The sequence below is a fragment of the Notothenia rossii genome (genome assembly GCF_949606895.1).
Source record: "Notothenia rossii genome assembly, chromosome: 11".
NCBI lineage: Eukaryota > Metazoa > Chordata > Actinopteri > Perciformes > Nototheniidae > Notothenia > Notothenia rossii.
In genome coordinates this window covers 38,868,532-39,012,710 of record NC_136910.1, presented here as the reverse complement: position 1 = coordinate 39,012,710, position 144,179 = coordinate 38,868,532, and the positions used below count along the sequence as shown (strand labels likewise).

Genomic DNA, 144,179 nt, shown 5'->3' with positions numbered 1-144,179 from the left:
CCTTTGCCCCCGACTGAGGACCTGAGAGCGGAGAGGACGAGACCCAGAGGAGGAGGTTATTACTGGGGGAGACCAGGCGTGAAGCAGCCCCCCCCCCCTGACACACACACACACACACACACACACACAACCAGACCCACACACACATACTTAGTTCTGTTATAAATCCCAATCTGAGCACTTATGCAGACCCACTCTACCATGAGGTGTGCAGCATGCTCTCACAGAGCAGCGGAGGAAAGATCAGGCGCAGAACCTTTCGATGTGTGCGTGCATGTGTGTACGGACAGCATTAAAGGGCTTTGTGTATACTGTACTGCACACACAATCGCATAGTGGTGATGATTGGGCTCTTGTCATGCTCTGTACGTTTTCTGTAGGTGAGGATCTCCTGTCAATCACAGAGGGATAGAGGCCAGCCAAGGGTAGAGAGGAGAGAGGTTAGAAAGAGAAGAAAAAAAGAAAAGAGGATGGAGGGGGGGTCGTGGTCTGCTTACCTGAAGTCATCAATCTGCACCAGAAATCGAACTATGTCAAAATGTCCTTTCAGCACCTGCAGCTCAGTGAACCAGTTTTTGGGCTGTTCCTCTCCGATGCACAACACAGAGCTTTTCTGCAGACATAGGAGGAAAGTAGTGAGACACAAGCTGAGCTGCAGAGTGAGAGTCTCTGAGAGAGGAAGAGCAGGGACAAATAACGGTGGAAAGTACATTTATTTAAGTATCACACGTACTACATTTTAAGGGATGTGTACTTTAAGTATTTCCATTTTTTGTTGCTTTATACTTGTACTCAATTACATTTCAAATGGGGAAATATTGTACTTTTTACTGCTCATTATTTTTAGTACAGCTATAATTACTTTTCATATTAAGATTTTACCTTAATACGATACGGTAATTAAAAACCATGCAACCTTTTGTTTGTTTTTTGGTTTGTTTTCAATAAAGTTTGTTCACTTGGGCCCCACGGCATGTTTCCGATGTCTTGCATGTGTTTCACTAAAGAGACATTCAGCTTCTTACATTGAGGCCAACAGAAGTCAAATGATCCAATATTTCATTATAAAAAAGGAAAGTTAGAGAAAAGTCAGCAAATTAGGAAGTGATTTGTGTTGCAGAGCTTTGCATTCTCTGCTTTCCTTTTCTAATATTTATCTCACAAGATGTATCGTGTGACCTTTCAGATACCACTTGAAATAGCCTAAATGTACATAAAGTGCAAAAGAAAAGTTTATTAACTCAGCAGACAATAATTATGTAAAATGTGTTTTCAATTGAAAAGTCTACATTTTGTTATTAGCTTCCATGTCATGTAACGTTTTTTAAGGATCTTTGAATTCCATATGTGTACTATGATGAAATGTGCTATTACATTCATAAACTAACCTTAAACCCAGTGACTTAATTACTACACTGGAAGAGTAGGACAAGCCTTTTTAAATTGGACTGTAGTCCAAAACATTTTTTATATTGATATTTTAATTAAATGTATTTTTTAAACGCCCTCATGTCTAAATTCAATCCAGACAGTAATACTGATAGACTATACTTATATGACTATACGTGGATAAGTAGCTTGCGTCTCTTTTTACTGTATTATATGTCTTCTTCTATTTTGTATATCATTTTGTATATTGATACAATTCGGCAGTTTTTTATTGCAAGGCTTGATTTTTGCAAACTAAACAGCAGGCAGTCAGTGAGACAGAATAGACAGACCGCAGTGGATGGCTGTCAGTTATCCAACCTCAAACTGACTTCACAGTGACGTTAGAAAAAGATAAACGTTAAACGTCAGTTAGCATAGCATTAGCTTCATAGCTACCCCGTTACAGCTTACCTCCAATGAACCCTGAGCTTCTCGACCACCAAGAATCCACCGAAGCATCGTTTTTGACGGTTAACGTTGGCTGAATGACACAGAAGAAAGCAAGTTTACATATTAATCTAAATTAGAGCCAATAGCATAACAACTGTGTAACTGAAGCACAACAACACTACAGGTGCGCGTGCACTGCGTCTCACCACTCATTAGCGTAAACAGAAACCAGAGACGCTTCCGCATCTATGTTTTGTTCACCTGCTATTTTAACCAGAATATAACGTTGTTGCAGTAGTGTCTGCTAGCTACGTGTTAATGTACAGATTCTGTCACGACCAAAACAAACCATTCATGTGACTCAAGCTACGGAAGCATTGGCAGGACAAACATCATTCTGCCGACAAATACTGGTACTTCTTTAACACATTTGATTGATTATACGTATTTTCCTTAAAGATATACGGCAGAGTAAATTTAACATATGTAAAAAAAAATACTGTTTTGATTCACATTTGGGGTTTTCAACAAAAATAAAAATGTATGTAAAAAATGTCAATAATTGTATAATGAAAAAGTAGGTAGGTTCTCACTTGCAAAGAATTTCCGTTGGTTTTTGGTGGACACAATAAACATGAGGAAGGGAATCTGATTTGGCGAATATGTACAGTATAACTGTTTAAAATTATATATTTTAAATGATATGTTCTGCTAAATCTAGGAATATAAAAACTGTTTTGTCTGAGAAAAAATAGCCCAATCAGAGAACAAAACCGTTCATTTTGAACGACCCTCTGGTTTTATGCTCCATGCTTACATTTGTCTAAAGTCTTCACTAATTATATGAACGTATTCGTTTTTACGATTACTTTATATAAATATTTTATTTTTTTTATGAATGTAAAAACAGCCTTTTAATGTCAAACTGCGAATACATTATTCTGTTGTGAGAAATTCAAACCACCAAGGGAAGTCACAAGCACACAGTTCTGAGTGTCATCCTCCTTTTTACAACTAGATGGCAGTGTGTATCAATCCCATGAGATCAGAGGAAGCTTCAAACCCAATATAGCCAGGAAAAAAACTGTATTTGTATCAAAGGTTTTAACATGTATCTATATTATACTGAGAGATCAAATCAAATAATTTGACTGATTCTCTTATATGATTTTGATGGTCTTTTTATGAAGACCTCTGTCTACACTTGTTTTTACTTCCCCTTATTTCTCTCCATCCAATGACTTCTGCATCAATGTTGACCTGCTCTTCCTCCATATCCTCCTCATCCATTCTCCTTTCTCCTCCTCCTCTCGGTGTCTCCCCTGTTAACACACAGATACACACACACCACACACACACAGTCACACATCACCCTAGCTGTGTCTACTCCTGCTCCCCCGATTGAGACGACACGCAGTGTAGGGCCTGTGACCTTCATGGTGGCTCAGATCTGCGGCTGGCACTGATTTCTGATTTAGTGTCGATCCGCCGCGCTTGTCAGGGGCTGCGAGGTGCTTTCCATGCGGTAATAGAAAAGCTCAAGGGCAGCTAGAGAAAGGAGGAGGCTTAGGGAGTGGGATTGGCTGATATGGAGTGAATGGGTTTTAGATTTGGGGATGGGTGATGCTGTGTTTGTTTAACTATCTGTCAGATGTCTGGATGAATAGGTCAAATATGTAGACTATAGAGGGTTTTGAATAATGGTTGCAAAAGATGTGAGAGGCAGCCATGCTAGCAGCTCTATGAGGTTGTACTACACAGTGGTACTTTCAGCTAAATGCTAATGTCAACCTGATATGCTCATAAAAATAAAGTTAAAGAAAGAGGTGAATGGGAATGTTATAAGTTTAGCATATATTTAGTCATAAACCAGTTGACCTGATGTTGTTCCTATTTATACTGATTTTACACAGCAAGATTCTCAGCAATAGAGATGTTTGAGGGGAAACGGCAGGGGATCATGAAGTTATTAGGATTTATCGTATACAATGAATGGTTGTACAAAATTCATTGGGAAATGTGATATACATATCAACAATAAAACTGACATTATCAAACCACTCTAAAACTCAAATATCAACCTCATGATGTGAGCGAAAGGCAGAAGGTGGGAAAAAAAAAAAAAGTACCAATCCATGCAGATGTTTAAATATTTCAGAATAAATAAAGAATCTGACGTGGCGTTTGAGGGAGAGTGAGGAAATGAACAAAATTGTTAGGATTCGTCCTTTTAGTAAGGTACAGTGATGTTTTGCACCAAATTAAATGGCAATCCATCCAGCGGTTCAATAGAAGAAATTCAGGACCAATGTAGTAGACAAACTGACACACTAACAGACTAGAAAAAGCAGCTTGAAATGAGGTTTGTTTTTCAAAAACACACTAAAAGGGAGAACATTTAAGAAAACAGTGTATAAAAGCTAGGCGGGCACAGGGATGGAGGTAAAGGAGAGATTCAGGAGTTCACTGGGAAGAAATGGGAGGAAAAGCTGCCTTGGCCTGCATGGTGTGGACCAGGTGTCAAATATGACCAATGGCAGGAATCAGCTGAGAGGGGGAGTCATGATGCGATGGCCACCAAAACTAAAGACCAGAGTCAAAGCAAAGCAAAAGGTCGGCCCTCTCCCCCTGCTTACAGTGCCGGACCTCATCCCGCTATCTCCACCCTGTAAGGAAAACAAATGGTTATGATGATGGAAAAGGAATTAAGCTGTAATTTAACAATGGGCCAACAACACTATTCAATATCGGGCACCCTCCCTCGCTGTTCAGAGGGTCGTGTAGAGGAGAGAGTCTCATTCTTGACCAACACACTTCACTGTCCCTCTTCATCAGGGTTTCACTGTGTTCTGCTTTAGCCTGCGTGGACTCTGCCAGACCTCAACAGGCAGGGGGGCACCTTTAAAGTCCAATAAACAACATTCGTCTATAATTCCTGTTTCTTTAGAAATATGAATTCCCCATCAGGTTTTGTATTTAACACACAAGTTTAGATATATCATAATGTAATACTCACATGCCCAGACAGTTATTGGTTGCTGCAATCGTTCCTCTTTTCCATATTAAGACACATATTCATAGATGAAATCTGCAGAAAAGCTTTGCCACAGTTTCAGCTTTTTTTGTACAAAATTCCCTCAGGGAAACAAACACTTTGTTCTCGGCCTACCTACTTGAAAGAGTATTTACCTATCCTTAAAGGAGCAGTCACATATCCAAAATTATTCCCACATTCATTGATATTTAGCCACGCATATAAACGTTTACATATTTATTTCCAGGTTGTGAAACACCTGCCTCCACAATGGATTTGGATAGATTTTTCAAAACTCCACATCTATCTTATGAAACAGTTTTCCCACTTTTCAAAACGACTTTAGGAGAAAGTAGTTTAAATGAAAACGTGTTTTGTTTTAACTTAACATGTTTGGTGACACATGTGCCATAAGACCTGATTAAAATATATATGGCTCATAATTCAGAGGGTGATGGTCTTAAGATGACCAGGGAGGACGGCTGAGTGCGTTCAAGCTTGTCACTTTGATTTGTCACATGAGTCAGACTGTAATTGCTGTGTTTCAGTCATCAAAGGTTAATTATCAGCCTTGACCTATTACACACACTCATACAGACACATGCTTTACACATGAGGATGGACAGATTCGTTTTTTTACTAATTCAAAAGTTAAAAGATATAGAGCTCAGTAATGTAAAGCTGCCATTTCTATTTCACTCTCATCTTCCTCTCTCATCATGTCTCCCTCTCTCCCCTCCTTCCCTCACCCTCCCTCCCTCATTTGGTGACCCACTAATGTTCTGTTCATTTTCTCTTATGAATAGATAATGGGCAAAAATCAAATCTCTTCATTTGCATGTAATACAATTAAGACCTTTTCAAACAATGACAAATGGAGGGAGCAGCGAGATGTCAGTCAGCCTCGTCAGTGAGAGCGCAAAGACAGCATCGGCGAACCTCTCCAGTTTAACGAAAATTAATAAAACCTTCAAATGGGATTTTCTCGCCGCCATCTGGCATAACACTCACCAAGACACTCCTAGACTCTGCCTGTCAAATAAAATTAAACTTCTCATGAATTTGGATTCATAACGTGTATGTGATGCCGCCAACATATACCTCTACCCCTAAAAAAACAGACATTGAATTTTTTAGACAGTTAATGATAGGATGTTTGGCCCAAACCGCTCTCATAGATCATATTTCTGACATTATTGGTTGAGTTAAGGTCAGAAAAACAACAGGTTCAGATCATGTTAGCATTGCAACTGTTTCTTTGGATAGTCACATTTTGTTAAAAGGCTCCCTTGGAACAACAAACACAGGTGTACATTTAAAGAGTTTATGGTTGCTTTATTTGTCCGAAAACAGACCCTTATGAGATTATTTTATCCTAAGCCAAGCTAACTGCCGGCTAGCTCTAACTTTATAATTAACGTACAGACATCATGTCATCTAGCTTTTGTTAAATAAGATAATTCAATATTTTGAAAATGGCCTAAAATGGCCAAGTACAGTAGCTTATGTTCACACAAAAATATCATTTTGTGCACAAAAAAGTTGTCACTTGAGAACATACTCACTGCTTTGGCTGATTCTGACTGCTGAAGCCTCACAGCTAAACTTTCAAAAAAAAATTGTTGCACAAGATAAGGGATAACGATTTTTGTTTCCTATCAAAAGCATCCTTTTATTCAAAGAAAAAGTTCAACATTTTCAGGATGCTTATTTGCTTACTTACCGAAAGCTAGATAAGAACTTCCTTCATGTTTATTCGCTAAACTGGTGAGCATAGTTTAGCATAACAACTTTTAAAGGCAATTGTGGATACAGCCTTGCTCTGTCAAAAAAAAAGCAAAATTGCGGAAATGTAATGTTATATCTATTTGTGCTTTCTATATTTTGTCTGCCAAGAACAAGCGAATAAGCATGTTTTACAAAATGTCAAAATATTATGCTAAAAAGGTGGACCTTCTTTGAATGCTGTAATTGTCTAATGCTTGTAGACATTTAAATGATTGCATTCAGAATTCCTCTTTTAAACCAATTATAAACATGTGGACATAAACACAATAAACATATGAACACACACACACACACACACACACACACACACACACACACGCACACACGCACGCACGCACGCACGCACACACACACACACACAAACACGCACACACACGCACGCACACACGGGGAAATTAATGAGCTCTCATTCATAATCCGGGATAGAGAGAGCCATATTCACACTTGGATGGTTTATAGACTGATTTCATTTATTTGTGTGGAATAAATAGGAGGTAAACATTGGCTTGCTCTCACATTTTCCACGACACACTCGCTGCACAGCATTCTGGGAGAAATGATCCCACCAACAGCAGGGTCACTGATTGGCTACCTCGTCAGTGTGTGACAAATTACCCAATGAGAAATAGGTTACCCGTTTCCACAAACTAATTAACCTGGGTGATAGTGAAACAAATTATTACATTTATGTAATATTATTCCACATCTGTCGCTAGACTGCAAAAATCTCTCTCTGTGTGCTTCCCCGTCCCCTGATTCATCTTCTGATTGTAATCCAGACATCATGAAAGAACACATACTGTATGCATGTACTCAATAACACATGAAGATTGTGTCATTTTAAAGGATGGTTTAATATTAACAAGTTGTTTCTGGCTTTATATTACACAGGTTTGGGAGGTTTTTTTTCGTTTTTTTCTAGCTAAACGATAATAAAATGAAAAATAACACATTTGGGTCCTTAGCTAATTTGTCAGGTTGGTCCTTACTAAGATTGAGTTTGACACCTCTGATCTTGCCTAAATAATTAAGAGGGAATTGAGCCTTTTGTGTGGAGTTGCTCCTTGAGGACGTACAAAGACCCTCAGCTATTACTGGAAGAGGCTTTAAAAAGAAACTCATGACTTGACGATCAGTTTGTCAGTTTCTTAGTTCTGTGTGGATAAGATCATCTGGTCTTGGTGTCATTGGTGAGATTCCATACAGCAAAACTGTATTCAGGAGCCCACACATGGAAACTATGATGTTTCTGTTCAATCAGGGCCATTAAGCACCCTGAAAAGGAGGAGGACTACATCATGTAATTTAAAGTATAGAAATATTATCATCAAAATGATCAAAGACAAAAGGTACCTTTTAAATAGATATGTACTGTAAATTACATTGTTGATATATCGTTAAGCAGCTATACAGTTGTAGCTAGTTGTGTTGGAGCTATACTTTTGACAATGTATTTTTGGACTATACATTTTTTTATAAACTGTAGTATGTTTGTATTTAAAATGTTAAATCTGAAAAGCAGTAAACAGATAAATGTAGTGGAATTAAATAATGCAGTATTTCATTTTGAAATGTATAAGAATTCAGCATAAAACATGCTAACTACTAACACACTATCCACAACTTCCCAGAATTTTGCATTACTGACCAAAGTCCTGCAGAACAAATTACTTTTTCAGCACACATTTCACTTTTTTGGTTTAATGCTGTTTTTTACTTTTATGGGTTTATTCCAAATTTGCTGTGGAAATATTTGTTATGTCTTCATTTGTTGAGATCACTGATCTGACATGATGTCATAGATCAACAGATTTAAATGACACATTAGTGCGCCTTTATTGGTAGAGGTTCCAACAAATGATTGTACTTCTAGAGATACATAAATGATTCAAATACTTATGTGCATTGTCACAAAGGTTATTACAAGTCGAGGTTTTTGGAGATATATGTTTTTTGGCAGTATCCTCTGATTCTGTATTAAAAAAAGGAGGGTTGATACATGTAATGACGTAATTGAAAATGATTTTTATTTGATCATTTACACTTAATTGATATAAACATGTCCATGAAACAAAATGGTTTTAAACATTTAAGAAAGTCAGAATTTGATAATAAGCACAGACATAATTTTGGAAACATAAGTTATCACAAACTGACCAAATGGGAACAAGAGTGCTTCCGCTACACAAAACATCCTATATAACAGATTATAGTTAAGTCAGTTTCCATGTCTTAATTTATAGATTTGTCCCTTTTTTTTTTTGCCTTGGATATGCAGTCAAGTCCTCTTCCATGATGTCCTGATTCCTGTCAAATCGCTCTTCCTTCTTCAGGTGAATCTCTCATGTAAAAACCTCCATGGTGACTTGTTCCTGCAGTCCACTGTGCCTCCCTTTGGCCCCTCAGATGTGCATGCTGTGCAGCAGGTGGGAAAAAGGGATCTGTATATTGGTTCTGTATTTAAAAGTATCCACAGAAGGTGTCTTCAAAAGTCAGTCACAAAGCAAATGTCAATAAAAGCCCCTGAAGGCCTGCATGTGCCAAATAAATAAATACAGAGCAAATAAGTTAATTTAAATAGACAAATAAATAGTTGTCATAGGCTACATGCGAAATAATAAATAGAACCAGTCATATGCTTGATAAAGATCAATAGGCCGGATAAATAGCTTCCTGTTATTTGGATTTTGGAGGGAAGAAAAGCCAGATGTGTTCAGCGATTTTGTATTTGAACAAGAATCCCGGTTGTATTTCTCCCGGAGCATCGTGGATTGTATAAATAAGAACTAAATGCAGAAGATCTCTGTGAGTAAAAGAAAAAGCTCTCGTCTCTTCTAAGTGAAGCTCATGGATACTGTGTGCTCCAGCGCTTTGCGGCGCAGCGACGCGATGCTTGTCCCTCTCCAGACCTCACTGTCCGGGGACGTGCACAGCTGAGGCGAGTGGCTCATGTTGGACGGGCCCGACATGGACGCGGGTACCATCCCGGGGAAAGATGGCTGGTAGAGGTGTGATTGAAGGTTGCTATTTGACATTTGTGACAGACCCATGGAGTTGGGTGGCGGCCCTGCACCGAGGCTACACTGAGACAGGGACTGCGCCATGGCCTGCTGGCGGCCCAGAGACGGGGGGAGCTGCAGCTGAGACACGGGCATCCCCGCTGTGGCCCAGCGGCCGTCGTTGGCGTGGAAGGAGCAGAGACTGTCGCCCATCGCCACTGCTGCTGCGTTGAACTGGGACAGGCCGTGGTGCGTCGGCAGCAGAGTCCCCGGAGACCGGAACACGTTGGTGGTCTTCTTGCGCTTCTTCCACTTGGCACGTCGATTCTGAAACCAGACCTGCGGACAGACAGGAGATGAGTTAGGAGGAGAAGAGGTGTAATGGCTGCAGGGGACCCGACAGGTCATGTTATCAGAACTGCGAGTGCACATAAAAAGGTTGTGACATCAGTGTGTTATCATGATGATAATGCGAATCACCAACAATAAATCTGGAGCAGAAAAACACCGATGAATGTTGTCTTTCTTTACAGGATCTTATCAGCTTTTAAAAATGCGCAATAGATTTGTTCTGATTTGTGCGTAAAAGTCTCCAAATAATAATTACAAATATATGTATTTTATTATTGTTTAATCTTGATCCGTAACACGTCTAATAAACTGTCAAACATGGTTACATCTTGGTTATAACAGACTTTTATATTGAATGACAAATATTGACACTTTATACATTATAGAACTATTATTTTCCTTCTTTTCATGTCATCTCATTCCAATGTCTATTTTCATTTACAAATTTAGTATATAAAGATATTATTTTCATTGTTTCATTTTGGTGCAAAGTATTGGCAACATTTTAGAAATTAGGGAACTATTTTTCTCATCCTGCCTTAATGATATTCCCATTAATATTTGTATGCGTAATTATCTCGACTTTTTGGGGATGAAGATATTATGATTTTATTTCGACGCCAAATTGCCTACAACATTTTAATAATGTTTACGTCTTCGGGAGGAGCCAATGCAAAGCACACACTCGGATAATAAAGATAATGTTATTGCTGTGACAAACAAACTTCTCCAGGAGTCCTTGAGCTCCTATGGTTTGGTTGTACGCGCAGGCCTCTATGATTAATGTGAAGATTTGCTTGAGAAAGTGGAGGCGCAGTAATAAGAACGGGACAATCTCACTCTCTTCCCCCCGTGTAGCCAGCCGTGAAATCCGGCCTGAAATGCATTACACTTCAAAGGTAAGAAAACGCAATTTCTCATTCCATTTTTTTTTAAAAAGACAGAGTGCACCCTCAGCGGCATTAAGACGCAGAGAGCAGTGACAGGATCTGCTCCTTTATTCCAGCAGACCAGCACTATCATCATAGCTCATTTCACTAATTCTTATTTTATGGAAATAGGCTATAGAAACTGAATCGACCCTTTCAATAATAATAATGATTATTATAGGGCATTATTTCACATGTGAGCGCCTCAAGTGCATTTGCCATTGGTAGTTAATAAGGCGGTGGCGCTATAATTCCTAATGTGCTGGATATTTTATGAAGTATTTGTGCAGACTAAAGATGGCTGACATTATTGAGACATTCAACGTATAAAAAACACAGGGTTTAGTGAAGCTCTCAGCAGGTTTGTTAAAAGGTTAATGTCAGTTTTATCTGATGGCGATTAAAGGAGTGTAATAAAGATGCAATCATCATTTGGTTATCTGTAGGTTACAACACATGTGGGATAATTCTGAATTAAGGATAATTTAGAGGTCATAACATGTCTGGAAAACAAATGCTGCAATAGGACGTTTGTCTAGTATTAGTTTGCATTTTGAGTCTCAGATCTGATGTGAGAGAGGATGATTTGTTGTTACGGAACTAACGTGTAACGAGCGGATCTCATGGTTGCATGTGAGATACCTGCTGTCATTTGGAGTGTGCAAGGTGCGTGTGGAACAAACACGTGTAGTGTTTGGATTTTAAATCACCAAAAAGTCTCTGCACTTGCTACACACCTTACTTCCTCTTTAGTGACTGCTCACTTAGTTTGTATTATAAATAACATGTCTTCAGTTAATGAATAGACAAAATATAATTTTGCTCAGTTGGAATACATTGTCAGAACTTCTTTTAAATAACGTATATATTTGTTAATCATGCGTTAAATTATTATTTAATTGGAAACTGCTGACAATAACCTCATAGTTTGGGTTTGTCCTTAGCGTATCCTTAATAACGCAGCATATATAAAGCCATCCTCAAAACAATTAATAGAGCCATGAAAAAATAAATAGCAACTTTGTATAAGAAATGTTACTTTGATTATTTAGGAGCAACCGTCGATGCTGCATTTCAAATATGCAATCTAATTTGAAAATATCTACAAATGCTCACCAAGTGAAAAGACAAATATGTTTGAGAAATCCTATTTAGAATTTCTTAAGACACAAAATTAGCAATTGGAAGGCTGCTGTTGCTTTGATTTGGATATGTATTACTGTATCGTGTGTTCATTTTTGAGTTGCAGATGTATTATTTGCATGCTGCTTTTGCTTTATTTCTAAATGTCAAACGGCACCAGTCTCTGTCGTTTGGTCTCCGCATGACTTGTGTCTAGCTTTGGTTCATCTCCCCTCTCCACTCCAAGGCTTCCTACCTGCACTCTGGACTCCGTCAGGCCGATCCTCAGAGCCAGCTCCTCCCGCATGAAGATGTCCGGGTAGTGCGTTTTGGCGAAGCTCCTCTCCAGCTCGTTGAGCTGCGCCGGGGTGAAGCGGGTCCGGTGCCGCTTCTGTTTCTGGCTCTGGCTTTGGCTCTGACTCTGGCTCTGTCCGCCTCCGGACTGGCTGGAGTTGTTGTTGTTCTGCTGCTGTTTGTCTTGCTCTTTGCTGTTGACCTGCACCGTGTTGGATCCCCCGCCGCTGCTGATATCATCACCGGGGAGCATTGTGGACCCTTCCACGCCTTCCGGGCCAGGGCCGAGCTCCCCCGAGTGTCCCGGGTCAGGTCCCCCTCCTCCGCCGAGCCTGCACTTCAGAGCCTCCCTGTGGCCCAGCAGCTCCGCGGCGGCATCCTTCATCCCTGCATAGACAACCACAGCTGGTGAGATTGGCACAGTAAACATTTGGGCTAGGAGAGAAAAGGACATGTTAGGTAAATACAGCACACAAGGCAAAAGATAAATAAGAATGTTTGCTGCAGTATAAAATCTTGCACATGCATTAACATTAGCTGACATTTAAAAACAGAAATTAAAAGAGCAACGAGTGCAGCTCTTTGACAGACACACACAATACAGCATGCACATTACAATCTGCTCCTTAAATACTCTTAATTCAATTCGATCAAACCGATACCTTAGGAAATTGTTAAATCAAATTACGCAGTAATGTAATAATAATTACTTTTCCAATGAATTAAGCGAGTTTAGATCACTCCAGTCACATTAAGATAATATAAGAAGCAAATTGACAATTTTCAGAGTTTGATTTAAGATTAAAAGTGCCTCCAGCTTACAGTAGAGTTGAAGACCGGAGTTTGGTGATGATAACTCACCGAGGCGAGCATCCAGGAGGTCGGCATGAGATAGCATTGCGCACCGCTCCAGGGCGAAGTGCTATTCCAAAAAAATCTCTATGACTTTAACCTATTTAAGAAATATATATAGCCTAAATGAAAGCAAATTCGGTTTGTGGTTAAAAGGGAGGTTCGTTGCATTATAATGTAGTTTAGAGAAATGGGGAGGCGCTTAACGACGGAATGAACCCATGAGCTTCTCCAAACGAGGACCAATCAGAGCTGAAGCCTGAGGTATGTCAGCTTTAGCCAGAGACCCCCATCACCCCCTCACCCACACCCCTTTCTCCCCCATCCTCTCACATCCACAAGTTCATTCCTCCTCATTCCTGTAATTGGCTTTGATTTCTCCTCCAAATTACATCCAATAAAATAACCTGATTTAATATCTGTGAGTGCTTCGACCCATTCAAGAAATGTTGGATCACCACAATATTTGTTTAATTGTGCATGCTATTGTGTTTTTATAGTGCAAGAATATGAGTTATAATATGAGGAGGAAGCACATGGCTGCATTAACAGATCCCACAGTATGGATAATGTGTTACACCTTGAATATGGAGTATATAAAATGGAGCTGCATTTATTTTAATCTCCCTCTTTTGATGGTATTTTTACGACACTAAATGCCTCTTGGAGATCAAGTGAACCTATTCTAATCTCCTTGATTTCCCAGTCAGCCAAACAACAAACTTTATATAATTCTAACCAGGACTCATTTTCAAGGCCATTAGGCTTTTATGCAATTAGCGACGAATCTATCGCAAATATCAGATCAGTAAATTAGCGGTAATTTACTAGTATTTAGGCCCGACTGTCAAGCAGGGAGGGACTTGGTATAAATGATGTGTGAGCGAATTAATTCGGCGGAAAGTGGAGGGAGTTCAACATGAGCTGTGAATGAGCCTTTGATAAAAGGGACACAGTTGATACAGCAGAAAGGTTGTGAAGAAGCTGACACCTGAATAGATAGATGTGCAAACACATAATCATGTGTGGAGGAGGCCTTTATTCCTAATCTCTCATAATCTGTCTAAATTAGGGGTTATTTACTCTCCATGAGACATTAACAGTTCTTTAAAAAAGGATCTCCTGAATAAACCACCATTTGACTCAATTAGCTCAGCAGCTCTTTTGTCACACACACCAGTCTGCCAGATATTTAGGGACAAAAAAATCAGACATGCTTGAGACAGATGCCGGGACGTTTTGTGAGGGAGCAGGTTTATTTATTGTGTGCTGAAAAAGTGGCACAAAGGAGGCGTCCGAGCGTGAACCCGAGGGCTTCTTTTCTTCATCCATCCAGGCTTCACTCGCCTCTGCGCATCTTTTATTTCTCTCCAATCTGGTGGCGACATGGGGAGGGATGGAGAGGAGACCTGTGCGGGAGTCTGTTCCGGACGCATCGGGATGTGGAGCAGGTTACCCCTCTGCGCTTCTGTCTGCGTAATTTATCCAAGGAGGAAGGGAATGCAATGCGCAAATGTGTAGCAGGTTTCGTCTCTCTGCGCTTCTGGCTGAGTCTTCTTCCGTGGATGAAGAGAATAAAAATGCGCAATTGGAGATATTTATCGTCTTCTCCTTTATCAAGATTTATTATTTTAGAAGCTGGACTATAAGGTAGAATTTAATCGGTTTAAATCTGGGTTTACATTTAAAAAAGGGTTTTATATTCTTCAGGAATCAACCAATATATATCACGCATTTGTCTATTTAACGCAAAATCATCGCTATTTGTTTTATAATTCTGTACAACATGAATGGTGTTTTTCTCAAGGTATTTTCCTCTTTTACAGCTCTCATTGGCGTGCTGAAAGCTATAAGGAGGATTTAAAAAATGCTCACATTGAGGGATGATGGATTGCGTGCTTCATTTTACGACTTTTCAATAGCTCAGTGCTTTTATAGCTGTACAAACCCAAGTGAATGACTCCTGTCGTTGCAGCAGGTCATATTTAACCTTAAACAACGAGAGAGATAGAGAGGGGGAGTGGGGGAACCAGGATGTCAGGAAGATATGATACAAAGGGGCAAAATTAAAATAAATGTTATGATATTTTTTACATTTCGTTTAATGTGCAAAAGCCTTAAAGATCTTTTTTAAGGGTGAATAACTGATTTTTTAAAAACAAATACGCTTGTGATTGTTGCCTGTAACTATTTAGTTTGATAAAAGTGAATATTGCAATATTTCATGCTTTGTTTAGGAAACGTGTATAATAAAACAGCAATTTATCCAATGCATTTGAGACCTTTTTTTTGGTATAAAAATATATATTTGTTTTTAATGTGACCCAATTTTCTGTTTCATAAAGTACTCTCACTTAATGTCATTCCTATGATGCAATGTATTTAGTTCAGCTAATTCAAAGGCATCTTTTTACTTAATAGTGTCAATAGTGCGTGTGTGTTTGTGTGTGTGCATGTGTGTGTGCGTGTGTGTGTGTGTGTGTGTGTGTGTGTGTGTGTGTGTGTGTGTGTGTGTGTGTGTGTGTGTGTGTGTGTGTGTGTGTGTGTATGTGTGTGTGTGTGTGTGGTCTTGGTTTTGCTGAGTTGATAAGGCTGTAATTAGGGTAAACAAGGAGCACACAGTTAGCTACATCTCTCCACTAACATGCTCACATCAATCTTATCCATGGCATAAATAAAAATAGACAAACAAATTCACCCCTGCAGGTTAATGTGGTGCATCTGCGCGGAAAGTAGACATTTTCACGCGTTGTGGAGATGAGGAGTGACTTTTAATGAAAACAGCAAAAACCAACATAAAGTGTGATCCTTGCTGTGTGTGTTAACCCTCTGAGGTTTACCTTCAGATCCATGAGAGTTGTGTTTCTGATGGACTCACAGTGGGGTTGGTGCAGGCGGGGCTCGAACCTGTGACCTCTTGGTTACAGTACAGTCTCTCCAAATCACAAGGCCCGTGTGATTCGTTTCTCCTTTCCTCTCTTTGATCTGCCTTTGCAGTCTGTATTCACTCAATTAGAGATTTCTGAGGAGAAAAACAATCGATCTTCCATCTGCACAAGCCCCAGTTTAACAAATGAGATTCTTGTTTCATGCAGCTGATTTGGTGACAGTCTGGGGATTAGGAGTAATACGGTTCTGTGTTGAAGAGGAGGAGAGCAGCTGACTTTGATGCTGCAGCTGAAGCTGCTCTGCAGCAGCCGACAAACTTTCACCTGCAAACTTCAGGGAGACTAACAATCCTACCGCTTTCACCTCCACATAATGTAGGTTTCTTGACAATATCCCACGCAGTTAAAGCCTATGTTATCAATATATCAATATCAATAAACTTAAACAATAATATATAAAATGCTTTACTATAGTGTTATGAGGCTCAACATTTACAAAATGTACTTAACATAAAGTAAATGTAAGATAATTAGGATACAGTTTGAAAAGTCACCTTACTCCAGCTATAGCCTTTATAACGTATCCAGAAACTAGATTGTTATAGCCTATAAACACCAATATACCGTTTAGTTTAATTTACTGAACGTAAATGCATAAGGCCATTGTACATGGTTATTATACATTATTTTAATATTTTTCTGCAAAGTAGCCCAATATTTAGCTTTTAATTGTTGTAGAGTAAAAGTGTAAAGTGACATAAAAACGAAGTAATCCCAATACCTCAAAACTGTACTAAAAGTCGTGATTGACAGTACAGCCTACTTTGAGGGCTACTTTAGTATTTCATTTCTTTCATAGTTTTATTAGACATAGAAGAAACAGATTTTTTTTTTAACTTTACATTAGGCCTGAACACATTCAATCATTATAATCGAACAATATAGATTAATCTGAAATGGGCCATTGTTTATTTGAGTACACATTAAGTAAGACATTTGATGCAAACGTACTTTCACTTAGCCTGAGTTACATTTTAAATATATATTTAATTTAACAGAACATCCCTGCATGGTGGTATTAGAATACTGTAGTTGATTTATAAAAGAGGCAGCTAACCCTTGGGTTATATAAAGGCCAATTATTTAATTTATGCTAATTTTAGAACGCATGTCGGTTTAAATGATGATTCACATATAATGCAGTCTTAAAACAAAGCAGACATGTTTGAGAAATAAGTATATATAATGCTCCAAATGAGTAAAGCAGTTTCATGTAATTAGTATTCTGCATTTTAGTTGAGTTTTTAAATACTAAGACCACATTTTTTGCTGTTATTGTTCTAGTCCACTACATCTAAGACAAATATACTGCTTTTCATAAATCCTTATCAGTTTTAATTAAAAAAAAGTTTCAGATGTAACAATTTAGATTTTGCCCATCTCCCCAAGAGATATATTGAAATGTTGAAGTGCTTACTACAGTACATGATATAATAACTCCCTGAAAAGAGGCTATTCTATACTGTCTAATCAGGGCTTTTATTTTGATAGTTAATCTGCATTTTGCAGACAATATTTTCATACGTTATAGGCTACTTAACAAAATGCAGGATTTGTAACACCGTATTTATTTATTTCAGTGTGAGATGTGAATGTTTCTCCCCCAGCAGCCCGCGGTGCTCCGGTCACACACACCCAGATGCAGCGCCCCGCCGCCGCATCTCATGCCTCAATTAGCACCGCTGCCCTCTGCAAGGACTCGATTAGGGCCGTGATTTATCCGAAAGAAATATAATTATACCTCCAAATAAAATAATCAGCATTGAAGAGCGATTTCCTTAACGAGATGGAGCGGGGTAGATGTCACGCGGTAGCAGCGCCTCATTAGGGCGGTAATGAGACTTTGGGGTGATCCCGATAATTATCGAAATCTGTAAAATAAGGATCAAGTCAAATGTAACCTTAATTTGTCTGCCAATTGAGTTCATTTATTAGTATGACTATTTAGGAAGGACTCTCTCAGCCCTAATACAAGGTGTCGTTATTTTAAGGCCATGGATAACAGATGTAACTGCAGACAGGCTGCTTTGTCATTCAGAGCAGGAACCAACATTTGTCTTTTCACTGAAGTGCTTCTCTTTATTGTATAGGCATCAAGACACAATCAATTCACCGCTCTTAACAGGATAATACACTGTGCAATTTCATCGATCAATTCTCAATCCATCAGTTTATTAATCGATTAGTAGGTTGAAAGAAAATTACATTCCCAACAATTTTCACAATCAATAAAAAAAGGCCAAACATTCACTGATTGGTTTCTCAGATATGATCATTTCCAGCTGGTCAGTTTATCATTGTAAGTCCTCTGTGTTTTGCAAAGAGGTATTTTTCACTTTTTCCTGACCACTTTCAAGCCAAAAAGGATTAATTAGCAGGATGAAAGATAATAGCTACTTGCAGCTTTGATTAGTATTCAGGGATGCATCATCATCAGAGGTTAGATCTTATGCAGGTTCTGCGGGTTTAAACAACTCACATACATATAAAAGGAATGCAAAATATATCTGTAAAGTATTCAGGTTAACTTCATAAAACGTGATCAGCAAATTGACTACTGCTTTTTACAATAGTCACCGTCGTAAACTGCTTCAAATCAATCCAGTGAAATAACAAACATATGTGAGTATTCAACGATGTGTCCAGATAGTGAATCATGACGTTAAGGAAAACCCTCTGCTTGTGTGGCGTTAGAAATGTTATATCGTGTTCACGTGGGATCAAATGTGGTGGCACGTTAACAGTAGAAATAATTACATCAAGAACAGAGACCCTGAATGGATTTAGCTCTCCTCCACGCTTTCCAAACAGGGCCTGACGAAAGGAATGAACATTTAAAGCAAGTGAATCTCACAGTGAGCACAGAAACACATCAGAAATCATCCTTCAAGCTCCACTGAGTCCAACATGTTTCGGGCCTCTTTGTACTCCTCTGATTCGCACAAATCCTCTTCTGCTTCCTGGAAAGACACAAACACACACACACACACTTTGGTTTTAATGTCCTTTTAGAACAATACAGCCATCTCCTAAACATTACAGCTACTCTCAAACCTTTGTCTGTCTTTATGAAAACACATTTGAAACAAAGTGTCTAGATGTCACGTTGTGGCCGTCATGAAACTTGCAAGATGTCACATTTCCTTCTTTTCATCAAACCAGGATCTATATGTAGCAACTAAGGGTTAGACAGAGGGAGGTATAGTCTCCCTGTCCTTTAATCGAGTGTGTGTGAGTTCCTGTGTTGGTCAGCCAAGTGACAGTGCTGCTAATGAACTGTGATGAGCGTGTGCATATGTGCACGTGTGTCTTAAAGGTAGGTGAAGAGGACATGTTGCTAATTCTGGGTTAGCTCCCTCTCTCGTGTGAGGAGCTCAGTCAGCAGCTGCCTGTTGCTCTGCATTAATTGAGATGACCCCGACACATGCATGCTTATGTTTGCTTCTCACCAAATCAACTAAACCCTGCAGGGAGTAGACAGTGTGGTTGAAAGGGTAAACCAAAGTAGCATTTAATTGGTGTAACATGGGATAATTGACTATATTCTAAAGATTACTTTAAATAAAGCATTTTTACAGAAGTAGTTTCTATTTGATTGAACTTTCAAATACCTTCGGTTGAGATGTACGTTACCACCAGTAGCTACTTTTGTTGCATGATATATTGTCCAAGAAGAAATTGCGGAAATTTAATTTCAAGACGATTAATGGCACTGATAAAAGGATGATATAATAGCAATAAATCAAATGAACTGTGGCTTTATTAACTCAAATGTAGCATGTATGTGCAAAGACCATATGCATAAGTAATTGTCAGTAATATCATGCTGTTTATTCTGGCATCTTGTTGGTACGATTTCTATGCAAACACAACAGGAAATATCTAGGTTTAGAGCAGTGTGTAAATGATACCAAATATCTTTGTGATTGGGGTAATTACTTATTTGAACAGATTGCTTTGAAAAGTGTTGAAGCATTGGAATTCAAACCTCTTGCAGTAATTAGTTTATAGTTTTTCCACCAATTGAACTGCTTTTGAACCAATTGGGGGCATTGAACAACTTTTTCTGTGGTTTCATATGTAGTACTGCAGGTATTTGTAGATAATCTGTGAAGATTAGAACAATATAGTCAGACTTATTTTGAGCTACTTTAACTCAGTTTGACTTTTACAGGCTATGAAAAATGACATTACGTATCCAACACCAAACAGCAGTCAGAAAAGGTTAATGACGACATCAGAAACTTTAACATTACTCTTTCTTTGCATTGGTGTCTAATAATGAAATTGATTGCCATGTTAGCAATCACAAATGTTCAATCTAATAGCGTCTGTCAGCTTGTTCTTAGTTATTATACCACCTACTGACCAACATATTCGTTTATTTGTGTTTACTTTCCTGCTGTTCATTATTTTGTCACGTTTAATAACACATTTCTCCTACTTTAGATCAGCTATCTGAAGTTACTCTCAGATATAGAATCGGAACAAAAAATGATTATAAGGTACACTGCTTGAGGGAGGATTTCATTCAGTGTGAAACACAAGCTGAGGCTTAATAATAAATAGTAACTCACAAATACAATTTCACCATGTAGTTTCAACAAGGTTACAAATTAGTTCCAGTAACAGCAACAGAATAAATAGATTGAGAGTTTCATCAATATTGTTTTGTCCTGTTGTGAAATGGAAAACGTTTTTAAACACTTACTATTAACTGCTGCAGATCTGAGTGTGCTACGGTCAGGCGCCGGCGGCAGTCTGGGACCATCATCCTGGCCTCCTGCAACACCTCCACCTGAAACGCAGAGACACTCATCACCATCTTTATTCATGGATTACCCCCTCCACTGCTCCGGTTATCATTCCTCACATCATGGAACAAGTATTTTCCAAGTAAAAGGACATTTATTCAAACAGCCAGAAACAGGCATATTCACTCCCTTGTTCCCGACCGTCCCCTGCAGGGCCCACTCTGCCGCGGTGAACATCTCCAAACAAGGCAGCGGTATGAAATATGTTATTGAGTTATCGATCGGGCAGGGAGTTGGGCAGCGGGTGAGAGCACCTCGATCTGACTGCACACCTGGATAAATGAAGAAACACTGGGCCTAGGAGCTGTGATCAGGCGTAAAGAGGTATTACTACGCCTGGAGGGAAACTGTGTTACAGGCTGGGGAACTTTCACAGCCGCTGATAATGTGGAATTCCCCCGGCTGGCACCCTAAAGAGCAGTGAAGAGTTGGCTAACGCTGTCAGACACACTCACTCATGACAGATGCTTCCTCACCTAGCCCACTGTTGAGCTGCAGAGTCAAAACATGGAGGCAACTACACACATGTACATTACACGGCTTTGCACACCAACAGGCAGGCAGATGAACTCATACACAGACTATGCTGAGAGACGGCAGACAACTAGTCGAGCTGTTTGCCGTCTACATGTGACAAGGTGAGCCAGACAAAGCAGAGGAATGCAGAAACAGAGAAAAGTCACGGTGCCCTCCTGCTGCAGTGGAATGATCCCATCAGCGCTGGATGAAGATGACACTTACAGCGTATTGATTCTATTAAAATCAAAACCTCTAATCCATCCTGCCTCAGACCTCTCATCTCCAACCATAATCCATCTGGCCTCCCAATCTCCCCGTTTAACACCGGCCAAGCCCGCTGCTCAGCCCCAGCCACCGCGCTATGAATGAACAAACAAAACAAAAACACACACAGAATTTTAATGTTACCAGTAAACATGATCAGGAGCGCTGCCTGCTCTGCAGTTCCTCCTGCCTGGAACATGAAGTGACTAGGACACTGTGGAGCTTTGATTGTGAACCGTGTCCGCATATGTTGGTATTGCATTGATCCAGTGTTTTATGGGTTATTTATTGACAAGTAGGGCTGCAAGATATAACATTTCTGCCTAGTGATTGCGATGTGTGCATGCAAAAGTCACATTGCGAAGGGTGCAATGTCAGGTCAGGATATCCTCAAACAAGTCATTCCGGCAACTTTTTTGCTGAAAACTCACCCATGAAAATGTTCATGGGTATTTTACAAAAGAAGCCACTGAAGTTGTCGGCCAAAACAGGATGATGTTGACCAAAAACAAAACACCTTTGCGAGATCGCGCAATACTTTTGCGAGATCTCGCAAAACCCCTATGCGAGATTTCGCAATACTTTTGCAAGCTCTCGCAAAACCCCGTTGCAGTTTGTAGACGGTCCCTAAGCACTCCTCTCTCCTCAAGCTGCAGATTGGGACCAATTCTTGAAGTTTAGCTCGGATGACGGCGCGTATCGAACTGTTCTGATAAAAACGACTGTAGCTCGTTGTCTAACTGCTATGATTGTAAAGTCATGTTGTTTGTATTTTTACAACGTTATGTTCTTGAGTTATTGATCCGCGAAATTCGAATCTGTTAATACCTCAGCTTAGAGTATGCATTGCGACGTGCATGTCCCCTTGCTCTGAGTGTTCTCTTGAGGTGTCTTTCACTTGTGTGAAACCCGTGCCTATTGCCAAGCACTGATGTTATATCTTTATATTTAAGGCCAAGCTCAAAGTAAAATCGATGAACCGCTCCATTGTTATGGTTTCTGTGTTGCCGAATCTTGCAATACATTTTTTTCCCTTCTTCATGTCTCCTAGGGGGCTCCGTACTTTTTGGAGATATGCCTAAAGTGTTGTGTAAAAGCAAAACAAAAGATCTTGGCTTCAGAGACACCCCCCTACGCTGAGCATTTTCATAAACAGTGTGAGGAACACTGCCTATTCAAAAGAAAAGTCGGACCGCCTTTAGCTTTGAGTACAGCACGCAGTTGCCGTGGCATCATTTCGATAAGCTGCAGCAAAGTCACAAAATGTATTTCTGTCCAGAGTTGCATTAATTTCTGCAAAGATCTTGTATTTCTGATGAGTCGCAACGCAGGGCAAAGTCTTCTCCAGGACATCCCAAAGATTCTCAATGGGGCCGAGGTCTGGACTCTGTGGGGGCCAATCCATGTGTGGGGGCCAATCCATGTGTGGAAGGATGTCTCCTGCTCCCTGAACCCCTCATTCACAATGTGAGCGCCTTGAATCCTGGCACTGTCATCTTGGAATATGTCCGTGCCATCAGGGAAGAAACACTCCATTGATGGAAAGACCTGTTCATTCAGTACATTCAGGTAATCAGCTGACCTCATTCTTTGGGAACATAACGTTGCTGAACCTTGATGCAGGCAAATCATTTGACCCTTCTGAAAGTGATTAACATCCTCTCCAAGACCACAGGATATGTCTTCCGACATGGTCGTTTAAGAAATGAGAAGCTAAGCACCACATCAGCTAGGGTTAAATAACCTGTTGCCAGCTGAAACACATTAATCAGTTGGTAACTTTGTTTTTGGACGGGCAGTTTATCTACGCCAATATAATCCTTAAATGTCCATCAAACAGTTGTTGATATGTTTCTGTCTGCACCAAAGTGATAAACAGATTAACCAACAGAGACATAGCAATCCCTGATGCCATGATGCTAGCATGGCTTTAAATACTTTAGAAAAATAATTAAGAAGAGTGAAGTGTAAAAAGTCTTAGAAAAAGATACAGTGTGTGTTTAGGATGACAGCGACTTGTGCTGCATACACATTTTCAAACCCTATCCAATGCACAGGGAAATGAATGAGAGAAGGGTAGGGACACTGAATTACCAGCACGTGTCAGTAATTATCAAAACTCCTCTAAAGTAACATGATATAATTACATATGCATCAGGCAAATTACAAAATCACTTATGATTCTCCTCTCAAACCTAATCCTTCATTACCACAGTGGACTGACCTCATTACATGAATGAGGGGCAACTCAGATCAGAAATCTCTAACTATGGGAGAGCAAAACCTCTCCACTTACTCACTATAGAGATAGACTGCTGATGGTAAATGTTTTAAATTAAGACACATATGGTCCAAACATACCTGTTTCCTGAGGACATATTCACACCCTCCCTCTGTTTTCATGCGCTCCACCTTCTCCTCCTGCTGCTTCATCTCCTTTTCGTAGGAAATCTCCTCCTTCGCCAGCCTGCAGACACCGAGGGCAGGAAGAGAGGAGAAGACAGCTCACAGTTAGAGTCAGTGACAGAGTGTTGTTTCATCAGAGAGGAAACATAAATGCACAGACTCCCAGACAGATAATATAGGCCGAAGCATGAAGAAGGCGTGTTGGGATGGTCATCTGTCTCAGACGAGGCCATCTATCTTCATTCTGTCCCACGGATCTCTGACTGAGGGGACAGTGAGATCATCTCCCGCAGGACGGGAAGACACACACCTCAATAACACCATCCCTCCTGCTCTCTGATACACATGGTACGGTGGTGGAGAGCAGCCGTACAGTAGGCTTTGAAATGAAACCTTACATTTTCAAATAAAGAAACTTGGAATAGGTTGCACAGAAAATCCACAGGAAAATAATGGCTGACTATTTTGATAATTGATTGGTAGTTATACAGGTTTTTCATAAAAATGAAGGAAAAATATGTTTGTAGCCTCAAATGTGGATATTTCCAACGTCTTAACTGTGTCTCTTCTTATTTCAGTGTGAATTAGACTTGCAGTAATCCTACTCTAAAGTTGACCATAGAAAAAATCTTGAAACTGAATTAAAATGTTAATTTGTTAGGGAGCAACTAATCAATTATTCAGCCTGATGACATGTTATATCCAAATATCATTAGATCATATGAATGGGTTATTTAGTTAACTTAACTAACTGTCTCTGCTTATGTCAGCCTGAATCTGACTTGCGGATCCTTTAAAGTTGACCATTGAGAAAATGTTGAATTATATGGTTCATTTTCTGGGGATCAACCAATCAGTTGTTCAGTCTAATCTGATCTATAATCTAATGAATATTTTTATATCTGCATGTCATTGATTCCTATAACAAAAATGAGCATGATGAAGTACAATAGGACAATTCTGAATTATTATTACACGGACAACTCTGTGCTTTGCTAATTTCACATTCATTCAGAGCGTCAGAGAAATGTAAATTTACATAGTCCCTTGTATGCTGTTCAATTCCATTATTTTATTTCCATTCATAATCTAATTCCATTTTCTCTCTTCCACAATATTCAAAGTGAGACTCTGCAGTGACACGGTAGACATTAAAACAATTTCAATACTGATAACATTGACTTTTCTTTATAATCACTACTTTAAAAGCACTTTGAATTGCCTTGTGTTGAAAGGTGCTGTATAAATAAACTCGTCTTGCCTTAAACCAAACTGAATTGTGATTGTATCTGTAAATTATCAGGTATTTTCAAGTCTTAAGAAATATCAAGCATCAACTTGTATATATTGTATCCCAACATTGTTTCCCGTACTGAATAAACATGCAGCAGCCACATAAATAAAAATACTTTTGGTGTTCTTGGAAACTTTCTGATGTCTTGTAGCTCACACTTTGTCCTTTTCTGACTTCTTGTATCTACTTCTATTGCCTCCACAACACAGACACAGACACCCACACACTACTAGTCCTTTTTAGAGATGAATTGATCATCAATTTAGTCCCTAATTTGGAGCAAGTCAGGTGGTAAATGGGCCTCTTTTCCTTAATTGTTGGTGAAAATTGGCTTGAGTACATTGATACATTTAGATTATTTATCAATTACGGGCCAAATGGAACTAAATCTATTAAACAGATTCCGGCACTGATTGGCATAATGGAGTTTGAAAATTTCACTATTGATAATGATTCCCAGCTAATAGTCTTTTTCCGGCTGCGTATGCTTGTCGGGAATGACAACACAAATTTAATTTTTCATAAAATCAGCTGCGTGTGTGTAAGTGAGTGATCCTTCATTAATCAGTTACATTACTGGAGACCCTTCCCTCCGTGTTGCACCGCTCCTTGCTTAGCCAAGGAAGCCAACAGCACTCCGTCATATTTTACATCAATTACCACTCATTCTAATACGGTTCCATCAAGAAGCTTTTAAACAGGCACCATATGCAATCGCAGCCTCCTGCCTTCCCCTCTCATGCTAGATGCAGAGTGAGTGATGTCCCCTGTTTAAACCTATGGTTTAGACTCAAAGGAGGAGGCAACGCGAGGGGAAAGATGGAGGAAGGAAGGCTGGAATAATTTGAATAAAACTGAAGGACAGTCTAATAACAAAATGTCCATTCCTCCCCTTCCAGTCCTGATGTTAATTTCTTATTTCTCCTAGACTTGGAGCGCTGTGTGAATGAGGGTCGTGGCTGGTTTTAAATAGACCTGCCACCTCAGGCTTAATGGAAAAGGCAGCTCTGTGGAAAATAGAAAAAAAGGGAATTAGAGCCAGCCGACACACACATTCGGCCGCCTCCTCTAGCACTGTATTTTTGAGCCACGATGTAGTCTGTGCTGGGACCGGAATGACAAAGGCAAATTACTGTTGTCATTTTATTAAGGGTATCCGCCTCGCTAGGGCAGAAAAGGCACTGACTGGAATGTGCAGGAGCCACTGGAAATAGGCCTGGCTAAAAGAGCAGGCAGGTTTCCTCTAAACTCCAATATATATAAAAAGAGAGGAGGGAGGGTACAAGGGGAGAGGAGAAGGGAAGGAGAGACAGAGGAGAAAGACACAGAAAGCAATGAGTCTGTGCGTTTTAACCAAACTGCTTGATTAAGGGAACATGTCAAGATTTTGGAGAGGGTGTAAGATGTCATATTTAGAGAGTCAAACAGTATTTTCAATGAAGAACTCTTTTCCACTATGGGAAATCCAGCCAGCATCATCAGCGCCTCAGTGAGCCTGTTAGTCATCTGACCCTCATCAAAACACAATCAATAGCACATTACACTATCACCACTGACAGGAGGGAATTAGAGATGTGATGGACGAGAGACACTCCCAGTCCATCACACAGACTACCACACCGACGCATTATCCCACCACACCTCATTATATCTATTCCATAGTCCAGCATGGTAAATCTGGACACATTGCACACACTCAGCTCAGAATGGATGCCAACTCTATTAATAGGCTTAGGCTGTCTTAAACTGGACGATGGGTTTTAGAAGTCTTACATTGCAAAGCTTATGTTTTGTCCCGGATGTCATGTACAAAACAAAACAGATGCATTATGCTACAGATTTGAAATTACAATTCATTATTATTTTCTGCCGAAACAGGCCATTATGTCAGAGATACAAAATTAAGACAGCTAATCCTAAGGCTACATCCATCATCTGCTAGAGCATGATGCAAACAGGGAAGAAGAGAGTGAATGGAGAAAGAGTGAGAGATAAACAGGTTCAAATAGTGAACACAAGGCTTAGGCAATGCAAGTATTCTGGTCGTAGTGTTTGACTCGTGGCAAATCTTTTGATATAGAGAATAATATATCAATATCAATGTTCATTGAACTATTGTGATAAAATAATGGTCATTTATATCAACTAAGAGTGCCATGAATACACCGATTTCAATATCTCAAAAGTGAATATTTGCAGTCTTTCTAGTCTGCTGCATTACCACCTCCACTAACAAACTCCTAGAGAAACCCCATCTACAAGTACCTTTGCCATCTTTTACAATTGCTTTTTTTTTTATTACACCAGTTTATCAAATAAAGAAATTCAGACTTGTATAACAGTGGCATTGGCAGTATTGTTGAGTAAAATAAATGATCAGCATACTCATCCTTGTTTGCATTTCCTTTTGAATCTACATCAGGATATTGAGAGAAATATGTAAGATCACATTACTTTATTTTGTTAAGATCATTATGCCAAGAGGATCAAACTATACTGGTATCTTGACATTGAGAAAATAGTGTTCACATCTCAGCGACTAAGTCTACAAACTGGGTTAATTATTTTCACAGTGAACTTTCAAGTTGGAGAAGTTGTCAGGGTCTTCGTGAAGAGTTCTCAACGCCTGTCTTAATCTGAACATGCAGCTAAAAGCCAGGACTGGAGATACATTGAGCATCACAGGCGGACAGAGTGCTCCTATAGGACAAGAGAGATGAGAGATTTTTTTAAAAGGAACATGCTTTTATTGCAAACTCCACATTTCCTGTTTCTGCCTTTTACAGTAAAGACCTTGTAACAGGGACACATGGCATGCTTTTATTGAGAAGAAGGCACAGTCACCTATAAAGTGTAAAGAATTTGGTCTTGTGCTAAATGTGCATACTTTTTTTTTAACCACTACTTTTCAATGGATTAGTTTCATTTATCAAATCACTTTCCATCTCTCACTACACAAATAATAGTTCAAGCTTGCTATATGTATAAGTAGAGTCTACTGTAGATGCCAGGTAAGCATATTCTGAAGAAAAGGGACTGTACATAGTTTAAGGTGTGTTTGTGATGCCCCTGTGGGTTCATCTGGAGAGGGTGTGGCTGTGCTGCATCCAGCCGCCTTGATTGCAGTAACTCAGGTGCCCTGCAGCTATTCAAAGCCTCTCTGCTCTTCTCTTTATTCCCTCTGCTTTTCCCTACAGGCGCCCGGTTTTGTTGAGTATATGGCGCTGTTGTTACTTTAGTTGCTTTTCTTTGTGCACCTCAACACCCTCACACATACATGTCCATGCAACCCTCACCCTGCATTTACACTACTGATACCACTGACGTCCACACCTAATGCTTTACTTATTGTTGCACTTAATTAATTTGAATTGTTTGGTTGAATAAACATCTTTTACTAACCGTTGATATTGTGTGTCTCCTCTTTGTTGTGGCCTTTTGAGCCAGGTCATAACAGTGTTTCTTGAAATAAATCAATAATTTCCCATGCTTCCTGGAGATGTTTTAAATCCAAATGTCACTCAATGGCATCGCAGAGCATCTGGACAAGAATCAATAAATAGAAACAAGGTAAACAACTAAAGTGTCGTTAAAGGCAGTTAAGTTGTAGCCGTCTTTTGATTTATGGCAATTTAAAAAATGTGTAATTAATCTTGCAATACATGTTGATACAGTATGTTAACAAAGCTGATAGTTTGATCAAGGAATATGAGTAACAAGTTAACCACCCAGTTTAAGACTAATAGTGTGGAAAGTAAAATCCCATCAAACCTCATTAACTTAGAAATTATTATGATGTGCATAGTCACAGTAAACGTGTAGGCCCAATATAAATGTGATGTCCCAAGTCCATCCTAACAGTAGCAGTAAAGGTGAAGTGTCCTCTGACTGTGCAGGTATTTACCACATCTCCGAAAAGCTGAGAATGGGTTGAGAAAAGTGTTCGAGATTATAGAGATAAAAAATAAAACGGCTAAAAATGCTTGGTTTAAAACAGCAGTTTCATCTTATGTTAGCCAATGTACGCAGTTGTTTGTGGGAACAATTGTTGCTAGCTTTGTTCCAATATATATCCATTTATGCGAATAAAACATCATAATACAAACGTTTAGGTCCTTGGTTTTGAGAGACATCCACCATTAGCATAAATGAAGTTTGAGAAACAAAGCTGCAGCGTCACCTCACTGACGAGCGAAATACAAGACATGTTTTTAGTATGTGAAAGCTAACAGCTAACAACATTGGACCAACGTTAGCTACCACTGCAAGTCACACCCAACACATCATTATGTATAGTAACCTACACAGTAGGCTTGTATTATGCACTAGACGGGTAAGGGGGAGTGTACCGCAATAACACAAAATAACGGTGTACCGACCATAGGCCGCGCCGAAGCACCGTAATAAAGTTAGAACCTAACAAACAAATCGTCTTGCAATCGTCTAGGCTAAGCTAGTTAGCTCCTTGCATTTAGCTAAACGTGGCTATTCTATGCAGTTGGCTTGAATGAGAAAGTTATTCTGATATGTTATATATGAAAGCAAATCTTACCTCTTAACGATGCCAGTTTTAATCTTGATTTGCCTTATTCTTGGGTCTGCCATGGCTGTAGATATTTCTCAGTTGTAACGTTTGAAACGTGCTGTGAACGGTGTGCCGGTTGGAAGTCAGGGATGAGAAGCTGCGCACAGATAAATCTATAGAGGCGGATGATTATCGAGTGAATGGATCATAATAACAGATACAGGAAAGTAAACACTTAAGGAATGAGCTTTGGTTAAGCTACATTAATGCACTACAGTTAAATAAAAAAACTGATGATAAAACAAGTAAACAATGAATATAATAAATGTACTGACATAAAACAGCTAAAGTAGAACTCAATTTAAGATAAGATAAGATATTTTGGAAATGTTTGTGTTACAGCAGCATAAAAAGACATGGCATTGTACAATAAAAATTTAAGACAAGAAATAAACAAGAAAGTAGAAAATATACATGTTGAATATTAACAAGAGAGCACTGGCCACAACAGACTGGAAGAAGATCAGCATCTTTTTTTAGGAAAAAATACAATTGGAGTATAATGACCACTCATAACTATTCATGCACAATTTCATTATAGTCTTTTATATATTGTTTTTTTTAAACCTTCATTCAGTCAGGAGAGTCTGATAATGTCCTTTTGAATCTCTTTTTCAAGGGAAACCTATAGCCAAGACAAACAGCAGTTTAAAACCCACAAAAAAAGAATACAAAATAGAAAAATCAACAGTTAGTGCTAGTCGAGGGCCGGACTGGTTCAATGTTTATTGCAGAACTTATTGAAATGAACTTATTGCACATATTAAACCTGGAACTAACAAAGCTTACATTTTTGCCTATAAAAACAACATGAAACATTAAATAATCAGTTGCATTCATTTCTTATGGCTCTATCTGCAGCTTTTCCAGAGTTATTTCTTATGATTACATTTTTCCACAGGCCAACAACAGCTTCAAAAAAACAATTTCCCTCAAAGAAAAAACTAAACATGCCCTGTTGTTGTGAGAGAAAAAGTGCAGAAGGAAACATCCATGTAAACTCAGTGTGCTGCTCTGTGATGCTAGTTCAAGCCAGACACTTGGCATCTTATCTTGGGTGCAAGTTCATCAATGTTTGGGGTCAGGCTCTGAGCTGAGGAAACCCTCAGGATTGAGTGAAGGTGTGCGTGCAATATACCGGCGGGCCAGATCTAATAGTAATTAGAAATTATCCTGCGGGCCGAAATTAAATCCACCAAGGGCCTGATTTGGCCCCCGGGCCTTGAGTTTGACACGTGTGATATAGAGGGTTTATAATTAGGTTATTACTTAGGTTGTAAACACTTTATTAATCATTAAGAACTATTTATAAACCAGTTCGAACAGTTTTCATACATCAACACAGGCTCACTATTTGGCAAAATGACGAAGCTTATATTGGCTACTTAGCTTACTTTGTCTTCTTCATCAGCCAACATCCTTGGTATCTGTTGTTCACCGAGTTGATTCTCCCCCCAAATGGGAATGGGTTTTACACTTTACAATAAGGCTCCCTCTTGGCAGTTATACAGTTTAGTGACTCATTAATAAATGGTCATAAGAGATGCTAAGAAAAAGCAAGATGGAAGGGGGGGAATCAAATCAGTGAACAACAGATACCAAGGATGCTGGCTGATGAAGAAGACGAAGTAGCCAATATAAGGCTTAGCAGTACAGATAAATGTGGGCTCACTGTTTGGCAAGCAACCGGTCACAGTTGCCCTGTTTATCTCATGTCTTATAAAAGCGTATTAGTGATTTATAAAGTATTCACAACCTAATGAATAAATGAATTACAAACTATTCGTAAACCCTTTATAAGAGTAGATTTATTGTAAAGTGGTATCTGTTTCCATTACTGTAACCCGGCCTTAAACATTTAGTGTCAGCATTACACTCTTTATATAGACAAATATTCAACGTGTCTGTGTAAGTAAAGGTTTAATAAGCCTCAGAATAAGCCTATTTCTTCATTTACACAGTACATCACTTAAGCTAAACAATTGACATGGCTTATAAAGCTGTGTTACAAAGACAGCAAATTCAATATCATTTGAATCTTTGTGCATCTGATATTGATTTGTGTGATCTATGGAAAAGGAATCAATTTCATAGTCTTCTTCAAGGCTGCTTGTATCAAAAGAATATATATTTGATTGCAATTCCTTCTTCTGCCTGCCAATACCATTAAAAGTTCATGTTACTCAACTACATGTCTGCACATGTTGCACAAAAGCTTTGATACAGTTTCCATAATAGAATACTTGTTGTAGAGCATGTTACAAAAACAACGTAAATGTCTTAATTGCTAAACTGCAACGATTCTCAGCAAATATCTATTTTCTGTTAAAAGATTCATTAAATACAGCTTCTGCGTTTGCAATACTAAACTATACAAATACAAACTCAATTCCACAATGAAGTAGATATACATATAAACTCCTCTATATGACTCACATGAGTGCTCTAAACTATTTTGATCAGGATTCCTGGAGGTAAACAGACTTAACAAAGTCAATCATTAGAATTTTGAATAAGGGAAATAGACATTAGAGCTGCATGTTCAGAGATATAGGGTACATAAAGCAACAACAACGATGGAAAACATTACTTGAATTCAATTCTGACGTACTTTACTTATACATTAATTTAATTACTTTACATTTCTGCTCCACATTTGAGAGTCACATATTATTAAACAAATGCTGATTCCCACACTGCAAAAGCATCATTAAAACTATCCAGTAATACAGTATTTATTTTTAGAATATATACATTTCCTTACATAATGAGTCTATCCACTGGCACAGCAAGGGGTTAATTGATAGAGACGAAGATTCAACTTATTGTCATTAGTACAGGTACTATTATGTAACAAAATGGTTTCTCTGCATTTGACCCATCCTAGTGTTAGCAGTGGGCTGCCATTATGTACAGCGCCCAGGGAGCAGTGTGAACGGTGCCTTGCTCAGGGACACCTCGGTAGCACTTGGTCTTTCCGGGACTTGAACTGGTGACCTCAGTTGCCAAGCCAAGTCCCTATGGATTTCGCCACCACCGCCATGGTGAGAGACAAACAGGATTCCCTTCTATTGCAAAACATTTATGAGTTGCTTTTAATTGATACTAAATACATAACAGGGTAGAAAGCAGTTATTTCTAATTAGCTAATTATGTTAGATCTGAGATTTGCCGTGTATTAATAAAGTAAAGACAAACACAATTAAACAAGACAACAAATTGAGCTTTTGTAGTTTCTCTCAAAGTCGGCAAGAATAAAACATGGCGTGTGTGTGTGTGTGTGTGTGTGTGTGTATGTGTGTGTGTGTGTGTGTGTGTGTGTGTGTGTGTGTGTGTGTGTGTGTGTGTGTGTGTGTGTGTGTGTGTGTGTGTGTGTGTGTGTGTGTGTGTGTGTGTGTGTGTGTGTGTGTGTGTGTGTGTGTGTGTGTGTGTGTGTGTGTGTGTGTGTGTGTGTGTGTGCCTCCTCCAGGCCTGCATGCAGCATTAGAGAAATCCTTTACTGGGCAAAGCTCATGTGATTGCATGTGAGAGGTGGGAAAACCCCCGGCTCTCTCCCCTGCAGCTTCATGGCCGTTGATTATTGGTATTTTCCGACTTTTCCAAACTAATAAGTGGCACTATCAAGCATTTGGAAGCGCTGCGAGAGTACAGACGGGCTGCTGGCCTTAATTGATATTGAGCGAGGCAGTGGTAGCGCGGACGGGGCCGCTGCTGGTAATTTGCAGTTTAATCAGCGTTTGTAATGAGAGCCGCTGATTAGCGCGGGGTGGAAATAAAAGAGAGTTACAAGTAACGTCTGTCAGAGTCCGGTGATAATTCACGACTAATTGTAATGATTAGAGCAAACTGGATGACTTTGGAGTTTTCTAATGGTTGCCTCGCCACTGTGTGTGTGCGTGCGCGTGTGTTTGCGGCCTACTTGTCTTGAGATGTGTTGCACACTGTATGTGTGTGTGTGTGTGTGTGTATGTGTGTGTGTGTGTGTGTGTGTGTGTGTGTGTGTGTGTGTGTGTGTGTGTGTGTGTGTGTGTGTGTGTGTGTGTGTGTGTGTGTGTGTGTGTGTGTGTGTGTGTGTGTGTGTCTTTATATTAGCCTGTTTGAATGCATAAACGTGTGTTTTTGTCTGTGTCTGTGTGTAGCCTACTTGTTGTCTATTATGTGACGCAAAATGCACTGTACAACTTCGTGCTTTATATTCCTAAAGAAATCATATTCATTTGGCAATTTTCTCCATCAGAAATAGCGTGAAGCATATTTGTGCGTGTGCATAATAGAGAGAGAAAGAGAGTGAGAGATAACTAGGCTGAATAACAGAGATTTGATTATCAAACAAAACAGCTAATTTATAACTGGGGAGGGAGGAAAGGGGTGAGGGAGGGAGGATATCGTTGATGGACTCTGCAGCAGTGAGGGTGAGATGTATTCCTTGAGACGTGCCTGGCCACTGCTGGAATAGCAAATGAGAAATTAGAGAGAAATGTGTGTATGAACGCCGCCGGTCAATTAGCGAGAGGCGAGAGGAAGAGGAGGGAGGAGGCGGGAAAATCAGCTGGTACCCTCATATAGTGCAGATTTGCCAGGAGACCACACACACACACACACCCCCACACACACACACGTTCACACACATATACCTCCAACTCCCCCAGCCTTCTGTCTTCTCTCTGAAACCTTATGTGATTTTCTCTGATTTATATCAAAGTTGGGAACATCTCTGACTGTGATGGTGACTAAAGTGTTTTATTATTGGCTGTATTTCCTGAAAACATAGGCCTACTATTAGCGTTACAACAATCATACATTTAAATCAGAATGAATGGTCAGTTTACTCAAATTGTCATGAAACAGATTAACTCACTCTGGTGGTATGCAGAATATAGTTTCAGTCTCTGAGATGTGCCTCGTTAAAATAGGGGTGATTTTGTTTGTGGTACTCAATGTATTTAAAACATACAGAAATAGTGCCCCAAATACTCCACAAACCTCAACATGCAGTTTAAAAATAATAATATTGATTTATTAGAAAGTAGCTCTAATAAAATCTGTTTACAGTGTTTTGTGGATTATTCAGGGTCCAAATTGTTGAAAAATGTTTAGCTAGTCTTTTTACTCACATGGGGTGCATGGCTTCCATGCATTAAAAATGCAGATCCAAACATAATATCAGTTCATGGGAAAACAATAGAAAAGACTGTAATCATTTAAAAAACAGTTAGTGTTGTCAACAAGTTAAAGAAAATCAGAAAAGCATCAAATTAACTGCAACGTCTCAGGCACTTTCTCATTTAAATAAAGCTTATATCTTCACATGGACCTCCACCTGCAGTCTCAACTCATCCTGAAGATCCCAGTTGAGTTTCCAAAACACAAATGTCTGGCTCTTTGGTAAAGTGTGTAGTCATGCACAATACATCTATAAAACCATACCCATACAAATAGTACAAACCTCATCCAGCTTCAACGAAGAGCTGAAAAAAGCTGAATAAGATGATTTTATGAAATGAAAGCTAAGGTAAAATAAAAGAGGGACACAGTAGGGGTTAAAGGAAGCAGCTGAAACACTTAGCTAGTTTGTCTTTTAACAGACTTCTCTTCAATAAAGGTTGTTGAGTAATTTTTTTGACTTTCAGGTTATTGTAGAAGACCTAAGGTTAAAACAGGCAGAATCAATCATGAGAAAAAACATGTTTTTGTTATTCAGATTGTCTGGCATGTGCAGAGACATGTTAAGAAACCAAATGTTCTGTGCTGATATGCTTAGTATCTTATTCATGTCTATATAAAAATAACATATTTGTTCATATTTATTGTATTGATCGAAAGGGTTACATTTGACTTTCAATGAAAAATCCACAAAGCAGTATTAGTGTATTGCTGTATACACAAAGTGAAACTGGTGTTTTTTTATAATAATATTTTCAGTGATGATTAGTAAATATTTCCTAATTGGTATGGACCTGTGTGGCTTTATATTTTTAATTACATTTAGAAAAATATTGAGTCAGACCTCGAGGAGTTCAATGCTAAAAAAGCATGAGTGGACAAATTGCAGTAAAAGTTGCTAAACAACATTTGTTTAATACTAACTCTACTCCACTACATTTTGGTAGCAAATATGTTACTTTTGACTTCACTACATATATTTTACTTCACAGATTCAGATTATCAGCCAACATAAATGTAAAAAACGAAAATTAAAATATCATTATTTGTCAATGTTTTTGTATGAGATAGTTGTTAGCTCTAATTCCTGTGATGAACATATTAATGCATCAATAATCATAATGCATTCATTCATACGATTCTATAACGCTTCATTCTGCATAAAGAGTACTTTTAGTGTAATTGTGATGCCAATATTTCTGTATTTTACTTAAGTAAGATTTTGAATGCATGACTTTTACTTGTAACAGAGTATATTTCTATTTATTATATATTCCGTCACCTAATCAATCAATCAATCAATGTTTATTTATATAGCCCAATATCACAAATGTTACATTTGTCTCAGTGGACTTTGTTTCTTCCAGTTTGTATACCTAACATTTGAGTACTCCCTCCACCTCTGCCTCTAACTGACAATAAGACATGTGATTATCTACTTTTAGTTAAACCCTCATTTTGTTGCGGAGGCCCCTTGGTGCCCCCTCCTCTTCTTAGGGACCCCTTTAAGGATCCACCAGCCTCTATAACAAACCTTTATTAAAATGCATGAGGGTTCCCTGTGCAGCAGCAGCAGCAGCAGCAGCAGCAGCATGGATGAGCTGTTTAGTATCAGGTGTGATGTCCCACTGAAGTGACCTTCTCCATCTGATCCTCTGGTCTGATACCCAGGGAGACGGAGCCGGACAGCCGGACAGCCGGCAGGGGCCCGCCATCGATTTCTCCAGCTCGAGGTTATCTATACGTGGTATTTTAATGTCACAGAGTCAGGCCAAATTGATAGTGATGAATATTTGCCGGAAGATTAGGTGAAGGGAGTGTGTCGAGGGCGCTTTATCTCAGACCAGTAACCCCGGCAGAGCTGTTCCTCTCTGTGTCGGATTAGCCCCATCCATCCAGTGTCAATGGCTGTCTTGTTGAGAAAATCAGTGAGTAAACATGGCTGACAGTGTGTGTGTGTGTGTGTTTGTGTGTGTGTGTATGTGTATGTGTATGTGTATGTGTATGTGTATGTGTATGTGTATGTGTGTGTGTGTGTGTGTGTGTGTGTGTGTGTGTGTGTGTGTGTGCGTGCGTGCGTGCGTGCGTGCGTGCGTGCGTGCGTGCGTGTGTGTGTGTGTGAGGCAGTAGATAGGCAGCTGATTACTCATACAAATAGACTCCAAACTCCCTCCAGAAATGTGTTTTCCCTCTGTTCACCTCCTCTCCTGTCCTTTTTCTCTCCTCTCCTCTCAAATATTTACTCCCCCCTGCTGTCTCAGAGGACCCCCCCGCCCCCCACACACATACTCCCCACCCTGTCCTGCTGTTCCCACTTTGTCCCCCATCAATCACTGCAGCATTGTGTCCTGGATGTTATATAGAGTGACTTAATATCCCCTCCTTCATCTCTATTCACTCCCAAAGCATTCTGCATGAGGGTCCAACGCTGCAGCTGTTTCTGGAAAAGATGATGTTGGAATAAAAAACTGTTTTTACTGTAACACAGGAATCATCCATCCAAAACATGTTCCCTATTTTGTGTGAAATGAATTAGGTCATTGGGTATTTATTTTAAATCTTTAAATATGGTATTGCTGTCTTGCTGAGAATTAGACACACATGTCACTCAGACACTCATGTCTGTATGATAAAATATGAAACTGCAGAAAATCGTTAGCTTAACCTAGCTTAGCATAAATACTGGAAACAGCTAGCTATAGGATCTGCCCAAAACCACTATTTGATTTTTGAAACATAGTGTGTTACTTATACGTTTTTATTTATAAAAATAAAACAAGACGGAAAGTAGGTTTTAGGCGTGCTGGTGGTAGGCAGACCTTGTTTCTTCCAGTTTTTATGCTAAGTTAAGCTAAGCTAATCATCTCCTGAATGTAGCTTCATATTTTATCATACAGACATGAGGGTGGTATAGATCTTTTCGTCTAACACTGAGAAAAAGAGCAAATAAGCATAGATCGCAAAGTGTACTACACTTTAAAAGAGCCATATTTAATGGGAACAAGAAATAAGGAAATCAAAAAAGCGCTAAAAACGAAGCTGATATATACTAAAGTTAGTATCTGGGTGACCAGACGTCCCCGTTTTTCGGGGACAGTCCCCGTTTGTATTGCCCTGTCCCCGGTTGAAACTGTCCCCGGAAATGTCCCCGTTTTTTAATATATGTTAAAAACACATAGCAACGTGAAATAAAACGTTTCATGTCAGGAAACACTGGGTAAACAGCAGCGACGTGCAGTCAGGGGAGGCAGAGCCTCACCTGTCATACTCCAATGTAACGGAAAAACAACTAGAAAAACTAAATAGTAATAATAATAAAATGTCTCCACTGATCTATGATGTAAGTGTGATTTATGTATGATTCCAATCGCTTTTTAAAGTCAAAATCAGCCTCCGCTATAACTACAGGTAGCGATGAGAAGTGAGGCAGGGACGAGCTCTGCCTCTCGTAAGCCCACAGTGACTTGCTGGAGCACGGGCACTAATTTAAGTGCCCGCGCTCAAGCCAGTTACTGTGGGGTGAGGTGAGGCACAGATGAGCTCTGCCTCCCCTCAGAATGTGTCACCCCAAAGAAACTGTCTGGAAAGCGGGCACTAAGCGCATGCCTGTTACTATCTCACTGTAGGTCACCAATGTAATGTTTGTAGATCCCTTTATTACATTTATCCTCGCCATCCATAGTCTCTAAATAACTTATTTAACGTATATATGATATTTAGGCTCGCTGGTCTCATCATATAAAGGCAATGAAAAAAGCAGCAGGAGAGGCAGCCATAACCTCTGCCGCACTGAAGGGGGCGCACGTGAGCCCACAGGTTCTTGTTGCTACTGTTATTCTACGCAAAGACGGATAGACACAAACAACAAACTAGACTTTTGAAACTACAGGAAGATAAGGAGGACTTGTACACAAAACTAATAGAGATTGTTGTCCAGAAGGAGAGCATGGACTTAATCTTCAAGTCAAGGTAAGACCACAATTGTAATGAAAATGGGATCTTACTAAGAAAGAACAATCCAATATTTGGATTTTGGGTATCCTTTTGTTGAACGGTCTGTTTAAAATGAATCGAAGCATCAGACTAAAAAAGCTTTTGAAAATAACCGAATATTTTGATTAAGGTCAAAATATAATATTTGTAAATCTGACTCTGAAAGAGTCAGTGCCTCACCAACCATGAACCTCACCGCACGTCACTGGTAAACAGACTGTGGTCAAGCCAGCCCCCACTTCGGAAAACACATTCAAGCCAGCCCGCACGTTGTATTGCGGTGCGCGAATATCCTATGCATTACGGTAGAGGCCTGTAAAAACTGCCTTCAAAATAAAAGCGTTTACTCGGTCAATAACCAATATACCTAAAAAACACACAAAACATATTCATATATACTGGATCTTAAATTAAGAAATATTTACTATATAATGTGATCAATAATAATTTAAAACAAACTACATATAACTACCACATTATAACTGAGTGAATGTAAAATGTAAGGATACAGTTATGAGGACATATCTGACATTTCCACTGGGTGATTAATTTCAATTGATGATGACACCATCTTAAAACACTCCTAAAATAACATTACTTTCTGAAGCACAATTTAAAATGTATGCTGTTTAAAATCTCAAATTAGATCTATTGTCCATCTATATTTTGATTATTATTTAATGGGAACCGTCCATAATCAAAGAGTCATTCGAAGTCAATCCAATACTTATTTCACTGCAGGGTGATAGCAGGACACCCCATCTAGTCACTCAGAGAGAATCTGGACAATCTGATGTACAGTTTCAAAATAAAAGACCTTTGAAGTCTCATATATGAGCTATTGTCCTTCTGTTTGTATCCAACAGTTCAAATGTTCGAATTACATTGAACCAGAATTGTCCCCTTTTTTTCTTTAACAGCGAAGAAAATTGGATATGTTAATGAGATGTTGACCGCAATCAATCAATCAATCAATCAATCAATGTTTATTTATATAGCCCAATATCACAAATGTTACATTTGTCTCAGTGGACTTCACAGTTTGTACAGAATATCAGTATGACAATACGACACCCTCTGTCCTTAGACCCTCACATCGTACAAGGAAAAACTTCCAGAGAAAACCCCACAGTTTAAAGGGAAAAATGGGAGAAACCTCAGGGAGAGCAACAGAGGAGGGATCCCTCTCCCAGGACGGACAGACGTGCAATAGATGCCGTGTGTAATAACCGCAAAACTCAAAATGTGCCCGGTTTTCATTTTGAAAATCTGGTCACCTTAAATTAGTAAACAAACAAATGTAGTCACGTTTAAGCAAACACAAACAGAAAGTCAACAAATTCTCTCTCTGATTGTTAACTAATTAAATTTGGACTTAATCTAAAATTATTTTAACCAGGCAATTCACTTTGAGCCACTAACTGAGTATAACTTTACATTTCTGCAGCAGCACTAACCATGATATAATCTCTCTTATGGTTGAATCCACTCGAATAGAGCCTTTTTTGCCCTCTGTGTAAAATGAAGACATCACATCTCCAACGCCATCCTCGTATTTTATGAAGGGTCCCTGACAAATAGGGCCCCCCGCCACGCTTGGGTAGCCACCTTCATTCCGCACTTGGCTTGTTTACATAGCACCAGGACTATTTCCACGGATTAAACAAATCACTGCCCGAGGGGTACATCCATAATCCGCTAACGGGTCACTAGCAAGACAGTTATAAATGCCTGTGTCTGGTATTGGGGGGGTAGAATAGATGTCCGTGTCCAAAGATGACCTTCCCTGAATGCAGCACCCAGCGCTCCCTGCAGTTTATAATGGGATAGGGAGGGTAAAAGAAAAAAAAGAAGCTGAAGAAAGAAAGGCTTTGTCACAAAAATGTTTTAGTATATTGTTATTAAATGGGCTCATTCTAACAAAAATATGAGCTTCAGTGAAGAAGGAGGAGAAAGGCTCGGTGATGAGAGCCCATCACCTTTTATCAGCTTCTATTACTCTCTGCAAGGCTTTCTGACACCTACAGTAATAATGGAAGACATTTTCCCATCAATACAGAGGCCAGTGAAGAAGATCGGCAAAATATTGTGTGGATCTTGGACCAATTTACCTCATCATTCCACATTACAGCCTTATGAATTGTTCAAATTTGATAACAAGCAGTCAATTCACTTTATTATGTAAGTTAAATTAGACTTTCTGCACACAGAAATAGTTGCAGTGGCATTCAGTGGCTCCTTGAATAAAAAGTAATTTGTGTGAGAATTTGTTGAATCTGTCACAAATATTCACAATTAGTGGCGGTAATTATTTGATAGTTTCTGCAATTACGACTTAAACGGTTAAATTTGGAACTGTGTGGATCCCTAATTGGCCTAAATGCGATATTTTGCATATTTGCATAATGAGGAAATTGGTATAAAATTGTGTTCATTCATTTGTGAAAAATCCTATGAATTTTATGAATTTGAAGGGTCTGTTCCTGCAGTCTGTGACTTTGCTGGCGGCTCCCCGAGGAGATGAGGGAAAGTGGGGCACAGGAAGAGGGCCAGATGGAGGAGATTTAGAAGAGAGGAGGAGAAAAGGAAAGTTGCAACGGTTTTTTTTTTTATCAAACTTTATGTGTGTAGTTTGGTAATAGGTCAAGTTTAATGATGGTGTTATGCCATATAAGGTCCAATCTACTATGACCGAGGTTAGTGAGAAGCTTAGATTGATTAGATTAGTTTTTTGTTGTTGTGTATTAAATGCAGCAATAAGCATTTAAAGATTTAACTGAAGCATTCTTTTGCGCACTATTCAATCCCAAAATGAAATGCAGAGTTGATCTCAGGTCAATATGGTTTAAACATAAAATGAGTCAGCTGCTAATTGGGTATTTTACGATATTGCTTTATTTCTGAGAATTAGAGGAGAAGATCCATACCACACTCATGTCGGTGCAAAATATGAAAATGGGACGGTTAGCTTACTATAAACACTTGGAACAGGTGAAGAAAGCTAGCTTAGATCTGCCCAAAAGCACTATGTGGTTTTTGAGATATAATGTCTAATTTAATTTAATTCAGAGGAAAAAAAACAAAAGTAGTTGTTAAGCATAATGTATTGTCTTCAGTGATTGTAATGTTATGCTAAATGTCTGTTTGCTTGCCTCAATATTTGACCTTGTTTATGTTGCAAAGGGGAGCCACTGTGATGCAAGAAAAAGTTCAGATTTGATCTGAAAAGAAAGTATTAGCTCAGGTGTTAATAGCAGCCCTTACTGCAGTTTTCAAATCTTGCTGAAATGAAAACACCTACAGAGAAAAAACACGATAATTTAAAGCTGAAATTAAATCATCCAAAAGTCTGCTGAAAGTTGTTAGAAACTGTCATGTATATGTCTTTCATTTTATTCAATTATTTGTAATTGTTTGTTGAGAAATGTGCAACATAATTCTTCCTCCCACTCTACAGGTTTGTTATGTTTGTATATAATATAGGCTGAAATTAAAACATAGATGTAAGGTTGACTTTCATCAATAAACAGTTTGTTTCTTTAACTTGTGCATGTGGGAACTTCAGACTAAAATGACTCAAAACGAGATGAAGAGCGGCTGTCTGACTGCTGAGATGCAGGTGATCTTTTGTTGTCAAATAAGGTCTGCACATTATTTCTCTTGTATAGTCATCTGGATGTCAAATTGCGAAATAAATACCTTGCGGAAGAGAGTATCAGTAGTAAACTGCACTTAAAATATCACTATTATTCTTTTACTGGTGCCTTGTGTGTTTAGTTTAATTTGTTTGATAAAGATTTTTTAAACATTTTCTTTTAATCTTTTCCATCTTAAAGAACTGTTCATACAGACATCCTAACTTAAGAGGCCCTCTGTCTTCTGGATCTGCCCAGGGACCTTTTAGTAATCCACCTTTCCCTACAGGTAAAACTTTTAGCAGCTCCAAACTGCCAGCTGCAAGAACCCACATCAGCAGTTTTCACTCATTTATATACAAATGTAACATTCAGGTTTAAAAAAAGGAAAATATATATATTTTTAAAATGCAGCTGTAAGCAGACTTTAAGTGTTTGCTAATGCATCAGAGCTTTGTTTTACATATCAAACTTTTGTTTATCTGTTAATACACCAGCTTCTAATTGAGAAGAGTTTTAGTTTTTGATGAATACATGAAACGTATACCTGCTTACACCTTCATTATAATGTAAAACTTTTTTTAAAGGGTTGCTGCTTATGAGCCATACTGTAGGGTGAGTTGGCATCTTAATTAGGGTTTTATATTTATTTAAATGTAATTTTATAAAGTATTTATTTTGCATTTATGTTTTTGTAATGTTTAATTTGTGTGCTATGTAAATACACTTGCCTTGCCTTCAAGGTAAGTGTTCCCAACAAATGTCTCCCTCTGAAACATGAACAACATGTTGAAAACAACTGTTTGCCGTCTGTCTTGATATATAAAATAATAATATAAAAAACAAGGCCCTCAAAACTGTGATTGCCTTTTTTTTTAAATCTTAATGAGAATCTGGTTGTTTATGTTTTGTGTTTTGAGGATCATCCACATTAATTAGAATTTGACAGATCCAATTAAAACTGCAGGCCCGTAATGATGTGATGGGGTCGCCACCAGGGGAGCAGCCTGAAAACAAACAGCACTACTTTAATGTAAAGGTTGAGGCGCTGCGAGCGCACGTGCACGCGGGCCTATTTTCCCTGCCATTCCCCAGAACCTCATAAAGCTCATAGACAATAATGATCCTGCCATAGACTGTAATGATCCCACCATTTCATGGGGTATTACACTATAATGATGATAGTCCCCGACATTTGCATCCCATCCAGCCTTTAAGCTGCTGAGCTGCACCTCCATCTTTACCTGGCACGGGTAATTTATAGAGCAAAGGCGTGAATAAGCCGCCCTGGAATAATACAAGCCGCACTTAGAGTCAACCGCAGAGATTTATTGCAGGAGTGTAAACCCAAAAGGCAAATAGAAATCGGCCTGTGTGTGTGTGTGTGTGTTTCTGGTCGATGTTCAAGAATGAAGACATCCATGACAACCCGCCAATGACAGCACATAAAGGATGATGGGAAGGAGGGTGCGAGACCTGGGAGGGGAAGAGGGCTGGATGTGGGTGTGGCTGAATCATACAAAATATTTGTCTCTGCTCCAAAAAAAAAAAAGGAAACCCGGGAAAAAAAACTCCAATAAATATGTTCTTTGCCCGAAGAATCTTTCTTTACAAACAGAGAGACACGTGCAACACAAAGACGACACACACTCAAACACACACACAATCATTGAGAGGAGGGGGAGAAAAAAACAACAACCCTGTGCGTATTTTACTCTGAGAGTTAATGGGAATAAAATACCTTGGTGGATGAGTGCAGATGTGTTTGATACAAATAGTCATTTTCCTATTTGCTGCCTCATTGAGCATGATGAATGATGGGAGTCAGGGAGGCGGCGTGATGAATGGCAGCACCTTGGCTCCATTGCATGCCCTATTGATTCTCCTTCTTTATTACTCCTACAACCCAGCTGGCTGCTCCTGCCCTCCCTACACTCTCTCCTCTCCACTCAGGGGGAGGAGGAGGAGGGCTCTTCCTCCTACTGTAAGGCCCCACCTCTTACAGGAAGACTGTGTGTGTGTGTGTGTGTGTGTGTGTGTGTGTGTGTGTGTGTGTGTGTGTGTGTGTGTGTGTGTGTGTGTGTGTGTGTGTGTGTGTGTGTGTGTGTGTGTGTGTGTGTGTGTGTGTGGGTGTGTGGGTGTGGGTGTGTGTGTGTGTGTAAACATGCAAGTGAACAAGCATAATGTGTATGTGAGCTGTGGGCTGCTGGGAGTTTATAGATGGGGGGAAAAATGAGTTTTCTGATTAGCGGATTAGAGGCCAACCGTCTCTAATAGAGACTGTCTGAGAGCTGCTTCAGTTAGGAAGAGCTGGATGACAATGAGAGGAAGAGGAAGAGGAAGCAATCAGACTTAAAAGTGTGAATGAATTAAGGAAACGACAATGGAATGAGGACTTTCTGCAACTTGAGTTAATATCCTCAGTCATATCAAAGCATTTACATGTATGAGCATTAAGATGTTGTAAGTTACATTAAATAGAAATGTTTGTGTATTTAATTAAAGGTTGTAATTACTTTATTTCTGGCATAGCAGTCAACTATCCCTAGTCCTTTAGAAAATGTTTAAAAAACAGATGATAAATCAGGCTAATAACATATTTATATTTATCATATACAATTCATAGTTTTAAATTAAAATATTTAAGATGAGGCACAATTATCTTTCATACTTTAGTAGTTATTAGGTTGTTGGATTATGAATTTCATATTAAACTAGAAAAAGCATTTCCTGCTGAAAATGCGTGTGAATGCTGTAAACTGTGTACATTGGTTGCTGAAAATGCAGAAAAAGCTGAATATTTTATCAGTTGAATGGTGTCTGTAGCTGCTTTTAGCTACAGACACCAAGTAAGTGTGTTGCTGAACTTAGCGGAGAAATGCAGAAAAGTGAAATTATTTTAATCAAAATTGTTCCAGCTCAAATGCATTGCAATGACTTTGTTGAAACCCTGAAAGTGAAATGTTAAACTGGAAGAGTAGGAGAAATAGTGAAGAAGCTTAATATTTAAAAGAAAAGGTTTAAAAAAGTTATAAACAACTAAATGTATATCCTCAATGTCCTGAAATAGCTGAATTAGTTAATAGTTGAATGGTTTCTGTAGCTGAAAGTAGGCTGAAGGAGTTAAATATTAAATGTAAGTAGTAGTGAATGAATGTGTATTAAGAAGAGAAAATAAAATAAAAAGGCTTGGAAAAGCAGCAAACTTTTGAACTAAAACTATACGTCACCAATAATGTATAAAATATGTGGAACATGTTGAAGTCAGTATGAAGTCTCCATCAGACAGAAAAGAATAGGCTGAGACAGTCTGTTATCGGTCTGTTTGTCAGTGTTTGTTTCTGTGCTGAGCACCTAATCATAACACCTGTGTGTGAGCCCAGAGATCAAAGGTTACCATGGTGATGACGTTATCAAACACCTGTGTACGTGAGCCCAGAGATCAAAGGTTTCCATAGAGATGTGCAGTGAAAGGAGAGCCTTTCCATTGTTCTGAATGAGAGATAAACCTCTTACATTTCTAACTTTTGTTGAAAACCGTAGCAGCTATCGGTACAATTTCAACGCGTGGAGCATGGCAGGATCCTTGGGAGTGTCTATGTGTGCTTTTTTTGTACTTTTGGGTCAATAATATGGCATTTTTGGCAGATTAACCAAAGGTGATGAAAGATGACACTGCATTTACAATGGGCCTTAATGGAGACATGTTGAAAGTTTTTGTCACTTCATGCCCTCAAGAGGCATTTTGTTTAATGTTTTTGTTTCATTTTTTTTTTTTCAACCTAAGAGAGATTTTCCTACATTTTTCATGAGAAATTATGTCCAAGGAGTGTAGGGTTTGGGAGTTATGGCAGGTTTAAAAAAACATTTAAGGCAAATGTCAAGCTCTCCTCCACTCTAGCTTTGACATCATGCACTCGAATCCTCAACGAGCTGCGCAATACACACTAATGTTAAAATCTGAAGAAGGCCTCTTTACCAAGCCCCAGACTAAGTTAAATATCTCAAAACGTGTAAAAGATATCAAAAATCTGAATAAGACTTTAATAGCTGAATGTCTTGTGATCATTTTAAAGTTGTAATGAAGTCTCTGGCTGAAATTATGTGGAAGGAGTAGCATTTGGCGCACGGTGTAGTTAAAAGAGGATTTGAAGGTTCCTCCCATTGAGTTACATGTTAAAAAAAGAGTTTAAAAAGCTGAATATTTCAAAAAGTATAAAATATTTTTGAAAAGATTGAAAGTTTCCCATCATGTGCTGAAAAGGCTGAATATGTTGACATTTGAACGGTATCTGTAGCTGAAAGTAGGCTGAAGTTGTCGGACGGCAAAATATTGTTTGGAATAATAATAAGAAGAAGAAGATATAAAGATTTGAAGAACTATAGTGGAATGCTGTGAACAGCATACGCAGTAGTAATGACTAATGTTGAATTTGTGATTTATTTTCTTATCGTCAACTAAATTAATTATTTACAAGTATTGTCTCTGTACGACGTTGTTAAAAAACTACAAAAAACACATCAATGAACCACACTCTTGTACCAGGTGACAGATATATTATAAATAACCACTAAATATGTATTAATCCACCTCTGAAAATAGTCCCTAATAAAGTTACAATTTCCTCTTTTAACGTCTTAAAAAAGTTGATGAAAAAACTGAACCTTTACAAAAATGAACCCTGTTTATTTATTATTTTGAGAACAGCTTCACTACTTCATGGCAGGTTAGAGTCGGAGCTTGTGTCATACTCAAAGCGCTTTGAGTGACAGCTCTGAGTTTTCTCTGGGTGCGGAGCCCTTAGAAGATCTGAACACATCTTCCAGCCACTGTAACCTCAGTCCCAGCAGCTCTGTCAAAACAAAGGCCTGCTCATCCATCCGTCCTCTCATCTGAGTCCACATCTGAGATGGAGGCATCGGCTGGACGACAGCCCCGGGGGGGGGGCAGAGGACGTATGAGTGTGTTGTCACCGGTCTGAACGTATGACAGGGACTCATTCCTGGTACAGCTCCAGCTTACCGTGACGTCATTGGCTGACACGGAGAGGGATTAGATAAAGGTCATGACAGAGAGACATAGAGGCTGGAGACAGTTGTTCCAGTCCAACTCCACCACAGAGTTTGAAGTAGAGGACTGAAGTCAGGCATGAAAATGGGATATAAGGTTAGGGTCAATTTCTTTAAATGATGGCAGCAGAGACCGGAACATTTTGTCAATGCAAACGATGAGGAGAAATTCTTCTTAACAGCCTTTTATCACAAACAAAATGAGACTCAAACAAATAAAAGGTACATTTTTAAAACAAAAAATCCATCCTCAATGATAAAAAACAGTGAAAGACGTACAAATCATTCTGCTGCAAAGTCATGTTCAATGATCTGCATGCATCTTCAGAAAACCATAAATATGGATTTTCAGAGGAAGATTAAAATGCTTGACCTGTTGCACATCAAATTAACAAGATACATCATGCTTCAGTATGTTTCTTAATGTTATCTAACATGAGGTTCCTTTAAAAAAACAATTTATGATCTTATAGACTTAATCTACAATCGCAGCTTGTAGAAACAAAAACTACTAAAACACAAAGGCAGCGATTAGAAAAATTAAACTAGTTATCAAAAAAATATGATGGTCAAAGATATATGTTTACTATCTAAATCTAACACCAAATACTCAGTAAAAAAGAATCCCTAAATTATCCTACATAAGCCTCTCCTCTTAGGCTAAAACCAGACAATGAACAGTGTTTTAGTATATGGTGAATGCAGCTTTTGCAGTGGAGATGTAGCTGTGAAATGCTAATGCTAGGAGAGAGTGGTTCTGTTCAAACAACCAGTTTGTGAAGGATACCTGGATTTACTGAAGAAGTCTGTTGTGTTGTGTTTACACTAACCTTTTGATGGACAAGAAAGACACCAGTAGCTGTACACAACAAACATGGCAACAGCTTCAACCTGACAATGCTTTGAAGACACAAACTTTTAAAACACACAACAAAAGTGAGGCTAAATCCCACTGACAAAAACTGGACGAAGATCCCTAAAATTTGTCTTGAACCTTCAACAATACATTCTCGCTAAAATACTCAAAACAAGTCGACATCCAGGAGCCAAAATGGTTGCTGCTGCGGAGTCATATTACCACAGTATTCAGCAGAAAGTATATTTCTGTATGCATCATGTACACTGCGTTCAACAAGGGTCAGTAAATCCAAATCCAGTCCCTGATTTGAAAAACAATACTCATGGAAAATAATGGGCAATCTCTGCAACTGATGAATTACATTTCGATTCATTTCCTAAATGGGCTAGGTAGAGATAGAAATGATCCCAAGCAATAATATGCATACACATATCACCCTCACACACACACACACACACACACACACACACACACACACACACACACACACACACACACACACACACACACACACACACACACACACACACACACACACACACACACACACACACACACACACACACACACACACACACACACACACACACACACACACACACACACACACAACCATCTCCGTCTCAGCATGGCCTGCTCGGAGCTTCCCAGACTAAATTACAAATGTTTCAGTGGATTGGAGTTGCAGGACATAATGAAGCAGTGCGGCACGCTGAGAGGTAATTACCCAGCAGCACTCCTGCCGTTCTGCCGCCCCACGAGGTGAGAGAGAAGATGAATAGCCAAAGTACAAAACCACTGACCCCTCAAAAGTTTCATTTACCATCTCCCCCTTTCTATCTCCCTCCCCCTGGTTTTGGGGAGCTTGGAAGAGGTAATCATCTAGGGACAGTTTTGGTAGGTTGATGAATGGTGTGTGTGGCTTTGGTGCTCATACACACACACACACACACACCTAGTTATCTGCTGCGGCCCAAAGCCAGCCGAGCAGGGCTGGAGATGCGGAGCATGCTGAGCCTTATTGAGTCACCAGGGCTGGTTGAGCGGGGGACAGGCCAGGGGAGGGGGGGACGAGGAGGAGGATGGAGCGATGGAAAGAGGACAGACCGCCTGGCTGGGAGACGTGGAGCCGATCAATTTTCCCCTCCAGCCTATCAGTCATGTCCTCTCACTCTGTCCGTTTCTGCTGATGACACACTTTCTCTGCCCATCGGCCCATTTCCAGGCCAAGAGCGAAAAATAATGTGTGTGTGTGTGTGTGTGTGTGTGTGTGTGTGTGTGTGTGTGTGTGTGTGTGTGTGTGTGTGTGTGTGTGTGTGTGTGTGTGTGTGTGTGTGTGTGTGTGTGTGTGTGTGTGTGTGTGTGTGTGTGTGTGTGTGTGTGTGTGTGTGTGTGTGTGTGTGTGTGTGTGTGTGTGTGTGTGTGTGTGTCTTGAAAGGGCATGTGTGCAGTGGTGTATAGTAACTGAATACATTTACTCAAGCACTGTACTTAAGTACAATTCTGAGGTACTTGTACTCGAGTATTTATATTTTATGCTACTTTTACTCCACTACATCTATGTAGCACAGTTAGTTACTTTGCAGATATGGATTAATGATCAAATCGTTTTCAACACTTTAGTTACACATGGATTAAATTGACAAGCCATCCAGCAGTAAATACAGTAATTAAGATTAGTTCCACCATTACCAGCTTGGTAAATAAATAATTGTAATCAAAATGTATGATATATATGATTCTGAAATGGGCCAATCTGCATTGATAGTACATTTAGTTTTAGTACTTAAAGTGTATCTAGATACCAATACTTTTGTACTTTTACTAAGTAACATTTCATATAAAGGACTTTCACTTGTAACAGAGTATTCCCACACTCTGGTACTTATACTTTTACTTAAGTACATGATCTGAGTACGTGTTCCACCTCTGCATGTGTGTGTGTGTGTCAGTCAGTGGCAGAAAGAGAGAGAGAGCACACACCTGGGGTTGTCCGAGGGGAGTGGTGTTGAAGACGTTGGCTTCTGTCAAACTTTCCTCTCCCAGGAGTGTGAGCGAGGACTGAGGGGGAAGGAGGTGAGGGCCAAGCGGGGCCCCCCAGGTGGGGCCCCTCAGGTGGGGCCCGCTCAGCCTCCTCTCCCAGGCGTGCCAGCGAAGGTGGCAGGATCCAAAGCCTTGTCAATGCATAATGCATTAGAGGCCTCCTTCCACTGACAGCCCCCTCTGCCGCCCTCCACTCCAGCAGCCCGCCCGCTAATCAAAAACGACACATCCGAATGTCCAGACATACACACAGGCACACACTTGCACACCCAAACAGACACACACACACACGGGCAGAAATTTACTAATCAAAAAGTGTATTTCCTAGAGGCCGACTCCCAAGAGAAATCCAGCTGGAAGAAATTGGAATAATTTATTAGCTTACAAGTTTTCGTTGACAGTTAGCCCGAGGCTATTTATCTCAGTAATAGAGAACGTCTCCAATGTGGCAAAATTGACCAAATCAAACAGCTTTGATCAGAAAATGAATCTGGCAAGGCTGTCTGTCTCTGGGTGTCCCGCGAGGCGAGCGGGAAACAAACAAAATAGAGAGACAGAGAATGAGACTGCGAGGGAAAGAGAGAGATCGTTTAACAAGTGACCACGGGGGGAGAGACGGAGTGAAGGATAGGCTCACATTGCAAGTGAAATCTCTCACTATAAATTATTATTAATTCAACAAAAGGGGGCCGGCGATATTCAAAATGGAGGACATTGCCGGATAAATAATGTGACAACGGTAGAACATCAAAGCAATTTGTAGAGTTTACAGTCTCTCTTCATTGAGTTTGAGACAGCAGAAATTGTCCTGCTTTTTCACATTACAGCAACAGAATAGCTAATTCACTTTGTCAGAGACGAAAACAGTCAAATGGAAAAGACAAAGACGGAGTTTCGTCAGCAGCGGTACAAAACTCCCTCCTGCTTTATGTGTTTTTTGGGGATAAACACACACAGATCTGGCACTTGAATAAAGGTGTGTATTAGTAGCAAAATGTACCAAAAGTATCAAAAGTGTTCTGTTCTACAGAAAAACAGCCTCTTGTACAGTTATATATTCAAATACTATTATGTATGAATAACAGTATTTGTAATACAGATTATGTAGATAGACAGCAATTTGTAGAGTTTACAGTCTTTCTTCATTGAGTTTGAGATGGCAAACATTGTCCTGCTTTTTCATATCACTGAAACATAATAGCTAATTACCTTTGCCAGCAACAAAAACAGTCAAATGCACTGAAGAAACTGAACTGTTGACTGTCAGTTAATGTCAATTTATTTTTTCAGTGTGGAAGAGACTAAGACGGAGTCTCTCCAGCACCGTACAAACCTCCCTCCTGCTTTTACATGTTTTTGGAAATGAACACACAAAGATCTGTGTGCCCGTGTCCACAATCTACAAACTAAACTCCTGAAGGGATTTGTCGACACCTCTAAGCGAAATCTATTTCCACTGGTACACAGTATATCTCTCTCCGTCACTCTGTCTCAGTGACAAAGACACTGAGACGAGCTGTAAAACATGCTTTTGACATGATCCCCAGGCATGCCTCTCACAGTGAGGGACACATCCATTTGTGGAGGAGACTGACAGACAGTTCAAAGGGTCGTCAGGCTGACACCGAAAGGGGACAGTAAACACAACACAACCGTCTCAATTAGCAGCCGGGGCCTTTGATTCTCCGCCGTCACACAGAGATCCTCGAGATAGGTCTCATTATGTTAAATGCATGTCAATCAAACACGCCTCAGGGCAACAACGTGGAGGAGGCAGGGCACCATTAGTTGTAAGAAGCCTGATGTGTGAGTTTATCAAGATGAATCACACATTTTCTAAAAGATTAAACCAGTTTCACTCGAGCAGAAGAATAAACCTGTGTTTTCACCTCGGATAAGTTTACAGATCAACAACAAAGTATTTCCGTAAGTGGAGAGCCGCGTGGTAAAGAAACAATGATTGGATCACAGTGGGAAATTTCTCTATAGACTGGCATTAGCATTGACCCCCATCCTCCCCCCCCCCCCCCCCCACCCACCTCCACCTGTTCTGCTCCGCACCTCCTCCCTCTCCTCGTCCTCTCCAATCTATCCGCCTAATGAATTTTTACCTGGCACAGACTGTTTTAAACTCCATTTGGACTTGTGCCTACAATTACCTCCTCAGAGTCTCCAAAGTAACTGCGCACAGCCTAATTAGTATGCATTATCAATTAACAAACTTAATAGCTGGCAGATTGATTGGATCCTCTGTAGAAGGGGGTAGGAGGGAGGGGGGGCAGAGCTGAAGCGAAACACGAAATGAAAAATCATCTCCCTACGCACTTCTCATTTCTCTTGCACACAGACTTGTGCATGTATGTGCGTGTTTGTGCGTGTTTGGAATGTATTATGTGTCGTATTGCACATGTAAACACCGGCATGTCGGTTCTTGTAATTTATCATTGGAAAAATCCATAGAATAAGGAAAATAATAATATATTGGTATATTTTACTTAAATAGAGTACTGTATCATTGATAGAAAATACTGCTGCAGTAGAAAGCTTTAAAACAAGATGCACAAGAAATACTGGTAATTTAAATTGCAAGAACAGTACTTAAGTCAATGTAATAGCGTGCTCTTCACAACAGTAAGAACATACATTATTTTACGACGTATGGGCCTATATACATGCAATTGAATATTTTGTATACCCAGTTGTGGAGGAGATATTTGAGTACAATTAGAAATAATGGAATATAATTCAAATAAAGGGTAGGCCAATAGGCAAGCGTTTTGAATGTTTCATCTTTTATTTTTAAATATATTTTATTCTTAACCAAAATTCCCACAGTAGATATACATGAGTATATAATCGTCATCTACTACAAATATAGAGAAGGCAATACAATTGTCACTTGAGCAAAAGTGTATAAGTAGTCGTGAAAACATACCAAAAGTAAATGTAATTGTTCTAAAGAAAAATAGCCGTATTTATTAAAATACAATCATATATGAATATGTAAAACAATGCATAACAGTATTTGTTATACAGAAAAAATATCTATATTACTATTGGACATGTTTAACACATTTTACTTCATAACTCATCATAGGTTTTATATGTCAAATCGAAAAGTAACTACAGCTATCAAATGTATATATACTATAAAGTGGTGTGAAAGTAAAGTTTCCTTATCAATTGTAGTAGTATAAGGTACCATCAAATAAAGTAAGTATTCTTCCTGAGTAAATGTACTTACTTACATAGCACCACTGCATGTCTTTCTGCATATCTACCATCAGTGTTGTCTCCTATTCTTTCACACCATCAACACGAGACCCTGCTCTGTAAACATGAGCAGAGACGGCGAAGAACACTTCCTGTAATTCAGCATTAGCAGCGTTATGAAGAAGAAAGGCGGCTGATGGAGGCGTCTGTTGGTGAAAAATGAAAAACAAGAGCTTGCTTCCCGGGAGGCGTTAAGTGGCAGCCATGGAAGGCATGTTAGGCAAAAGAAACCAATTTGTCAGGGAGATGAAAATGATAGTTAAAGCAAGCATTAATTTTCTGGACATTGACGTCGCCATTAAATTGTGCTGTCTGACATAAAAGTCGCTGAATGGAGAGGAATGTCTGCATTTTTCACTCTTCTCCTTATTAATGCCCACCTGTTTCCCCCCAAACGCTTTTACAATCATTTCAGAGGAGGAAAACAGATCACCTGCTGCGATATTGATGCTGCCGGCTTGTGTTGCAAAAGCCTGAAAGCTCGGTATAGATTCAGCCTGGCTTCTATGTTAAGAGTCTTAATTTAATCGTATTATGTGGGTGCCATGTGGTGATATTATCCAGTTTGTCAGAGTTAAAGTGTGGAGCTACTTAGCAACACTATCAGACCAGACTATTTAACTACACCGTGTGTTATAACTTATGAGGGTAAATAATCCACCTTGATTTCGCTCTTTATCCATGGCGCCAATGCTTGAATAACACCAATAAACGCATTACCCAAACATGTTTGACGGAGTCGTTTTAGATGCAAATTGGCCAATACGTCCTCAGCTCTAAGTGCGCTGTCCATGGCGCTAAGAATTACTGCTGCATGGATTCTCCGCATGGCGTTTGTAATGAATCCAAACATGTTCACCTGATTCAAATGGTCTGATTAAAGTAAACTTGCTTATCTACATAAATATCAATAAGAAGACATTATGACAATTACCCGCCCTATTGGCCACAAACTTTATATGCTTGAAAATATACTTTATTTTCATTAGGAGGCATGAAATGCAGTGATTAGTGCATTAATTAGGGCCACTATAAACAATTATCTGGGTTAGTTTTTCAGTTATCCTGTAATGGGTCATTGTTGTGATAGAATCAACACCGCAGTGAGACTAATTTCCACGCAATGCCACTTAGGACAGTACAAAGGCCTGTGAATCTCCACAGCAGGAAAATGAACAAATAGAATAATGTTTGGTCTTTTATGGGGGCTTCTCTGTGGGAGAAATGGTATCGCAGCACATCAGCAGTGGGGTCCACAGGATAAAAAAAAACAATCCATTACCTGGTGCAAACACCGGTTGTCCAGATAGTTCATAGCGGCGGTAATACAGCGGCAGAAATGTGCTGTAAATGCAGGGAAGCAGCGAAATTGAAGAGTCACATACAATGAGTGTCACCTCAGGGGGGGACAGTGGCTTTGGGGTGGGGGTGAGGGAGGGGGTTGGGGGAGGACAGATGCAGCAGCACTTCCTAAAACAGCAGCAACTTTGGAGAAACAAGAGAAACTTAAGCTTGATGAATAAACAGTAGGATCTGTAGCAAAATGAACACGGTCTCAAAAATGGCTTTCTTATTAATAGGTTGGTTTCATTTATTTATCAAAGTTCATTTATCAACAACTGTTTTGGTAATCAACCTTTTTCAAGCAAAAGCACGACACATTTTCAGTTTTTTTAACTTTTGGACCCTTCTTCAGTTAAGCGATTTGAATACATCCCATTGAACTCTTGGAAAATGTTTTCATAATTTCTTGATATTTCATAGCTTCTCACCCCAAAAATTATCTGCGGGTTGGTCCATATTGGAAATAATTTTACTTGCAAATATTGACTTTATAATGAGATATTTCTTTTTATATTGTCACATCTTCTATTAATATATTTGGATTTGCCTCTTTTTGCTTTTATATTGATATAAAGGAAATATCTAGTTTGTATGTTTTCCTTTTTAAATGCTCTAATAACACAATGTAAAAATACTCCAAATAAAGAAGCACATTTAAATAAAGGTATAGAAGTTGCAGCAAAATTCAAAAGTCAGTGTAATATTATAAACGATTATATTATAGTATTATTATATATTATTACTGATACATTGATTGTAAGCAGTGCTTTATGTGGTATGGTTAGGTAGAGTTAATATTAACTTGGGTAACAACAGCAATGCAATGTATTAACAAGCCCTTATAGGCTTTGTATATAAAAGGTTCATCTTTCAAGGCTTAAAAAAGCATTCTATGAAAATACAAAAACCTCAAATGGATATCATAAAGAAAGAGTATATTACTTGGCTATATGTTGCTTTCCATTAATGATCAACGTGCATAAGCTACAAAATAGTAAAGAAACCACAGCAGCATCGATGTCCCCGTGGTTCACGCTAGAGGCTGTAGAAAGGATGTGAATCACAGACCAATCAAAGAGGAGCCCACAGGTCCCTGTCCAGTTTAGCTCTTTAAATTCTGTCTAATCGACTGAGAGCACGATTTAAAGGAGAGAATGAATGACTTATCACTAGTACTGATTCCATTTGCAGAGCTAAACCAACATTTGATGGTCTAAAATGGCTGAGGAGGCTCTCAGCACAAAGCAGGCGCAGCATTGTGATCTCTTACAAACGACCAAAACTAATATTGGAAATGATAGAATCATGTGTGAAACATGAGACACGTGTCAACAGCAGGAAGGAAAGAGAGGGAATACAAGGGCATGTGTGTGAGCATAGAGCCTCCTTCATCGTCACTCCTTTCTTTTTTTTGCACTGATGTATATTTCGTTGTCCGCCGGCTTAATTTTGATTTATAGTCCTTCCATAAATTAGAAAAATATGTTTTAGAATTCCATCCCAGGAAAAAAGCGGCCCGTGATGTCAGGGGATTGGGTGATATTTAAGATGTCAGAAATACATATTGGATTAGTGCGCTTTGTTCCCCCGCAACAGCAGGTGTTTAATCATAGCTGATGGCTGGAGCGAAATACGTTAGGACAGGCCAGGCACCAAAAAACTGGAGCTGCGTTCCCATTGCGATAAATCATACGGCCCAATGTTGTTACATTCACACTCAGATGCCCTCCCCCTCCCCCTCTCTCACACAGAGGCAGGTACCACACCACGTGCTGTCCACGCACCTCTCAACCTGCGGGTTAAACCAATTGATCAGCGGTGTAATTGAAGCAATAGTCCATTATCTGAGCCTGATGCCACGACAGTGAGACAATTACGCTCTAATATTCATTTAGACCCGATCCTAACCTAATAACAACACTGCTTTAATAATAATAATAATAATAATAATAATAATAATAATAACCCATCCATAATTATAATTAAAACATATTATATATTATTCTGAAATGGGACAATCTGCATAATAAGTACTTTTGGTGTTAAGTATATGCTAATACTTACTTTAACTTGAGTAACATTTTGAATGCAGGACTTTTACTTATAACAGAGTATTCCTACAGTCTGATATTTTTACTTTGACTTCAGTACACGATCTGAGTACTTCTCCCACCTCTGCTCTGCTGTCATTTCCTCACATTAGCACGGATGAGCAGGTGAAGACAAACCAACTACAGGCCCTTTTAAGCTGATATAAATCAAATGAATGCCATCCATCATGCAAGAAAAACATGAATTCACGCCTAACTGGAGAAATAATTGATTTGTGTTGTTGATATAAGTGGTTGTTTTGCATACAGGAGATCATTTAAAACATTTTTTAAAACCTCCACCTTCAAATCCATCATCATAACCATATTTGTACCCGGTACCGGCTCGAAGAGGCTCTGCTTTCCCTGGGATTGGATGAGGGGTGGGGGAACAGAGGGGCTCCAGGGAGGGGGGAGGGAGGCGTTTAGGAGAGCAAACATTTTCAAGGTCACCCGGTGAACTGGAACCAGGGAGGGGAGATGCATGGAGAAAATAGTGCGTTTTGACACCAGCGCGGCGTTTGATTAAAAGGCAAAGTAATGGGTTTAAACACACGCACCGAGAATGCCGCCAGACTCTGTTGGCTTTTTTCCCCGCAAATTACTTAACGGTGCAGTGATGGAAATAAGGTTGTAATGTTGGTAATGGAAAAGAAAGCCTATATTTCTTTTCTTCTGGTCTTCTTGTTTTCTGACATACACAAAATAAATTGCCCAGGCTAATAACCATGGTGCATGAGATTCTTTTTTTTTGTATCTCCTCCTCCAGTGTGGGAATTTGAGTTTCTTTCTTTTTTTTATTTGTCGTTTCATTTTACATTTGGAACAATAATGGTCAAAATGATGAACCGTCAATCTTGTAATCTAACATTGGGACTACTGTTACAAATAGCTGCCGAAGGAGGAATTAAATAAGTATAAAAACATGAAGAAAGTCAAGCTTGCAGTTCAAGGCAGTTGTTTGTTTTGGAGCCTTTAAAAGGGGCCCCTGCAGGATGAAGGAACCTGCAGAGCAGAACAGAGAGGATTGCAAACACACACTGGAAGATGATTTAATGCTGGCTGCGTGGGGAAAACAACCTCAAGCATATTAGCTCCTAGAGAAAAGTGCTAATCATGCATGCTCGCCAGTGGGAATAGCTCCTGCAAATCAAACCTACAAGGCTCGCTAAATATAGGCTTTATTGAACATGGAAATTCAATAATCAAAGTAGGTCCAGAAATCCACTGAGGGCCTCTGAGGCCGCGGGAATTTCTCCCGTCTTTGTCTCTGTGATGGCTGTTGTGTTTATCCTGGAAACACCTCTCCAATGAGTCTCTTAATTCCTCTCTAATTCCACATGTACCCTCTGTCCCGCCCAATGGCCCTTTGTCGCCCCGTTTTCAACTCTCCCCAGCATTACTCAGCTCAATGACACACGGCAAATTGCATTTAATAAATTAGCTTAATGGATTCGACGATCGGTTAGCGGGCACAGTGTTTCCTCTGGTTAGGCAAAACATTTATATCCCACAATCCCTCTCTCTCTTTTTCTCTCTCTCACACTCTCTGTTACATCACATCTCTGCAAGGATATGAATGGACCTCATGGGCAATCATTTTAGTTTTGCTGATTTTAAAATCCACCCAAATTCATTCTTCAATTCACGTGCAAAAAGCTGCATCACTTGGCTTGCGCTCATTCCCTATCATGCATTGGCGGTCAAGGTGTCAGCCTTATGCTTCCTTTGATCTCAGTATCATGAGTGGTCCTTAAACTCAGAAATTAAGCTACCTAGCATTATACCACTTCCGTTTCCCTAATGTCTTTGTAAACATTTTTTGAACAAGTTTGTGGTTAGATACCTGAAATAAGGTCCTGTTAACACAAGCTGATGAGATTTTCACATTTCTACAACATAAAAGTCGTAGAAGCTTCTATGTGTTTTCAAAACAGGGGTTGCAAACAAGAGGTTAAATGAAACTACTCAACGTCATCACGCCCAACATTAGCCGCCTTTAGCTTAGCGGCGGTGACACACAGCCATGATGTAGTTCGTTCACAGCCTAACATCAGCTTTTTACTTTTGCCGATTGCATTTATGCCTCAAAAAGATGAAGTGGTGTTAATATTGGGAGATTATCCTGCTAAAGAATCACTCCAGAGATCTTATTTCCTGCAATATTCCAAAGTCCAACGGGAAAATCCCATTGCTTATTATAAAGGGAGCCCTTGCAATGCTAACTTCTGAGGTCGGCCTACAGAAAAACGTCACTGTTGCACCACTCTATTCAAACCATGTTTGTAAAGGTGATTCCAAAACATGTCTCCGCTATAAATCACCATCATCATCACTATCACTGTGAGCATCATCATCCTCTGTTGAGAGGCTGACTGCACGCGGTTAAATGTCATGACATCCCCCTCACCCCCTCCCTTCTCGCGCCACAACAATCCTTTATGGCCTCTGCATGTTTGGTTGCGCAAAACAATCTCATCGGACATTATTGATGTTACAGATGTTATAGTAATCAAATTATCGGCCTGTGAAGGGCCCCTCTGTCACTGCGCGTGTGATGAATTATAGTAAAGGTCACAGCCTGCCGCTGCTTTATGGAGGGTTTGTACGGTAACGCTCAGGTGAGTGCCTCCAGGGCCTCACACACAAACACACACATACACACACATTATCCGTTCAGGTTAAGGGGGTTCTTGTATCTCACGGGAGGCAGAAGGAGGTTGGAGGTCACCTGTTTCAAAACACAACTTTACCTTTTGCATTTACAGGTAATGGGAGTTTAACTTCCCATGAGCCTCTGGGGCTGAGAGAGAAGTTAGAAGTGAGAGAAGAGGCTCTCTAAAGCAGGGGTGTCCAACTAAATTTCCTCTCCGGTCACATTAACATCATGGTTGCATTCAAAGGGCCAGTTTTATATATAAGACTATATAAAAATACATATAAATATTTAATAATATAAAATAATGTATTATATTACATTATTGCCTCTGCATTGGATTATTATCGGATAGGGTAGTAACTTCATCATTAACTACGTCTGAAAGCAGAAGTCTGGGGCAAATAATTGCAAGTCCCTTCAGTGAGAATGTCACAAAATGATTTAAAAAGAAAAGCCAAATTCTGAAGAAAAAGAAAGTCAAATTCAAAAAAGAAGTCACATTTTGAAAATAAGTGACAATTTGGGAAAAAAGTTAATTTTTGAAGAAAAAAAGTCAAATTCGGAGAAACAAGGCATATTTGAGATGCATTGTGGGACATGTAGTTTATGGGCAACGTGCTTCTGTAATTCGGCATGTAACCGTATAATAAACATATTATATTCTTTGCAAGCTCTTGTGGGGCCACAGAAAATGAAGTCGCGGGCCGGATTTGGCCCCCGGGCCTTGAGTTTGAGTCCCTGCTCTAAAGTCTGGTGATATTTTCTTATTGTTATAAATCCCATGAAAATACCAGAACCAACAATGCGTTGACCCCAATAATGAGTGTGTGTTTCCAAAGTCGGATTGATGTTCTTCCTTTGTGCCATAGAGCTTCGGTGTTGCAAAAAAACATACACACTGAGCAACACTGCTGCACATGTACATTCATTTCCATGAAACACACTGTAGATTCCAAACTCACATCCACTATCGTGCTTCCCCAAATACTATAGGGCACCAAATCTTTTTGGAGTAAGGTTTACTAAAAAATACCTGGAAAGTACCCTAAGTTTTTTCAATGAAGAGATAATGTTTTAGTATGAATCAATGGCATCACATTGTGTACTTCTTATTTTAAATAATGACATTAGTTACATGATACTGCATGCTTTTAAAGTTAGAAATACTTGTAAATACTCATATGTAAGAGTGCTTATTACTATAATACGACAGTAGTATAAGAGGATTGAATGCATTTGAGCATCGTAGAAAGTGTTATTCAATTATATATTCAGATCTACTGAATAAATAATTCCCTTCAAAGGGCCATAAATTCCTCGGCCTGGTGTTTACAGAGGCGGCTCTGGTTGGAGGGGAGCTGCTGTCAGTCTGGGCCACATTAATCCAGACGCAATTACGTGTCAGGCTGCTGTTCTCAGTGATGATAGCCTTGGGCTGAGAGAGCCCTAATCAGGAGAGTAAACTCCGCTATATTTCAATTTGGGAGGGCGCTCTTCCGCTCCGGGGGGCTGTGGCACCGGTGATAAATAAAACGCCCATTTACTCCCCCTGTTCGCCTACCACAGACATCCAAACTGCACTCGCCAACAGGCCCGTAATCATGGCCCACAATTGGACAGTGAACATAAATCACACAATTGGAAACGCCATGATTAGAGATGCCAAACTCAAACAAATGCAGCGTGTAACCTTGTCAGCCCTGCGAGCCTCATACCAAATCATCTTCAGTGAGAAATGAAACAAAACGGAACCATTGGCACTGATCCAAATATGCATCCCTTTATGAACTTAAAAGCAGTTCTGTTACGTAACTAAGTACCGTAACAATTACAAAAGTCTTCCGAAAGTACAATCTTGAAAGACTTGCACTTTACTTGAGTATTTCAATTGTTTTGCTACTTTGTGCTTCTTTCCACTCCAATTTGGAAGCCAATATTCTACTTTTAACTCCATCACATTAACATTTTTTAAACAAGTTACTAATAACTTCACAGATTAAGATTATGAGCAAATACAACATATAAAGAAACTAATACATACACTATGATTTAAAGTTATATATCAGGATATTTAGCAGCAGTATATAAAGTCATTACAAATATTATCCACCTCCATCAGCTGTGATGAACACATTATTGCATACATAATAATCCAGTAATTTAATAAACAGTATATTATTCTGAAATTGGAAATTAAGCACAATAAGAACTTTTACTTTTGGAATTTTAAGTATATTTTTATGCCAATACTTTCATACTTTTACTCAAGTAACCTTATAAATGCATGACTTTTACTTGTAACATTATTTTAACACTGTAGTATTTCTGGAGTACAGTACTTCTTCCACTTCTTCTTAAAAGCTCTATCACGATCACAATTGTAATCCTAACAAGATTACAACCTCCTCTGGTGTAATCCCTTAGTATTATGACACATCTGTTATTAACACAAGGTGACAAAGGTGGCGGAACAAGTGGGCCAGGCTTTAAAATCCTTTCAAATGTTAACCAGCATGTTCCTGGAGCCGGTTAAAGTGTTAATTGGCTGATTGAGTCCATTTATCTAATCCCTCAATTCCCCCTCCTGAGCGCCAGTGGATTTGGGTGAAGTGCTGAACACGATCTCTATTCAAATATCTCCATATGACAATTGCTCACCGACCACTCCAATTAAAGGCCAGTCTCTTTTTATGTAAGGTGCCTCAAAAGATCTCCTCTGTGTGCGTGGTGCAAACAAAAGGATCTTTCCAAAAGCATTTAACTCCCCAAAAGTGACTCCCCGGGACCCGCCCCCTCAGAGGCCCTCTCAGGGGATTAGATGCTGGATTTGGGAGGAGAAATGCAACACTGCCTCCCCCCTCCACACAGTATTTATTTTCTCTTTCTGCTAAATAGGGGTCTGCGTGTGCGTGTTCAGCACCGTGGAAATGAGATGCGCATTTAAATCTGAGAGTTGGGTCCAGGAAACCTGCTCCGTCCGCCCGCCACCCCGCCCCGCCGGCCGGCCCCGGGTTAATTAAGCAGCCTTCAGAGCTGCGGGAGAAAGGGAAAGGCCAGGTTTCTCTCTACATCTGTGATTTCTAGCAAATTCATCCAGTCCCCCCCACCCTCCCCCCCCCCCCCCTCCGTGCGCAGAGGAGGATTTTTAAATGGCAAATTAGCATTCAGATGAGAGGCCGGAGCGTTATGGTGCCGTGCTGCAGAGCAGAACACATACAGATTATACAGGAGTCATATTTGAAATCTAAAAGAGGATACTGATGACTGTCACTGAAGGCAAACCAGAACAAGTTCTATGCTGCTCTGACAACTGGGAAACTCTCAAATCAGGGTAGAGAAATAATAAAGTGTTTGGAACAGTAGACTGTTACTGTGTATACACATTACTCCATCAGTAGCATCTGTTTTCAACGAGCCCCTGTTTAAGAAAGAAATTACATTACACATTTCCTAAGATTATTTTCATTGTGTGTTCATATGTTGGTTGTGTTTTAACGGAAGTCTGAAAAGAACAGTGGAAAGTACCTAAAACAAGTTTCAAAGCACAATATGAGCTCCTTAGATAAGCTGTTTGTCTGACCTGCAAAATATTATATTTAATGTCACATTGAAAAGCAACACATTCTCAAACTGAAATGCCCAAAGCGTAGAATATTTGGCTAAACTGCTTGAAAAATAACTAAAACAACTGGTCAATTATTAAACTATTTGCTTAGTAATAAACTAAAATAGATAAATCTACTATACATTGCAATTCTATTTTTCAGAAACTAAAACGTGGAAGAATTCATACTTCCTCTACATAGATAATGTCCAACTTGAAGTCTCTAAGCATTAGGGGCAAGTGCATTTCAAACCTCTATCTCAAATTTAGATCTGCTTTCAATATTTTGTATTTAATTTGTGTTGTTTCAAATATATCTTGATGTATGAAGGAAAGCTCAAAGATATAAGATAATCGCTTTTATTACAATTCCTTAATTTGCTATATATATATTATTATTAGGGAATAAGTTGGTCTATAAATCAAAATATCACAGTAAAAACTTGCAAGAGCTAAAATGACAACTCCAACATCCAAAATGTCAATTTACTATCATATTGGACAAAGAACCACAACAACACTTCATGTTCATGAAGCAGGAATCTTAAAATATGTTGAAGTTTGGCTAAAATCGTTCAAGTCGATTCTACCAATGGATTAATGGACTAATTGACGCAGCTCTAATTACTACCAATATTTCCACTAAAATGCTCTAAAAAGAAAATAAACACATGAAACCTTTAAAAGCGAAATAACAAGAAGCAAATCTGTAGATTCAACTGTGGCGAGTATGCAAATCATACAAAATAAAAGGCATCTTCCATTTTCCAAACAAAGTCAATTCCTGGCACAAAGCATCCATTCACCCCAAACAGAAACACGGGGACACAGAGGCACTTCTCTGATTTCCAGACTCCACTCTGGCTTTTATAATCATTGAAGAGAGGGAAGCTGATGCAGATGCAAAGTGTTTGTGTGGTGCGGAGAGGCCTGGCACTCGCTGGCTTTATTGTGAATCCGCTGTCACATACAGGTCTTCATTAGGGCCGCCTAGAGACTGTGAGGGGGCTTTTGTGTGCGTGAAGCTCTGGTTTATGTGTCTTTTTGCTCCACTAACACGCCACTCTGTCGGATGGAGTCTGTTTTAGTGCACGGCTTTATGGGGCCAAATTGGTGCTGAATAGGATGGCAGAGCACTTTAACAGCACTCACCTTCCCCTCACCCCTTTTAACTTATTAACTTATATTAACTCATTTTAACCTGTCAACAGCTCTGCATCTGTATCACAAATAAATCACAGCAGTGTGTGTGTAGAGGAGTGTGTGCGTAAAATGTGTTTACCTCTGTGTGAATCCACAAGCTTTTTACCTCCTATTCACTATTAATGAAGCCAATCTCCATTTTGACTGTGTGATCACTTTTTAATGCACTTGAGTGTTTTTTAAAGTGCAATCAAACACTAATTAAAGGCTGGTGGGTCTTTTTTCTCTCCCGGCTGACCGAAAATGCTCTTTTGTGCACGCTTTAACTGTTAGGGAAACATACGCATGAGTCAATTGTTAAATGCACCTGCAAGATGGCCCTCAGTGAGCCCCGTCTCCTTTAAAGGACACAAAATGAAAGGTAAACAATGTAATGAAAGCACAGCCTTTCAAAACATTTCCAATGTTAAGTTTGTCAAGATTTCCGAGTGGCGGCGCAGAGCGGATGAGAGCATAAAGCCAGTGTTCCGTCAACACTAGAGTCCTCTTATGACGCTATGAAAGGGAAATGATTCAGTCATTATCACAACACATCAGGAGTATTTCAATTGTATGGCACCTTTCTACATTTTAGAAGCTACTATTTACCTGACTACATTTATCTGAGCTTTAGTTTCTTTATAGATTTAGATTATAAACATATCAATATAATTTGACCTATAATTAAAGGTTGAAATATCCAGCAGCAGTATATGAAACAATATGAATTAGCTATACTATATAACCAGCTATGGAAAACACATCAATAATAATGTGATCTGAAACGGATAACTTTGACTTTTGGTACTTTAAGCATATTTTGATGCTGATACTTTTGTATATATATAAGTGAGATTATGAATGCAGGACTTTTAATTGTAAAAGAGTATTTTCTTACAATTGAGCATTGCTCCTTTTACTCAGAGTTGGAGGAAGAACTCAGATTATTAAGTAAAAGTAGCAATAATGTAAAAATACTCTGTTACAAGTTAAATTCCTGCATTCATAATTGTACTTAAGTAAAAGTATTAGCATTTCAAATTACTTAAAGTACAAAGGTAAAAGTACTCCTTGTGCAAAATGGCCATTTTAAGAACCAGATATGTTTTATTTATAGTATTTATATTATTGGTGCATTTATATGTGTATCACTGCAATGTTGCACTTATTGAAGTAGGAGTTTATTTGAACTTCTTCATGAACTACTGGGTAGATTAACCTCTAATAATACATATATACACATGTATTTAATATATTTTTGTATTAGTAATCTTAATCTGCAAAATAACTAAATATGTAAGAAACATGTAGTGGAGTAAAAAGTATTACATTTGCCCTCAAAATGTAGGGAGGTAAACGTTTAGTGTGAAAATACTCAAGTAAAGTAAGTACCTACATTCCATTACTGCTTTTACTTAAGTAAAAGGCCTGAGTACTTTTTCCAGCACAGCACCAATATACATAGGATTGACTATTTCCTTTCCCTAACAGGATTCCCAGTATTCTGTATAACTGAGGAAGTATTTATTGAGTGCCCTGTTACTCTAACCTTTACGACTCAGAGCATGGAGTACATGTTGGAGTGTGCGCCTGTGACCCCGTCAGAACCCTCTCCCTCCTCATCTCCTCTGGACTGGAGATTGATAAATGTGGGACACCAAAAAGGAAAGTGAAAAATCAAATCAGCAGAGCTGGATGTGTCTGTCCCTCTAATGAGCCGCTGATTGAACATTTCAGCGGGGGAACATGTAGTCATTAGTCTCTATGCTCCAAAGAAGCATTTCAAAAGAAACTTCAGTAGAGGAGAGAAAATGTAATTACAATACAGGAGACAGAGAAATAGCTGTGAAGCATCAACTTAAGCATAATCACCACAATTACTGCTCCCGCGGGTCTGCTGGAGTTACTCACTGATTGTTTTGGGGGAGAAATTGTATTTGTGTGGATATGACACCTTTTCCTCAGATGTCATGCATCCTCCCATTATCACGCAGGTATTGGTTTTAAGTAAGGTGTGTTTAGCTCGTCGAGGGAACATCATTTTGTGTTTCCAGAGGATTAACTGTGTTAGCGACTTGTGAAATGATCAGCTGCACAATCTGTAATTTATTTATTAGCCTTCAACAATCAGTTTCAGACAGAAATCAGTTTGGATGCACGTGTAAAGCAAGCTTAACATTTTTGAAAGGGCAGGTTCACAATTGTCTAAAAACAATGTCCTGATAAATCTCAACTACATGCGGATGAATTATTTTTATTGTCATTACGTAGCACAGGTACTAGTAACGAAACGGTTTCTCTGCATTTGACCCATCCTAGTGTTAGGAGCAGTGGGCTGCCATTATTATGTACGGCGCCCGGGGAGATGATGCAGTTTACCAAAGAAATAGTCATAAACTATAACAACAAACCACAAGGAAGAAGGTTAGGAATATGTTTTGCTTTTAAGTATAGTAAGGAGATTTTTATAAAGTCAAATCAAATGTGTTATTTACACCACCCTGTTTTTAGACCCTTGTCCGGATCGGAAAAAACACCAAACTCATACTAGAAAAACCTTAGTACAGTAGGAACATTTTTCAAAGGAAGCTCAGGAAGAAGAGGAACAAGTGCTCAAATGTCCTAGCTGTAGTTTGAGTTATTTAGTAGCTGCAGCATACTGAACAATCTGCCTGACAAACAAAACGTTAAAATAAACAAGTAGAAAAAACCGAGATGTAAAAGCCGTGGACAGAAAACAACTCATTTAGCTTTGTTTCAGGTTAAAAAGCCGTCTGGGTGGTTTCTTTAAGATGCCAATTAAAAGTAATGGTTAAAAATGAACTGTTAAACTTTGATAAGTCACACAGTTGTCGGGAATTACTGTAACTTGATCAAACTGGTGTCTATTTGTAGCAGGGTCGGCATCGGAGTTTGTTAAAAATTATGTGACATCCAGTTTTTCAGAGTTAGAAATAATATTTTTAAGCTATTTATAATAAACCTAAGAGTTGTAGCCCTAGCATAACCAGGACGTTTTCTTGCATTTTCTGTCTCATTTTTATTGACAACGTTAGCTTAGCGTTTAAAACGGCTACTGTATTCCTCTTAACGCTCCTTAAAATGTTATTGATAATCCGGTAGGAGACGGAGCTGAAGTGCAAGAGTCTATGAACAGTTGAAAGCAAAGAATTTAGATATTATTGTTATGACAGAACCATTCAAATGATTCTATATTAAAGGAGGAAATCCATACTTTGCTAGCATTAATGTGCCTGTATCTCAGCCTGCATGTCAGAGGGGCTGATCAGAGACACGCTGGCTAATGAGAAGTTGCTCTCAGTGGTAAGGTCAGACAGGCGTTTCCTCAGCTGGGGATCCTCTGCCTTACCCCCCCCCCTAACGTCCCCTCCATCCGCTCTCTCCTCTCTTCAAACACAGAGCGTAATAAGACCAGCTGAACAGGCCCATCATGTCACCGCGCTGCAGCCCAGAGAGGCAGAGAAATCAAGCTGTCACTGCACAGCAATGCTGAGGGAGAGCTGAGGGGGGAGAGAGAGGCTCCCCCCTGTTCTCCCATTCACTCCCCAGAGCCTATTATAGCAGGTGCCAACACCGGGAGATGGATCACACACTCTCACACACACACTCTCACACACCCCTTGTGCATCTATCAGTATGAGGCCACCCTATGCTGAGTTAATTTAAACCTAATCTTTACTTTACATAGCTCCTGAAGGTCCAAAATATAAAACATGATAAAAATAACAAACAAGATTAAGGTCATGATAGCAGCTTTGTAAGGTTATTGTGCTAAATGCTAACAGCAGCATGCTAAAATAATCACGATATAATAGCTAATGTCAGGTGTAATGTTTACAATCTCTTTTCACTGTGCTAGCATGCTAACATTTGCCAGTGAGCACTAAAAACAAAAGGTTTTTATCAAAAGTATTAGACAAATAGTCTGTTTTTAGAGAATAATTTTGTAATTTGTAGCATTATATATATATAAAGCTATTTTCTGAGAAGAGCTGTCTGATGTTGCTTGAAAGGAGTTTATGCGAGCAAGTGAGAGTAACAGTGTAAAACTGTAAAGATGCGAGCCAGAGAGCAAATCAAAGGCTACAACTCTAAAGCTGTGTAAAGCCAAGGGGAGCTGAGGTTCATGGGATAGTTCTCTGAAGGTTTCTCACTACAAGCTACCTCCTTCACACTGTTATGACGTTTCTACATGTCACTCGATGCATTTTCATATCATTTATAGCAGCTTCACTTCTCTGCCAACATTCGTTTATAGTTTAATAAATGATCAAATACTGTATAAAATTACACAGTACTTTGTGTTTCTCAGCATGCTATACTTCAATAGCAAGCTGATGAACATGGCAAATATCATACTGCTACATGTCCGCATGTTAGCATCAGCAGCTAAACAGATACAGTCTCACAGATCACCCTGTGCATTACTACACTATTTTATTATCTAATACAAAGGAAGGAAGCTTAGCTTACATTTAAAAAAGTACTTAAAATGTGACAAAGATTTGTTTCCAGATAACATCTGTGTCCCTACCTTAAAAGGTGAAACGAATTGTGTAGGTGTGTTTTTTTTTTTCAAAGTAAGTTGTGAAATGGGAAGTTAAGTTTGAAAATCTTCTACGTAGCGGTGGATCTGTATGATGAGTGTGTGCATCTGGTAGGCCTGACACAGCTCGTGTGTGTGTGTGTGTGTGTGTGTGTGTGTGTGTGTGTGTGTGTGTGTGTGTGTGTGTGTGTGTGTGTGAGTGAGATGGGAACAGCTGGCTGAGGGAATGAGTACAGAGGGAGAGGTGATGGATGCGAGTGGAGCTCCTGTGACAGATGAGCTAACAGGTGTTCACCACAGCCCTCAGAGAGACGCTATTTATGAGCCGGAAAAGACAGCCAGACGCAAAGCACTACGCCACCGGCCGCCTCAAAGCTACAACACATCACGTACATCTGCACTACTTTACCCGACAATAAGCAGCACTGTCTATGGGCGGCTTCAGTTTGCTAAGAGCTTCTCAATTCACCAGCTGAAGCTCTTACTGTACATCATTCTCCATGCACAGTCCTCATATATCTAGTACTGAATATTAAAATACATCAGTGTACACGGATACTTTATCGTGTATCGTAAGACGTCTTCTACAGTTTGCAGCAAAGAAACAAACACTTGGTTGTGCTGTTGACTCTTAATACTGCTCTGCGGCACACAAACTGCTATCATCGACTCTCTTAAATATTAATGTTGTTGGTTTATTGAAGGGGTCAGCAGTTTGGGGGTTTCACTTTGTATTGCTGAACTGCTGTTTAACTTTATGTTTTATTCTCAATACCGGGATGTGATCTAGAGTAAATACATCTAAATCAGAAAATGCAATTTATGTCGTCTTTTTTTCGAGCCTCTCATGTTCTGTATTACTTTACATTCAAATTAAAGAGCTAAGCAACCATGTCTTTTAGTTCATATGTTCAAAAACTCAGAAGGTGTTTAAGCAAAACGTACAGATGTTCTGGAGAATTTTCAAACCATCTAGATGAAAAAACAAGTCATTAGGCTGCATGAAAAATATATTTTCCCCGAACAAGTTGTGATGGTACTGTAGTTCCTAATCCGGGAAGACAGCAGAGACATGTCCTTTCTGCAAGTCATTTGATATGTTAATATGAAATAATGGAGACTAACTTCAATAAAGACAGCCATTAGTGATTGTAAAATGGTTACAAGTTGGTTCACGTTCAAATTAAGCAAAAACATATTTGCTCATTTCCGGCTAATACAGATGCAGCTTGAGAAACAGATTTAATTTGTATTTCCCGTGCAGCAGACATAATATTTTTATTTTTTGAGGTTTATGAAAATTCTTCAGCAGTAACGCAGTAACGCAGCGTCCACACGGCGGCGTGCGTTGAAGCTTGCCGGTGAACTTGTCTGAAACTCGACCAACAACCAATCACATGAATCTCCAGCCCCGGACACACAAGCACGCGGTTTGATTGGCTAGAGCTTGTACTGGCATATGATTTGATTGGCTGACGCTTCCGCCGAAGCTTCAAAAGTAGAACATTGCTCAACTTTTGAAAGGAGCAACGTGAGCAAAGCGAAGCAACGCTCCCACAATGCAGTTCGGCAAAGCGTGACGTCACCCCATTCAAAGCTTCAACGCTTCTGCCCATTCGCTTTGTTGGTTGTTGGTCGAGTTTTAATAATAACTTTCTGGGTTTGGCAGGTATTTATTTTTCAGAAAAGTCAAAAAAGAAGATGCTTAACTGTATGACTCAAATGTAAAAAATAATACATGAGTAGAATACAGTAGCTTATGTTTTAATAATTGTTGTTGGTGTCAGACATGAATCTGTTCTTGATTTAAATCATTTTGTATTTACGAAGTACTGATTTTACATATTAAGTATGATCAGCAGTTTCACAAGTTACAAGTTCATATTCATTATGATTTGCATGATTTCTTTTATTATCAGTGTTATCGTTAGTTTATTTATGAAAAAGTGTGGAAGTGAGAACTCTTTTGCCCAGTCACTACTTCCTGGTTCATTGGATACAAATAGTTAATTGTTGATGGAAACATGGGAAAAAAGGGGGAAGAAGATATGTGAGCAGGTGGAGTGACAGATTCATCAAAATCATGAAGTCATGAGTACACGGTCTGCGCCTCAGCCTGCCAATTAGCAGAACTCATCATTAACGACTTTGTGATTCAGGCACGATCCTCTAAAGGACCATAAATCACAGCAGAGAGATGTTGAAGAGGAGCCATCGGCAATAGCAGCAGGACACAAATAAATAAAAGGTTATTGTTTTAATAAATTCACTTTTTTATTGTTCAGCAAAAGCGATACAAATAAAACAACCTTGTTGATTTAAGTCTAACTTATACGTTTACTTTTCTAAATAACATTATTTTCACGTAGAAGGCACTTTAAAACATGTGATTTAGGGGGCAGCATAAAGGTTGGGATGTAAAACCACATCAAGGAGAAAGGCTTTAATGGTTTGGCTCAGCTTTTCAAAGTTTTATATATGGGCTTCAATTGGGAAAAAAAAAAAATCCTCCTTTTCTCAGTTTTTGGCACAAAAGAATGAGCAAACACAATATTCCGGCAGGATACCGTTTCTCCCAAAATCTTTGTACAGCTGATTGTACATAATATTATTTGGTAAAAAAACACAAAGGGCATGAATATGAAATAATCACCACTGTGGTTAAATGACCAGTTGTTTTGACATAATTAAATGTAGTAATGTCATATTTAGGCCTTCTGTGTGTGTTCAAAGAGGATCATCACTTTATTCAAGTCTTCGATATTCCTGCCATTCAGGTCAATCCTTTCCCAAATCAGAACAAAATAAGAAACTCTCTTAAGTATTTCCAGTTAATTCTTTAAATGAGCAGTTTATTCCAGCTATATTGTCTTTTCTGTATTTCAGATAAAAGTGCCATGGGTTTGCAATATCTGCCTAGACTGTCCTAAACCAGAGAAATAGAATGTATTGAATCTTTTATGAGGTGTGGTTCCCCTGTACCTTCACTAAAGGGAGGAGGGAGGAGGGGGAGTCTACGCCTGGACGAGGGGTTGTTTGAGGTCTCTGAGCAACATGGATGCCATGACGCTCTTCTCTGTGTTGATGGTCAGCAGGGCGGTGGAGGACTCCTTCAGCTCCAAACACACCAGCACCAGAGCTCCACTGCTGACTGTCCGCCCCGCAAACCTGCAAGGGAGAGAGGATATGGGTCAGCTTCAACACTGAGCTGCACGGCCTTCAAGAGACATTTCATCCAACAGATTTCCATGGAACTACTTTCTTCCAAATAAATCGTTCCTATAAAAACCTGTTTACAGAATGTTGTGGGGTTTATCTAGAGTCCAGTGTTCCCGGAATGAAAACTAACTTTTGGTAACTTTTTTTGTGCTTTGAGAACCACCAACAATTATATTCGATTGTGTTCGGGTGGAAGCTGACATTACAGAGACAGATATCTGAACATACATTTGACACAAAGGTGACACAAATAAACCCAGAGAAATGATAAAAGACTAAACCCTTATGAAAATGATATTACATGTAAGTATTTATTACAATCTGCATAAATGAAGATGTGAATATGGTGGTATTTCTATCAACCTGATAGAATGAAGCAAACCGATCATTACCGGGCAGGATGATGGGGCCTGTTGGTGTCAGGTATTTCATGGTATTTGAAAATATAAACCAAAGATAAGCACTCTAAACTCTCCAAGTAGGAAAAACATCAGTTTGTTGTAGAATTAAAGTCGTTTTTAGTCTGAAGTAAGCCTAGTTAATTATTTCTATTAAACATTTCTATATATGTTATACAGTAAAGGAAGACAGTGCCACAATGTCACTATTTCCTTTTCATAATTCAGATAAAACCCCTAGATATGCAGCCTGTGTGGTTGACTCCTAAGTCATTAAAAAGGGTATTAAAAACGTATAAATAGCATCAGGCTATTTAAATCTTGATTTGATAAATATGTTGGTCAACACACTTAACTCACATCTCTCCCCCAAACCCAGTAAATCATCATGTTAGAAAACTCTCCAACACCTCACACATTGTGATTGCTCTATATGAGTGCGTGAGACAAAGAGAGAAAACGTTGTGACAGGAAATGCAGCGAGCAGAGCAACAGACAGTCCATTATCCCAGCTGACTAAAGAGCCATTAGGCTGGGACACGCCCTCCATGCCACTCAAACTGCGTTTAACCGCTTTTTATGGACTCTGGGTGTCTATGAGTGTGTGGGAGCCTCTCGACCGGTACAGGGGGGATGCCCCGTCCCACCGGCTCCCTCCGGGCCTTCGGGAGAATTCTCCGTCCCCCGTTCCCTTGGAAACTGTCCCTGCAGACTAGGGGGCAAATCTGGGCACACATGGTCCCTATTGAGAGTGCTAACAAGAGGCAGACAGGGGCTATGACCCAGTGTGACCCTCTCTTTGAGGGCGACAGAGCCGAGCCGGGCCCCCTCTCCCGCTCCCCTCTGGCCCCTCTGCATCTCGGAGCCTCACGTGGCCAACTTCCAGCCATCTGCCTCCATTTAGCACTACATCCCGGCAACAAAGACCCCCCGTGGCAGCCTGCTTAGGCCTGACAAACAGCCCACAAAGAGCCCCACTTAGGCCTGACTAAAGCCTGTGAAGGGCCCCCCAGGACGGGCTGTGGACAGAGCGGCGTGCTGCGCAGCAGGAGCGGCTAGCACGTCCACCAATTAGCACGCACACGTTAAAAACCGAGAGGTGGGGGGGGGACACAATGAAGCGCTGGCTCACCCAGTGTGTCTGCGAGCGTCTCCGGGGAGCCGCTAAATTACCATCAACAGAGGAGAGGGAGTTTATCAGGGGGCTCTCAGGGAGGAGAGAGAGTCCTCCTCAGGCTTAATTAAAATATTAGCCACTTCAGCAGGAAACACAAGCCATTCAAGAAGAGGATTCATTTCCCTCAAAGATACCAACCTCTTTGCTTCTTTAAATAATTCAGGGGGTTGCACATCAATCCAAATGACTAATGGTGGGAATTTAGGACAAGTCCTCTCTCATAATCCATTACAACCTTAAAATCACTACCAAAATGAACACAAAAAATGTTGTTTCTATTAAAATCATTAAAACATTTACGAGCAACATACAAGGGAACATCCGGTTCCCTTCAGCCCCTCCCTTTGCCCCCCCCCCCTCCCCCAGCAGCTTAAGGTGTCTATGTGGTCCCCGTGGCTTTGCTAATGGATTTAGGATATAAATCTATCATTTACTCAGCCAGTTAACACTACCCCGAGGCTGCTTTCATTCTGTCTCAGGAGACGCTGCTGTGGGCCTTTGTTGATGTGTTGTAATGGGAGCTTGTGAAAGAAACAAGCATGTGTTTTGATCGTGTTGGATTTCCAAGCGTGTTTGCTTAGAATATTCTCCCTTTGCGTTTTGTGGTAATGTGAATGTTCAGGTGCAGTGACCAGACCAACATCCCACCTGACACAACATCCGTGCATTTTTAGGGACTAAAAGGGAAAGATTAAGGACAAGCGGGCCTTAAACGGGTCATTGGTATTCTCCTGCACTCTTCACATTCAGGGCTAAACACTGGATTAATTGCAGTGTATGGAAAGAAAAGCAAAGCATAACCCCTGGACTTAGAGCAGGCGGATTGGCATCGATCGGCAGGGCTGCGGCTAAGCATCACTCTCCAATTATCTGTGATTCTCCTCAGTGCAGAGAGCCTGTGTGTGCCATCTGCCTCCCCTCCACCCTGCCACTGCAAACACAAAGTGGGCTTCACCTTTACATTCACCCTCACGCAGAGAAGACACGGGACAAGGAGGATTCTGCGACAGAAAACGCAGGGCTTAACCCACAGCGAGCACACAAGCCCCCTGCATCTTAAGTATTACGGTTCTCTTGATTTGTGCATGATGCCTTTCAGCAGAATCAGGGAAGCTGAGGCCATATGTGCAGTGGCTGCAGCTGGATATTATTGCTCCATGCTGGTTCTTGGCCAGGTGGACAAGTGGAGGAGTGTCCTTCAACTGAGTGGTCAGTGAGGCCAGACCACAGCCCAACACATGTGGGTAGATTCAGACTCAGGCAGATGGCCAGAGCTATTAGCCCCAATTACAACCAGGAACCCTCCACGCATCTCCAGAGCTCGGCCATACGGGCAAACTGCAGCCAGCACTCCGAGGGCGGAGGGCCAGACGGACGGGAAATGAAGGAGAGGACAAACAGACTTCAGATGATGATGGGAAACAAGATGGGAAGAGGAACATTTAATTAAACTAAGATTCAAGGAAATGTTACATGAACATGTAATGTGATTGCATATCACCTCTATATTGTTGTCTAATAATAATCAACATTAAAAACAAATACAAATGCCTTCTTTGTATCATCGGAAGATGCCTCATAAGCTACACTCTGCTGAAGCTATCAATGATAAAGAGAGCACACGTTTAATTGCCCGGGTTATAAATGATAGTCAATTACATTTTTAATTGGAACAAGAATTCAACTTAATTATAAAAAAGGAAAATGCAGTGTTTCAAGAAACATCATTTAATTATATCAAAGTGTAAAGTAAAGAGAAAGCATAGCTTATAAATCAACGGGCTCAGTTTTTTCCCTCTAAATTAGGCTCTAACCAGAAGGATTGGCAATGCATGCAAAATTCGATCAAATTTGCTTTCAAACGGACTGAAAAATAGAGCACATTTATTCTATTCCGCCTGTTTAGACATAAACAAGAACAGCATTTTCTACATTTGCTTTCCTGCTTGATTTATTGCCATCCTCCTTTCCAGCAATCAATTTCTGTGTTTCAGTGGCTTCCCCCTCCGCCCGGCCTCAGCGCCTGCTTGGGAAAAGCAGTGCTGCACCCTGCTGATAAACAAGAGGAGTGCAGAGGCTGCTGCTGCTGCTGCTTTGTTAAACAGAGCCTGTTTTAAATGCAATATATCATCCAGGAGATCAACTAAAAGCACAGGAGATGTGAGATATGAACTGTATTAGTCTTAGGATATAAACCCCGTAAATTATTTCTACATTAAAGTCAAACTCTTACCCCTCGGAGGGCAGATACTTTGTGTGTTCTCAACTGGATTAGACAGGACTTTCTCTGGGGAGATCAGAGGAGAACAAGAAGGAGTCCTGGGTGGAGGTCACCTCACACATCACATTTAATGCAGAGTGACCTCCACAATAAGCTCTTAGTGGGTGTATCCGATCAGATCGATCCCTCTGCTCTGCAAGTGTTTGTCAAACGATGCACAGTCGAACACACTAAAACACCATTGCTAAGATGACCAGTGCAAAAACCATTAGTTGACTGTCAGCAATGTAATCAACAACAATTCATTGTTTTAGTTAGTTATTAAACAACAAGGCCAAATAATCTCATCCCAGCTCCTTGTGTGAGGATGTGCTGCTCTTCTTAGTTTTGTTACTGTTAATTAAATATTTACAGATGTAAACTATTGTTCAGACACTTGAATATGTCATATTTGTCTCTAGGAATCTGGGATGAACTTTTTATAATGTTATTAAAATTTATTAATAATTGAAAAGATAATTATTTGCAAACCATATGTTGTACCATTCTTTTGATCCAAATGAATGTGTGTATATTAAATATACAGTGGTACATTTTTCTTTATATTAGATATCGTAAAGAAAATGGAGAAAAAAGCTGTATCCAAACAAAGTAACTGGATGACCTATTTATTTGCAAGTCCAAAACCCCCAAATAATGAGTATGAATAATCGCATTTGAAGCTGAAACTATTAACTATTTTTGACACTTTTATTTAAAATGGCTGCAGAATGATTTAGTCGTGATGCAATAATCAAATAATTGTTGCAGCATAAATGAAATAAAAGCAATAATCACATCTGTTAATCCTATCAAATGAAACATAGGACCTACCTGTGCAATCCCTAGCACACACTCAAAACCATAAAGAGACATATTTAGAGATCTTTGAGACAACTTCTCAAAGACGAGGCTGTCAAATCTGCCTCGTAACGTTTGAGGAGACAAGGACTGAGGATTGTTTCCAGAATGGAACTCCATCATCTCCACTAAATGGACAGGACTAAGGACTAAGGGCAGTGCGGAAGAGGCGGTCATGAGCAGCGGACAACATGGTGTCTTCATTATTATGAGGCTGCAGGGAAACAATGGGACACAGAGGCAGGAGAGAGATTGATAGCATGGAGTCATTTGAGCTATTGGTTATTCTGAATGGAGAATGGGCTTATTGGATGCAGGCCTCACCCACTGCCTCACATTGATTTCCACTCACTCCTTCAGCTCGGTGCCCTTGTGCTACTATCTCCTTCTTATTCAGTCACTCTGACTTCCTTACTGTCCTTTACTTATCCTAAATGCTTCCTCTATTCCAAGAAAAAGAAATGATCACCAACACGAGGCTATCGAAAGACGAGGAGACAAGAGACATGTCGTGATAAAAGAAAGGGACGAGTATAAGGAGGAGGACGGATCATGGCGCAGAGGGATGGAGTGAAAGACAAAGAGGAAGTGAAGGAGAGACGGCGGTGTGGAGGGAGAGACAGATGGGGGCGCAGAGATGAAGTGAAAGAGAGACAGAGCAGGAAACAGAGGGAGAGAGGGAGGTGTAATTATCTATCAGGTGTTCGGGTGTGCGTGACAGAGGAGGAAGCTCATTAGCACACTCTGTGTACACCAATTACACAGCCAGGCTTCTCAGGGCATTCCCCTGGCATGTCTGTATGGTGGGACGCACACACACACACACACACACACACACACACACACACACACACACACACACACACACACACACACACACACACACACACACACACACACACACACACACACACACACACACACACACACACACACACACACACACACACACACACACACACACACACACACACACACACACACACACACACACACACACACACACTTAAACTTTAATTCACGTTAGATTATAAAGAGGACATTCACTATCGTGGACAGAACAAACAAAGTCTTAAAATAGAGTATAAGTATGATTTTGATTAACGCTCAAAGGACTGCTGAGACAGTAAGGCTGAGTAAAGAGGACACAGCCTGGCAGGTTATGGGCCTCTTTTGTATCCATATCATTGGACAAGTGCCTGACCAAAAACGACATTTTGAGAAGGACATAATAATCAATATCTAATATTTCTTAATGTCGGAGCCCAAACTAATTAAACACAGGAGATACTTGATTTTGTACGACTGATAATTAAATAGTGAGGGATTTTAAACTATTGTTCAGACACTAAAGACGTCATTTTTAAATGAAGGAATCTTTGTTGGACATTTTCTGACTGTTCTCACATTATTTATAAAAGTGATCAACAGATAACTAGTTGAATCAGTAATTATTGTGCTCCAAGACTTGTTAGGGAATAGAGGGTAGGGATAACTTAAGCTGTATTCAACAAAATATCAGATAGTTCTTAATGTTAATGAACAAACTCAAGTAAACGCCATTTACTTTTTTTTTCTTTTTTTAAATCCTTTTAAAATGTGAGTTTCAAAATCTTAAATTTAGTATGAAATGCTCTATAAAAGTTCTCAGTCTTTGGCTGCTTCAGGATTCAACATGAAAGACAGTACAGTGTCTCTTAAGAAGATGAAAAACCTCACATATCCATAGTGTATAAATGATATTAAACACACATGATTTACGTGAGGGCTAAAACATGCACGGTAAAACGATGTGGGGTAATCATTGTAACGGTATGATGTGAGATATGAATATTGCTTGTGTGTATTGTGGACAGTTCACCTGTGGACGTTGTTCTGGCTGGATGGCACCTCTCCCATGTTGCACACCGACAGGACCTGCTTGCTAATCGCCACTCTCGAGGTGTTTGCTGTTGCCATGGTGATGGTTGCCGAGGTCTCATTCATGCCCAGGAGCTTACCTGAGAGGAGGCAAAGAATGTTCAACGGACAAAAAACAAAGGTAAATTCTGGTACAACAGTACAATCAAAGGGACTGTTCAAAAATACATATTCTTCTTCTAGTGTCATAGTATTCTAGTGTTATATCTTAACTATGACTGCTTTGAATTGCCAAGAGTAAGAGATATCTGCCAAATCTGTCAATTTGAATGGAACAAGATGTCACTCGCCTTTTGGTGCTCAAAGCTCCAAAAACACATTTAAAAACTCAACAGCAATGTCTACTCACAGAAATCGTGACCCGGTTACTCGAGATAATCCACAGACCTTAGTTTGAACAGATTATTGTTGGAAATATTTTGTTTTAACATAGCATCATGCAATAATCTACTAATTTGCAACAGACTTTTACTCTGAAAGCAGAGATGTAAACAATAATGGCAAAGTGTGTGTAACGTTGGCTAGCTGACGTGAGTTAGCTTTGTATCAAATCAAGCCTCTCATTCCTTCATGCAACTGCTAACAATAATGTGTTTGGATTATCTTGCAGAATCAGGGTCATCATTTCTGGAAAGAGACAATATTATTACAATGTAAGAGAAATAATATTTATTCTAAGACTTTAGCTTGAAACCAAGACTTCATATAGCAGTATTTTTTATTTACTAAAGGGTATAATTACAATTCCATACTTGAGTGTTATGGCTATAAGAGGTCCAGTAACCTGCTGTATACAGAGGATTTAGGACTTGGTTTTAGGGCTGGATGGACATCAATATAAAATAGATTATGATTATGACTTATAAACTGTGGGGGAAATTTCTTAAGCAATTGGAGTCAGGACTCAGAGAGACACGAGGAGAGCTGGAGCTTTGATGTCAAACACTGACAGTTTATTTGGAGCTTTGGCCGGATAATTCACAAAACAAGTCAAAGAGTCAGAGGTTCTGACTTCACGGTAGAGTTGCCACGTAAATTCTGAAGAACTCTACCCCAGCCCCATGTATTTAGCTAGTTCAGAGAGAATAATCCACATTGTGCATAACAAGATAGAATGATAACACCTCTATCAGCTGACGCCAACAGGCAGGAACAGGGAGACAGAACACTGAAAGCACAGCAGCCAAGGTTACAGGTGCCTGTGCTCAGTCAGTATGAACTGATAAACTGGGTCAAAGTTATGGGCCTTGGAAATTATTTCCCCAACATAAAAAAAAAGCTCTTTTCAATATTTCAGAAAAAGGCAAGGCAACTGGCCAGTTCATGTGCACTTAGTAATAGACAAGGATTTAAGAATAAGAATGGAGATAAAGACGCACAAGTTAGTTGGAAATAAAGGAGGTCTTAAAAGACAAATATAATGAAAAATCTGTAAATGAAAGACTTAATTAACTTAACACAAATGGTATAAAGCTGCAATTTGCTAGAGAGAGAGAAAAAGGCTCAAGCAAAGGAAGTTGTTCCTCTGATTTGTGTCTGAGTGCAAGGTGTATTCAGTAGAGCTCAAAACACAACGAATGAAGATTAATTAAGGAGGAAGCAGCATTAAGCAGCCACTTACAACACACTGATGGCTCAGACTGAAGCTCTGTGTGTGTGTGTGTGTGTGTGTGTGTGTGTGTGTGTGTGTGTGTGTGTGTGTGTGTGTGTGTGTGTGTGTGTGTGTGTGTGTGTGTGTGTGTGTGTGTGTGTGTGTGTGTGTGTGTGTGTGTGTGTGTGTGTGTGTGTGTGTGTGTGTGTGTGTGTGTGTGTGTGTGTGTGTGTGTGTGTGTGACATACCATTAAGTGCTTCATAAGAGGAGGGAAGCATTGTGCCTTAATAACAAGGGTGATGAGGAAAATGCTATTTGCTGCACGCTACTAGGATTTTATTTCACTTTATAAAATTAATTTATGAATGCTACATACACTATAAAAACACTAAATCAAATTTAAAGATTAAAAGGCCAACCTCTGTCAAGTAAAATGTAGGTTTTATTAGGTCGGTAAATGTAGTGAAGACTCATCTTTGACAATTAATTCATCTTTAAAGAATATTTAAATGGCATATTCTATATCTTTGTTGTTGTCGTCATCCATGTATTTATAGGGCATAATGTGCTATTTCTATCGACATCAGAAATCCATTATTGATCAGGCTACATTAAATATATTGAACCTGTGCATTGTAGTTTACTTTAAGTCGATCCCACATTAACTGCTGTTGTAAATACCTACTAAAGCACTTAATGAGCATTAATCTGCAGCTGAACATAATCCCCATGAAATGCACCGTTTGCAAAAAAAGACTTAAAACCCAAAAATGTAGAAAATCATTTCCAATTTCTTTTTAAATTAGACTATATATTTTTTAAAGCTGTTTGGACAATGCACGTAGGAAATGGAATAACACATTTGAGGTTGTGTAAGATTTGCTATAAATACCAGAAATATAGCATACAGCCTAGGGCTGCTCGATTATAGCAACAATCATAATCTCCATTATTTGGGTCAATAATTGATATCACGATTATTAAAAACGATTATCCATTTACTTTGAAAACATCCATTTATTGGAGAAAAAAAATGTGAACAGGATGTTTTTAACAGTTGATTACCCTGAACTTTAAGTATAATTCAACTGAAAAAACAATAAAGAAAACAATTTATGAAAAAAAAGAAGGAAAAAAAAGTAATAATAAAATAATCGTTTTATTTTGATTACGTTGTTTTTGTAATCGTTGCAAGCCATAATCGTAATTGCGATTAAAATAAGATTAATTGAGCAGCCCAAATACAGCCAGCATTCAACTTTAATCATACCACTGTTCATTTGCGCAAATATAAAAGCTATTTGAAATGTAACCAAACAGTCTTAAATGTTATTAAGACATTACAATAGCAGTGTGTGTGTTATTAGCCATTCTGCTTATTCCATATTTCAACTATCCTAGTTTATGGCCATGTGGAGTAAAAGCACTTATTCTGAACAGCTCATGTGCTTCAGAGACTTTGTATGAGTAGAACAACAATTAAAGTTGTTTTGCTCATGTAACCCACCTTGCTCCTTGCTGTAGTCCTGCTCCGTCATGCTGCTGGGCATCAACAGCTCTCCCACAGCCGGCTGTATGGACACACTGAACTGGGCCTCCTTGGTGCTGAAGAGGACAACACCAGAACAATAACTGATATGTTACTTATTGAAAGGATATCTAACATGTTGCAGAAATCTTGTAAATTAGGACCCTTATGCTATGTCATTTGAGTTCCTCTTAGTCTGAGTGACCGGGTTATGATGTGTGGGGTAGTGTGCGTGTTATGTGCACTTTGTTTGTGTATTAGACGTTTCTCTTCTGATTGCCTCGCAAACCACGCTCTGTGAATGGCATGTTGGGCCAGATTGATTCCCCCCATCCTGAACAGATTTTCTGATAAGGCTATTGATCAGCTGAGCAGCGGTGCCGATGGCATTCAGCAGGTTGATTTGAGCTGGGCCTGATTACTGGAGGAATAATTGTTATCCCAGTGAACCCGGATCAATCGTGGCTGATGTCTCACCTGGGAGTGCCGGCACAGAGCAGGTAGGAAAAGGAAAATTACCAAACAACAAATGAGAAAGGAAAAAAGGTAAGAGAAAGAGCCACTTAAGGGAGATGTGGTGAAGAATCTGGAGACACGGGGGGAGAGCAGGAGCAGGAAAAGGTATTGAAAAAGATGTAGAAAAAAAGCTTGATTGATGCGAGTGTGTCAGGTTGTCTTACCACAACTGGAAGTTTGCTGCTTGTGTCGAGTCGCTGAAGTCAATACCCATGGAAACCGTCACCGAGGCCTCTGGCTCCAGCCGCTCTGAGAGTGGAAAAGAGGAGAGGAAAAAAGGAAGAGTGAGTGACAAGGGCACAGTGTGAAACGTGAGGAAAGGAGGAGGAGGAGGAGGAGGAGGAGGAGGAGGAGGAGGAGGAGGAGGAGGAGGAGGAGGGGAGCAGCAGAGTGGAACAGACAGGCATCCACACCACTTTTGTTTTCTACTTCACAAAGCAAGGCCACCGTGTGTGAGAAATCTATCCTTCAATCTCATCCCCCAACCCCTCTAGCCTCGGGGAGAAGAAAAAAAAACAACACATGAAGGACTAGCATATTTCCAAAACTACAGGCTTGTCAAAGAGAGCATCAGCATCAAGAGAGACGAGGTGAGGGAGGGAGACGGAGCGGGCCAAATGCAAGCTAGACACAGAGTTAAGTAAAGCCAAAAAATGCTGAGGAGAGAGTCTGGACAGCTGAGTGGGGGGGGAGGGGGAGGGGGAGGGAGGTTAAGGATGAGAAGAACACAGACAGACAGAAACATCCTCCACGCCTCCCCAGTCGGCCCGGGTTTCTCTCTCCGGAGCCAGGCTATTTTACTGTAGCTCTTTCCTCAGACGGAGGAGAGACTCCAGAGGAAAGCCTCTGAAAACAGAGCCATCATGGACTCACTTCCAATCCAGCCTTCCCTGCTTTTCTTACACACAGTTTCTGGTTTTATTGACCTCTTTGTTTATATAGAGGCCCTTAATGCAAACAGTGAGTTATAATAATGTGTACAAACAAAGGATGTTTACAATGTAACCAATTTAATCAAATAGGTATAACACGATTATCAGCAAGTTTTATGTTACAATCGTGCCTAGCTGTTTCCGCCTATTCAGTTTTGTGCTGAGCTAACAACATCTGGCTGACCTTATTGTACAGAGGCAAGAGTTTCACAGGTATTCTCCTTAAACTCTAGGGAAGAAATAAATAAAGAACATTCCCCAAACAGTCATACTAATAATACTAATTATTTTAACCCTTTACTGACCTAAGTACTGTCTGACATTTGGGAATGTAGGGACAACCGTGCCACAAAGGAGATGAGAGAGGAGTGGCGAAGATAATCAGACGGGTTGAAAACTGTTAATATAGACTTTTCTTGACATTTTATCTCAAAGTAAAACATCAAATATGCACCAAAAAATGGCACGAATAAGTGATTTCACAGTTTTGTACCATCTTCAGCAGTTTCCCCTCCATTTAGCCAAATGAGTTGTTTCTTTAAAAACCGTTATGGTCTTCCTGTTATGTCACTTTGTTCCCAGATCCTAGCAATTACTTGTGTTGGTATAATGTTAGGAATAGGGAAGACAACACAGTGAAATAACGAAAATGACTAAGTGTTTTGTTTTGTTTTAATTTGGTGTGTTAACAATATTATAGGCAGAGGACATGTCGGAAACTAGGTGCTACTAATTAGTTAACAGGACAAATATTAAATGATTTAGGGACATACACTGGCCACAAACAGTGCTCAAAACACAAATAACATGTTCCTTTCAAATTGCTAACTTAAAAACCACTCACACGGAGATGAGCACCAATGGCAACGAATGCATTGCTGGACCAACACGCAACATTTCTAACAAAAATAATAAACCCTGTCATTTCTTATCCTGTAACAAACACACACAAAACAGCATTAAGCATTGTCCGTATTCATCCTCTGCAACTTCTCCAGAACAACTCGCCAGTAGCCGGGCTCAATCGATCCAAATTACCCACTGTTTGGCTGCTTGAGTTCCTTCAATGCCCAATCAATCGCCTGCAATTGACTGTTTTAACGTGCTCCACCGCACACCACCTCCGAGTGTTTGTGTGTGTGTGCATGAGAAAGAAAATCTTGAGGGAGCACTGTTCTCTCCATCTTATATTATACTGAGTGGAGCAATCATACAGCAGTGTGACAAGAAATATGGAGATGGTGCATGTTTGTTTGTTCTGATCGATACTAATGAACAGGGATTAGCTGGAGTAATATCGGCTGTTTTCAGGTTGGGAGTAATGGGACAGGGCTATTTGCTGAGCTGATAGCAAACAGGCTTTAAATGATCCTTTCAATCTGTCTGAGACAACAATCATAGTATAGGTGCAGCTGCAGAAATGTCAGAAGGCCATCATGAATGAAAAGGAGAGACCACACATTTGTAAATGTCCTATTAAATGTGGTTATTTACATAAAAGAGGGAAAATAAAAATATCAAATTAAATCTGCAAAACTGCTCCGGCTGGAGTTTGAGCTCCGTGTGTCACTTAATTATTGGCCAGTAGCCAAATAATACAAATGTATAATGTAAAAACTCTAAAGCCACATGCTGCACTTCACGTCCATATCTGCAAGGCTTGGGCAATTAGAAAACAAGATTGATCTAAAAGAATCTGACGAACCCTGGCGATGAACCTTTTAACAAAGTATTTGTACACAGATTTAATGTTTTAATACAACAGGTAAATGTGGATAATTCTCATTGTTATTTTTGAATTATTGCTCAGCTTTATATTCTAGCAAGCATTTGGTTGAAGTAATGTTGCAAGATATGATTATAGAAATCCGTCATCTCCATCACTCAGATTTATTTTATATACAAAAGAAAAATGACTATTTATAAGGATCTGGTTGGTGATATTCAAAACTTATGCTAATTGTTTTTAGCAGCAGATACATCCACACTTGCTTCTCAAATAAGGGAACGTCTATGTGAGATTGAAACGACAGTGTGTTCATGATATTAAAACCACTTATCTCCTAACGCAACATTAATGTGTTTATTTATAGTTTTTGGATAACAATGGAGCTCTAATGCACAAAGTAAGAAGACATATAAGGCTATTTAGACTTTAGTTACAAAGATCAATTTATAGATGGTAAAAATCAATTAGCATTATTGGATTTTCCTGGAGCACCTGGAGTATTTTACAGATGCGCTACTCACCGATGGTGTTGAAGCAGTGGATGTTCAGGCCCGCTGGGCTGCGCTCTCCTATGTGGATCTCCTCCAGGCTGTGGTCTGAGCTGTTGGTCAGTATGACCTGAACAGCCACCATACTGGGCTCGTACAAACAGGGCTGCCTGGGAAAATGGTACTTGGCTGACAGGCCTTTTCCAGTCATATGGTGAAGCAGCTCGTAGGTTTTCACAGGGCCGAAAGATGGAGTGGCGACCTAGAAGGATATATGAAAAAAGACATGAATAAACCTCAACAATGACTGACTTTAATGGTGATTTTATGTGGACAGCTACATCAAACTCCTTGATTATCAGAAGAATAAAGTCAAATATGAGCTGGATTAATCTAAGAACAACAGACTGAGAGCAGAAGGAATATGAGAGAACATTGCAAAGAAAAGAAGCTCTCCACATCAACACAATATGTGGGACGTCTTGTACATTACGGTGCAAATGCATCCACACAAGAGGACAGATTAATACAAGAATCTTCACTCTTTCTAGCCTAGATTCATGCAATTCACCGTGTCCAATCAGCAGGCAGAGTGCAGCACTTCTGAGTGGAGTGGGACCAAGGGTTGGCTGACAAGTCCCCACCAACCCTCCCTTCATTAACTCTGTAGGGTAAAGAGGAGCCCATTTAAGACATGTCCTCAATCAGCCCAGTTAGATGGAAATGGGCTGGGTGCTCTGTCAAACCAGGCTGAATAAAAACAACCTCTAATGAATAGAAACACAAGTGCCTGTATGGGCCAAACTTGCCGCTCGCAGGTCTTTTTAAAAAAGGAGCTTTTACCCTTTCAGAGGCAGGAAATTGAATTACCTTTGAGAGATGTGGAGAAGAAAGGAGACGGATTTAGTGGGTGGTGTTTTCATTCTCTTTCAAATTAACATTACTTGGAAGGAACATTGTTCACACTTTCAGTTTTTTCACTGGACTGTAACAAATGTCAGCTCTTGTCAGAAAGATTAGGTGGTCCGACCCACACAACGCGTCACACGCACTAAACATGTTGCTCTGTGAAACATAATAACATAATAAAAGTATGAGAGAGACGGCACTAATGAGTTCAAAACATCACAACGAACAAAGCCTTTTCACACCCTCTGAGACACTTAGCACCTGCAGAGGACGTATTCATACGCTGACATGGAGGCGTCTGCTGCAAATGAGAATAAGTTCAGTGACTAAAAAAATAGCTTTTTACCACTACACCTGAAAGCCATAACACATATTTAGTCACACTAGTGATAAGAAAAGGGAAAAAAATAAAAAAAATATCTTGAAGAATGATATGAAACACCAGTGGTATGAAACAGGTTCTGTAAATAACAAGCAATAATTATGCCAATTAATATGACTCGTATGATATGAAGAAGCACAGTGTTGAGTGCTGTCAGGGTACATCGTGTTATTGAAGCCGGAAACATTGGCAGCGTGTTCTGACTCGAGTGAGAGATGTATGAGGCGTCCTCCTCCGACTTGTCATGTGCCATGTGAGGATGAACAATCGCTTTGACATACAACAAGAGCAGCGGAGATGAGATTCAATGTGTTCACTTTACAAGCCATAAAACGCTCAGCTACTTTGCAATGCATCAGTGAGACCTCAAAAACAAACAGCTTTCAGAGGTCTCACTCTTTACTTAGAAATTGACCTACAAATAAGTCATAACGCATAAAAGAACCTCCGCTTTGTGAGGACGGGGAGTATCTGAATACTGACGTGATGCATGTGTGTGCCTATTTAGAAAAAACAGGTTACTACAGTGAAAGTATGACCAATACAGACGCAATCTGATTTCTCTGTATTTAATTGCATAAAAACACATCGATTGATATAAAAAGTCCATGAGTGGACAAAATAATAAGAACATATACAGAGACCAAAACTAATGTTCTAGTTTTCTGTTGGTGATGCTGTGATGACAGTAGTTTTTACTCTGAACCGTTTGTTATGCATGTTTTTGTATTTTTTATGTATGTAATAAGCGATACTCGCAGATAACTTAAGAATCTTCTTGACCAGGTCAAAATGCAATATATGTTTTAAAAGTGTTATTAAAAGAACAAAGACCGTGCGGGCTAAATTGGAAACTAAATGCATTTGTGACCCGTTTTCAAATATGTAAGTCAAGTTAGGGGAGAATAGGCCTGGGTATCGTATTGGCACCAGTAAAACACATTTTCACACTACAGTCTGCCCGCATCACATCAGACGGAGATTAAACTGTCCGATCCCACCACCATCTCTCAGTCCCCTTGACGGAGCAGCAGTGTCTCCGGTGACCAGACCAGTGAAAGAGGTCAAACAAACATTTGTTGCCGTGCCGTAACGTCGCTGCGCCCTCACAAGCGCCCGTCACGCCACCGCCAGCCCCGCTAATTTATTGGGCCACTTTTGGATGTGTCAGAGCAGTCGGTGTCGATAAAGCTGGCCATAATGTTGGCCACACCATCACAACAGAGATTTACCTCCCTGACAAACACATCCGGCTTCAAGGTCCTGTCTGTCGCCTCAACCGAGCAAGGAACAGAGACAGGACAGCGCTTCAAACTGCTTATTATCACCAATTTGACACAGCGGACAGTTAAAGCCTGACACTAGCGCCCCAGCAAGCGCCTTCACTCTTCCATCCATTGTTGTCCTGTAAGCCCATAACACCTCAAGTGTAAATAAGAGAAGAAGGGGGATGTAACCTTGACTTCTCTGTCAGGCCCCCCCTTTCTTTCTTTGGCACCCATTCTCCACCCTGGACAGGAAGGAGGGAGGTGACAATGAGCGAGGAAGTTGATTGAGAGGCTCTATTATGCATCAACTTAAAGGAAGCTCCCGTGATGGATGACACAGACACCAGTCACCTTCAGAGCCCGGACGCCATGCTCCCAGCATCCTCTATCGCAAATGACCTGAAAATCCAGCTGACATATTCAAAAAAAGGGCTAAACTGGAGCTGTGGTAGCCTGGTGCCGTGTGCATAAGAGGGCCAATTTAAAAAGAAAGTGGTGAGAGATGTATGGGCATATATTGAAAATCCATTTCTGTTTTTCAGAACCCGTCTGTCTCAAGCACCAGGGACAGGATTTCATTATGCTCTACAAGAGGTGTGAGGATTAAGGTAAGGGACACATGTTTGACTTTAGGCCCTAATTGTTCCCCTCAGTCAGGAGATGACAATTAATTGAGGGGGCGTCACAAGGACCTTGACTACAAATTGGATTAAATAAATGTTACTACAGCCATCTTAAACTACTTTAATGTAACAAGAAGTCTCTCCGGCGCATATAGACAGAGGTTACTTAATTTATGCCAATTTGTCAGTAAATTAGGTATTTTAAAATGATTAATTTTGAAATTTTCCATTAAAGAACATTAGCAATAATAGAGGATTGTTATTCAGAAAAAGCATTGTCCTTCATTTAGTTACTAACAGTTTCTTTGTCTTAGCATTATATTTAATAGAACAAAGGAACCCACTAATGACTTTTTCCATTATTGATTAATAAAAGGATTATCATGGTTTGTTATTTTAAAAAAACCTTCCCAATTATTGATTTTATACATGATGTTAAGAGATTCTTTAATATTGTTAGTTCACTTGTGAGAGTTTAATAAACATACGGTAAGTGCCAAAGAAATTGGGTAAAAACAAGGGTATACTTTTTTTATTCTCATTTTCTGCCACTTCATATTTATATACTACTCTTTTTTTTAAAGGAAAATATACTTATCTACTTTAAGTCTAATTTGGAGTTATTAAAGGTTAATAAAAAAACGATTTTCCTATGTGGAAGTTAGTTTGGTTGATGGATTTTGTAGAATGCATTTTTCAAATTGTTGTAATTCCTAGTGTTGCTTAATTTTTTGAATCTAAAAGTAACAACTTTTGATGCAGCACTTTATTTTTTATTGGGGTATTTATACTATAGTAATGTTCATTATGCTTTGGCACAGGGTCTGAATATTGCCTTCAACACAAATAAATAAGCGGCATAATTCCACAGCAATGTTGGCAGTGATATGGTATCATTTATGTTTATATTTTAAAATGAAGGTTAGTTACCTTAGTGGTTGTTGCAGCAAAAAAAACTAATTTTATAAACAGGATTCTTAGGGACGGCCATCATTTCCTCTTTCAGTTCAGAACTAACAGGAGAGACAAAATGCCTTAACACAGACACACAAAAACTAGTCCTCACAGAGTTGCTAAAACAAAGTAATAAGAAAACAAATGCTGCTACAGCTGCATTAAAACACAAACATTTCCCAAACCGTCCAGTCACTGCGCGGGCACCTGCAGCAGCTGTGTGGGCATTTATTTCTCTTTAAAAGGCAATCTCCGCAGTTTGAGTGGCAGCGGGAGGGTTGGAGGGCAGGGGCTGCTATATTCGTGGCGCTTGGGGTCCTTCTGCTGATTCATAATTAGACGTGAACCCAGAGCGCCCACTACGGGGGAGGTCAGAGGGGTGAGGGGGGAGGAGGGGGAGGAGAGGGGGGTGAGCTGGCGGCCGCCTGATGGACACCAAATGAACAAATTATGATGGCCCCCTCTGGGCGTGATGGGGTCAAACGGCGTGCGCCCAGCCGCTGACAGTTCAATTTCCCCCCAACGCAGCCCCATTCGCTGCCTGCTAATTATGAATGAAAAGTTATCAGCCTCAGCCGCCCCGCCGCACACACGGACAGCGGTCGGAAGAGGTTTCGGGTGGGGGGGATTTAAGAGGCATTTGTGAGAGATCCTAATGTCAAAATGTTATTAGAGAGAACGGTAGCATGCAGAAACTGGGGAGAGGAGGAGGAGGCAGGAGAGGAGGTGGGTCAGAGACAGTGACCAGGGTTAATCTAAATGCCTTTGATAACCATGCAGTAATTCTCTAAAAGGGCCCGAGCGCTCAGCTGAGACAGACTCGCTGCCTCTGTGGGCAGATTGCTGAGGAATAGAAATGACACTGGGGCCAGTGTGTGTGTGTGTGTGTGTGTGTGTGTGTGTGTGTGTGTGTGTGTGTGTGTGTGTGTGTGTGTGTGTGTGTGTGTGTGTGTGTGTGTGTGTGTGTGTGTGTGGATATGTAATCGTGTGCATGCGTGGGGAGGGGCGAGTGCGAATAAAGGTGAGGTTATTTACCCTTGTCTATGAATCCCGATGCCCATCATGTATTTATGCATAGAATTGACTCTAAATCAGATGTTGATGTGCAAAAAGTTGCCTGTTCTAATCTGCATTTCTATTCTCTATTACTCCATGGACTTCACCTGAGGAGGAGGAGAGAGCGACTAACAAGACTGCATAAACGCTGGCCTGAGAGCAGCTGTCAATCATACTGACTGACAGGCGCACAGGACTGACGGGTGGACAGAATATAGAGTAAAGCTGAGCACACAACCGGAGTCAGTGTAGAGGCCGTTCAGACTGCTTGTGAAAAGACATTTGTTTAGAAAATGTTAGTTAACAAAGACTTAGATAAATCAGTCACTTTCAACATGATGAATTGAAGTTTCCCATTGTGTATTTAACAATTAATGAGACAATAAATTAAATTTTTCATCACATTAAGATTGCCTGAAAGTCTTTAACTTCAAGGGAGTTTGTCTTAATATATTATTACGATCAAACAGGCTTCCTGATTCCACATTCTTCAGGTCTTAATTGGCTGTAACTTTAAATGTACCGTGTATTAGTGAGAGTTGTATTGATCTTCTCATGTAACTGAGAAAAGCAAAGAAGCAAATGTACGTGGTACAAAGTTAGTTTGAAACTGAAATTTATGTCAGAAGGAATCAGCTGTTAAATAATATTATATTCATGTCATAATATACAGTAAGACTAAATATGGTTTTAGATTTGGGATATTATATGGCAAATGTGTCTTTTCCTGGTTTTCAAGGCATTACAGTTAAGTGATGAGATTTCTGAATTTCTTACCAGACTGTTCAAGCTTTTCTATTACTTGCCTTCACCTACCTTATTATATTACTGATGAATATCACACACAAAAAGGAAAGGCTTTCACAAACATACTGCACACTACACTATTGTCAAAATATCGATAGCACGGTAATTGTTTATTTATTTTTTGATATATATTCATATTTATTGCCTCCATCATGGCCATAGGAAATTGTTGATAACTGATTACATGATCGATCAAAGAAATGTAAAAATATGAATTTTTAATCATGAATGAATCACAAATTGTCGTGTCTTGAAGCCCACCTTCATCATCATGAGTAATCTATCATCATCATGAGTAATCTATCAAAATTCAAGACAAATGTCACACACCTGTGTGAATGCTGAACGTATTAAAACCATTTTAGCACCATCAGTGTTCTGTTGTTAAATCTTCAAACAGCAGAGTTAGCACAGACCTGGCTGTGAGACACACAATAGAAACAGCGACCGCAGGCAGGAAGAATGGTCTGGACATATTCCTCCCAGGGGGGGGGGGGGGGGGGGGGGGGAGACAAGATACAAAATAAACAGACGTGCAGAGTCCCTCACACACTGAGGAGAGAAAGGAGCCGTCACACTAGGAAAGGTCAACCATCAGATATACACAACGCCGAGACACAAGGGACGCAACATCTGACAGAGAGAGATGGAAGGTGACAGAGAGGAGGAGAGAGATAAGGGGGGGAGAAATACAGCGGGTGGACTTATAGATGAGACGCAGAAATAGGGTTCAAGGGTGTGGACGAGCAAAAGACGGCGAGGGTGAGAAAGACAGACTATAAGAGATACAGGAAACAGGAAGAGCAGTTGTGCCGCGCTGACTGGCTATAAATATTAGGAGGCAGAAAAGGTCAATAGTCGGCGTCTGGAGCAGAAATGTTGCACAGGGGAGAGAGAGGCTCATTTCAGCATCTCATACGCTGCTGCGCTGCTATATCAGTGTCACACAGAAAGGAACAGATGACTCTGAACGCACGGTGATGGAGGGGATGTCACCCTGTGTGTTTTCTAATACAGACACACACACAAAGTATACCACCACTAACCTGCATGGTGGAGGAGATGTTGGAGAGAGAAAGGCCCTCAAGGTCCGAGAGCAGGCTGGAGGAGATGGCCGAAGACTTTGGTGCATTTGTGGGAGCAGGAGAAACTAAAAGGAGCCAAAGATAACAGACATGTTAGGCATGTTAAATCCAACAATGAATAGAGTGCAACTTGCTTTAATGTGTATCAAAGGTTATGTTTGATAGTGTCACAGAGAGACATCCAAAGACATTACAACTACTGTAAAACGTATTTGATAAAAAAATAGATTTATATACCAAGGTGTACTGTTGTTACTATTGTGGCCTCAGAAAATACATCTATTTCAGCACATCATTTCTCCAAAATCACCTATTTGTGTTTGGTCTGTTGAAAAAGGGTTTAATGTGAGAACAGGCTATAAAACAAAAACAAGCTGAACAGCAAAGCAGGGTCTGTGACCATAAGTACATTTTAAGGCCCAGGCATTTGATACTGTGTATATAAAAAGTAAAAAAAAAAAAAGAAGCTTAGATTACAAACAAACATGTCGTGATTTACAGCGGTTTAAAGATAAACTCACAATCAACTAGATCCAGTAAGGAGACTTCCACCTTGGACTTCACTTCCGCCTGAAAAACACAGGAACGTGATGATGAGTTACATATAGCAAGGAAATTACAGAAAGAAATTACACCTAAAAATAAAAGTACGGAAAATGTGTTATGTGTTATTCAGCAGCCAGAGTGGCTCAATTCTTCTGGCAGTGTCTCTCGTTCACTCTAACAACTGATCCTCTGCACTTATATAAAACACATCTGTCGAGACGAAAGTCAATATTGAAAGAAAAATAATAATATCTGAGAAAAACGGACTGATAAATAATTATTTGTATGTATTTTTGTTTAGGTTATTATTGTTCAATACCAAGGGGGTATTCGTTTTATTTTGAATAGCGTAGTCTTCTTTTCTTAACGATGAGCGAGCTGTTATTACAAAATATGAACGCCGCTTCTGGTAACACGGCAACAAAAGGGGCAGGAATTGTGATGGCCGGTCTTTTGTTCCCAAAGCCACGGAGGGAGAAGTTGGCAACAGTGTGTGTGAGGCTCCAGAGACGCCGTTGGTATGTTTCTGCGTTGTTAAATGTATTTTGCGTACTTGTTCTGTTGCCTTATTGTGTGAGAGTGCTGTTACGCAATCGACGGCTTTTACGCAGCGTGGTTTGGGTGCGCTCTGTTTTGTTTGGTGTATATTTTTAGACAGTGCAGATGATGTTCTGTGAGGTTTTCCGGGTTGCTTGGTTTCAAGTAGAGAAAGAGACTTTCTAATTAATTAATTTAAGTTAATGATGTTTTGTAGAATAACTCACAATTTATCATTTGAATTATAATATCATGTGACTGCATTTTTATTATTATTATTAGAAATAATGCAATGAGGCATACAAAATGTTTGTGATTTGGTTTGCATGTGAACTAACATTTGTTTGTCCTCTGTGTTTGAAGGTTTTCAACCTGATGAGATTCTGACCAAAAGTGTCATATAAATAACTGATGAGCAGAAAATAAAGACAAAAAGAAAGAATCTGAGTTGTCCAAGCCTCCTCTGTTGGCCTCCAGCCTCTCAAGTTTGGGCATAGCACTGAAAACAGGCCAAAAGCCAGAAGAACTTGACAACATCAGAAATCTTTAATGACCTCTCATGCACAGTGTCGTGTCCCAAACTATAGCGGCTTGTCAGGTGTTGACTTGTGGGAATTCCAACCAAGGGATGTAGCTGGCAACAGAACAGGGCTAATACAAAAACGAACATACAAACACTTTTATCAACCTTTCTACACACCCTCCTAACCAACCAGGGGTCCAATCTTGTCACCAAAATAACCAAAAGACTTCACTCTGCATACTCTAGGCTGAGCAGACAGGAAGGAGAATAAAAAACAGTGGAGGGAGTGAGGAATTAAAACAAACAATAAAGTTAGAAGCCGTGTCTTATCAGATGGTCTCTTATTGACGCTTGGTGGCAGTAATGGGGAGGGAAATGTTGTTGGTAAATGAGAGGGAGAAAGAGAGAGGTTTTTAGAAAGAGAGGGGGAGAAAGATGCATAATTCATAGGCTGAGTCCAAATGACAAAATATATGAAATGAGAATTTCATAGTGAAGGAAAGGAAAGGGACGGGTGAGAAATAATGAGTATTATAGGTAAGAAAAAGATGGGAAGTGGACAAATAAATTAGGTGTAGAGACTAAATAAACCTGATACCACAGGAGAAAAATTAGCACCCTGTAGTATACTGTATATTGTGATTTGACGTTTTCGCCACATGCGAAATATACCAGGTTTTTTTATACAGTAGAATAGAAAAATATCAAAGCAGTTCAGAAAAATATTATTCGTATATTTTTGGGACATCTGGATGTTTGTGGCTAACTCTAGTCTGCACATTGCCGTCCATTAGGAAAGGATTCTTCTGATCTCCTCTGTAAAACCATTTGTTTATCTTATATCAAAATTAAATCAATTTCTCGGGGCTGAATCAAGTCACCTTAGGTTTGGACTTAACGTCTTTCTTCTTCTTCTGTGGTGTAGCGGGGGGGTCTGAGTCCTCGGAGTCTGTCTCTGATCCGGAGGAGCTTTCAGCTGACGAGCTGCTGGCCTGAGCTATAGGACCATTTCCATTTTCATCTGAGTCACTGAAACACACATAAGAACAGAAAATATGTATTTATGCGAATTCAAGGACTGCGCATCTACTTAGTATTTACATAAAACTCATACAGGTTCCATTGATACAGTTTGAACAAATTGTCTAGAAGCCATTAGGCAAACAAACTTTTATTTTATTTATTCTCCATCCAAACTAAAAGCTTGAGCGTGGCGCGGTCAGAACAACAACGATCAATTTGTTTTTGTTTGTGAAGCTAATTCAATGTTGCATTCACTCAAAAATATTTTTTCCATCTTCCTCCTCTCTCTTTCACTTGCTCTGTCCCTCTTCAATTTGTCCCGATAATGAGTGTTTACTCCGCCTGCCTGGGATTTTCAGCCGTTAAATTAATGAGGGGAATTGTGACGGTAACTGGCTTTTTAACTTGGGCGATGATGAAAAGCCAGTATTAATTTGGCCTACAGATTTCATTTGTTGCGAACAGGAAAAAGTGATATAAATCACTGTGGGCCTGATTAGGCCCTGCCTGAAATGACTGGGCCATAATGAGGGCATTATGCTGTGTTTGTTGTGGAAGCACTGGGGTGAGCTGCTCTAATTACTGTGTGTATGTGTGTGTGTGCGTGTTTGTGTGTGTTTGAGCACTGGGGTGAGTTTCTCTAATTATACTCTCTAATGGAGAGAACAGGGTCAGCCGGCGGCCTGTCACACAGCAGATTCAGGTACAATGTGTGTGACTGTGTGTGTCCGTGAGCAAATGAAGTAGAAGTGCATAAGAAACTAAATGTGCCAGTGTGTAAGAGAGTGTACGTGAGCATATTCAGTAGTAATGACTCAAATCTCATTCATTGGCAACACCAGGCTGCTAAATGACCAATCAAAAGTCATTATCCATTAGCCATGTAAATGTGGGTTACGCTACTGGAGGAAAATTCTCCTTGATTAGCTTGTTAATGGAAGTCACACTAACGATATTCTAGCAGCTCTGCCAGCCTGGTGTGTGTGAATGCGCGCGTGTGTGTGTGTGTGTGTGTGTGTGTGTGTGTGTGTGTGTGTGTGTGTGTGTGTGTGTGTGTGTGTGTGTGTGTGTGTGTGTGTGTGTGTGTGTGTGTGTGTGTGTGTGTGTGTGTGTGTGTGTGTGTGTGTGTGTGTGTGCGTTACAGAGAAGGTGTATGTACAGTACAATAGGTGTGTAATGGCTCATTGACTATACTGTAATCTCCTTTCAGAAAGATGGTAAGATTTGTTGTCCTTTGAATTGAATTACATTTGGTGAACTTTTTGACTGAACATAAGTGCTCCTGCTAAAATCTTGTTTGTTAAAAAGGACATACAAATACAATTAAAACTTTTTAGTGAAACTGTTGTTGATTGTGGTTGTATACAATGAATATATTTTAAAATGTATCCTTTTATTTGGTGCATAAGATCTACAAAGTGTTTTTGTCACATTGTATTGCAAAAATGCTAATATCCTGCTTCCAGCCTCCCAAAGATGGGAGGGGTTTATCCGTACCTGAAAGCAGCAGGTGGCTTGCTCTTCTTTTGTGGTGCCTTCTTGGTCTTTTTCTTCTTCTTTGGTTCAGATTCAGATTCACTGGAGCTTTTCTCAGATCCACTGGAACTCTTTCCAGAATCACTGGAGGTCTTCTCTGACTCTTCACTGCTTTCCTCCTCAATCTCACTGCCGGACTCTGCACAGACGCACAGATATACAGAACGTTAGTATAAACAGTATATCAAAGACTGGTGGATTTAAGTCCTATATTTTAAAGAAATCAAACACTGTTTGGATAACTTCTATAGTCTGCATTTTATCAGAAGAATCAACTAATTAACAATTTGAATTTACCTTTTTATATTATATATTTTTGGAGTGGCAGAGTACGAAATTCTTGCCCGTGTTTTTAGTTCACAGGCATACGCAGGATTTAGAAATAAATTAGGCATGCGCGTAATCCAGCATTCTGTTGTGATGTTAGCTTATTGATATCACTGTTAATTCTCCTAATATTTCATCAGAGCTGTATTCATTTACTGCCAATTCTAACTAAATTCACCCTTAGATTGATACGATTGGCCATCATTAACTGACTTCTAGGGATGGGTACCGAGCCCCGGTATTAAACGGGCCCCGGGGCTGAATTATTAAAGACTGTGGTGCCGTTAAGCTCCGACGTTATCGGTCTTTTTATCGGTACTGGAGAGAGACATGTAAAACATATATGTCATGTGTATTATTGCTACACAAACATTATATTGCAGTTTTAGTGTCGCCAACTCCATTTCTAATACGTAAAAAGACTGCAAAATGCGTCTATGATTATTTTTAGTATTTTCGATCTCTCTCCCCCGCCTGTTTGCGAGGGTGCGGGGTAGTTTACACACATGCAGCTGCTACATGCAGACAGACACACACACACACACACACACACACACACACACACACACACACACACACACACACACACACACACACACACACACACACACACACACACACACACACACACACACACACACACACACACACACACACACACACACACACACACACACACACACACACACACACACACACACACACACACACACACACACACACACACACACACACGAGATGGCGGAGAGAACGCGCTCCGACGTGTGGTTAAACGTTACCCGTCTCGATGTGGACAATGCCCGTTGCCAAAAGTGTAATAAGAGTTGAGCATGTAAGGGCGGTAACACGAGCTATTTGTCTAAACATTTTGTAAAAGTGCACCACATTCAGACGGAGAAATGCACCGGGTTCGACTGTCTTTCTAGCAGCTCTGTATGCCCCATCCACGAGTAACGTTTCCACGTCAGGTGTTATGTATGCTAGCAGCAACACACAGAGTTAACTACATTATACAAACATGGGTTAATGATTAGAGGTAACAGAGTTATTTATTCTGTTAAAGTTTCAGCTATTCTGTTTACAATTCTGTCATCAGATTATTTAATATGATTTGTTAAAACGTTGTTGTTTATTTTAATGTGAAATATGATGTATTTAATTTAAATAAAAAGCAATGTTAATTTTGTTCACAATTTGTTTAGTTAGTTTACCTTATTTTTTTCTCCAAAAGAACCGATAAGAGTACCGTTAAAAGACAGGACCGATTAGCGGTATCGATAAAAGTAGTAGTACCGTTAAAACCTTAACGATACCCATCCCTACCGACTTCTTGTTTGGTTACACTGTAAACAGACACATCAGTTGCTCTAGCTCACATGTGTCAAACTCAAGGCCCGGGGGCCAAATCAGGCCCTTGGTGGATTTAATTTTGGCCCGCAGGATAGTTTTTAATTACTATTAGATCTGGCCCGCCGGTATATTGCACGCATACCTTCCTCAATCCTGAGGATTTCTTCTGCACTTTTTTTCGTGCGACAACAGGGCATTTTTTTTTTTTCTTTGAGGGAAATTGTTTTTTTGAAGCTGTTGTTGGCCTGTGGAAAATGTAATCATAAGAAATGACTCTTGAAAATCTGCAGATAGAGCCATAAGAAATGAATGCAACTGATGATTTAATGTTTATAATTGTTTTTATAGGCAATCATTTAAGCTTTGTTTGTTCAATAAGTCCATTTCAATAAGTTTTGCAATAAACATTGAACCAGTCCGGCCCTCGACTAGTACACATTTTTTAACTTTGGCCCACTGTATTTGAGTTTGACACCCCTGCTCTAGCTGTAGCTGCCTAATGTGTGTTTACTGCTTTGAGTTCTTGGACTTGTAGTATTTAACTGCACTTGACTTATCCACAAGTGACAAAACGTGTCATAACATCTTAATGATCATAACTTCTATACACTATTTCACAAAGGCAACAACAACACTTTTGGTCAAAATAAATCTGTGAGACAAAAACATGGGCTTTCAAACACAGAAAGAGAAAACAAACCTTCACTGCTGCTGCTGCTGCTGCTGCTGCTGTCGTCTTTACTGCTCTCAGATCCTTCCTCTTCCTTCTCCTCTTCATCGTCCGAGTAGAACTTGTCAGCAGATTTGGGTTTTCCTGATTTCTTGGTTTTCCCAACCGATGGTGCCCACTCTTGCACCTAAACAGATACATAGAAAGGATGTGAGACAAAGTAATTCCAGCATCTGAGATTGATAATTTAGGGATAAGTGTATAACCAGATTTAAAAGTATTGTAATAATTCTGAGGATTTTATTTAGTAGGTGTTTAATGTAAACATAACTAGTTATACTGCAATGTCATTATTATTTAAAAAAAACTAAACTAACGGGTCAAACAACTAACAAAATAAAGTGTGTTTCCATTAGAAGTCTGTAGAGAGCTGGATATAAACGCCTTATACCTCTTGTTTGCTTTAATAGGATGCAATGGAACTAGTCAATTAGCCAGATTGAGTCAGTTTTCAATCTGTTTTTCCCAAGTTTCCAGATTTGTTCTCTGTTAAATCAACCTTATACTTAAAGCTAGAAATAAACTTTGTTGTGTTAGTTTTTTTTGTTGTTAATTGTTTTATTAGGATCCCCATTAGGTGCTACAAAATAACAATAATAAAGCTGGTGCTCCAGCGTGTGAAAAAAACCACAGTCAATAATATCCCTCACTGAAAAACAAAGCCGTTACGTTTTTTAAATGTTTGGTTCTTAAAATGCTCACGATTGAAAAAGTTCTCATCTGTGAGCAGTATGGAACCCAATCCAAAACCAGCATCACAAACAATATTTTTCGTAATATAAAGAGGAAACGTTTTTGCACTTTTAACACCCACTGCTTTAACGTCAAAACAATATGAAACCATATCGCTTCAATAATGTTTGTCAGACATAATGAGAAAGATTCCGTTCTGCAGGGATGCTGACAGTTAAGAGAGGATAAACAAACAGCTGTGTGTTAGAATTAAACACAAAGGAGGTAAAACTATGATAAGGAGAGTGGCATTAAGGTTGGTTTTCTTACTGGCTCAATGACCTCCACGTTCCTCACAGACTGATCAGGAGCAACAGCTGGCCAATCAGAGAGCTCCTGGTATCCTGCAGCTTTAGTGTTGAGGCTGTGGGAGAGAGTGCCCAGCTGGAAACGGTCCCGATCTGCAAGTACAGGAAAATGACAAAAAAAGCACTTGGTTGAAAATACAAGAGTGGTGTAAAGCAAGGAGGAGGTCACTTTAGTGAAATAGAGACTAACATTAAAAAGTTACGACCAAAAACAAAGCACATTTCAAGAAATAGCCATATGGAGGATAAAAGAAAAGCCACCTAATGTCACTGTGTCCATATAGGGACCTTTAATACAAGAAATAGGTTATAGGTATCATGGTTTAAAAATCAGCTCTCTGCTTTTGTCCACACATAAACACACATTCACGCTTCTCTCTCTCTCCAGTAGGATAATGAGTGTCTTGGGAGGTTAGCTCTAAAAACTGTGCTTTGCAAACCAAAGAGAGAAAAAAAGAAAGAAAGTTGTGAATATTAAGAATGACAGGGGTGGTTAACGCTTTCCATAAACATCCAGTAGGTGCAAACTGCTTCTGAATTTTAATGGTGTTGAAGGCTGTTTCTGTCCCTTCAGTAGAGAGAGAGAGAGAGAGAGAGAGAGAGAGAGAGAGAGAGAGAGAGAAAAGAGACAGCTAAATGAGGAGATTTTTTTTTCTCCCAGTGTCTGAAAAAGGTGAGCGTTAGCTCAATAATTTACCCATCTCATTAGTCCAAGATAAAGGGCTCTGACCTAACTGCCCTTCAGAGGGAAAGACACACCAGAATAATAAAACTACTGTCTAAATCCACTTTGCATACTACAGGAAATAGAGACACTAGATGTGAAATAGAGGTCCAGTTAATATGGATTCAGTGATTGGCTTTAGATGAATAACCAAACGTGAGAGGAATGGTATTCTATCTTAAAACCCCTACCTATTTAGAGGATTTAATGTGTGTTTAGTACCTTTGAAGGAAGACTCGAGGACAGGGGCTGGTTTGGGGGCCAGTAGGATGCGTCGGGCGTACTTGTTGAGGGCGCCACTCTTCTCGTTGGGCACTATCAGCTGTCTTATGAAGCGTGTTCGGTCTCTGATATCGTAGCTCTGGTCATATTTGCCGAGGTTCAGGATGTACTGGGTCAGCAGCTTAGTCTGGGGTCAGAGATGATGTGTAAGGGGTGTGAAAGTGAAGAGATTGGAGGAGACAAGTTGGGTAACATGTAAGTCAGCAGACGGGAGTAAAAGGCAAGCATATGTGGGAAAGGATTGGTGGTTTATGATCTGGCTTAAGAAAGACACTTATTTGTTTGTTGGCCAAGAAAACATCATGACGACATTCTTGAAGCTTCAGGAAGCCAATGCCCCAGCTCGCTTCTTGCAAAGAAGTACAATAGCTGGAGCACAACATTCCCCTTAAAAGCACATCAAGTCATTTCTACTTAACTGTCTTTGTTTTCGATTAAACAAACTAGATTTAAGATGTTCTTGTTTTAGAGCTTTTAAAGTGTTGGTCTTTGGATGGATTCAGTCTGTTTCAATCTGTTCCCAGTCTTCTAAGCTAATATAACTGTCTTCTGGCTCCAGCTCTGTACTCAAGGAACATAATGATTGGTATCAATCTAACCATCAAAAAGTGAATTATTTACAATGGTCCTATTCCCAGAAATTGATCAAATTAGGATAAACAGTAGGCAAATACGTGGTATACCACCAGTTTGAAAAGGTCTCCTCATTACCACATTCTGGATGAATAAAGTACCCTTCCTCTGGCCCAAAAACAGTAAGACAGAGCTTTTGACATGTATTATTTAGGCAGGCATAAAATCATAAAATAACTGCCGCCATGAAGCCCACATTATAACCTGAGCCCTTTCCTGAATTGTCTTTGTCTCTTCCTCTCTCCTTCTCTATTCTCCCCGACACATTACGAGGAGCATGAGGTGTAATGATGATCGTTTGAGGAGGCAGCGTCTGGGCTCATAAACCCGGCTCAGAGGCCAAAATCACCCCCATTTCCCTGAATGGGCCTATAGACACCAAGCTGTGCGAGGAGATGCTCCATTACGTTAAAGCTGTCTCATTCACTGCTGTATATTTAAACTGAGCATTTACTTCCAGAAGTGTAATATTACAATGCTGTGTCTTGTGAAAAAAAAAAAGGAAAGGACAAATCATAAGCGCAGAGTTAGATAACAGGGATTTGATTTATCTCTACGACAATCATGCAGATGCTAATTTCAGATATAAGCGTTAGTTAGCTTCATTATTCCTCCATGTGCAGGTCATCACACACACACACACACACACACACACACACACACACACACACACACACACACACACACACACACACACACACACACACACACACACACACACACACACACACACACACACACACACACACACACACACACACACACACACACACACACACACACACACACACACACACACACACACACACACACACACACACACACACACACACACACACACACACACACACAGTGTTAAAATGTACCTGCTTGGAGTTGGTCAGGTAGAGTTTGGCTGCTAGGTTGACCGTCTGCAGCTTGACAATGTCCTCCTCTGCTGTGAAAGTCTTTGCCATCTTACGAAGGACATCGGGTGCAATTTTTGGCACCCTGTCACAGTACTCTCCCATCAGCCACAGGATGCTGGCACGAGCCATGGAGACCTGCCAGTCAGAATCAAAAAGAAGGAGCAGTTAGAGTCAAAACATTATGCTGTCACAATGCCATTTCTGGTAACGTTCTAAACTTTCATGAAAGGTAGAGTAATACAATGATGACTCATACAGTGATGTTGTCGAAGAGCTTGGCCATGTGTTTGATGATCTCGCTGTGCTGGGTGGGCTGAGTCTGAAGCAACTTCTTGATCACCACCACACTCTCAGCCACCACAGTCTCTGCAAAGACAATAAAACAAGTTATCACAATAGCAGACGGTCAGAGAACCTTAATATACAGAGGAAGGTAAACACTTGTTATCTGTAATCATTACTGAAAGTATTGTACCGTCTCTGTTGGACAGCAGCAGCACCAGACCGCTGAGACACGTGTCTGTCACGTCGCTGATGTTGGTGGCACACCTGCCGATGGCCTGGATGGTGGCCGCGGCGAACGCTTTGTCCTGGCTCTTCACATAGGTCTGAAGAAAGGCAAGAGAAAGACGAAGTGAGGAGGAGACAGCAGGAAGTGTAGAACCCCAAATAGTAACCCCGGTCTTTTAATGTCAATTACTGGGAGGAATTTAGAAAGAAAACACAAACCTGAAATTCCCTCAGAATGGTGGAGATGTTGGCTTCATTGGCCAGGTTGGTCAGGATCTCCAACTACAAAGGAGAGGAGTGTAGAAGTATGATTTTTAATTGGTGAAATGTTCCTCACAAACCATTTCAAAAGGCTTTGGATGTGCAGCATATTGTGCATTATTAACTATTAAAACAACTGCAAAAAGTATTAAAGTTTATAAACATGTAGAAAACATTTGAACATGTGATTAAAATGGGTCATTTTCAAAGCTGAAAAACTTTTCGGTTCTGCTTAAATTCAAACTTTTAAATGTGTGCATGCATTTGAAATATCTGCTCTGTTCATGAGAGCAATTATCTTGATGTAACCTCACCTTTGATTTGCAAGCGCATTTCGTCCACAACCAATATTTTCTACACATTACAAACTTGAATGTCTCCAGCAGATATTTGGATAGCATTATAATGGGTAATAAACCACCACAGAGTGTGAAATCATTTCTGAACATCATTTCCCCAATCTCAATATCTTATTGGCCCTCATTTGAGCCCATATTGTGTAACAGTATGCCGTAATGCAAAAGATAAACTGGTAGTTACCTTCAGCGTTTTGATGTGTGTTGCATCCGTGGATCTGACATAGAAACTCTTCATGTAGGGCTCAAACAGCCCCTGTTTGGAGATCATTCGTACTATTAGGCAGACTGCATCAATCAATCAAGACAGTAATATTGTTCTGAAGTCCTCAAGCAGACTCACCTTCCTCTGAATGGACATGGTGGCTATATTCTGAAGCACAATGTACTGCACCTCTCTGCACAAAAGAAAGGGAAATAATCAGACATTAAACAACATGGATACACTGTGTCACGGGAAGTCATTTCTTTTTGGCTAATTTAGGTAAAGGGAATATTTTATTCTGATTTACCTGTGGCTTCTTAGCAGTCGAACCAGTGACTTGGTGACAATGTTGACTTCCTGCGTAGGGGCCAAATGCCAATAGAGCTGAGCGACACACATCACCACCTAAAACACAAAGGAATTCACTTAGATATCTTTGCATTTTAACCTCTCAATACATTCCAGGATCTGTCTTTAAAAAGGGGCCGTTTTATGCTTTTTGGGGTTTGTGAAGTGCTGCCCACTTTTGACTCTTTATGTTACTTTTCCTCTATTTAATGTTTAATAAAATCTGAGAAACGCACCTTGTAACTTGAAAGCTCTATGTTTTTATTGCACCACCATCAAGATCGTACCCCCAGTCTACCTATGCTAAAATAAAATACTTTCACACTCATTTCTTAGAGCTCTACAAAAGCACTCATGACCCGACTTCACAGTATAAAAGGTAATTTTTCAGCGGAGCTTTAAATAGCAGGCGGACGTGTGTCCATCGTTGCAGGCAGAATGAAGGGGGTTCAGGCGTCTATGAAGATAGAGGATGTCACTATGTTGTCGCGAGTAAAGACACAGCATGTCACATTTTAATCAACACTTTCATTTGGGAGCATTTGTCCTCCCGCTGCTACAGAGACCTTGAGGCTCCTGGGTGATGGAGATCTGCACTCACTGGGTTTTTTATCTTGTTTTTTTTTACAATATGGCAGGTGAGTGTGAGTGAGTGTGTGTGTGTCTGTGTGTGAGTCTGTGTGTGTGTCTGTGTGTGTGTCTGTGTGTGTGTGTGTGTGTGTCTGTGTGTGTGTGTGTGTGTGTGTGTGTGTGTGTGTGTGTGTGTGTGTGTGTGTGTGTGTGTGTGTGTGTGTGTGTGTGTGTGTGTGTGTGTGTGTGTGTGTGTGTGTGTGTGTGTGTGTGTGTGTGTGTGTGTGTTTTGTTTCTAGGGTCGGTGTTGTATTTGTGGAAGAAAAGGTATTTTGAAATGCATTACTGCTGGGAAATGAATTTAAAAGTGTGTGTTCATCTATACAGTAAAAGACTACAGCGTAGCTTTCATCTTAAGCCCGTGTTGAGATACGAGAAGAGGAAGCACTCAGAAACCTTCATCCAGGTTTAAGCAGCACACACATTTACACACTACTTGAATGTGGCTGTATATGTGTGTTTAAGTGTCCAGCTCACTCACAGCAGTGTTCCTGCTCTGCAGCAGAGGTTTGGTGTTCCTCAGCAGCAGTCTGTGATCTGGATCCATGATGTAAGGCTTGGCCTCCGTCGTGTCTTTTTTCTCCTCAGAATCAGAGTCATAGAACTCCTTATCATTGTTCTCATCAAATGTGGCACCCTGAAACACAGACAGCACAAACATTACGCTAAAGCACAATGTTTTTCAGAGGATTATTGTGAGAGACAATTGCCCAAACTTCAAGGTGGATTGAGCAAATTGAGTGACACACAGTGTTGTATATTGACAGTACTTCTCTTATAGTAACCTGTTTTTTTCAGTGCTACAATAATGAATTATTCTTTTAACTTCTCTTCTATCGAGGAGCCATTTGACATTTACCCAGAAATCATTTTTGTGCAGATAATATCTGAATGTGTTTCAAATTCAAAAATGTAGTTTGTAAAAAAAAGTCATTTAAATACCCAATCTTTTAAATCTAAATACAGAAGTTTAACTCAAATCTCTAAGTTGTGAATACAACGACTTTCCCCCAGATTTCTGTGTCAGTATAAACATTTAAAATGATACTTTAAATTGGATAAGGGAGGTGCTATTCTCTAAATACTTTTGGAAATTCCCAGCCTGTATTCCTGTTGAAGATGTCATTTTAGTAGTTTCTTCAAACAGCTGGATATAGTGCATTTGTTGATAACTATTTCCTGAAAGTAGATAAATACACAAGTAGGTATATTGTGAATGCCACTTCCTCAGGTGATGAGTGCCTCACCTCCTTCCAGGGACTGGTGAACTGCGTCCTGGCGTAGCGCGTCAGCATGGAGATGATGACCACCTGGCCCCACTCCTCCACATCCACCAACAGGTTACACAGCTTCCTGTAGTTCTTATGGATCAGGTCAATGCGATCCGGACACACCTCCTCAAAAGCCATCACCACACTGCCGGCCACCAGCTACAGAAAGGAACGGAGACAAGTAGAAAAACATGTACAATTAAACAACTCAAGGGAAATGCTGTTGTTTTGTATTTATTCCTCTCCAGTATTAGCATTGGAGTTAATGGAAGTTGAGAGGATATGTAGCAGACAAATTGAACAAATACTTTAACTCTAACTAAGTGGTAATTTAAAAACTCTAGAGAAATAAAGACTGGTTAACAGATCTGACCCTGGAAGAAGAAAAAACAGGATAATTCCTCTTTAAAAAAGAAAAAGGCCAATTTAAACCATTCATTACAATACACACAGTTCCGCCTCTAAGTAGTTGATAATTAGAAGGAAAGAAGGTTTGCACTTGAATTTTTTACTCATTTATTTGACTCAACCCTGTGAAATAAATCCATCAATGAGACCTATTTTCCCCATGAATTAACATTTTCTCCCATACAAAACCCACTTTATGTTCAATTTACAGAGCAAGGCGGCCAAGGAGGAAGCAGCAGCTGAGAGAGAAAATGTATTTAGATTTTTTTAACCCATTTGGCTGCCCCCCCCACCACCCAACTGCGTGCTGGCTTCACTGACTGCCTGTGAGACTGAGTGAGTGACATGGCGGTGTATTAATATGCAAACAGCATTATCATGGGCAGGCGAGGGTGGAGAAGAAGAGAGAGGCAGCAGAATCTGGTCTTCCCAATTAAAGCCTTCTGGCCCCGGTGGCCCTGTGGGAACCCGGTGCATTTACCCATCAGCATTGTCATGAGCCTGCATTGATTGTGTTTGAGTGTGTGTATGATATGTGTGTGTGTGCACGGCTGCCGTCTGTATATTCTCTGAGAAATCTGGACCTTAAATCCGAGTGATGATTAGCATTTCTGACATCTACACACTAATACTGATGAATGGATCACTGCAGGATCAAACAACTGCTTTTTATGGCATCGCACTGATGTATGAAGTTAAATATATAGAACAACCCACATCAATTCTAGTTACATTTAAACAGTGACACGTGCAGATAGATCCAGTAAGTGTAATAACATGATCAAGCTAGCGTAATACCAACAGTCTGGCATGAAAATGCATATTATGATAAAGATAAAGGAGGTGTAGATTCAGCTGTATGACCATTTTGGAGACTGCAGTTGATGATGCTCTTGAGATATGTTGCATTATACGCATAGCTGTTTCTAATATTATGTCCAACCTATTTATATCAACAATAACAGGTTATATAACAGACAATACCTCCGTTTTTTTGTGTGCAATACAGATTAAATCAACACTATATCCTTCAAATGACCAAATGATTTGATCAGCACATATCTAAACGACTTCACCCAAAAGAAGCATTATTTACCTTTACTGAAAATGATTTTTTGTTTTAATAGACTGCATTTGTTTTAGCAAACTACATAGCTAATAAACCGAGAGCTTATTTATGAAAGCCTAGACATCCAATTTACATAATCATTCTTGATAATCCACAAAACGTGATACAAACTGTTTTTACGGTAACTACAGCAGTATGGATTAGTCTATTAATAGGAGAAGAAAATAATCAATAATAAAAACATTTGCTTGAAAATTGCTGTTTGCACCATTTCAAAATGAAATGTCATGATTGTTTTCCGTTTTAGATATGAAATAGAATATCTTTGGGGTTTTGACTGAAAAAACTACCACATTTAAAAAGCATCACATTGGACTTTAGGAAACTGAGATGTGCATTATTCAATGTTTCCTACATTTGATAGACGAATGATTCTTTAAGAAATATTAAGGAGGTGGAAAATTGACAATAATCATTATTTGCAGGCCTAATAGGGAGTAATGGGAAGTACTTCCAATGACAAATGTTCACAGTTACCAGTGTATAGACTAAACAAAATCATGGCTTTACATATCTATGTTAAAGTTGCTTTGCAGCAGCTTGAAGTAAAGCTGGTGTTTTTAGTTAATATATCTGCCAATAAACACACTCAAAGCAGTCAATTAGAGTACATAAAGTCAATTCAGCATGTATTTCTCTCCCCTGGTATTCTCCCAAGGCCTCTCCTGTCTCTGAGGCTATTACAGGCAGCAGTGTTTCTGAGCATGTGGATCCTGCTGCAAGGCTTTGTGCATTCTCCACCAGCTTCCCCCATTAGACACAGCTCCAAGGTAAACTACATGCACCATCAACAAAACTGACACCCCAATCTATGGAGTTCATACACCGCCTCCCCCCTCCTCGACCGTATTATCTAGCCTGCGTGACAAGCCGGTAATGGAAAAATCACACTAAGCAAATGGTTCTTCTAATAACAATAAATTTCCTATAAAATTATGAAGGGGCCCAAACCATTTCCTTGCATCTATTTTGCTATGAATTCTAATTAGGGTGCCAGGGAGGCAGAAAGCGCTGGGTCATCACGCCAGAGACAACGTGCGGCTTTTTGATTGATGGCCCGGTGTGGGGTCGGCCTATCCTCCCTTCCCTCGCTCCTCTCCTTCCTCCCTACTTTTTTCCCTCTTAAATTAATGGGCATCACACCTAGCCCCTTATCATAGCCCCCCCCTTCACCCTCCTTTCTGTTCTCATTTCAATTTTGCCGAGGGTGTAGGGGGGCGGGGTGGTGGGAGGGATCGATCATTTATCTTGTAATGGCTGGATAATAGATCCATCACGGTAAAACAGCTGCACAAACTCCTATGTTGTCTCTGTCATCGGGCCCTTCCCATTTTCTCTTTAAACCATCCTGCCTATAAGCAGGCCGCCGCGTGTCACAGCCATTTAACCAAACAGGCACATCTGTAAAGGTAAATGTCAGGAGGCCCGGACAGAAACACACTGGAACAATAAGCAAATGTTTCCGTGTGCTACAGGCCGCACACTGACATCAGCTAAATACCAGTTTCCTAAATGAATTCACTTATTTGCAGTTAAATCGATCCACTAACACATAACTCAGTATTAGATGTCTGGAAATATGGGTGATGAACAGATACATTAAGGTGGCAATAAAGCTTTTACAGCATTTTTTTTTTTTAGAGCAGGACAAGCAGGTGTAATTAATAACATTAGGATTAGGACACTTGATGGAACTAAACAATCATTAACAGAAATTAGCTACGCTTTAACTGCTACAGTATAGAAAGCGGTAGAAGTAGTGGAGTTACCCAGTATCTAAGAGTAAGTAAGCTATGCAGAAACTAGTGTAAATTGCTTGTAGGTGTGAGTCATTTTCACACAGAAAAGGCAACAACACACAGAATTAGTAAATGTTTATACATAACGAATTTTCATTGCTGTTTGGTAAAGACAAACAAATAAAAAGCAAGTTTGGTGATTGTCAAAAAAACGAAATAAGAAGAAAAAAACATGTTCAAAGTGTGGTGCAGTTGTTTGGCTGGAATGGTACTGTATATAGGATAAGGTTTAATGCTTCAATCCCTGCTTTGCAATTTCGCTATCTTTCAAACATGACACTCAACAAATACTGTAGCTTGCTGTAAACAATGTGTAATTTCCAAGCTCAAATAACCATCATGACATCATCAGGGGATATTCTCTCAGAGTGGACAAAACTCCTGCAGAGCTACAGAAGACATTTTACAACCACTTTCCAAGGCAGCGCAGTTCTCCTCATGACTGGTGAACTGAACATATTTAAGTCAAATCTGTGACCCATCAACATGTTCAGCCTTTGATAAATGGCAAGAGGACTGACCATTGTTGTGGGACTTCTAAATTCTTCATCGTAGCGACTTAGCATTTTAAAAATGCATAGCTAGAAAGCCATTACGTATTCACTATGTTTAGATTTCCCCCCATTCATCAGCGACTGATAGTGCTCGTGCATCTGTGTGATGATAGTGCCCTCTCTCCCTGTCCCCAGCCTCACAATGTGGGCTCCAACGGGGGAGAAGTCATCTGTCTTCGTTAGCGTCCGGGGCTAAATATGCTATGCATCTGGTACTGGGCTTTCCATCCCCCCTTGGCCTAAGCTGCCTTGTTTTGTTTGTATAATGATAGGTATATGCTATGAATACATAAACACGACAAACTGTGCATGACTCGCACGTACAAACACTCTGCATTTTGTAGCCAACGTCTACATATTTGAAATTGGCATTTAAACACCCTTAGTATTCACTGTGACCTCCTCAAATTAATGTGCTGCATGCTGACTTATAATGGGCTGCCTGTGTTGTGTCTCTGACGGCCTAAACACCAAATGTGAGACTCCGACTCATTTACGGTCCATTTTGGGGGGGAAAAAGAGAAGAAGTTGGCCTTTGAGAAAATTAAGCTGACACTAGCATCAGTGCGAAGATTCCTTCCAAATGGACACTTAACAAGGAGCATCTGAAGATGTGTGGGTTTAAGTGAGTGTTAACAAACCATGGCATTGCCGAATGAGCTGTGGGATGGAGAGCTGAGAGGAGAACTGCTTGACTGGAGCGCCCTCCAGTGGTCTGCGCTTTTCATCATGGGACATTTACTGTAAAGCTCTCACTTTGTACTTACTGTGCTTTTGTCTTTCAATAGTTTCTCTATCACTTCGATCAGCTGCTCCTTCTGCTCTGGATCCAGGCTGAGGGAGAGAGAGAGAGAGAGAGAGAGAGAGAGAGAGAGAGAGAGAGAGAGAGAGAGAGAGAGAGAGACATATTGTCAACTAAGGAATGGCAATTATTCACATAACATGAAAACTTGATGGACTTACAAATTAAATGACGTCCCCTCTGTGTGCTCTGAATACTTCGGTGAGCATGTTTTAAACTCTGATCTAGACGGTGACTGACCAGTACTATTCAATGATTCCTCTGTAACAGACACTGCTGTAACAAGTTGATCTACTAGTTAGTCAATTGGCATGTAAGACATCTGCACCTATTTTTATAATCGATTTATCATTTTAGTCCTTTTTGGCTCCAAACATTCTCTAGTTGAAGTTTCTTTATTCTGGTGATTTGGTGATTTTACATCATATACGAGGGTGAAATTAATACTTTAAGGGTATTGGATTGTTGATTGAATACATCCTCTAGGGATTTAGGATATTAAAGAAGTCCAAGGTTCATCATTTTCACTTTATAGATGAAACTATAATTTAATAAGAAAAATAAAGGCTGGTTTCAGCTCTACCATGGTCACTACCTGGGGCACTAAATAGAGCATACACTCCAAGACTTAAATACAAATATGCCAAATCAATAAAGTGCACTTTAAAGCTAATCGGTGAGACTTTAAATCATATATGCAACTGATCCATTAATTTAACCTGTTAAGCCCTGAGCCTGTTTTTCAGGTCTCAGGCTCGAAAATGACATGCCCAGAACAAATGACTATATCTTCACTTCTAAATGGGGTAAATTAATAATCTTTTTTTTCAAAGCAATGCTACACCTGTGAGTTGGATGTAGAAGAGACAGAATCAATATAGATGTTTTTATTTTAAAGTAAATTCAGATTGAACATAGCAAAAAAAAATGTAATTATAGTTATAATAAAACATTACTTATAGTGAAAACCACCCTTGGATGATGGGATAGTAGACCAAAAGCTTTAGGAATCCAAACTATAACATATCATAAGTACCCTGTATCAAGATTGATGCAAAACAAGTGACATTTGACCTTTTTAGAGAGATTTAGAACAAAAAAAACACTTCTGGGGTCATTTGAGTGAATTTGCCATATCTCTGGAACCCATTGGTCGATTTTGAGGATTGACACCTCTTTTTAACCATTAGAGCCAATAGAATCGAGAGGGAGTTCCTAAATCCATCTAAACATTACCATTGGTGAATGAGAGTGATGCGCAGCCAGCATACCCAAAACCGGAAGCTCTCATACACTCTCGTAGCTCTCATAGCAGCTATATATGAAAGGTTTTGAAAACTACTCTTAATTGACATAAATGTTAGGATGGATTATCAGTAATCATTTCAAAGTGACAAAGAGACATTGAATTAACCTTCAGAAGTGTTTATATGCGTTTTAATGCCCTTGAAGACAACTTTTGATCAGAAAACAGCAAAGGTAAGACGTATTTGCTGTTTTGGCCCCGTAAAGTGAAGTTGTTTGTTGTCTCTGCTGGCCTTCGCTGCCGTGAGTTCTGGTCACACAGTGATGATACTTATACCATTGGAATCTGTGGAAGCTCAGCTTTTATATGATATATTGTTTGTGCAGATCCGATATAAGTATAACATATTTCTACCGTGAGTTATGTGCTAAGTGCCTTAGCACTCTTTCGCTTAGTGCTAATTCAAACGCTTCAAGGTTCAAGGTTCTTATTTTGTCATACGAACATAGCTACAGAGTAGTTATGACGATGAAAATCTTAGGTCACAGGCTCCTCCAACAGTGCAACACAATAAAACAGAAATATAGTGCAAGTAAATAGTAAATACAAAAATAGTTAAAAAAGCGCTTGGCATTAGTTGGCGTTAGAGTTGTGTTTTGTTTCGGTAAAAATGGTTCATATCGTCAGTTAGCTGAGTTTCCACGGGCCGGGGCTATGGGGTTCAGTTTGACTTCTTTGCTCAAATGTCAAGTCCTCATTCATTTTTTGATTCATGCCAATCTCAGAAAGACTCAGCTGATAAGAGTAGATAACTGCAAGAAAAACCTCCTTATATCAACATTACCCAACGTTTCTGTATGAACTGCTCAGAAAGTAGAGGTAAGGAGAGCCAGTCAAGGTAAGGAGCAGATACTGGCTCCACCTGCAGCTTGAGTTGCAGCCTTAATATTTACAAACACATCAGAAGCACAGAAGTGTACCTGTAGAGTTTCTGGATAGCGTGGGCCGATGTCTTCCTGACGTACGGGGACAGGTCAGCTGACGCCTCTTTGATGGCCAGCATCATGATGGGGACAATAATGGGGACCCGGATACTGGACAGAACTCTCAGCGCACTGCCCCGGATGAACTGGTTTGGGTCCTGGCAAAGAGATACAGAAAAAGAAAGAAATCTGTCAGTTTGGCCTACTAATAAATGTTGGTAAGCTGGTGGAGATAATGAAGAAACAACACTAATGGCAGATAGAGCATCGCCAATCGTTTGATTACATAGACAAATGATCACCAACTATTACAAAATGATATTTATTTAAATCAATTTTTCATCCAGAATTGGCAGACAATTGCTTACAGTCTCTCAAATGTGGAGATTTGTTTTGTTTTATATCATATTAAACCGATTCTTTTGGGTTTTCAGACCGACAAAACAAGACATTTAAAAAGGCATCACATTGGACTTTGAGGAACTGAGTTTGACATTTTTAACTCGTTTCTGACATTTTATAGCCCTAAACATTAACTGAGGAAATAATCTGCAGATTGATCTAAAAGGAAGATACTCGTTAGTTGCACCTTGAATGTCAAATCTAACAAAACAATATGTTTAACATTGCAGATATTAGGGTACAAAGGCCAGAAAATATGCAGTCAATATACAAGAGAAACACACACTAGATAACATACATTTTTTCTAAATGATAAATAATATCAGTTTTTTCCAAGCCTGTATCTACACTCAAATATAACAGCTTTTCACAGTGTTGGGAATAATAAATATAGAAAGTCGAGGGGTAGAAATATTACCTTGAGGGCCCGCTGGAAGGTGCTGATGGAGAGCAGAGCCAGGTCCTGCTGCTCCTCTGCATACCTCACCAGGTACACATACACAAGCTTCTTAAGCTGCGAAGGACAATTACATAAAACAGCAATCAATTAACAGCTGTAAAGGGGAATTAATGCAGCACTTGGGTTTTAAAAAAAATCTAGGAAACCAGCTGTGATATAAAACTTTAGAAGGGTTATGTGAAACGTGCTGTGTGTTTACAATCTATAAGTTTACAATCTATAACTGCAGCTATCAAAAGAATAAAATGAACAATAATGAATGAAAGCATTGGGCTCAGTTTGTTTGTGTTTGAGTATAGAAAGTGTTCCTGTCTTGATATCTCCAGCAGCAGATGTGCTTCAGTGTTGCTTCAGGCACAGAAGGAGGCTATGAGTTTGTGTTCCCTTTCAGAAATGGCTATTGAATTATTAGCCCCCCTTCTTGTGTTTGGCTTCCATGCCTCTTCTTCTTTCACAGGAAAGCCTGAGATAATATTTGTCCAGTTTTCTGACAAGTTTAACTTCAGGCCAAAGGTTGCTCGTCTGCTAAATCAGAGAAAAAGACTGACTGATTTCTATATGCCTGTGGTAGGATCATAACTACAGGAACTGGGATAATAGAAATTAGGACAAATTAGGCTTTAATCCAGAATCTATTTATAATTTCATTTAGGAACTGATTTAAGGTTGAGGTCAGGGGTAAGGTTACATTTCAGGTACAATCGGCAAGAGTTTAATGGATAATCAGCACCATGCCTCCTAATGCAGTGAGTATTGACTTGCAGCAGTGCAGCACAGTTCTCAATCATCGTTCTGGTCATTACTGCTGGAATTAATGGCATTACTCACTATAAAAGCAGACACAGCCCATCTGCCCTCCAGGATCTGGTTTCGTTGGCCACAAAGCTCACGGCTGATCTCATTTTGAACCGTTAAGTCTGCGATTAAGGGCTCTAAAACTTGCTCAGCATCAAAAGGACATTTCATTTCTTAAGAATTTGGTTTTTAGGGGGTGTTTATTTGTAAGGGAATTGTCTGTATGTTCCTTTATGTGGTATGTATGTAAATCATACAATTAGTTCCGTGTTTCTGCCTTAAAAAAATATGAATTTGATCAAACAAAAAAATAACTACCGTAGTTTTAAAATGTCTCTGCATGACATGAAAGACTGAAACAAGCATGCCAAAGAAAGCTACAAGAATGTATGAAGTGTGTTTTTTAACTGAAGTGCAGCAATAATTAAAGCAAATGAAGCGCACTAATCACGCAACACTGTCGATAAGTTGCATGCTCTTGCGCTGATCTCTAATTATAAGGGATCAATGGCAGCTCACAGTGACACGGAGACAAGAGATGAGGGCGTTTTAGAGAGACATACTGTAGGTGAGTAAAGTGTGGAAGAAACCGCACTACCTTAGCAGCTGGTGTGTACGAGGGTGGAGAGAGGAGACGTGACTGTGGGCTCTCTGCTGCCAATTACATCCTCCCACCTGCTCCCCCACCTTGCCACGAGCTGCTTTGGGCTGCATGCCTTGCACAGCGCCGGGCTCCAAGCACCACCTCTAGCATGCTGCCCCTCGTGCTACCTGATTATAACGCTGCTGCTAATCAATATTCACAGGCTACGGGCATGGGAACCCCTCTTGAGCTGGGAGAGGCTGTGCACAACTCTGCTGTGGTTTAGTGCAGTACTATTTACAGAGTATCTTTAAGCCACTGTTTAAGATGAAGAAATAACACTAGTTGAGCTACTATAAAGACTTGTAATACCCTCTTTTATTTTACTTTTTTTATCGAGGTAACCTGTGGGGAACTGCCCAAAAGATGTAAAAGCATGCATGCAGTTGGTGTATAGTATCTCTTAGTTTTTTATTAGAGCTGCATATGGTGGAGCTTATCATTGATTATTAAATTGCATAAAAGAGACATTTTTATTGAACTTGCATAAAAGAGACTTTATTTGTTTTATTTATAATGTATTTAAATGTAAAGTATTTATGTGTCGGTTTTACACTTATCTGACCAAGTGTGTCTGTTGAAATATTGAAGTGAGGAAGTTCCCACCAACGTGCTGTTACACGAGAATTTAATGAATCATACAAAACAACTTTGGCAAAGAGGAAAACAGTGATGAGGAATTTGATCTGTGATATATAAGGTCATACCTCGATGTTCTTACTCGCAACGTTCTTCACAACAGCAGGGAACAGCTCCGATGCATTTTTCCCTTTGGAAATTAGCTGAAAAAGAAATCAGACAATACAGAGTTGGATCCACCTTTCTTATCACAGATAGTAAACTGAACACCTGAGAGAAGACACACACACATATTTCAAAAGAATACATGTGAATCCCTAAGACTCACCCCAACGACCCTTTTCATGGCCTCCAGTTTGAGCGACTCCTTGTTGCTCTCCAACATCTCTTTAAGGTCTTCATTCCTTAGGAAAGAAAATAGTGTTATTTACACGTTTTATGGTCAAATTAGAAAAAGCCTAGTAAACACTGCTAGATGACTTGACTAATCAGCTTGAAGGGTCAAAGCTTGACCAAAGGTGCTGTGAAAGACACATATGTACAACATCTGTGTCAGCTCCACAGATTACAGGGTTAACATGTGAGCCGTCACATTCGCTCCCATAGGCCAAACAATTATGTACATTATTTGCTCTTCAGGAGACTAACAGTAAATGAATAATCTAGCAATACACACAGATAACATTTCATCTTTGATTGCCACACAATAAACCTACCCCCAAATGTTAAAAGCACCTAAAGAAAATCGAATCTACTTTAGCCAAAGACATTGCATAGTTGTCCACAACGCTAGCCACTAGCTGCTATTAGCTTTGCCAACTAGCTCATCTAGTTTCTGCTAAAAGTCTCTGCAATCCGATCTGACGATGCTCATTATAGGCTAATGCTAACAAACATTGTTACTGTGCAACACGGGTTGTTTGTTACACACAGAGGCCAAACACTTAGAGATAATGTCTAGTTATTGTGGCACTGACAGTCATTCACAAAAATAATTATCCAGCTAAAACAAGAACAAGAGTTAACATTAAAATGTAGCTATTGTTTTTATACAAATAGGTGAAAGAAAATAAATAAAGGATAGGTTTGTATTTCTTGGAATAAGATACTTAGAACTCAATAAAACTCTGGATAATAAAGTTAACTAACATGAACTTCAGAGAGAGCGCAGAAAACTGATTTGTTCTGGACATTTGACTGTATGCCTATTTTCAGTCAAAAATAAATGAATTAAGTGACATCTTTCCTAAAATACTCTGAAACTGAATAGAAGCATACATCCCACCTTCCATTTTCCTTTGTCTCTGAAACGGACATAACAAAGTCCATTTAGTAAGAATGCAACAATGCAACAACATACAACATCCTTTAATTGAAGCTAAAAACACAGATGTCTCTGTCACAGGGCTGTGGTTGTACAGTACCCGGCTTTGTGTGTCTCCTTGATGCTAATCTTGCTGTGTGTGAGTGCCTGCTCTTCCTGACTGGGCTCAGGCTTCAGAGTGAGCTGTAGGTTCTCAGCCGACACCAGCGCCATCCTCATGGCTCCCACTGCCTCCGAGCGCAGAGAAGAGAAACCAACATCCATGCCGGCTTTCCTCCACGGCAGTCACTGGAGTCCACTCAACAACCAGCCCTCGCTGTGTGTGTGTGTGTGCTGTCTAAAAGAATAGAGTCCACACAAGTTGCACAACTGACTGTATTTCAAGTAACTGAAGAGTGAAACGGATCTGTGGTAATTACTTTCCTTCAGGCTGTGTGCCCTGGCTTTATTTACAGTTGTCTTCTTGACTCGTTCTTGTTCATAACTGTCAAAGCTGGGGAGAGTGGAGAGACGGCTCAGGCTCCACTGGCTTTGTGCCTGTCATTCACTTCTCCCTTCCTCTTCTCATGGGCAAAAAAAGTCACAAGATGCCCCGTCAGCTCCGCTAATAGCAAGTCATGCTTGAGGGTAGTGCCTGCTAACTTGGGAAAGATCTCTCTCCTTCTGCTGTAGTCCACGTTTCTTCTGAAGTTACCTGCTGGTAAGCTGGGGTCCACTCTTCATTTCTCTTTCCTTCTGTTCCATGGATTTTCCTCTCAGACCTCTCACCTGCTCTCTGCCTGTGTGTGTCTCTCTCTCTGTGGGACTGTGGTCACTTCCCTCCAGGGGAAAAGGAGGGCCTTATCTACACTGGTGGGTAAACATAGATACTTTTCATCACCTCCACTGCACAATAGTCAACTTTAGCCCGACACCGCTGAGCGCACATACAATACGCTGCCAACAGGACAGGCCTTCATGAAAGATAACAGCACCGAGCTGAATGTCAGGAAATACCCTTTAAGATTTGAAAGGTTCAGAAGGTGCTTTACTCTCTCTGGGAGAAACTGACGGACCAACAACCCCAGTCATTTTTACAAGCTAATAGAATAATCACTTTTTCACTTCTTACTTTTGTAAAAAGATTTTTGCTTCCCGAATAACTGTTCACATTCATTTATGACGTTACCATTGATCTCGACCATGAATTGAATTGGCCAGATAAATAATAAAACAACTAATAACTTTAAGGGAACTTTATCATGCTATATTTAACTAACAATGACTTAAAACGGGGCAGAGAAAATGTATGTTCTGAACCTTTGCATGTGTTCCTCTATTCATGTAGAAAGAAAATATGAACTTAATAAATGTTTTTACTATATTAAGCCTAAACTAAAATAGAAACAAGTAACCCCCCCTCACTACCCCGGCCAATTTCCTTTTCACAGTGACAATCTGTAACAGACAAAACAATCTCAACACAGGCTCCATTTAGTAGCTGTAGCAAATGTGGTTAGTATAGTTTATGACTTCTCACCAATGTTGAATTCAAAGTATCTTTCTTGACAATGGTCACAGTAGTTGACAAAACAAACAGACTCTTTGCGACTTTTGATTAAATCAACACTAGCAGATATAGCATCTGAAAAAAGACAAACGGGCCTCACGGTAGAATAGCTTTACAATTAAATAAGGCGTATAGATGGTAGAAAACCAAAATAAAACTCAAAAATAAAAAAACTGTATGCTTTCATTATGTGGAAAAAAGCATATGTTACACTGAAAAATATCGATATTGTAGTGTTTCTTGGTAGAAATATGTATTGTTAAGAGGAACATTTGTGCTAGATGTGCCCTGATCAGCACATTATTAACAGCTAATAACTTTCCTGAAAATAAAGGGAAAGATCCAAAATCTTAATTTTAAACGTAGGTCAAAAATGTATAATTTAAACATTTATACAACCAAACCACTTGCCCGCAGCGAAATCTCTCTTTAGTCAGAGATAATAAATAAGTCACATGTATTTGTGCCGGGCTAAAACCTTTCATAGAGCCTTTAGTCAGTGAGAAGAGGACTATAACACTACAGGAATGCTGCTGTGCCCCCCCCCCCCCCCCCCACACACGTGACAAACATTCAGGAATTTCAAATAACTTGATTTAACATTAGCAGAACGACTCATGGGGCTAACTTGAATTGACAAATATGCAACATACAGGCTGAGTAAGACAAAGCCTGCGTACTACACTTATGTGGACACAGCTTAGGATGCACAGGCTTAGGTCAGACAGACACACACAGACAAAAGCATCATTCATGCATCTTCTGCTCTTCCCAGTTCGGCCTATAATATGCAGGTGAACTTATGACCTAGCCTTGCCTAAGTGAGTAGATCTATGGTCATGTGAGACAGCTTAGAGGTTCACTTAAGCACACTAAGCAACATGTAACACTGTGGCAAGAGAATGTCATTCAAAAGGCATTAATGATGGGTCAAATCTTGAATGCTGAAGAGAATACGCAAACAACTGTTCTGATGGCTTAAGGTTAGTTACAGCATTTCTTGTTGGGATCAACAAATTAAAGCTCATACTGACAGCTAAAAATAAGAAGACTGGGCAGCGTAATTCTACAACTGTCAGGCTGTTGCCGTGTGAAGTTTCTCATTCACCCATTGAGGATTAAATCAGAGGGTCTAAGCTGCAGGAAAAACGTCTTAACAATCAAATAGAAACCTTTATATATACAGTCTATGATAGAAACCAAGGTTCCATTGATGTTTGGCTGCCCTCTAGTGGTAGGTTTCTGAGATACAACTCAAAACAAGCTGACAATCCATTTTCACTTTTATACAAGAGGAAGGTTACTTATATGTAGAAAGTAACTGTGAGTCTGAGACGTGAAGTTAAAACCGAAACTAGGAAACTTCTTTCCCAAAGTCTTTCTAAAGAATGTAATACTGTCACCTGGAAATAAAACAGACATCCATGGGCACCTGCATAGCTATCAGAAACTGATTTGGTGTATTATGTCCAAAAAGGTCAAACAAATTCTAGTAGCAAACAGTCTGGATATGTACATTTAGGTACAGACCATTTACCAGTTTCCTGAAAGTATCCCAAACCGTTCAAGTTAATAAAGCACAAAGTGTGACTTAGCAAAGCTATAAAACAGGTGGTTTACAGAATCACAACTCAAACAGGCAACACTATTCAAGTTCAACTGCAATGCCTTTTTTCTCCTCTAAACAGAAAGCAGACTTAAGTGTTTTAGTATCCTTTCCATATGTTATCTACATGTTGGCACATGCTATGCTTATACAGTGCAGAATGGTTTTAGTTATAGGATGTTTTAAAAATATTGATGGGTACAAATTCAATTTGATTGTCAATATGTGGATTGTGTGTCCATTTATTAACACTGTACACTAGTGTAAGTCATTCAGAGAAGCCTTAATTATATTTTGAAGAAAATCTGTACAAATTTGATGAAACACTGTGTAATGATGAAAGACTGGTTAAATATGTGTTTTCTGAAGCTTATCATGAAGACTAGTCGTTGTTGTTTAAATGAGGTTATACCTTTTACAATATATATTTTTTCCAAGTCCACTCATTACTGCAAATTGTACCATTTTTTTTTGTGTGTGTATACCAGGGTACTCCACACATTAATTTACATGTCATACTTTGAGAACATATTGCTGATAATACATACATTCAGCTCTTGCACTTCAATGAAATGTATGGGTTTTAAAGATGTTTTTACCAGTTTTACAAGATAACCCGAGTTGTTTACTTGGTGGTATTTCACAGTGTGGTATTAGTAATTCTACTTAAGTCAATAACCTGAAAACTTTCCTCCACAAGTGGTCAAAGTAAGCAAAGCAGTAGGGACGAAAACCCCCCAAAGCCATATAAAAATGATGTATTTGTCACATGTAACAGTGCCATGGCATAAAGTCGGTCGCCATCACTGCCTAGCTTGTTGATGATGCTGGGGGCTACTTTTCAAGTCAGCTACACAGGGAGTTAGCATCACAAAATTCACTACAACCGTCTAACTTTACCACAAAATGACACTATTGACAGCACAAGGAACACATGTTAAGCTATCTTACTTTTTAAAGTCAGAGCTGAAGAGTCCAAAGGCAGCTCCGCCGGTACTGGAGGAGTTCTCCTGCCCCGCTTCCACCGCAGCCTCCGCTCCTCCTTGGTCATTGTACAAGGCGATCGTCGACATGCTCAGCGTTGAAACAAGACTTGCCTCGATAACTAAATGCGAATTCGGCTTTTAAAACTGCACATTAACGTACGAAAGTATAAGTGTTACGTAGCACAAAAAGTTCCTGCAGAGGCAAACTTCTCCGAGATTCCCCTCAACTTTTTTTTACACGCAGTAGCGGAAGTGTGAGCTGGACAAGTTGGTGTCACATGACAGGGCTGAAAAGACCACATAGATCTAGAATATCTAGAAACAACAGTTAACTGTTACCGGTTTAATTCCCAGAGCGGCTGTCACTGCTATCTCATTTAGAATGTATAGATCTATGTGAAATAACGCCCCGTTGACAAGGCAACAACGGCATCATAGTTCTTATCAGATGTGAATATTTTGCGTACTTGTCTTACGTACTTAACGTAAAGTAACCTGCTGCCCATGCCTCTTTTTTAGAAAAGATAAGTAAAAGTAGAAACACTTAAGTGTAAAAATAAAGTTACTAGGTAAATGTACTTACTTCCTGTACATTGGTAGAATTGCACATTTGTAATACTTCTTCTTTGCCTCCAAAGGGGACATTTTGTAATTGTATTGTCAAGAGGCGTCAAGTAAATTGAGCTCTACTCCTGATTATAAAGCATGAGGCCACAAGTGCAGAAAAGGATTGATTATGTGTGTATAAGAAATCAGATTACAAAGGATTAAGCATTGGTCGTTTGGAATTAGTATGATTGGTTTTATTATGTAAGGATTAATAAATGTGATGTGTTTACTGAATCGAAATAGTTGTGGAAAAGTACAAGAATGGGATGTTCAGTATTGTACAGATATTCATAACCTCGTTGACCTTCTATATATACTCACACTCTGAAATGGGCACAATGATTACTTTTACTTTTTGTGGGCAATTTTAATTGTTTTTTATTCAAATATTGTTGTACTTATGCCTCAGTTACATTTTTTATGTAGTGTGTTAACTTGTAACATATTACTTATATTGTTTGGTTATTTCGAACTTATCAAGAAACGAATTCACACTATATACAAATAGTATGCCTATTTTTCTTTTATAGAACTTAATTGGACAAAGGCTTGAACAAACAACATTTCTTTCAGAGTCTTCAAAGAAAAAAATAGGCAAGTTAGTGCATACAGAAGTCAAGAATAAACATTACAAAAATGGAGGGCTAGGGCTTTTTACATAAATCATATTTTTCTAATTGCGGTCAACAGTTTAATTGCATTTTAATTTGAAGGGTTTAAAACAATTAAGAAACTCATACACACAAATAAAACATGTGACCTGACGCTTCTTCACTTCCGTATAGGTCAGTATTGTATCACATGTGATCCGCTGCTGGTGACCAATCCCATCCAGCCTGATAGTATCTCTGGACTGAGTCAACACTTCACCTCCGACCATCTGTCATCTCTTGCTTCTACCTCAAAACGAGTTGGTATTTTGGAAGCAGTTTGCTCGGATTTATACACTGTATATACAATTATTAAGTCTTAAAACGACTGAAACCATCCTGGTTGGATAATGTCAGGAGGATTCGACAGCAACCCGTTCGCGGACCCGGAGATCAGCAACCCATTCCAGGTAACGTTAGCTAGCTACGTTAGCGCCATTAGCATTAGCTTGTGCACTATTTCACATTAATAACAACGTTACACAGCCTGGCAAATCAGACACGGGTTGCTCAGTGCTATGCAGCTGTGATAAAGCTACTTGTGTTTAAAACAAGTAATAGCAGTGATTAGCAAAACGTTTTTAATTCACTTGTCAAGCTTAAATTACACTCTGTCACTTAGTATAGCTCACTTCGGTGTGACATAACACGTTAATGAACCAGGCAATGTTTTGTTAGCTAGCTTGATGTCTAGTGATAGCCTTATTTGTGACTTGTAGGGTCTATGGTGTATTATTCTTTGTGATATATACAACTATCCACCGTCTTTACACCTTCCCTTCCATAGCACTTTACATTTAAAAGCACTATCTGTTGAACACTTATATGCTGTTCAAAGGTTCCTGTAACCATGCATATTTGATTTGATGGGCATCTAGGTTGATTTTCCATCAAGTTAGATACCCTTAATGGATTTTCTATACCAAACGACATGTGCTAATAATAACTCAAAGCGAGGGGAAGGATTTGATGGGATGCTTTTGCATAGAAACCATTTAAAAGGCTACTATAACAGGGTTTTGGTGATTTGACAGTCAAATATAGAGACATAAATTAGGTCAGTAACTATATTTTTTCAATGCAAGGTTTCCATTATGCTGTCAACTTTATTTAGACGTCCAACGAATGGACAGCCTTGTGTGAACAGTGTCTTGTAATGTGAAAGCATCATGTGCTCTTTAGCCCTTCAGTGCCTCCCTCCATCAGCAGGTGTGTAAAGGTGTTCTCATCATTGGCATTGGCAGTACAGTTACTATTCGGCATTTCATTAGAGATGAAAAGGTTATGTGATTAATTGATAAACCAAGCAAATATTCGGATAAATGACACATTTTGAGCAGAAATACCAATACTCCCCTGCTTCCAGCTACTTAAGCGTAAATATTTGTTGTTTCTTTTTCTTTCGCGTCTTTCTTTCATTTTGTTAATGGATTAACAAGCATCAATTAAAATGTAACATGTCCAAGATAATAGAGCAGGGTTTAAGCACTGTTGGTCGGACAAATCGGGACATCAAATGACTGCTCCCTGTGTTTTAGTATAATGTGATTGGTATTTTCCACTAATGCACAGGTTCATTTGAAGACTAGCAGTAAAAAAAAAACTACAATTATTTGCAGATCTATTGTTTTAGATTAACATGTCAACAAAAATAAAACCAGAACAAATTTAAATGAAGAAATAAAAATTGGCTAAAACATTATGGATATTCCTACACATACTATGAGTCCTACATGGCTACAGTAAATGATTCTTCTCATTCTAAAAAGTCATTTTCAAATCTTGCTCTTTCAGTGTATGAAAGTAAAAGATGCTGATGGCACAGTTTGACCGCACAGACGCACGAAAAGTGAATTATTCATGGAGCCTCATTAACATACTGACATGACTAGTGAACCCCTGCTGCTCTGCCAATTTTCTGTCATTTATTGGCTGTCTTTTTTTGTGCCTGAGGAAAAATGAAGCTTTGTTCCCTGCTTTTGAGCTATCTTCAATACTTCATGAAATCATATGGTGCTGTCATGGCGACATGTGGTGCAAGGATCCCCGCTGGCAGCTACATTTCATCACTCCCAGTTATGCATAGATTGTTCATTTGGATTTGGCCTATTCATCTGAATGTAGGCTTATTAAAAGCATTAAGCTCTAATGTCATAGAAGGAAGCTTAGATTTCACATTGTGCCAGGCTAAACAGCTTAATAAAATGTCGTACAGAGCATGGACTCCAACTGGTTTTTCATCCTGTTGACCCTGCAGTGTGTTACGTACAGGATACTATACAGCAGGCATCGTGTTTGATAATGTGTCATCAGCTAGTGGGACTTTTGCAGCGAATGCATCAGAAAATCTGTTTTATTTCCAACTACATTAGGATCATGAAAGGTAACATTTGGTTCATTATTAGGTGTCAGAAAATACATCCTTCTTAAATTATACAGTAAGATCTGCATCAGGTGAATTATCTTATTTTCCCCCTTTCCCAACTTTAGATTTCAAAATGAACACTGTGAATATGCATGTGTTTCCTTGGCTGTGCAATAGGGCGACATTAAACTTTAAACGCAACATACCCTCAAATATTTATGACCCCGGTCTGGTGACAAGTTGCAGCGTGTGCGTGCGTGTGCGTGTGTGTGTCTGAGGCAGCAGAAAAGATGCTCCCAGAAACGTAAGAGTCAGGGAGACGGGGAGAGCACCGCGCTGAGACTGCATAGGGAAGTACTGCAGGAATACGCAGATTGGATGGTAATCTTCAGCAGCTATTTGAATGAAAGCAGAGTGTGACTGACAGCAGCTGATGGTAAGCTTATAATAAGAAACGTATGATAAACTGATGCCTGCAGGAACAGACTTTAACATGCAAATGGAGGCAGAATATTCTAAATGATGTACATGTATTTAAAGTGTGTGGCTACTGGCAATTGGTAGTTGAATACACCCTATAAGCAAACATTGTCTCACTCCAGTGTCACCCTTTAAAAGGCTTCTGCTTAATGTTTAAGCTTGATCCTCCATTTCACTTTGTGTTTGCATAGTACATAGTAAAACTGTTACTCACCAAATGTTGTGAACAATGTTCTTTGAATTTGCTTGTCTTGCAAATCCAGAATGTGCCTAAAAGGATTGGGGTGTGTTTTTGTGCAGAGTGCAGCATAGTAAAAAAAATAGTCTTTTTTTATGTATGTCTTTTGGAGCTGGAACACCCAGGACTATTTATAGAAGTCTTCTCGGGAAAATTATTGGAATCATCCTGCCAGTATTGAATTATAGGCCCGTTGCATTTTGAATGAAGAGGGTTGTTTGGCCTTTGACAGAATAATGGAGGGGATTTATACTCACATGAGCTCAGACATTTCCACTCTTCTCCTTGATAAAGCACAAGGATAGACTTGAAAAAATGACTATTTTCATACCAAAACTATTCATAACATTTGAGTTATTTACCCCCTAATTTTTATGTTTTCTTCTACGATTTATGTTTATATCTTTTGTATTTTTAAAGGATCCATCAGTGACACAAGTACGACAGGCTGCTCCTCCGGGGCTGGAGGAGTACAATCCCTTCACAGATGGCAAACCAGTGAGTACCTAAAAAAGATCCAGGATAATATAATGGTCGCTGATGCCAAACAATTTTGTTAAATGGGAAATAACACAAGTATTCTAAGTAACTTCCAGCAGTGGACAATTATCAAAGAGTAAGAATCACACACAATTGTCGGAGAGCTTTATAACTGTATTTTATTACATTACATGTTACTTGTTAGATGCTTTTATCCAAAGAGACTTACATACTCAATACTGTGGGCAATCCCCACAGGAGCAACTTGGGGTGAAGTGTCTCAGGGACACAACGACATGCTCTCTGCAGCGGGGTTTGAACCTGTGCTCCCCTGATCCCAACACCAACGCACTAGTCCACTGCGCCACACGCCTCCCTAAATGAAATGTAGACGTTTTTTCTGACTTTCCCTGAAATTCTGCCTTTTTTTGCTTGTAAAATATTGGATATTTTTTACCCTTCAGTCCTCTAAAAGTTATTTAAATGAATTGATCCAAGAGGTTTTATGAGAGAAAAGCAGCCTTTGGTTGACATGCTCACAATTGATCAACTTTAGTGGTTTTAATTATAATTGAACTGTGAGCCTGATGCAGTAGGTTACATACTGCGGAGGCTACTCTCTTTTTTTTTGTGCCATATCATTCTCATTTCAATTGTTGTTACATCTATTTTTCCTCCGCAGACACCTGGGGGTGTGGCGCCCAAGACTGCAGCCCCCACCCTCAACACGCAACCCGCCATCATGAAGCCCACAGAGGAGCCTCCAGCCTACTCACAGTCACAGGTGACACTGACCACACCTGGTGTAGAAAAGCATGTGTATCCTAAACATGACATGTGATGCACTTTTCCTCATCATTATCACAATAGGAAGCCATCTAGCTACAGTAGTGAACACATTCATTCAGAATGATAATGATGGAGGATTGGGATGAACAGATGCAGGGAAGATGTTGGTACAATAAACAACAAATAATTGTAAAATAATATATTCCAATGCAGACCATAGCTAAAATGAATCGACAAGTAAATGAGTTGGTTTTAATACATCCACTTCTTAAAAAAGGCATCTTTTAAGTTTCTTCATCAAGATCCTATTAATTGGAAACCTAAATGCATACCAGATGAACAACATATACAACCACTTTCTCCTCTAAATGTAACAGTTTTCCTTATTTAATGGCTTAAAATTGAACTCGCAGGTACTGTTGGTATATCACACACTCCTAAACATGGATGAATAGAATGTAAAATAACACAGAACATATAAATAATCTAAAAACGAATTAGCTTTGAATCATTACAAAAATACTCACTGGTGTGGCATGGTGTCAGACAAAGGTTTTGGAGAAACAAATGAACAGGAGTAGGGATGGGTATCGTTAAGGTTTTAACGGTACTACTAATTTTATCGATACCGCTTATCGATCCAGTCTTTTAACGGTACTCTTATCGGTTATTTTGGAGAAAAAAACTAAACAAATTGTGAACAAAATTAACATTGCTTTTTATTTAAATGAAATAAATAATATTTCACTTCAAAAGAAACAAGTGTTTTAACAAATCATATTAAATAATGTGATGACAGAATTGTAAACAGAATAGCTGAAACTTTAACAGAATAAATAACTCAGTTACCTCTAATCATTAACCCATGTTTGTATCATGTAGTTAACTCTGTGTGTTGCTGCTAGCATACATAACACCTGACGTGGAAACGTTACTCATGGATGGGGCTACAGAGCTGCTAGAAAGACAGTCGAACCCGGTGCATTCCTCCGTCTGAATGTGGTGCACTTTTGCTAAATGTTTAGACAAATTGCTCGTGTTACCGCCCTCACATGCTAAACTCTTATTGAACTTTTGGCAGCGAGCATTGTCCACATCGAGACGGGTAACTTTTAACCACACCTCGGAGCGCGTTCTCTCCGCCATCTCCGCCGTGTGTTTGTGTGTGTTGCTCATAGACTGGGTGTTGCTGCATGTAGCAGCTGTGTGTGTGTAAACTGCCCCGCCCCCTCGCACACAGACGGGGGAGAGAGATCTCTTGTCTGGATTGGAAAGATCGAAAATACTAAAAATAATCATAGACGCATTTTGCAGTCTTTTTGCATATTAGAAACGGAGTTGGCGACACTAAAACTGCAATATAATGTTTGTGTAGAAATAATAAAAAATTAGAGATATATTTTACATGTCTCTCTCCAGTACCGATAAAAAGACCGATAACGTCGGAGCTTAACGGTACCACGGTCTTTAATAATTCAGCCCCGGGGCTCGGTACGCATCCCTACACAGGAGTGGCAGCATGGCCTCAGTCAAAGGGTTCAAACCGATCACACCCAGCCCTTAAATAACCTCCCATCTCTAAACTCCTCCCCTTTGCATCGACAGGTGAGTCTCCACCCAATCGTGGTTTGACAGAGGTGATTTATGACACCCTGATCTCACAAACTGTAATTTCTTCTACTTTATTACTTGTTACTTGTTACTTGTTCCCTTGAGAAATTGTAGATTTGACAGACACATCTTTATATTCTCCATATCAGCATGCAGAATATAATAGTAGGTGTATTAGGTTAGTCCTGTATCACCAGCAGAGACTTGTATTGAAGACAGAAAATACATAACATGACAGCAGGCTTCATGCTGCGTTTGCACACAGAAAAGCATCTCCACAGGAGGCTGTTTCTGTCTGTGACTGAGCTTTGTAGCTGCTATAGGAACCACAGAGTCGGAGAGAAAGCAGGCAGGCGGAGGAAATAACTTTTGATGGTGCATCTCATTTGTCGGCAGCCTCCTGGGAAACAAGTTGTTGTGATGTCTTTTCCTCCTGCTGGTGCTTCCCCTGTAGAGAATTGGATTTATTCCAAAAGTAGAAACAGAGCTGAAGAAACATATTTCTGTACTTGTCTCAGTGTGTTGACATCTGTTTTGTGTGTATGTGTGTTTGTGTAGGAGCAGTCGGGAGCAGCTGCTGAGCTGTTGAGGAGGCAGGAGGAGCTGGAGAGGAAGGCTGCGGAGCTGGACCGCAGGGAGAGAGAGATGCAGTCGCTCAGCGTTTCAGGAGGTCAGCAGCAGGGACATGTTCCTCAATCTAAAAAGGCTCAATATGACCTTTCCCTACTACAAGTCCAGGTGCAGCTTTTCCTGCATTTGAGACCAGAGTGTGATCTGTTTTATTCTGCTAAACATTTACTGAATACATACACTTGACGCACATGACATAGATGAGAAGATCACTACCACTCCCATGTTTGTAAGGTAAATATGAAGATGGACAAAATAGAAGATTAGCATAAAGACTGTGTACAGGCAGAAAAAGACAACATGGGTCAATACAAAGGTAAACAAAGAAGCACGTGTAAATGTTACAAATTATTTTGTAACCTACCTGCAGTGACTTAAGTCTTTTTTCACCATGGGACTGCAAGGCAACCAGCAGAGACTCCATGCAGACACTGCACCTGTCAAATAAATGGCATTAATAGTAGTGATAAAAAAGAAAATACCCGAAAAAAACCGTAGTAATAATAAGTTCTAATAGTAATAGTGACATAAGTCGAATTCAGAGGTCAACCTTGGGACTAGCTGTTTATACACACTTAAGTCAAGTTGCACTCTAGCTGCGTCTCACTTCTCTTATTTTTCATTTCCTCGCTCCTCGGTCTCGGTCTCACCGGAAGTTGATTTGTCTGCGCCATCTTGAGTAGCGTCCCAATGGCCTTATTTGTGCCGGAGGATCGAGGAGCGATAATGGAGGAGCTATAATCGAGGAACCACCAGACCATCCTCCGATGAAATCCTCAGACACTCGCCCCGCCCCCTTACTGTGTATCGCTCACTGATTGGACGATGCAGTGCATGCACTGTTCTGATGCTTCTTGACATGAGAGCAGTTTCCCAGCGGAGTGAAGAAAATACATGAACCTCACGAGAGTCACTCCTCAGTTTATATCGTGTTTTGTTTCAATTAATGTATCATTTAGTTACAAATATGTGATATATCTAAAAAACAAAGTGCTCAAAAATCATTTTATTCATTTTTTGGAAACATTTTCAAGATCGCTTTTTTCGTTTTACATTTTCATTTATTGTCGTTTCCATTCAGTCAGTCATTAAGTGCTATTTAAAATGTTAATTTGCTACATATCCAAACAAACAAACAAAGTGTGCAATCCACTGAATGTTAATGTAACTGGCTTTTGATAGATAACATATCTCTTTTTCTTCTCTCAATTATTTTATTTCTATTGTGCACTCTAATCAATATTAATCAAACTATTGTTCGTTTATACATTTTAAGAATGGCGTTTATCTTTTTTGAGAATTAGTTCTTATTTTATTTTATTTATTTGGGTCTACAACAGATGATACAAATGTTTGTGTCAGTAAATGTGTAGTAACAGAGGCGGGGGTGTGTGTGGAAATAACGGGGACACAGCTGGCTGCTGTCAGACGATCAGTTGTGCAGTGTCATCACAAACGGACGTCGCTTCACGTGACGCTCCGGAGGAAAGGACGTCCCATTGCTCTTAAAACTAATTTCCCTGCTTCTCGTGGTTTCCTTGCATCTCTCCATGCTTCCCTGGAGGGAGGGACTAGTCACAGGGAAACGACGCAAGTGAGGGACGCAAGGAATCCATTTAACCGAAGCTAGATGCAGCCTATGTATCCCTGCAGAAAAAGCACATCTAATATATAATAAGCATATTTCCAAAAGGTGTAAACATTCATGCAGATTCTCAAAACTTCTCTACAGATCCCTGTCCATATGTCTACTGTTGAGCTTCTAAGACTACACAGGAATCTAGGCAGGAAACAAGAGAATATATTTTTTCTGTTAATGCAGCAGAGTTACTGTACATTCAGGCTATTACTGATTAGTTGTCCTTTCAGTGTAGAACATGAGCCTACATTTCTTTTTGTCTTCTCTTGTCCTGCAGGCAGGAAAAACAACTGGCCCCCCCTCCCAGAGAAGTTCCCTGTGGGGCCCTGTTTCTACCAAGACATTACAGTGGACATACCTGTGGAGTTCCAGAAGACCGTCAAGATCATGTACTACCTCTGGATGTGTGAGTAGCTTTCTTTCAATACTTTATTTAATCAAATGTTGTTCAGTAATACTTAGAATGTCTGCGCTGCTGCATTGTAATGAAAATGAAGAAATAGAATCAACCCGTAAAAGATGTACCTAAAATAATCAGCTTAGTCATCGAGCACTCAAACAATTAGTTAAACCTTCCCCTAGGACCTGTTGCTTTTCTCTGTCTCATGTGATGATAAAGTCCATATATTTGGCTGTTTGTACTTTGGATAAGATCATCTAATTGAAACATACATGTGTGGTACATTTAATCGACCATAGATCATTTGTGGTGAATGAACAGCTAGCCTTTTATTCATCATATAAATCCCCATCTTTGTAACCTTAATTCATCCCTTTCTTAAAAGTAGACATGATAAAGACGCTCAATAGCAATTTCACCTTTAATAATAATACATTTTATTTTAGGTGCCTTTCATGACACCCAAGGACACTGTACAATTTGTCAAAAAAGAAAACACTAATAGGCAACAGAACATGATAAAAACACAAACAGCAAATCATGGTGGAGACAATCAAGCTTACTAGATCAGTGTTAAGCACTCACCATTTGTAGGTGAGCTTGTTTGGCCTGAAATGAAATTAATGCAACAATTATTTTTGATTTCATACCGTGAGTTTCTTACATAGATGGTTCTATCACAAAATTGGGGAACCAACTTTTTAAGAAAAATCTGTAAAATTCCTACATGTGTCCTTCCTAGTTTGAAGTTCTTTTAGATTGCTACTTGTGGGAAAGTTATATTACTAGAATATGAATGTAAAGTAATACTATATGTATTTTACAACCAAAGCAGAATGAAAGCATTTTACTGAGCCTGGCTGTAACTCAGCTTGTTTTTTGTCAAGGTTTCTGGGGAACAGATGGCAATATCTGTTTTATGGAAGATTGTTCTAGGTGTACACACTCACTGTTCACACATGCTGTATCCACCCACACTTTGTTGCCGAAATGAAACACTTCCAACTCTCTCCAGTGAAATAAAAAAGATGTAGTCTTCCTAGCTACTACGACACTATAGTGTTACAGTCCGTCTACAAACGCTTAGGTCTGCAAATAAAGCTGGTCTGAACTCTGAAGAAACTTTAACAAAGGCTATTTATTATCTTTTGAATAAAACAAAAAATTGGTGACAAATTGTATTTTCAATATTATTTCATCAACAAGATCCCCTGAATAAGAAGAACTGCATTGTATCCCCCTTTAAGCTTCACAAACGGCATCCTACTGGTGCTCAAAAATTACAATTCCCTGGGATTCCGGGAATGAATGGCCTGGAGTGGCACTCGGCACATGACGAGGGCACGTGGTGCAGTCATGTGGTCTGATGAAGTATTGGTCAGATGATTGCTTAAAGGTTAGTTTAGATACAGACTTCAGAGAGCAGTAGAAACCATGTCTCTATCCCCCGTCCTTCAGTTTGAGTTCATACACAGATTATTTGGAGATAAGCAAAGAATTTCATACTTTTAGCTTGAAAAGGATCTTGAGCACACATCAGCCCCACCCCCCACTCTCTCCTGTTGTGTCAGCAAGCAGGCTCCTGTCATATTTCACACTGTGATGTCAAATCAACTCATTCCTACACTCTGTTACTGTACAATGCCATGACAACGAAGGCAGTGTAAGGATCCTAAAACTGCATTATTAAATACATGTGTGTATTCTGTTGGAAGCTCTGAGGCAAATGAGAGAAAAAGAATTCTGGAGATCCCATTTCCTAGTCTGATCAAAATCGTGTTCTCTCTTGTGTTTGTGACTTAACAAGGTCACTTTTCGAAGTCACCTGGTTGTTGTTTTTTTTAAACCAATTTTCTAAATAGAATACAATTATTATTCATGTGTTTTTCCAGCTGAGTTTTAATTTCTCCATGCGCTCTAGACATAAGGTACATATGTTGCGTTTTAGCGAGTTATGTAACCATCCTTAAACCACGGATGTACTTTTTTTAATCAGCACTTATCTGCTGTTAGGAAAAACAGAGTCTTATATAGCCATAACATCTCTGTGTCACCGTTAAGGAAAGATATGGCTCCACACATTATCATTCAAGCATAGAGGAAAACACACATGCTTGTCTGTATTTCTACAAACCAATCACAAGTGTGTTAGGTGATGCTAGGCCCAGGATGAAGCGTAGGAGCACAGATAGCCTGAAGAGAGGGGAATGCTGTGTGCAAATACTGGTACAATGGCAGGCTTATTCCAACGGTTTTATTTGGTGAGTCATTATTTTACGGCTATGTAAAATCATGGGGCTGTGGTGCACGCCAGCCTCTTGGCAAAATGAGGTATTACAGCAGAAAACAGCCAAATTATCAAGATAATCCAAAACATTTGTTTTTCAAAAAAGTCATGACCACAGGGAAGCAAACAACTCGGATCATACAAAATAAATGGACAACATGATTTTAATTCTAACTTTCCTCTCGGGGCCTCTGTAGTTCTCCATCCTGCACAGTCCCACATATTGAAATATTCAGTGTCAGTGTGCAGCAGTGTGAGGACACTGGACACTATCTGTACAGTAGCCAGACACCAGCCTGCTTTCTGAGCTCTGACGTATACAGTGACACATTGAGGCTGCCACACTGTCCCACTCCCCCTGAAAGCCCCATCCATACCCTGACTGCATCCTCTCTCTCTCATACTTCAGTTCACACTGGGACGCTGCTGGCTAACCTGGTGGGCTGCCTGGCCTGGTTCTGTGTGGACCCATCACACGGAGTGGACTTCGGCCTGTCCATCCTCTGGTTCCTGCTCTTCACTCCGTGTTCCTTCGTCTGCTGGTACAGACCCCTTTATGGAGCATTCAGGTAAACAACACAGATGTATTAAACTTGGAATGACGTGTTTAGGTAGGCCAGCACAGAACATTTGACCTCTACAAAAGGGAAGAAGGAACTTCCAATTGGATTTTGGATTGTTCCTGGAAAAAAGATATGTGGCAAACCGAAGTTAGTGATACATATAGAAACTGACAAGGTCATATTCACAAAGGAAAAATACTTTTATGATTTTTAAGATGGAATCAAATCACCAGAAGTAAAATGCTGATGTTATACTACAAACGGACTGCACCACGAACAAATGGCTTAAGTTGTGTTTGGCATGATGACGTTTAGTAATCCCACTTATTAGCAATAGCCTTTTTCAGTGAAAGCTTTATAATGTACAAGTTGGGTATTAACTGACTTATTTAATGCCGTAGAAGAAAACGTTAAAATCTCTGATGTATGTGATAACCACAGATGTTATTTCTAGCATCTAACCAGATGTTCTCTCTTTCTGCAGGAGTGACAGCTCATTCAAGTTTTTTGCTTTCTTCTTCGTGTACATCTGTCAGTTTGGCGTTTACGTTCTCCAGAGTATTGGAATCGCTGGTTGGGGCGCCAGGTGAGACAAATCATTAAGGAATGTGAATAATTCTACTTTCGTTTTCTTAACTTTGAAGTTCATTTAACATCTAGTTTCTTTAAGGATGAAATGTCCAGATCAATCCTTGATTTTCTTCCTTTTTCTTATTGTTTAATGATTGTTTGCTGATCTGGCAGAAAAGGGGATAAGAAATCACAGTTAGATTACACATAAGTTATACTTATCTCAAATCCAGCAAAGGCAGTTATTTTTAAACATGATAAGAATACAGAAATAACCAAATGCAATTGAAACAGTATAGCAAATACAGATGTAAACTATTAACGCACACAATCCCAACCCCCAGGAGGCACGTACAGGAAGGTTGGAGTTGGAGGGGGATTTCTTTAAAGACACCATTTGGGCTGTTAGAAATCTTTTTTTGTCTTTCATGTACTGCAAGGGAAATCTAAAAAAAGAATTGAATTACATTTTGACGCACTAAATACGGAAAATATATGTAAATAGGACAACATTCATTAGCTCCATCTCCAACTTTCTTATATTACAACCATTTGGAGTTTAGAATATTTTCTATCCTGAAGACAAATCTCAAATATTTATTTAAAATCTCTAGGAATACCCCAAAACAGCTGGACATACAAGCTTTCCGTACAGATTGTGCTAATAAGAACATTTTTTGGGGAGTATTTTCAGCTGTGGATTATTACACAGGTAACGCTCTGTTTAGTATTTACAACAGCAGGATGGTGTAGGGTGGTGTCAAAAAACAACAGTGCCACATTGTTGACTGACGAAAAATATATAATATCACTCATTTCCTGGTTCTCAGCGGGTGGATCTCAGCGCTGACCGGCCTGAATCACAGCGTCCCAGTGGGCATCATCATGATCCTCATCGCTGCTCTCTTTACCTCGCTGGCTGTCATGTCCCTCATCATGTTCAAAAAGGTAGACTCACAGGAACAAAATGAATCAAGCTGCCATTAAAGTCTGCTCATCTGAGGTGGGAAGTACTATAGTACAAATACTTCGTTAGTGTACTTAAGTAACATTTTCTGGTATCAGTACGACTTTTTACTTTGACTTCTTACATTTTTAACACAGGTTTGTTCCTTTAGTCTGAATGTGTGTTTGGTGTCGTGATCATTATTTAGAGCCATTGCGTGCCTATTGATTTGAACACGATCCGTGTATCCATCATTTCCTGGTCTTCTCTAAAGAAGAGGGACCAATGAAAACGTTGTCATGTTGCCGTTGTTCAGCATGGAAACATTCATTAGCTAACAATGATGTTATTGTTCTATTAATATAAAGGGAGGTCAGTTACTCTTTAAAACAGTTGGTAGTTATGGATACTTTTTACTTAAGTACTTTTCGAAGCCCATACTTCTCTACTCTTACTTGAGTAAAGAAGTTTAGTCAGTACTTCTACTTTTACCAGAGTATCTTTAAACACGAGTATCTGTAATCTCTGCTGCTCAGTTGTAACCCATCTCTTGTTGCCCTCCTCTTCCTCATCAGGTCCACGGGATGTACCGTACCACCGGGGCCAGCTTTGAGAAGGCCCAGCAGGAGTTTGCCACCGGTGTCATGTCCAACAAGACGGTCCAGACGGCCGCTGCTAACGCCACCACCAGGGCGGCACAAGGAGCCTTCAAGGAGCAGATCTGATTGGCCTAGAGAGCTCGCTCAACCCTCCGTCCCTCCCTTTCCCTCCCCCTCTGCTCACACCCAGCTTCCACTTGAGCCAACTGTCCTTGTTTGAACACATGGAGAGTCCCCCAGCCTTCTGACAATATCAAAGTGTTTCATGTGACGGCGCTACGGTTAGCCTTCCATGACCTGTAATCTCAGTGATAAAACACCCACTGCAGGCAGGATCCAAACAGCTCCATCACAGACTCTGCACTCCTACCACTCCACCATTTTTCTCTGTGTGAGTTTGTGTGTGTGGCCAACTGAATTAATGTTTGTGTGCCTATTTAAATGTCCGTCTGTCCTCCGTAGACAGATTCTAATGTAGCTGAACCAAGTCTTTCTAACGTCCCCTCTCACTGCAGGTGCTCCCCAGCATTATTGGCTTACCATGTATCCGAGCCTTACCTTGATTTATAAACCTAATCTCTCCTTCCTGTTTTTAAATTAATGTATTAATAGTACAATCTCTAGCAGTAGCATGCTCTGATTGGATCTGCTGTGAGTTAATAACTAATCACTGCTGCCCCCCGGTGGACTGACCATGAACTGTTGAAGATGAATGCCGTGCATTCCAGTTCACTGCCTTGCCTTCTTCTATTTTCTGCTTGCCTCAGAATTTGATTTTTCTTTACAGTGAAGGGTCACCCAAATTTCAATATTTCAGTATCAAACATGCTACTTTGTTGAGAGACTCAAGGGCTAATGTGATTTTATTTATCAAATAATATAGCAAGTAAAAAGTCTTCACATTCTTCGTTTTCTCATGCCGGAAAAATACTTTGTTCCTGATTGGAATATCTTAACGATCATTGGATTTATTCAAATGTTGTGCAGACCTTCATGCTCCTCAGAGGATAAATCCTACCTAATTGGATGATCCCCTGACTTTAACTCTCGTCCCATCATGAGGTTTGCATTTATGGTTATTGAAATATATTCGCATTTATCAGAGGGATGGCCATGACCTTTAGCACATACATGCATGTCCCATTCCTGATGGAAGTAATCAGTTTAATCATTTTAAAGGTCTACATTTCAATTTGTGAAATTAGATGTTTGATCAAATTCCAGCAAAACTAATGACATTCTAATTAGCTTCACTTTTTAATGCAAATACAAAAATATTAGCATGCTAACAAGCTAAGTTTACATGGTAAACATTATACCGGCTTAGCAATAGCCTGCTAGCATTGTCATTATGAGCATGTTGGCACGCTGTTAGCATTTAGCACAAAGCATCGCTACTCTGTAGAGTCTTAGTCTTGTTACTTGAAAAATGACTGGACTGATTCATAAATATTCAATAATTGCCTGTCCATTGACTAACTGACTAATCGTGTAAGCTCCATTGCTGTATAATGTAGACTTTGTAACATTTTAAAAGCCACCTTTCCCGCCAACAACAGTGTTTGATACTCAAAGTATGTTTGGGTGAACTGTCACTTTAAAGTTTGCTTTTGAGTTGTTATCCGCTTTAAATATTTAGCTTATAACGGTCTACATATCCATTGTGAAATGTTGCCAAGTTGCACTTTAAATCTTTGTCTGCACACTGTAAACTGTGCAAAAGGAAGGATATTTATAAAACGACCTCTCGCCTTCCTGCTCATTCGTGCCCATAACTACCAGCTGAGTTCAATATAGTTCACACATGAAGCCTACCTGTTCATGTCCTCTCCTCAGAAACAAATACTGACACCGTGAACATACAGTACCACTCTCCTGTACAGATGCATGTTTATACAGTTTTTGTGAAGGGGGAAGTGTAACTCGTCTCCAGCTTTTCTTGCGTTCCTGGAGACTTACCTCAGTTGTACTCAGGATGTGCTCTTTACCTGCATGATGAGGTTACAAAAATATGAAATTAAACACTAACTGGACCCTGTTTTTAAATATATGTGCTATAAATCAACATGTTGCAATACAAAAGAGGCTACAAATGGGCCAGTAAAGGGGATGTCATGCTCTGATAATTGCTTGCATATTCATAATTAGACAATTGTGGATTGACGATCACTGAACTCAAATCTGAAGACTTGCATCGATCATTCTTTTTGAAGTTTCCTAAAATCCCTGGTTATTTAGACTTTCAAATGTATTTGATCTTCTAAAATGCGTTTGAAAGTGTCCCTTTCTACATATTTCTTTAGTAAGAGCTGCAAAGCTTTTCCACAGTCTGAATGTGTCTGATCTGTTTTGTGTGTTGTGTCTCATGTTCAAACCAGTCAAGCCTTTGTATGTGTTTGATGTGTTGGAGTGTAAATAGAAGGGATTTGGCCTTTAAGTCTGAGTCTGTGTGCAGGGCAGAGTCTGGCTGTGGGTCTGTGATCCTTCTGGATTTATTTCAAAGCTTCCTGCAATATGCCTTTTTTGCTCTCTGCTCACATCTCATCTCTTCTCTTCACACTGGATTGATTTGAACCAGTGCATGTGTATTCCTGAGTACATTTACGTACGAATCAACGTGAGATTATTCCTCAAAAACAATCAAACTGAGTGGCACTTACAGTATTTACTGTTATTTTTGACTTGCTTAAGAAAACACGATATATGTGAGAATGGCGTTAGATTGCAATGTGAACTGTGTGACGTGCTGTAGATGGGCTGTGGCTTAAGCATCATGATCAACATGGATTGTAGTAGAAACACTGACAGTTAAATCAATTCAGAAGCATCTCTAAGAAGTCAACTCTTAATTAAATGATCAAAAAGAAAATAGAAAGGGATGTTTGTATATTTTGTAAGATTTATCATGAGATGGCCGGCTGTTCGCTCTTGATTTCGTTGTCATTTTAAGATGCACTCTGGTTGGACTTTCAATCGCATGTTGAGTAGCTTGAGTTTTGTATATTTATTGTATTAACACTGAATTAAACTCTTCTTCTGTATGTGTTTCAAGCTCTCTTTTTGTTTATATTCATGCCTATGTTTGTACTCTGTGGGGAAATTATTCAGACAAAACAAGGGTTTAGGTTGTAAAAAACCGGATCCATGCTCTTAAAAAGGCAAACTCAGGGTGTAAGTGGGCTTGCACCAGCAGCTAATAACCAGATGAGGTCAGTAGTCATCAAATAACATGAGAATAGTTTCCCTTCACTGCAAATGTTTGGAAGAATAATCCTATCATTAAAGATAAAGTCAGTTCTCATATATAGAATCAACGGTAAGGTAGCAAACATTTTAAATAACTTTGCAAAGGAGAATGTCCCCATGCATAGAACATGAAGAAGGCTTAATACTAACCATTACAATAACCAAGAAAAAAAAACATAACATATGGATGGGAAGTGTCTGCAATAGAACTCCATGATGTTATGTCAACGTTACGTTTGTAGGTTGTTCCAAAATGGCCCAAAAATGGTTGATGCCTTTAGCATTGGTATTCCTACTCTTAATAAAAGCAGTAATAATATAACCCGATCCAAAAGTCAGCTTTGAGTCTGATAACATTCATTCTCTAAAATATTTGTATCTGTTTTGAGTAAAAAAACTATGTTAGAGAATTATGTAATAAAGTATTTCTGTAATGCTAGTATAGCATACTTTGTTGTTGAAAATTGTTTGAAAGCTTTGTTTGAATTGGATCATGTTAACATCTTAAAATAGGCTTAACTAACTAATCTTAACCCAATCCATAACTGAATAACATTTTTCTTTGTATTCCCTATCTTTACTTGACTTGTTTTAATCGTGTATTCCTGACTTTGATATTAATTCATGATAGGATTTTTTGAAGTACTATTCATAGTGGCAGTGGCAAAAGCTGGCAGCATAAACACTCACACTTTAAGACAATTGCAGGCCAAGTGCTGACTGGCTAAAACAAACCTGTGAAATAAACAAATAAAAACACTCTCTCTTAACAGGGAGCTGGAAGCAGACCAAACAGTGCCAACAGGAAGGGGCAGAGTGGAGGAATAGCAGACCCCAGAGCTGCTCCTCTTAAATGCCTTCCATACATTACAGCGTGTGAAAACAGCCTGCTGTCAGCTGCTGCGCTCACAGCTGCCACAGACATTCAGCTGAGTGGGCGCAGGAAGTGGATTACTTTGGATGACATACAGGATTACACTTTTAATAGCTTCAATCTACTCTGATTTGCAAACATCAGCTGGACAACTGACAGTGTGTGTCAAACTAAATCATTAATTAAAATGTTTTAAAGCACATTTCTTGTATCCTAAAAGATAATGATTTACCGGCATCACCATGAGAATACATTCATTCTTCTTCTTGTCCGAGATGTAAAAGTAAGTCCTGAAAACTGAAAGCCTCTGGCTACAGGCCAACAGTTTCTGCTGCACTAGTCAGATTTGTCATGTGTCTAATCTGGAAGTCATCAAGCGCTGTGTTTAGTTTTGAGTTTGCTGGTGGAGGAAGGGAGCCACAGGGTTGTGCCAGAGGCTGCTCTGTAGTCCACATGGAGGGAGGAACATCTGGGGAGCGACTCTTCTGATGTACACACACACACACACACACACACACACACACACACACACACATTTAGTAGCTCCTAAGGAAGAGAAGATACATTTATTGTTCATTTTAAAGAGCCATAATTGATATTTTAGGATTAAAAAAAACAAATGAAAGCAGTTTGACAATGTTAAAGGGGTCCTAGTGATGAATTATCCCACACATCTGCACATCCTGTGGTTTTATGGAGCATTGTAGCAGGTTTTTAGCATCGTTAAGCTGATCGACTCAATTTTCTTTTAGCGTTTTAGTTCACTCTCACTGCCTCGTAGTGCTGACAGACACAGTTTGAGATAAGCTGGTGAACATAGTGAAGCATTTAGCAGCCAAATGTTTTCCTCGAGATGGTGGTGACTAACAGCTGAGCTAAAAGAGTTCATATTGGGCATCAGGTGGACACAAACATGACTTCCAAAGTAATGCATGCCTGCTAACTGCTTGTTTAAATAAGAATCTGTTTTGATAACAAGGTCTCAGGTTAGTATGCTGCTCCCTCCACCTCCAGGAAGGTTTTCAATCCTTCCTCTAACAGCAAGTTAGATGTTTACATAAAGTGTATACTCCAATAACCGTTTTGGGCGCTTCTTTAGTCCAGCTTCTGTTACCCTTTATATCCCGTACGTAAAATGCATCACCATTGCAAAACCATAACTCAGGTATAATGTGAAAAACAGAGAGCATACCCTGAAGGAAAAAGTCTCAATCAGTTAACTTTTTTGTAAGGACTTGTAACGGGTGTTCATTTATTTGTAAATGTATTTGGTTGGATATGAAGCATACGTATAAAAAGACACACTTACAGAGTTAAGTTCTGCATCAGTGGAAAAACTGATCACCCACTGGCTGGAAAACATTCCCACCCACACCTCAAGGGCCAAACCGAGGTCTCAGCACCAAGATGGCGGCTTCACTTGCTCCATCTCCTCCCCTTACCCACAGTAAAGCTTCTACTGGATAAAAAACTGAAACCAAACCTTGTTTTTTTTTTCTCCCTTCTCTTTATTCGTTTGGCAGAAACAAATGGGAACAGATAGGACACTATCTACGACTCCCTGAAACCAGACATTACTAACAGCAATACTTCATGTGTGTCCTCATCATTCATGTCCAAGTTGTCTCCTGAAAGAGGAGCAGACACAGACCCTTCACAGGTCATCTTTTAGCTCAGGCAAGGATAATGCTCACTTCATTTTCAGGGTTTTGCAGAATAGAGGACAAACAAAATGGACCCGAGAGCTTCCTCTGCCCGTCCTTGTGCAGTCTGTGTGAAAAATAACTTCTATCGATACATTTCAAGGGTCTCTGTGGGACTAATAAAGGTATTCTGATTCTGAAAAACATTTATCATTCAAATAACAGTACATTCTGTAAGCTTTAAAGGACATCCACTCTGAGCTGAAGCCATTTATTCTGTGAGTAGTTTATTCTGACTGAGTAGTGGTTCCCTTGTTGAGTTAATACTCACAAACAGTTTACACATCCAGGTTTTGCAGGCTGTGTTTCTTTTTTAGGCAAGAGTGTCATCATCAGCCCAGCCTGGATCAAGCTGACCAATCATTCTGCGATCATTACTATGTACAAAATATATATAAATCACACTTATTTACAGAGCGTGTGGAGACAGACAAAGCCTCCCTGGGCGTCCACACGGCTAAACACGAATACAATAACAGACGCAGCACCTTTAGTGGCTGAAAGACAAACACTGAGAAAAAAAAACTTGGCACTTGTAGATTCCTCCTACATAATCACAAAACAGAGTCAGGTCTAGTGGTAAACAACGCAGGGGCCTCCATTTCACAGGCCAGTGTTTTGAGAAAATACAGAAGGGCAGGTGTCTCTCGCCTCTTCCTCTTCTTCTTCTTCTTCTTCTTCTTCTTCATTTCCCAACAGGACAAAAGTATCTGAGCTTCAGAGGAGGCAGATGAGGCTCTTGCCCTCCTCGATCTCCTCCTGGACCTTGTCGCTGGACGTGGCGATCTCGGCCTGTGCGGAGAACACGGCACAGAGGAAGGTGAGCACGGTCCCCCCCATGGCGGTGTAGAAGGCCCAGCCCATGGAGCACAGCCCGGCCCGGTACGGAGCCGCGTCGGCCCCGCAGTACAGCTGCACCTTATCTGAACCCCAGCCAGCGGGGTACAACATCAGACCCAGGATCAGAAACAGACCTGCAACAAGGAAAACATTACAGGGTGTGTTAACTGATTGTAGTTTATTGCAGTTTACTGAAGGAATAAACAATAAGACTGTTGAGTGCCAACATACTGGTGAGCGTGAAAGTAAATTCTTGACCTTGGAAATATTTACTCACACCCACTTACTGGCTTTTCTTTTCATTGACCTGGAATTAACATTGTTTGTCAAACTCAGTTTTTGACAACTAGTTTAAAGGGCCACCTTCTAAAAGCAAGGCCTCTTTAAGGCAATAAACCATAACAATGTGTTTAACTTAAATTGTAGTTAGTTAGTTGGGTGTACCCAGA

The 144,179-nt window shown here is 39.7% G+C and overlaps 6 protein-coding genes across 11 annotated transcripts in view; 1 reads left to right on the top strand and 5 right to left on the bottom strand.

Moving 5' to 3' along the window:
* The window catches only part of wdr41 (WD repeat domain 41), a 7,899-nt gene extending 5,660 nt beyond the window's left edge, over positions 1 to 2,239 (bottom strand). Inside the window, exons 1-3 of one of the 2 annotated variants that reach the window (XM_079658301.1) lie at positions 2,171 to 2,239; positions 1,843 to 1,912; positions 498 to 613 (exon numbers count right to left, since the gene is read on the bottom strand). In XM_079658301.1, the coding sequence (XP_079514427.1) occupies positions 498 to 613; positions 1,843 to 1,890 (164 nt within the window). In that variant the 5' untranslated portion in view covers positions 1,891 to 1,912; positions 2,171 to 2,239. Of the gene's footprint in view, positions 1 to 497; positions 614 to 1,842; positions 1,913 to 2,027 lie in introns of both variants that reach the window. The other variant, XM_079658300.1, reaches the window with a different exon arrangement.
* A 6,596-nt stretch (positions 2,240 to 8,835) lies between these two features.
* Positions 8,836 to 13,333, bottom strand: otpa (orthopedia homeobox a). Of its 3 annotated transcripts, none has more exons than XM_079660264.1 (3): positions 13,200 to 13,333; positions 12,301 to 12,725; positions 8,836 to 9,981 (listed from the first exon to the last, which is right to left on the bottom strand). In XM_079660264.1, exons 1-3 carry the CDS (start codon positions 13,234 to 13,236, stop codon positions 9,478 to 9,480), a joined length of 966 nt encoding a protein of 321 aa, XP_079516390.1. In that variant the 5' UTR covers positions 13,237 to 13,333; the 3' UTR covers positions 8,836 to 9,477. The 3 variants fall into 3 exon arrangements, with proteins under 3 accessions (XP_079516390.1, XP_079516388.1, XP_079516389.1); XM_079660262.1 differs by having other exon boundaries at positions 12,301 to 12,773; positions 13,161 to 13,321; XM_079660263.1 differs by having other exon boundaries at positions 13,161 to 13,321.
* Positions 13,334 to 18,190: 4,857 nt separating this feature from the next.
* On the bottom strand, positions 18,191 to 30,147 carry tbca (tubulin cofactor a). Its single transcript, XM_079657262.1, has 4 exons — positions 29,988 to 30,147; positions 24,097 to 24,202; positions 20,850 to 20,936; positions 18,191 to 19,098 (listed from the first exon to the last, which is right to left on the bottom strand). The coding sequence occupies exons 1-4, from the start codon at positions 30,038 to 30,040 to the stop codon at positions 19,018 to 19,020; spliced, it is 327 nt and encodes a 108-aa protein (XP_079513388.1). The 5' UTR covers positions 30,041 to 30,147; the 3' UTR covers positions 18,191 to 19,017.
* Positions 30,148 to 71,742: 41,595 nt separating this feature from the next.
* On the bottom strand, positions 71,743 to 122,474 carry ap3b1a (adaptor related protein complex 3 subunit beta 1a). Its single transcript, XM_079658672.1, has 27 exons — positions 122,177 to 122,474; positions 117,075 to 117,150; positions 116,875 to 116,949; positions 114,688 to 114,783; positions 113,865 to 114,025; positions 111,604 to 111,670; positions 106,923 to 107,105; positions 106,157 to 106,312; positions 105,005 to 105,102; positions 104,836 to 104,890; positions 104,677 to 104,748; positions 104,095 to 104,157; positions 103,841 to 103,973; positions 103,622 to 103,731; positions 103,324 to 103,500; positions 101,765 to 101,951; positions 100,781 to 100,911; positions 99,749 to 99,905; positions 97,333 to 97,510; positions 95,694 to 95,841; positions 93,728 to 93,776; positions 93,168 to 93,271; positions 86,156 to 86,384; positions 83,138 to 83,222; positions 82,437 to 82,534; positions 79,279 to 79,417; positions 71,743 to 72,670 (listed from the first exon to the last, which is right to left on the bottom strand). The coding sequence occupies exons 1-27, from the start codon at positions 122,296 to 122,298 to the stop codon at positions 72,517 to 72,519; spliced, it is 3,303 nt and encodes a 1,100-aa protein (XP_079514798.1). The 5' UTR covers positions 122,299 to 122,474; the 3' UTR covers positions 71,743 to 72,516.
* Positions 122,475 to 123,643: 1,169 nt separating this feature from the next.
* On the top strand, positions 123,644 to 140,108 carry LOC307025791 (secretory carrier-associated membrane protein 1-like). Its single transcript, XM_079660667.1, has 9 exons — positions 123,644 to 123,880; positions 126,974 to 127,051; positions 127,716 to 127,817; positions 129,992 to 130,103; positions 131,980 to 132,108; positions 134,799 to 134,958; positions 135,437 to 135,538; positions 136,353 to 136,470; positions 137,044 to 140,108. The coding sequence occupies exons 1-9, from the start codon at positions 123,821 to 123,823 to the stop codon at positions 137,191 to 137,193; spliced, it is 1,011 nt and encodes a 336-aa protein (XP_079516793.1). The 5' UTR covers positions 123,644 to 123,820; the 3' UTR covers positions 137,194 to 140,108.
* A 2,572-nt stretch (positions 140,109 to 142,680) lies between these two features.
* Positions 142,681 to 144,179, bottom strand: part of lhfpl2a (LHFPL tetraspan subfamily member 2a) — a 43,192-nt gene continuing 41,693 nt past the window's right edge. For all 3 annotated transcript variants that reach the window (XM_079659823.1, XM_079659824.1, XM_079659825.1), the window contains one exon: positions 142,681 to 143,864. In XM_079659823.1, coding sequence (XP_079515949.1) covers positions 143,608 to 143,864 — 257 coding nt within the window. In that variant the 3' untranslated portion in view covers positions 142,681 to 143,607. The remainder of the gene's footprint in view (positions 143,865 to 144,179) is intronic.

Bases quoted from the DNA above. Each gene is read 5' to 3' on its own strand.
- tbca (XM_079657262.1), bottom strand. From the start codon at position 30,040: ATGGCAGACCCAAGAATAAGGCAAATCAAGATTAAAACTGGCATCGTT. The intron at 24,203-29,987 runs GTAAGATTTGCT...CGGTGTCTGCAG, and splicing joins AAAACTGGCATCGTTAAGAG to GCTGGCGAAGGAGGAGATTT. The intron at 19,099-20,849 runs GTAAGTGTTTAA...GTGTCTTTCCAG, and splicing joins CAGATCTGCAGCAGTTAATA to GAAGCAGAAGAGGATTTGTG.
- ap3b1a (XM_079658672.1), bottom strand. From the start codon at position 122,298: ATGTCGACGATCGCCTTGTACAATGACCAAGGAGGAGCGGAGGCTGCG. The intron at 114,026-114,687 runs GTAATATTTCTA...TCTCTTTGCCAG, and splicing joins CCTTCCAGCGGGCCCTCAAG to GACCCAAACCAGTTCATCCG. The intron at 103,732-103,840 runs GTACAATACTTT...TTGTCTTTGCAG, and splicing joins GCTGCTGTCCAACAGAGACG to AGACTGTGGTGGCTGAGAGT.
- LOC307025791 (XM_079660667.1), top strand. From the start codon at position 123,821: ATGTCAGGAGGATTCGACAGCAACCCGTTCGCGGACCCGGAGATCAGC. The intron at 127,818-129,991 runs GTGACACTGACC...GTGTTTGTGTAG, and splicing joins CAGCCTACTCACAGTCACAG to GAGCAGTCGGGAGCAGCTGC. The intron at 136,471-137,043 runs GTAGACTCACAG...CTTCCTCATCAG, and splicing joins CCCTCATCATGTTCAAAAAG to GTCCACGGGATGTACCGTAC.
- otpa (XM_079660262.1), bottom strand. From the start codon at position 13,236: ATGCTATCTCATGCCGACCTCCTGGATGCTCGCCTCGGTGAGTTATCA. The intron at 12,774-13,160 runs GTAAGCTGGAGG...TTTCTCTCCTAG, and splicing joins CTCCGGTCTTCAACTCTACT to CCCAAATGTTTACTGTGCCA. The intron at 9,982-12,300 runs GTAGGAAGCCTT...GTCTGTCCGCAG, and splicing joins TGACGGAGTCCAGAGTGCAG to GTCTGGTTTCAGAATCGACG.